The sequence below is a fragment of the Chelon labrosus genome (genome assembly GCF_963514085.1).
Source record: "Chelon labrosus genome assembly, chromosome: 21".
Lineage (NCBI taxonomy): Eukaryota > Metazoa > Chordata > Actinopteri > Mugiliformes > Mugilidae > Chelon > Chelon labrosus.
In genome coordinates, this window is record NC_140354.1 from 21,418,096 (window position 1) to 21,562,274 (window position 144,179).

General features: G+C 40.6%; 1 protein-coding gene and 1 gene segment (V, D, J or C); both read right to left on the reverse strand.

Moving 5' to 3' along the window:
- Positions 1-19,508: 19,508 nt before the first annotated feature.
- LOC311506024 (Ig mu chain C region-like) lies at positions 19,509-22,893 on the reverse strand. The segment is given in 4 exons: positions 22,872-22,893; positions 20,927-21,214; positions 20,510-20,785; positions 19,509-20,362 (listed from the first exon to the last, which is right to left on the reverse strand).
- Positions 22,894-27,895: 5,002 nt separating this feature from the next.
- LOC311506738 (uncharacterized protein) lies at positions 27,896-99,901 on the reverse strand (the record flags this gene model as incomplete). The annotated part of the gene is made up of 16 exons (XM_084570813.1): positions 99,748-99,901; positions 97,806-98,093; positions 97,389-97,664; positions 96,942-97,241; positions 96,531-96,848; positions 95,929-96,062; positions 90,021-90,117; positions 84,192-84,494; positions 77,658-77,957; positions 77,241-77,519; positions 76,816-77,115; positions 76,342-76,659; positions 75,873-76,187; positions 75,462-75,779; positions 74,873-75,006; positions 27,896-28,003 (listed from the first exon to the last, which is right to left on the reverse strand). Exons 1-16 carry the CDS (start codon positions 99,812-99,814, stop codon positions 27,896-27,898), a joined length of 3,855 nt encoding a protein of 1,284 aa, XP_084426939.1. The 5' UTR covers positions 99,815-99,901.
- Positions 99,902-144,179: the final 44,278 nt, after the last annotated feature.

The following is a 144,179-nucleotide window of genomic DNA, read 5'->3' on the forward strand; positions in this document are numbered from 1 at the left end:
ATACACCTGCTTTCTGCTGTTGTCTCTGGAGATGGTGAACCGGCCTTGAACTGACTGAGAGTAGTAGATGTTGCTACTGTCATCTTCAATCCAAGCAATCCACTCCAGTCCTTTTCCAGCAGCCTGTCTGATCCAAGCAGCATAAATATCATAACTGAACCCTGAATATGTACAGGTCAGTGTGTGGGATTCTCCAGGTCTTTTAACCACTGGTCCAGACTCAGTCAGTGTTTGACCCTCAGTACCTGCAGAAATGGAAACAGCTCATTAGTTCAGTCACATTGTCTTCACATCACTTTGTTTGTCCAACACATTTTCATGTCCTTACCAGCCAAGGTACAAAACATGATGAAGAAAATAACAGGTGTGATCATTGTAAAAGTCACTTGTCTTTGTCCAGTCTGCAGTGTGTATGTTAGACTGAGCTGACCTTTGCTCTGCAACACATATAAACACATCAAAGATATCAGTTTTGCATTGACTCCTCCTCCTCAAAGAGAAACACACCATATTTCACACATCTCTGAAAACTCAACTATGTAGATCATTATTCTACATTTGGATATTTACACCTTGAAGCTTCAACTGGACAAAGACACAACTCCAAATAAATGATGATGATGCTTCCTATTGACTCCATAAATAAACAACTTCATGGAGAAATAAGCTGCCAAATCAACTTCAATATTAATGATATATATTTCACAACTTATCTTCAATATGTTACTGCAGTTTTTAACTTGATTCATGTTGTTGTTCTCAGCAGCAACGGGACCAGTTTTTATATTTGGAATATTATGGATAAATGTCCACTTACAGTTCATGTGTCATTCAACACTGCTGTAAAATATCATTATTATCCATTGGTTATCCAAAAAACAACTTGTTATTGGCAACTATATGAAACAGGAAGTCACAAACCACAACCACAGCTGCTCCTTTCCAAGTGTGCATCTGTATTTCATTCTCTATCCTCTCATTCATGATGTCTTGCTGCCACCTGTAGGTCATTGTGAAGTATTTGTTGAGCCTCTGTTCTTCCTTTGTGCTGTGTGAGACTTCTGATATTTGGTAAAATTAGGGAACTGATGTCAACAAGTCAATCCTCTCTGATCTGTGTATATCATCAACACTACAACCATGAGTCATTTAATCATTCTAAAATATCAGTCCTAGTTTAGATATCAGATTGTTTTTACAACAAAATAAATAATCTAATCCAAATCATCAGCCAAAGTCATGTTTTAATATGTTTTCATATAGTGGTTCTCTCCAGGTACTCCAGCTTCCTCCTGCCATCTAAACACATGCTCATATTGGCTGTAGGTGTGAGTGTGAATGGTTGTCTGTCTCTCTGTGTTAGCCCTGTGATAGACTGGAGACCTGTCCAGGGTGGACCCCTCCTCTCACCCAGTGACAGCTGGGATAGGCTCCAGTGCCCTGCAACCCACAAGAGGACAAGTGGTTACAGAAAATGAATGAATGGTTATCTGAGTATTTATTTTGGCCTTTGCCTGTGTGAATCTCTTTCTGCTGAAAGCATGTGGTGATTTCATGCCTGGATACGTACAGATATCCAAATATCACGTAGCGTAGTGACAGATGTGTGTGTTGCGTTAAGGAAATCCATTTGCAGCTCTGGAGTTTTCCACATAGTTTCAGCGCTGTAGGTGTGGTCCCAGAGGTGCAGAGAGAGCGGGGACTTGTCTCTCTAAAGATGACGTGAAGTTTAGAAACAGCAGGAAACTGAAAGCCTGCAGACTTTAACTGATTCCAGAAGTTCACAGTGTGTTGACTTCACATGCTGTTATTTTAGATGTTATTGGACTGAAGCAACAGAACAAATTCTCAAGTGCTTTTGACGTTTCTCACAATCATCACTCGTAATTCCTTCAATTTATAATACAGCAAATCTTTATTATACTCTCCAAGTTACTAATAAAAACAAAATGAGCAATTATTAATAGAAAAAAATAAATATATTGTCACTAAACTAAAAGCAACAAATATATATTTTTTTTTTTTCCCTACATTTTATTTGAAACAGTCAGCACACTCATCCAGCTGCTGGACAGTGACTGATTCATTTAGAAAACAATGAAGTAACCACTATTATGGTTGCATTGAAAGACAGACAATTTCTTCATGTGTTTGTATCAAGATCAGTGTTTTAGTTTCATTTTTTGGCAGTCAGAACTAGGACTATAATTCTGTGAGGTAGTCTCTGTCTGTCAGCCAACTTCAGATGAGGACTGGAGGTTTTTAATGTCAATATGTTGAAGCTGTACTGTGAGAGGGAACATGTACAACTAAAGCCTCAAGCAGAGGCAGGTGAAGTTGATGTGTCCCCCGTAGACACTGTCCAGTGCTGAAGTTACCTCTCCTTGTGTTAGCCTGGCAGTAGAGAGGGGTTCAGAGGAGCTGTCCAGTGCTGAAGTTACCTCTCCTTGTGTTAGCCTGGCAGTAGAGCGGGGTTCAGAGGAGCTGTCCAGTGCTGAAGTTACCTGAAGTTATGATAAGAAGGACAGTAGGATTTCATCCAGTGTCTCAAATAAACTAAGAACCTGTCACTGTGAGTCTCAAGCACAATAATAAACAGACAGCTGATAACAAACAGGCTTTATTCAAATGAGGTGAAATTCAATTCATTTTGGTATAAAGGCCATTTCTAATGAGCTGAACAGACAGGATATGAAGACTTTTTAAATGTCATCAATCTTTTGAATCATGTGTCACTGACAATCACTTGTTGCTTTATTTCCATCTCTCTGTGTCATACTAATGTTTTAATATAGTTTAGATTGTGAACATTTCACATTTCTAATGATCTTATTCAGACAAATTCACTTTGAGTTCTGTTCAGTTTGGTCTTTGTTTGAGACTCATTTCATTTAATGTAGAAGGAATATGACATTTAACCTTGATAGTACTGAAATGATTATTGGGAGTAGTATTTTCTCATCTGTTAACAGTAAATAATACATCAAACTTCATTAAACTGGTTTTGTCTGTGGAGGTTTTTGTACAGCTCCTAAACCAACTTCAGTCACTGTGTCACTTCGAGCACAATAATAAACAGCAGAATCTTCAGTCTTCAGACTGTTCATCTGCAGAAACAGCTGTTCTCTGTTGTTGTCTCTGGAGATGGTGAACCGGCCTTGAACTGACTGAGAGTAGTAGATGGCGCTGCTAACAGAAGTATGCATAAGGGAAATCCACTCCAGTCCTTTTCCAGGAGCCTGTCTGATCCAGCCCATCCAGTTGCTACTGAAGTCCAGTCCAGATGTTGTACAGGTCAGTCTGTGAGACTCTCCAGGTCTTTTAACCACTGGTTCAGACTCTGTTATGGTCCAACCTTCAGCTCCACTCCAAACAAACAGAGCAACCACCAAGAGTGTCAGCTTTCTGTCAGCCATGTTGACAGTGTGATTAGTAGGTTTTCAACTCCCCTTTAAATATGATGTCAACTGGAGCCCTGTGAGAATTTGGTTACAGTCAGCTCCTCCTACATCACTCCATCTATTAAAGTCACATTCAAGGGAATCAACTCACAATTTGACTTTTGGACAAATATTAAATGTCATTGTCCTCTCAGAGACACACAGACACACCAGTCCTATATTTGGTAAAATGAATAACTGATGTCATCAAGTCAATCCTCTCTGATCTGTGTATATCATCAACACTACAACCAGGAGGATTTTATTAATTACAAAATGTCAGTCTTGGTTTAGATATCAGGTACACTAGTCATTATTCTGAGCATTGACTAACTTTTTTTTGTCATCTCACAAAGTCACACCAATGATTTAAAATTATTATTGATTGTGGACATCTCACATTTTTGTGTTTATAAAGGAGCAAAACTTTACATAGAGCTCCCTCTACAGGTTTAAAAAGGAACACTCAGCAGTTCAAAGCTCTGTTCCACATCACTGCCTGGAAGCTTATTGTGGAGCAGATGAGAGCATGCAATAATATAAAGCATCTGTCCTCAGCCCTACTCATAATACTCTGCTGAGAATCAGTGTGGAGTTTGATGGTTTAATGGGACAGCTACAGGAACCAGGAGGACAAAGACAAAACTCTTGGTGGGGAACAGAAGGCTGAGATAGTTGACTGGAAGGCAGATGGAGCAGATGAGTCAGAGACAGGTAGGGTCGGTACCAGGAAGTCTCACATGGCAAAGAACAAGCTGACAGAGGAGTGAGTGTGGAACTGAAGAATATATGCTGGCCTGATTAGAGAATGAGAAGCAGCTGTGTGCACAGGTGAGCTGAGTTGACTGATGAGGTGGGAGTGGCTGACAGGCTGAGTGATGCAGACGGGGGGTTAATGGAAAAGTACTTTGAGGGAGATGGGTGACTGGGCTGTGACAAATAGTAGGCGCGTTCGACTTCATGCAGATCTGAGCAGATCTGACTTGACGTGATGCATGCTGGGTAGAACAAGTTCATTTTAACCAATCATATTCGAGATCTATGAGCATGACAACCCAGCATGCATCACGTCAAGTCAGATCTGCACAGATATGCATGAAGTCGAACGCGCCTAATGTCTAAATATATAGAGTCAGGCCAAACATCTGGACTGTTATCTGTGTTGTTCTGACAAACCAGTCATCTACTCTGAGCCTTGTGTGATCTCTTTAGTGCATGAACTGACACTGAACTGACTCACAGCTGACCAATAAACATTTAGCAGCCAAGTGTCCATTTACAAGAAAAACTAAAGGCTCTGCAGAGCGACTCTTGAAGGTCGCTCTGTTGCAAGCCAGACGCTTCACTCCTTTGCTCTCCGCTTTTATTGTTTTCATCTATCTTTTCCCACTGCAATCGATTCCTTCTGCTTATAAACTTATTGAAAGTGGATCCTGGACACCCATATATCACTTGGAGTTTTATTTTTGAAAGTTCCTGAAGGCTACCGCTGTTATTTTAAACTGTTTTACTTCGTGAGCGTGGCCTACAAGGACACCTATACCAGCTGCAGTGATTGGGATCGAGGAGCTAAGCTAAGCTAAGCTAAGCTAATTGGCAGTAAGATGCCTCCCTTTTCCGAAGATGACCTCTGCAAACTTCTCCAGAAAATAGCAGTGCTGGAGATAAAAATTCAAGGTTTGGAAATAAATGCAGAGGTGAATGGACTTTGTGGAAATGACAGCACTTTGTCGCTGACTCAAAACAATGGACAGGGGAATGCTAACACACCGCTAATTAGCTCTGATACAGCTCCTACAAAACAAAAAGGCTGTGTGCTGGGTAGTAGTTCTTCCAGTATCAGTCCTCCCTGGAATGCTCTCGGGGCGAGGCCTAAGAATAAATCACCTGCTATGGGGAGACGTCTAACGGGTAGAATCCAGCGCCCAGAGATCAGTGATGCAACAGGCTGGCCTGCGTTATCATCATCCTCAACGCCAGTGCAGAATAAGACACAGCCGTGGATAAAAGCTAAAGGGAACAGGAGCAACGAACCTCCCAAACCCTCAAGTGTGCAGCTGCAAAATCGCTTTGCTCCACTACTGCAGGACCCTGGATTTCCAACTGAAGACCTGGATAACTTCACTGACTCGCAGAGAAGGGTAAGGCCTGACCGAAAGTCTGAAGTCCGAAAGCTACAAGGAAAGCTACTGACTGGGCCTCAGACTCTTGTTGTTGGTGATTCTGCAATTAAAGACATGGGAAGCATGTTTGGCAGAAACACTAAAGTGTTGTGTTTTCCTGATGATACCGTCTCCAATATGACCGACAGAATCCTCAGTATTGTAGCAGAGATTCCAACTCTGAAATATCTCGTGCTGCACACTGGAGCAAATGATATTGTGAAGCGACAATCTGAAGTGCTTAAGCGAGATTTAGGTAATCTGCTAAACACAGTGAGCTCTCTGAATGTTGACGTTTTCTTCAGTGGGCCTTTACCACCAGTCAGAGGAGGATGTGAAAGATTCAGCAGATTGTTTGCACTAAACAGATGGCTCTCAACTGCATGTGATGTCCACTCAGTTCATTTTATTGACAATTTTAACTTTTTCTGGGACCGGAGACACTTTTTCAAAGGAGATGGAATGTCTCTGAACAAGGCAGGAGTTAAACTTTTCTGTGGCAACCTATCTTCCTGCCTGCGTCATACTGCTCCCATTCCCAAGGACAAGAGATATGAGGAATCCAAACAAAAGGAGCAAACACCAAAACAAGGAGAAGTGACTCTCCCCCCCACCTGTAAGCTCTGACCATGAGGGATGTCAGAGCAAAAAAGAGGATGCCTCATGTCCTCCACCAGGGGCCACTGGTTGTGAGGATTTGTCTCCTACCATCAAAACTCTGCCCTGCACACCGTCTCCAACTGTCCAAACTCCATCCATCTCAGAGGGTATCCCATCACCCTCCTCTCCTATGCTGGAGTTTACTGACCAAATGAACAGACTTGTCAGTGTCGGCATTAAATTTACCCCTCGCCCATCTGAGATCCTGTCCCCCCAAATTCCACCTCGGCCCTCACAACCACCCACTCGCCGACGGGCACCACTACCACCCCCTCCAAAGCTGACGCTATTCCAATCCCCCAATACGAGCCCAACTGGCCCATCTGAGATCCTGTCCCCCCAAATTCCACCTCGGCCCTCACAACCACCCACTCCCCGCCGACGGGCATCACCACCACCACCCCCTCCAAAGCTGACGCTACTCCAATCCCCCAATACGAGCCCAACACAGCTTGTTACCTGTGTTGGGAATTGATGTGCTCTGGGTCCAGGTTTTAAGGCAAATGTAGTGCCTGACTTTTCCAAGGAAAATCCAGGGCCCATTGTGTCGGAAGCTGCATTGATTCATGTATCTATAGGTCGGAGGAGAAGATTGGTTCATCTTTCTAGAAAAATGTCATCATCAAATTTAATTCGCATTCCATGTCAGCCACAGTCTGTTTCCAAACATGGGAATGATCAACTTTTTAGCGCATTTAACTTAGCTCTTTTAAATGTTAGGTCTCTGGCAGGCAAATCATTCTTAATCAATGATTTTATAATCAAGCACAAGCTTGATATTATGTTCTTAACTGAAAGTTGGCTAACACAAGACAACAGTTCAACAGTTCTTAATGAGTCAGCCCCTCCAAACTTCAGCTTCATGAGTGAAGTAAGAAGGCATAAGAAAGGAGGTGGAGTCGCCGTGTTGTTTAATGACAGCATTCAGGGCAAGAAAGCTTCTTATGGGCAGTTTGACTCGTTTGAATATGTTGCTATTCAATTAAAATCTCCCTGTCGATCTCTCTTTGTAACCATCTACAAACAACCAAAATACAATGCAAAGTTTCCAGACGAGTTTGTCAAACTACTGTCTATTGTTTGCATTGATTTTGACTGCGTTGTCTTAGTGGGTGACTTCAACATTCATGTCGATAATCTCAAAGATAGATGTGCTATTGAACTTTTGGGCATTCTGGATAATTTTGGGCTTTCTCAGCATGTAACATGTCCAACACACAATAAAGGGCATATATTAGATTTGGTCATTTCCAAAGGGCTTAATATCTCTGAGGTTGTGGTGACGGACGTTGCTCTTTCTGATCATTACTGTGTGTCATTTAAAATAACTACGCCTGCTATCAATAACAAAAATGTCACAGAGGTAATCAAAAAACGTTATATTAATGATAACACCTGTGCAGTCTTCGCTCAGTCTTTTACACCATCACCAACACTGCCCTCAGCTTCGATTGATGATCTTGTCAATAGTTTCAGTTCCAAAGTTACAACTATTATTGACTCCATTGCCCCTATTAGGACCAAAATTTTGACAGGAAGGAAAAAGGCCTCTTGGAGGAACACAGCACTGGTCAAAGACCAGAAAAGAGTCTGCAGACAGGCAGAACGCAGGTGGCGAAAAACCAAACTCCAGGTTCATTTTGAGATTTACAAAAACAGTCTCCACACCTATAATTATGAGCTGAAGAAGGCAAGACAAGCATTCTTTTCCGAGATTATTAACAGAAACTGTAACAATTCCCGCACTTTGTTTTCTGTTGTGGATGGGCTGACAAATCCCAAAACATCAGTCCCTCCGGAACTGCTATCCAGCAAGTCATGTAATGACTTCGCAGCCTTTTTCACAGATAAAATTTCAAGGATAAGACAAACAGTTTGCAGCTCCAGCTCAGGCAAAATTGTAACTCCTCTTGTGCCTTCTTTTTCTCCAGTTAATCTGGCACATTTTGACCTTCTAGATCACAGAGCTCTGACGGAAGCTGTATCGCAGCTAAAATCCACAACATGCTGCCTTGATATTCTGCCAACAAACTTTTTTAAAAATGTTTTTAATAGTATAGCTTCAGATGTATTGCAGATAATAAATAACTCTATTCAGTCCGGTCAGTTTCCTCAAGCACTGAAAACTGCAGTAATAAAACCTCTCCTAAAAAAGTTTAATCTGGATGCTTCAGTAATAAGTAACTACAGGCCAATATCAAATCTTCCCTTTCTAGGAAAAATCGTTGAAAAGATTGTTTTTCAGCAAACTCATGCTTTCATGACGCAGAACAATCTCTTTAATGCATTTCAGTCTGGTTTTCGTCCACACCACAGCACTGAGACTGTACTTATCAAAGTTCTAAATGACATACATCTCAATAATGATGCTTCTATGACTTCAGTCTTGGTATTATTAGATCTTAGTGCTGCCTTTGATACAGTTGATCATGATATACTGCTTGACAGACTAGAGAAGTGGGTGGGACTAACTGGCACTGTACTACACTGGTTCAAATCATATCTACAAGATAGGGACTACTTTGTGTCAATTGGTGAACATGTGTCTGAACGAAAAAAGATTATGTGTGGGGTGCCGCAAGGTTCCATTCTTGGACCACTTCTCTTCAATATCTACATGCTGCCCCTTGCCCAGATTATGGAGGACCATAATATTTCTTATCATACGTATGCAGATGACACACAACTTTATATCTCGATGTCGTCAGATGATTACGGTCCCTTACTTTCACTGAGCAAGTGCATTCATCAAATCAATGAGTGGATGTGCCAAAATTTTCTCCAGCTTAATGCAGATAAGACTGAAGTGATTGTCTTTGGCCCCAAAAGTGAAAGATCAAAGATCAGGGCTCACCTTAACTCCATGTCATTGACATCAACTGATAAAGCCAGAAATCTTGGTGTAATTATTGACTCTGACTTGAATTTTAATGACCATCTAAAGCTCATTACCAGATCAGCGTATTACCACCTGAAAAACATAGCCAGAATTAAGGGATTTTTGTCCAAAGAAGATATGGAAAAACTTGTTCATGCATTTATTTTCAGTAGACTGGACTATTGCAATGGTGTCTTTACTGGTCTGAACAAAAAATCCATTAGACAACTACAGCTGATCCAGAACGCTGCTGCAAGAGTGCTAACAAACACTAGGAAAATGGATCATATCACACCAGTGCTCAGATCACTGCACTGGCTTCCTGTGAGCCAAAGGATAGAGTTTAAAATCTTACTGCTGGTCTACAAAGCACTAAATGGTCTGGCACCAAGATATATTGTTGACTTACTAATTCCATATGAAGCATCCAGACCCCTTAGGTCGTCAGGGACAGGTCTATTGTGTGTTCCCAAAATTAGAACCAAACAAGGTGAAGCAGCTTTCAGTTATTCTGCTCCTCACCTGTGGAACACACTCCCTGCACACCTGAGGTCCGCACCAACTGTTCATTCATTTAAATCAGGCTTGAAAACATTGTTATTTGCTGCAGCTTTTTCTTAGACACATTTTATTATTTTATTGATTTTAAATCAGTCTTTTATGATTCCAATTACTGTAATTATTTTATTTAAAATAATTTGTTTTTATTTCCTTTTGTGTTTTCTATATTCTATGTTCTATGCTTTTAAATCTGCTTTTATATCTTCTGCTTCTGTAAAGCACTTTGAATTGCCTTGTGTACGAATTGTGCTATACAAATAAACTTGCCTTGCCTTGCCTTGCAGGGATGGCAGGAAAATAAGACAGGAGAAATAACAGGACAAAAGTTCCACACAACACAGGAAGAATAACAGACGACACGACAGAGAACAAAGGAAAAGGCAGGGCTATATATACACACAAGTGGGCAGAGGGGTGACGAGACACAGGTGAAACTAATGAGGACGGAGCACACGAGGAGAAACCAATGAAACAATCAAACAAATCAAAGAACCATGACACATTCAAGGTTTATTTTATTTGAACAATTGTCTCATTTCTCTTTACTATTGATCTATTCCATCTATTTTACCTATGGTCATATTTTGAGGCTCTCTGGCAGAGGACAATTTTAAAAAGAATATATAAAATAATTCAACTTAGATTGTAATTGTAGGATTTGTTGATTACCATCTTTCTCACTTGGTGACAGCTTATACCTGAGACATTATCCAGGTTGTTTCTCCCATTTTTTTAGGAACTTATTATCTCAGAACAGTTAGAGGGAAAATCCATCACTTGGACCCAAGGATGACAGAAAAAACTGTTTAAAAATATTGAAACTGAAATATTTATTTATCTATTTGTTCTAAATCTCTCTGAAGTGTTCTCTGTAATTTTATATTCAAACTTCAGCAAATTAAAAAATAATAATTAAACATTTTCAGGTGGATGGGTATAAGCAAACCACACAACTGATATTCATCATTCAGCTTCTGTCTCATCTGGAAATAAATAATGGAACAAGTAAAATATATCTTTCCAATTCTGTAATATTATTTCTACAAACCTATAGGTGATCATTTCTTATCAGTCATGAAATTAATAAATTTAAACTATGTCGTTATCTCCTACAAATAATTAGTTATAGCAAGGATGTTAAGTTTAAAATAAAAAAAATAAAGATAAAAAGTGTCGTCACACATAAAAACTGTGCACATCATAATTTATTCAGTGTTCAGTGAGGAATCCTCAATGAGGAATAAGTTAATCAGAGGCAGGTCAAACTTTAAAGTTACAAACTGACTTGTGTCTGATCAAAGATCACATGTTACTACTTCAATCTGTGTTCAAGTCAGTTTCAAAGTTACTGTGAGCCACTAATGGAGGAAGATAGACAGATGCTGAACTGTTTCTCTCAGTGATCTGATGTGAAATCATTAGTGGTGTGAGGGCTCCTCCTCTGGTGGCTTCATGTTCCAAGTGTTCAGACACAGAGGTTTTTGTTCAGGTCTACTGATGGTTTGTGTCACTGTGGTGATCTCTGGCACAGTAATACACAGCAGAGTCTTCAGGCTGCACATTCTGTCCATTTAGAGTCACTGTGTTGCTGGAAGAGTCTGCAGAAATACTGAACTTGTTCTTTAGAGAATCTTTGTAGTGTGAGGTGTGTCCAACACGTGCACCTCCAATCCACTCCAGTCCTTTTCCTGCAGGTTGTCTGGTCCAAGCTGTGTAGTAGCTGACAAGAGAATAAGAGACCTGACAGGTGATGGTCAGACGTTGACCTGGCTGCACAGTCACAGAGGCTGGCTGTGTCAACTGTTCACACCTGTTAAAAAAAGGAACATGTATATGTATTTTTTTTATCAAGTAATCATTTTACAATTCAAAAGAAGGAAATGTTAACAAAGACAAACCCAGAGAGACTCACAGGATCCAGCTGCCAACAGCAGCAGCAGAGCTTCAGGAAACATGTTGAGTCTGATGTTCTGTTTCCTCCACAGTCTGATGTGAAGTTTTTATATCTGAGTAGAGACGACGTCACTGAGTTTGCATACAGTCAAACATATGAAGCATCAGTGTTGGTCTGTACATCTGCAGAGTGACAAAAAAATATTTTCTAATAATCCAAATATTTTGCTGTTAACTTTCATTAAAATTTGTGTTTGGAAATATCAAGATGGCCCTGCGATGGACTGGCGACCTGTCCAGGGTGTACCCCTGCCTCTCGCCCGATGACAGCTGGGATAGGCTCCAGCAGACCCCCGTGACCCTTAACAGGACTAAACGGGTATAGAAGATGAATGAATGAATGAAATATCAAGATGAATGAATAGGACATTTTAACAGCAAATTCACATTGAGTATCAGAATCAGAATCAGCTTTAATGGCCAAGTATGACACATACAAGGAATTTGACTCCGGCAACTTTTCTCTCTGGTACAGAAGCAGCTTAAATAAGTGAAATAAAATTAAATAAAATAAAATAAGATAAAAATACAAATAAATCTGAATCTGTACACATAAAATATAGGATAATATATACACCAAGGATTATTGTACAGTGAGTATATACAACAGTGCAGAGTTATTGTTTAATGTTCATGTGTATGGTCTGACACTCTGTGACTGCTCAGAGTTCAACAGAGCGACAGCCCGGGGGAAGAAACTGTCCTTGTGTCGGGTGGTTTTGGCGTACAGCGCTCTGTAACGCCGGCCTGAGGGGAGGAGTCTAAACAGGTTGTGACCAGGGTGTGAGGGGTCTGTGGTGATTTTCCTGGCCCGCTTCCCGACCCGGGACCGGTACATGTCCTGGACGGAGGGAAGATCGGTACCAATGATCCTCTCTGCAGACCTGACTGTTCTCTGCAGTCTGACCTTGTCATGCCTGGTGGCGGATCCAAACCAGACAGTGATGGACGTGGTCAGGACAGACTGGACTATTGCTGTGTAGAACATGATCAGCAGCTCCTGAGGCAGGTTGAACTTCCTGAGCTGACGCAGAAAGTACAGCCTCTGCTGGGCCTTCTTCCTTATGGAGTCTATGTGGGAGGTCCACTTCAGGTCCCGTGAAATTGTGGACCCGAGGAACCTGAATGAGTCTACTGTTGGGACTGTCCTGTTGAGTATGGTGAGAGGAGATGTTGATGGGGGTCTCTTCCTGAAGTCCACTGTCATCTCCACAGTTTTGAGCGGGTTTAGCTCCAGATGGTTGTGACTGCACCAGAGGACCAGCTGTTCCACTTCCCTTCTGTATGCAGACTCGTCGCCGTCCCGGATGAGTCCAATGACGGTGGTGTCGTCTGCAAACTTCAGGAGTTTCACAGAAGGGTCCCTTGAGGTGCAGTCAGTGGTGTAAAGTGAGAAGAGCAGTGGGGAGAGAACACATCCCTGGGGGGCGCCAGTGCTGAGGGACCGGGTGCTGGATGTGAAGTTCCCCAGTTTCACCTGCTGCCTCCTGTCAGTCAGGAAACTGGTAATCCACTGACAGGTGGAGGCGGGCACGGTGAGCTGGGACAGCTCCGGGACGATGGTGTTGAACGCAGAGCTGAAGTCCACAAATAGGACGTAGTGCGTAGGTCCCTGCAGAGTCTAGGTGGTGCAGGATGTAGTGGAGAGCCATGTTGACTGCATCGTCCACTGACCTGTTTGCTCTATAGGCAAACTGCAGGGGGTCTAGCAGGGGATCCGTGATGTCCTTCAGATGGGCCAGCACAGTCGTTCGAAGGATTTCATGACCACAGATGTCAGGGCGACGGGTCTGTAGTCGTTTAATCCTGTGACAGGGGACTTCTTGGGAACCGGGATGATGGTGGCGCGTTTGAGGCAGGAGGGAACCTCGCACAGCTCCAGGGAGTTGTTGAAGATCTGGGTGAAGATGGGAGCCAGCTGGTCAGCACAGACTTTCAGGCGGGACGGAGACACTCCATCGGGTCCCGGGGCCTTCCTAATCCTCTGTCTCTGAAAGAGTTGACGCACATCCTGTTCGCAGATCCTCAGCGCAGGCAGGGGGTCGGGTACGGGGGTGGTTTGGGGTGCTGCTAGGCCTTTTGTGATGGAGATGGTGGGGGAAGTGAAAGGTGTGAAAGTCCTTTCAAAACCTGGAGTAAAAGTCACTGAGGTCCTCTGCAAGGCGGGGGCTCCCCACAGGGTGGGGGGATGGTCTCCTGTAGTTGGTAATGGTCTGCAGGCCTTTCCAAACTGCAGAAGAGTCGTTGGCAGAAAAATGGTCCTTCAGCTTTTCAGTGTAGTTCCTCTTTGCTGCCTTGATCTCCTTTGTCAGCTTGTTCCTGGCCTGCTTGTACAGGTCCCGATCTCCACTCCTGTAGGCCTCCTCCTTGTCCTGGCGTAGCCGTCTCAGTTCTGCAGTGAACCATAGTTTGTTGTTGTTGAATGTGCAGAAGGTTTTGGTCTGCACGCACATGTCCTCACAAAAGCCGATGTAAGATGTCACAGTGTCAATCAGTTCATCCAGATCTGAGGCTGCTGCTTCAAAGACGTTCCAATCAGTGCAGTCAAAGCAGGCCTGTAACTGCATCTTTGACTCGTCGGTCCATCTCTTCACAGTTCTTACTACAGGCTTAGCAGATTTCAGCTTTTGCCTGTAAAATGGGATGAGGTGGACCAGGCTGTGGTCAGAAAGTCCCAAAGCAGCGCGGGGGACAGAGCGAAATGCATCCTTTATTGTGGTGTAGCAGTGGTCCAAAGTGTTCATGTCCCTGGTGGAACACGTCACGTGCTGTCTATATTTTGGCATTTCGAGTTTGAGATTTGCTCTGTTAAAATCCCCGAGAATGATTAGCAGAGAGTCCGGGTGTGTTTTCTCCACGTCTGTAATCTGGTCGGCGAGGTGATGTAACGCCTCCATTACGCACGCCTGTGGTGGAATGTACACACTGACCAGCACAAACGAGGCGAACTCCCGCGGTGAATAAAATGGTCTACAGTATAAAGATTAGGAGCTGTTACCTCCCGAGTATGTAGCCAGGGGATGAAGGGAGGAAAACAAAAGAAAATAGTTTCCGGGGAAAAGGAAAGCGACACAGAGACCGATAACTGTGTGTAAAAAGGATGTTTCTTTATTCAAAAACAAAATACCAATGATAACTAAGAAAGCTGGTCACGAAACTAAACACAACAGACCAGAACTGACAGCCACAAACAAACTAAAGGCGCCACCACACCTGGGGGGAAAAAGACAAAACGAACCAAAAGCGCCACCACACCTGGGGGGAAAAAACACAGGCAAAAGACCAAGAAAGATTACTACTGTCTTTTCCACAGAAAAGATTAGTCAGTACTTCACCGTTCTGATTTCCAATAAGCAAAGTCAACCTCACACTTCCACCACTGTGGTCCACCATCTCTCTCTCTCTGGGCCGCACCTCTCCTCCACTCTTTAACCAGGACCAGCTGATTACCTGAGTGGGAACGGCTGCTGGTCGGAGGAGGGGCGATCACCTGGAGGAGGAGAGTGGGAGAGAGAGAGGCACAAACACACCAAAACAACCATAGAGGCACTAGGGCCGTAACAGGAGCCATTAAATATTCAACAACCCATGTTTACAGTCTGGGAGTGAAACCATCTATTATGCTGTATATAATATAAAGACTATGTATAAAGAAGAGAACAAAGTCTGCATCAAAAGATCTGAATGCTTTCAGACATTATTCTCTCGTGATTTGCATCAAGACCAAATGATTTCATTCTGACACAGACTTCCTCACCAGATGGCAGCATTTACTCAGGTTTCCAGCTTCTCCTGATCAGCTGGAATGTGAGGCAGCGTGAGCCTTTAGCTCATCAACAAGCTGACATTTAAAACACGGGACAACAAACAGGCCAGATCATTTCGAAGGCGTGCACCATATGAAAACCTCATCTCATACATACAGTAGAAAGTACATTTACTTGGATGGTTTTGAGGTACGTGAACTTGAATTGGGTGTTTTCATGTTATGCTTCTTAGACTTAGACTTTATTCATCCACAGGGGAAATTGCTTGGTCACAGTAGCTCTAATGCACATAAAAAACACTCTTGAGAACCACAAGAAACAAATAAAATAAAATAATTCTTGATGATTCCACTCTACACATTACGTTTAAGAGGGAAATAGTCCCAGCCTACAAGTGTTTTCTGATGGAAAGTTGGTCTGGGACTCCTCTGATGGGAACTCATTAGGGTCCTGCAAAGATCTGCTGGGCCAGTTAGATCATTTGAGCGGAGCTTTGTGTAGTGACAAGGTGGAATTTAGGAGTCACAGCAGCAGGGCCAGACGGTTGTAAAAGGCGGTGTAAAAAAAAGTAGAAGGCTCATACATACTGTCACATGTTCTGTTGCTCTGATTGGTTGATGAACTAACCATTTGCATGAGGAGGCGGTTTTCTCTCTGTGTCGGCTGAAACACGGCCCGTAATAAAAAATCCAGATGGAGTCAAGTCAAAGTTTATTTCTAAAGCACATTTAAAAACAACCTGAGTTGAACCAAAGTGCTGAACAAGCAGAACAATAATAATAAATAATAAAATCCAAGATATCCTGCTCAACATGGACTGAAGGCCAGCGAGAAGAAGTGGGTTTTCAACAACGATTTAAAATGCTCCAAACTCTGGGAGCAGCTTTGATATAAAAGGGTCGGCTGTTCCAGAGTTTGGGGGCCACCACTGAAAAGGCTCTATCGCCTCTGTTTCTGAGCCTGGATCTGGGGAGGTCCAGTAGCAGCAAAATCATATGTGGGGGAGGTAGGACTTACTCAGAAGTCTTAATTTACAAAAGCATGTCTTGACCACTGAACTAATCTGCTTATCAAATTTAAAGGCGGAGTCATCTATCTCACCAAGGTTTCTTCCAACAGGGTGACAGTAGGAGGCTAGAGGGTCGACTGCCCTCAGGCTCCAGAGCCTCAAGTAAGGGACCCACCTGAGCTTGAAGGAAAAAGTCTGAAAGAGGAATTTATTATTATTATTATTATTATTATTATTATTATTATTGATCATTTGAGGCCACATTTATTCTGATCTTTGCCTGATGTGAACCTCGTCCTGCTGAAAGCATGTGGCTGATTTCATGCCTGGATACGTGCGGACATGCAAATACGTAGCGCAGTGACAGATGTGTGCGTCGCTTCGAGGAAATCTATTTGCATTTGCAGCTCTGGAGGTTTCCACAAAGTTTCAGCCCTGCAGGTGTGGTCCCAGAGGTGCAGAGAGAGCGGGGGAGTGGCTCTCTAAAGATGACAAGTTTAGAAACAGCAGGAAACTGAAAGCCTGCAGACTTTAACTGATAACAGAAGTTCACAGTATGTTGACTTCACATGCTGTTATTATAGATGTTCTTAGAGCCCTGTGTTGAGACTGAAACAACAGAAGAAAATCCTCAGACGTTTTTTGTCTTTCTCACACTCATCACTCACAATTCCTTCAAAAAACTAAATGAGCAAATATTATATAGAAAAAAGCATTTATTGTTAAACTACAACTGAACTGTCTCTACTGCAGTAAAAGTTATTTTCATTGACATTTTAACACGACACTAAGAAATACAACACATTCAATGACATTCAAGTTTTTTATTTTTTATTTCTTTTTTTCAAATACAGTTTACAAACCTGCTATTTACAGTGAGAGTAAAAAATACAAAAGCAAACACATTAAAATGTATCATTTAAATGTCACTGAAACTCAAATACTACACTAACAAATACAACACGTTAATGACATTATCCTGTAGACATAACACCGCTGAGTACAGGAAAACATATTCATTTAAATCAATAAGAAATGTGGTATTTTTATTTTCTATAGATAGATAGACAGACAGACAGACAGACAGACAGACAGACAGACAGACAGAAAGATAGATAGATAGATAGATAGATAGATAGATAGATAGATAGATAGATAGATACTTTCATTAACCCATGGTATTGATTTTGCATAAACAACAGATAAATGATAATGTACATGTTAAAATAATGAAAAAGATTCATGCTTCCATTCCATCCTTTAATGTTTCTTGACCTGAAAACAAAGAAAACATCAAACTATTAAAATGTATAAGTATTATATTCAGTTGTCCAACACAGACAGTCTCTGGTTCTTTAATGCAGTACATAGTTGTGGCTTGGAGAGCTACACACAGACTCAGTTATTTAATGAATGTGGGCTTATTCATGAATCAATCTTTGGACAAATCAACACTTTGGTTACATTGTGAGGGTAAAAAGGAACACACTGGTGTGCTCTGCAAGATAAAAAGGCCTTCAGTGCAAACCATTCATGAACCTCTTAGGACAGATTACACCTCTGAAAATCCAGGGCTGGAGGAAGGTGTATTACAGCTCATTAATATGTAAAGAGAAACCCCTTCACAACATTATCAAAGTCTGCAGCAGAGACTTTATGAGAGCAAACACAGAGGGCTCAGCACAAGGTGCAAAACATTCATGAGCACCAAGAATTCATGGGTCAATTTAGACTCCCAAGTCAGAGCAATTCTGGAACCACATTCAAGAAGAAAAAGTGTGGGGAAGGCTTGGAACCCACGAGGTGCAAACCATTCATAAAGCTCCTCATAAACCTAGGCCAGATCACATTTGGAGGATATCACACCAGAAATGATCTGAAGAGCCAGAGCAGTTCTGGAACAGCATGTGGTCCATGAACATGAACATCTTTCAGTTGCACTGGGTCGGTAGCATTTATTAATGATGTGGTAGAAGCATTCTGAAGTGTATGGAGATATACTGTCTGCTCAGATTCTTCCAAATGAAGCAGAGATGGCAGATGATGGTTCACAGCACAGATGGACAATGAGCCAACACGTTGTCTGAACGTATCCCAGGGGTTTTTAGAGGTAAAGAAGCAGAATAGTCGTCAATGTCTGAGTCAGTCACCTGATCTCAGCTCAACAAACAGCATTTCACTTGCTGAAGGTAAAACTAAAGGTAGAAGAGCCACAAGACATCTGCAGTAGAGGCCTGACAAAGCATGACAAAGCAGGAAACCCACTGACCCATCCCACCGGGATGTCCATGGGTTCCAGACTTGAGGCAGTCTAAACTTTTAACATTTTATTTAGGATGAGGTTTATTTGTCCAGTCACCTTTGAGCCTGTGGAAATAAGGGACTGTGTTTGAAAAATGACTGTAACTTTATGATTAATGATTCAAAATGAAACACACGCATCTTGGAAGTCATCACAATCATCCCCAACAAATTCACTCTGTATCTCTGGCCACTTTTGAAAGTTTCTATTCTCGTTTGTGAAGATGGGAATGAACGGCTCAAACCTACAGGACAAAATAAAAACTACATTTAGCCCTTTAAAAAGCTGAAACTCAGAAAAACTCTGCATGTTTACCTTGATCAGGCTGAGTATTATGCTATAGAGGAGAGAGAATATGAAGAGGACTATGAAGGAGGAGGATGTGAACCACAGGCTGCTGAACTCATCCTCTTCAGTGGCACCGTCTGTGCAGTTCAGAGCAAAACGTTCTAAAGAACAATAAGAAGAGGAAGGCACAGTATAGGTGGTTAGATGAGTTAGGTGTATGTATGCACATTTTTTTTTTTTTATTAGGGCAACACACTCGTTCTCTCTCAATGAACAGCTGAACAACGGAACGGTAAAGCGAGGCTTGTCTGAAAACTACTGGTACAAAGTGAGTGTTTGTGCTTGTTTTAAGATGTTGTCATTCACGTACACACGGAACAAACGTTTCTCAATGCAACATTTATTTGAAACAGTCAGCACACTCATCAAGCTGCTGGACAATGGGACAAAGACAGATTTGAAACACACCATGATGACAAAGAAAACAACAATGTTTGTACAACCACAGTGATTGAGGACATCACAGAGTGAACAGGTTTTCATGACACAGAGACTGAATGACACATCAGCACAAAATACAACATTTAACGTTACTTTGCGTCACATACTTCACATTCTTCACATGCATTACCTGTGGCCTTAGACACTCCTCGACGTTCCATAGGCTTATCACTACCAGCAGGCCAGACGTTACAGTGGAACGTCTTGTTCTGGTTCCACTTTTCCTTGGTGGTGATGTAAAGACTTGTAACTGAGTAGCCATTTGTGGTCTTCTGTGGAGGGAAGTTGACGCCATCAGTGTAGACTCCAGCATCTTCTGACCAGGTGATGTAGTAATCCTGCAGCACACGACTGGAGACCAGACACACCAGAGTGACCTCAGATGACTTGTCTTGTTCAATGTCCTCATCTGGAAGGATGTGAACTGTCACTGTTGGGTCTGTCCCATCTGAAAGAGAGTCAAGGAGATCCATGACTGAGCTGAAGTCAACAACAACAGCAACCAATCCCTGTAATAGTCACTCTATGTTTAGTTACATACCTCCTCTCTTCACAGTCAGCTCTTGGATAACTGGTGTCATATCTCCTCTGGTGGCAGAACATCTCACTGTGTTGACTGTCTTCCACTCAGTGAGATTTTGAGTCAGTTTGCTGGTTTTGATCTGTGCATCCCATGTGGTGTTATTGTTGTTTGTCACAGTCTTTCCATCAATCTGCCAACTGATTGTAGTTTCAGAGACGATGTTTTTGTCCTCTCCAGTGACGTTGCACTCCAACTCTACCTCGTTGTTGCTGAATATTTTCTTGGGATTTGGTTGGTACAGAGTCACTGTGATGGGAGCTACATGAGGAAAAGCAATGAAAAAAACAACAATTAAAAAAACATTAGTGCTATTTTCTAATCAATAAAACGTTCTAATATTGTCTGTAGATGTGGACAGTCTTCTTAGTATTAGCTTCAGATTTCCATATGTTAATGACTGTTTACCTTTGGAGATCTCTTTGGTATAATTTTGTCCTTTGTGAGTCACCTCACAAGTGTACACAGCTTTACTGTCCCAGTCTGATTTGCTGATTTTCAGGACACTGACAGATGAATATCTGTTTTGAACTTTTTGGGGGCTCCAAGAAGTGAAGCCAGTAGGAGTGTTTCCATTCATTTTCCAACTGAATTGTTGTTTGTCGTTGTGAAGCTCCTCAGCAGTACACACCAGAGTCTGTTTGTCTCCACTTGGCACTGATAGCAAAGTTACTTTTGGAGGAACTGCAGAATAGAGAAAGAAATACATAATTATGTCATTTTATGTTTAATAATTGACAACATCTGCAGTCAATATTCATTTCCAGTTACCTGAGACTCAGATAGAAATTACAGAGAAATATTTTAAAATAAAAAGTTACATACGTATATTAAACTGCACATTCCCTCCAGGGTAAGTCACAGAACATTTAAAAGTCGTAGAATCCCACTCAGCCTTGGATACTTTGATCACACTGACTCCTGTATATTTGTCGGTATTATTTTTAGGTGAAATATATTGTTGAGGATCCAGACTGGTCCCTTTGGCGTTGGTCCATGTAAAAGTATGACTCCCTGGGTTGAAGTCATAAGCGAGACAGCCAACAGTGACCTGATCTCCAGCCCCAGAATCACACTGACCCAGAGGGAACACAGTCGGTGGGGAAACAGTTTCTGTGAAAGAAGAGGAAGTTTGAAGTTTAAATGTTTCTAAATATATAGCTACACAAATGTGTCATTTCAGAAAACAACCTTCATTAACAGATCTAATAAAATCTGATTACAAATAACTGAAATAAATGCTCATCAAAGTTCTACAATTCTCAACCGCCTCACAATTGAAAATAGTTTGAAAGTCAATATCATGAAGGCTGCCTTTTTTTTTAATTTTGTGAATATGTTTAAAAAATTGATGTTTTCTTACATATCTCAGCCACGATTCAAAGGATATGGTTTTACAAGTTTATTTTTTTATCACTATTATTTTATCTTTGTATCTGGTAAAATACAATTATGTTAAAAAAACAAGAGAAAGAGAGCTTTTTAAAACGATTATTATTTTATTTTATTTTATTACTATGCAGTACAATTTCAACTATAAAAAATCTCAAGGTATTTTGTCTCATACTGCATCATGTCATGAGATAATATGATTAATTGGAAATAATTTAACTGCATCACTGCAAATTTGTGCATATGATGATTTTAATTTTCTTTCTTCTTTCTTTTTCCTCCTTGTTTCTATTTTTTAGTCAAGGTTGAGTTGTTTCAGTGAAACACGTACCGTTTCTTTAACTTCCTCTAAAATAAATATAGCACACCACATATCAAGAGCTGTTAAGAAAAATGTAGTGACAAAAATTACAATAAAGAGAAATCAAGCTTTTTACATATCTAAGTCATGATTTAAAGGATACAGTTTGTACAAGTTTATTTTTTTTTAGCGAAATTAATTTCTCTTTGTGTCCAGTAAAAACACAAATAGGTTAAAATGAAGAGGAAGAAAGAGAGCTTTTTAAAATTATTATTTTATTTTATATTTTATTATTGTGTAAAATGATTACATCTATAAAAAACCTGAAAGTGTATTGTCTCAAACTACACATCATGTTATTACATAATATGATTAATTACAAATAATTTAACCGTTACTGCAGATTTGTGCATTTGATGATTTTAATTTTCTTTCTTCTTTCTTTTTCCTCCTTGTTTCTATTTTTTAGTCAAGGTTGAGTTGTTTCAGTGAAACACGTACCGTTTCTTTAACTTCCTCTAAAATAAATATACCACACCACATTTTATTTCTAATTTTAGTTTCACTGCGGCCGTTTACACTGTTACATTCTACTCTGCTTTTATTGTATATATTGTATTTTATTGTGTATAGCTGCTATAGTTTCTATTTTTATTGCTCCTGAACCAAAGAGCTGCCAAACTGTATTTGGTTGTTTTTCACCAGACAATGACAATAAAAAACTTCTTATTCTACTGTAGTTATGACCCATATTTATGTCATTTATACGCTATAAATACCAGATAGAATGGAAAAACATACACAAGCATGTAGATTTTCATCTCCCGGTCGGTAACATTAACATTAATATTACATCAAACACCGTCCTGAATTAATCGATAATGATTTAGAAGAATATTTTCTAATTATTTTAAAGAAACTGCCTCATTAAAAACATCTGGTCAGCTCTGTTTCATCTGGTCTGTCAGTTTAAATTTAAAGAACATATGAATGCAACTTTTATTTTTCCTCAATAAACACAATTTAAAATAAAATATAAAGAAGTCACTGCAGATATTATGTTTAAATGTGTCTTACCTGAAGTTACTGTGACTGTAGTTCCTTTACCCCAGTAGTCGAAAGCATCACAGTGCTGCGTCTCCATTCACTGGCTGAACAAAAACCTAGAGCACCTGGAAAAACAAGTAAAAACCTGAGAAATGGATGAAATCAACACAAATCCTGCTCAGTGTGATACTGTGGTGTCACCCTGTGAGATGAAGTTTTGTTCTGATGTTTTATCATGTGTCTAATTTAAGATTTACAGGAAGATAACGTTTCTGTTTGTACACAGACTTTGACTTGAAACTGTTAATTAACTAACTTTTAAATATTAAACCAGCTCATTCAAATAATCTAAACATATTAGTTACCTGATGCTCCAGCAAGAAACCTTTTCTTTCCTCATTTTTAAATAAAAAGTAGAGCAGAGTGAGAAGTTTTGTCCTCGTAGGTTTTTGTATGGATGTATATCTCAGTGCCCCCCAGCCACACAGTGAAAAACCCTCGTACAAAAACCTCGTACAAAAACACTGTTCCCTGGAGAGGAGAGTAAGGAGACCTCAACTGTCATCAGTTAAAATTAACAACTTCTCTTCTAATCAACAAAGTTATGTTTAAGTTGCATTTTTTTCACATTTTCTCCATTTTTAAAAATGACTAACAATCATTCATTATTAATATTTTATGCAGTCTTTTCTCAGCGTCTCAGTGCCACATCTCAGTGTCTGTCTGTCTCACAGTCACATAGAAATCATGGAGACAGTTTCTCAAATTAAAACTATGAGACTAATCAAGACTATAAAATGGCTCCAGACTATAATAATTTCTCATTGAGCAATAGTTGTCTTTAATGGCCATGTGCCATTTTGCATGTATTTTTATTTTTCTGGAAATATCTGGAGAAATGGTTCACATTTATGTGGACCATTGACACAACAATAAAAGTGTAAATGACAATTGATTCATAAGCACTCACATTAGTGAAACAGTTTAAAATACAGTATTTAAAATTTGTTTTGTACGTGTGTTTAAGATTCTTGTGGAACCATATTTGGTAACTTCAGCACATATTTTAAATGACGTCTGTCCATGAGGTTTAGAAACATGTGTTTTTCACTCAGCCAATCAGAGAAGATCAAGGAAACATTCTCAGGTCAAATCTGGGTCAAAGCTGGGTCCACCTCTGCATGAACACTGAGCGTACCTGCTTTATTAGGTACCATGAAGAAGTGGCCTGATGTTGTCTAATGTGATAATGTGAATGTTGACAAGTGTCTGAATCAGTACTGATGTTCTAATGGTCTAAATACATGTTTACATTTGTTTACCATGGAAGGGCAAAGAACCATATGAACTGACACTGAACTGACTCACAGCTGACCAATAAACATTTAGTAGCCAAGTGTCCATTTACTTTTGATCTCCTGTAGTTTGGGCTGTTTCTCACTCTCCAAGGACCAAGCTACATGTTGCCTGTTCAGACTTCATAGCAGAGACGTGTATGTGGACAGATGAACCATGATGGAAACGTTTTTTTGTTTTTGTTTTTGGTGATCAATCCTTTCTTGAGATAAAGAGAAAACACAGCAATCAAACATAGAATTTTCAGTTTTGAACACCCACACCCCATGGACAACAGAAACTAGCACCCCCAAACCCTCAGGTATCTCTCATAAAAAAATAAAAAAATAAAAAAATAAAAAATTCTGCACTCATATAAGACGCACTTTTAACGGCCTATCATGTTGCACTCTGTCCTTCACCAGTCTGTGAGCCACCTCCAACTACTGGAGAGTTTTAACGCTGGCTCCATGTATTCAGGCAACAGAACACTCCATCTAAACTATATCAAGAAAGGTGTTGGCCCACTGCTGCCAGGTCAAGGTGGTGGTCTTTACTATTGATCTATTCCATCTATTTTACCTATGGTCATATTTTGAGGCTCGCTGGCAGAGGACAATTTTAAAAAGAATATATAATATAATTCAACATAGATTGTAATTGTAGGATTTGTTGATTACCATCTTTCTCACTTGGTGACAGCTTATACCTGAGACATTATCCAGGTTGTTTCTCACATTTTTTTATGAACTTATTATCTCAGAACAGTTAGAGGGAAAAACCATCACTTGGACCCAAGGATGACAGAAAAAAACCTTGGGGGTCAAAGGTCAAGATGAAACAAGGACAAACTGAAATATTTATTTATCTATTTCTTTTAAATCTGTGTGAAGTGTTCTCTGTAATTTTATATTCAAACTTCAGCAAATTAAAAAATAATTAAAATTTCAGTTCATCTAGATGGGTATAAGCAAACCACACAACTACACAGATGATATTTATAATTCAGCTTCTGTCTCATCTAGAAATAAATAATGGAACAAGTAAAATATATCTTTCAAGTAATATTATTTCTACAAACCTATAGGTGATCATTACTTATCAATCATTACTGGCTGGGTTATTTTAAAATATCTGTGGTTACTGTTTATTGCCCTATTTTAACTACTCAAACAAAGGAGCTTTATCATGGTAACTTTATGACATGGAGGAGGACTGGAGGTTTTTGTATTTTTTTTTTCTGTCATCTGTCAAGTTACATCAATGCTTTACAGTTATCATCGATTGCGAACTTCTCACATTTATAATCAGCCAAAGTCATGTTTTAATGTAATTCTGTACAGCCTCATTTCATATCTTAGATAAATATATATCCAATATATATATTGATTTAGTATTAAACAGTGCTTTGCTTTGGTCATTGAAAGACTTCTGTTACGGTGATATAAATAAATTTAAATATAAAATGATGCAAATAATACATGTTTTTAATATAAACATATGAATGTACAGGAATATTTTGGATAATTGATATAAAATAGTATACAATAGGTGGTACAAATGCATTTAATGTAAAACATACAGAGATCTATTGTGGATAAATGTTTAGAGAAAACCCAGCTGTCTCTGAGTCACATTGCTGTTTGTTGTCCGTGGAGGTTTTTGTACAGCTGCTCCACTGTCTTCAGTCACTGTGAGTCTCGAGCACAGAAGTAAACAGCAGAATCTTCTACTGTCAGTCTCTGGACCTGGAGGTACTGAGTGCTGCTGGACACATCTTCAGTCATGATGAAACGACTTTGGAAAGAACTGCCATAGATAGCAGAGTTATGACCTGTGTTCATCCACCCAATCCACTCCAGAGCTTTTCCTGGTTTCTGTCGTATCCAGTGAAGATATTTGCTTGTCATGGTGTAACCAGATATGACACATGACATCTTCACTGTCTCTCCAGGTCTCTTCACCTCAGAGGGAGACTGGTTCAGTTTGGTCTCACTCCAAAAGCAAATGCTGTGGAGTTAAAATTCTGGTGTTGGCGAAATTTTAGCAAGTGTAGAGTTAATTCTACTCTTTGTAGGGTTAAATGTATTATATATAACTCTCTGAGGACAAACAGTTGGTGTTAAAATAGAGTGCCAGAATGGAGTGTTTGTGAATTAACTCTGTAAGTGTCAGTGCAACACATTTAACTCTCTTCTTTTCTACGACGAGCTCTGAACCTGGATATAACACCATCGAGTTTACACGTATGCTACAGTCAGTAAATGCTAATTCATGTTCAATTACAAGGTTAACATAAGTAGACTATTTCAGTTGTTACAGCTGACCAAGTAGACAAAGACTGTCTAACTGCAGTGGTGTTAACATGCTTGTCGGTTAGCATTAAGTTTGACTCCAGCTGAACCATGTTAGGTTAGCGGGCCCATCACTGTCAATGCAAATATACGCTATATATTATATGCTAACAGAAGAGCAAGAGTTCCAAATATCCTACAGGGAAATGTAGATACATTATTTGAGAGCTTTCTGTCTTCCCCAATAAAATAGTGGTAAAGTTGATGGAGACCAACAAGACAGTGAGTGGTAGTAAAGTTAGCTGCCCCGCTGCAGGCTGCTGTATCCCGGTACTACTGTGGCACCACTTGCTGTCTGTCTGGTGGTTCACATGAAGTCCAAAAACTCTTTATTAGTCATTTGACCATATTTCTCTTTTAATTCAACTTTTTTTGTGTTTGTTTGTGTCTGTATGCGTTTCTTTAACCAGGAACTCTACTATGACCCTGAGGTAGTACAACACCTGTTGTAGGAGCTACAGGACTAATTCTCTCCTTCACCATGATGTCTGGGAACAAAGTATCTGGAAAGTTTGGTGTGAATTGAATTGGCGTTTAATGTGTTGTTCCATGCATTTTAAAATAAATGTTTTAAGCTTAATATGGCCTCTTTATTTCATCATAGTTAATTTTACATGTAATATGTAACCATAACACCATACAGTGTAAATATGGAGTGGACACCTGTAGTAGTTAATAACTGACACTATGAGATAGCTGATATCTAACACTATACACTAGTGTTGAGAGAAACTAACACTGGTAAGTGTTGAGAAGTGTTAAATTTTAACTCTAAGAAGAGTCAATAATAACACTTAGGGAGTGTTAACATACCAACACTTCAAAAAGAGTCAAATTAACACTCTGTGGTGTGGACCCATATAGACACTTTAAAAGTGTTGAGATTAACTCTTAACTATGCTGACTTGTGAGCTGGAGAAGCCCCTTCAGCATGTATTTAACCTGAGCCTACACTTTAGGAGGGTCCCCTCTCCTATGCGGAAGACACTCTGCATCATCCCTATTCCCAAGAAGCTACAGCTGAGGGAGATGAATGATTAAAGACCAGTCGCCCTGACATCCAGCATCATGAAGACCATGGAACAGCTGCTGCTCCATCACATCAGGCCCCAGGTCCACCATGCTTTAGTCCAACTGCAGTTTGTTTATCAGGAAAAGGTTGGGGTGGAGGACGCCGGCATCTACCTGCTCCATCAGGACTCTCTCACTCTTGGACAAAGGGAATGCTGCTGTGAGGATCATGTTTTTTGACCTTCCTAGTGGATTCAACACCATCCAGCCCCTGCTGCTGAGAGACAAGCTAATAGAGATGGGAGTGGACTCACAACTCACCTCCTGGATAGCGGACTATCTCACTGGGAGACCTCAGTATGTCATGTTGGGGAACTGCATGTCCGGGATTATCGTCAACAGCACTGGGTCACCACAGAGGACTGTGCTCTCCCTTGTTCTAATCATCCTGTACACCTCGGACTTCAAGACACAACAACACAGAGTCATGTCATATGTGGATGAAACTGCAATTGTGGGGTGTATCTATCTATCTCACTTGGCTACAGCCTTCTGAGGAATTATTTTTTCACTGTTGAAATAAAACTGGAATCTGATTTTATTATGTTTGTCCTAAGTCTCTCTGAAATGCTCTGAGTAATTTTAACTCTCAGGTACTGCAAACTTAAAATGAATAGGTAAATTACATATTTAAATTTTAGTTCAGCTCGATGGGTACCAACTTAATATTTAACTACAGGGATGTTTATAAATTAGCTACTGTCTCCTCTGAAGTAATGAAAAGAAATGAAGGAACAAGTGAAATATATCAGTTTATTTTCTACAAACATGTGCGTGATTCTTTCTTATCAATAATAACTGTATGGGTTATTCAAAATGTTTATGGTTAATATTTCCTGCACTATTACAACTTCTCAAACAAAGGAGCTTTATCATGGTATCATTATGTTATGGAGGAGGACTGGAGGTTTTTGTACAGCTGCTCAACCAACTTCAGTCACTGTGAGTCTCTAGCACAATAATAAACAGCAGAATCTTCAGTCTTCAGACTGTTCATCTGCAGATACGCCTGCTGTCTGTTGTTGTCTCTGGAGATGGTGAACCGGCCTTGAACTGACTGAGAGTAGCGTTTTGTGGTACCTTCAGGGTAGGAGATAAGAGCAATCCACTCTAGTCCTTTCCCAGGAGCCTGTCTGATCCAGTGCATAGCGTAGTCTCTGAATGTGAATCCAGATGTTGTACAGGTCAGTGTGTGGGATTCTCCAGGTCTTTTAACCACTGGTTCAGATTGTGTCAGAGTCTGACCATCAACACCTGTCAAGAGAATAAAAAGCATCAAGTGAAATAAGCTGCTGACTCCAATCAAAGCTATGGAAAATGAAGATGAGTGAAAGTGTTGACCTGCCCAGCAGATAGTTAAAAGCAGCAGTCCTGTCCTACAGTCCATCATGTTAAACTGTGTGTCCACTGTTCTCTGTCATCCTCTCTGCAGTCAGATAAGTAGAGGTGGAAGACATCTTTGTTTTGCATTGACTCCTCCTCTCAGGACCTGGAGAATTGCAGACTGTAGATCAATGTGGTGTTATAATGTGTTTACTATTCATAACTCAAAGAAACAGGAAGTCACTAACCACAAAGTCAGCTGCTATTTTCATAGTGTTCATGTTTGTAGCATATTTAGAGACATTGTTAATTTAATGTCATCTAATTCATATCCGGCCCTGCGATGGACTGGCGACCTGTCCAGGGTGTACCCCTGCCTCTCGCCCGATGACAGCTGGGATAGGCTCCAGCAGACCCCCGTGACCCTTAACAGGACTGAACGGGTATAGAAGATGAATGAATGAAAAAATAATTCATATCCTCTACTGCCACCTGGAGGTCATAGTGAAAATATTTTCTGTAGAGTTTTTGTACAGCCTCTCTGTTCACTTTAACCACTGTGTCTGTTTTGGCACAGTAATACACAGCAGAGTCCTCTGGCTTTAGGTTGGACAGTCTCAGATACGTCATGCTGTTGCTGTCATCTCTACTGACTTCAATACGTCCTCTTAAACTGCTCACATAATAGTTTCTATTGGAGTCAGAGAAGCTGCTTCCGATCAGTTCCAGTGCTTTTCCTGCAGGTTGTCTGATCCAGCGCATAACACAACAGTCAAATGTGAAGCCAGATCCCCTGCAGGAGAGACTGAGAGTCTCCCCAGGCCTTTTCACTACTGAACTGGAAGGAATGGACTCCATACTCTGACCTGCACAACCTGATGAGATGAAAGGAGAGAGGAAGCACAGAAGAAAGTCAGACAGTCATCTGGGAAGTTCTCTGCTATCACTGACTGACCATCAGTCAATGTTGTCTGATCAAAGATGAAACAGAAGGAAGCAGGAGAACTCACAGGGCAGAGAGAGAGCAAGCAGCAGAAGAGTGAGTGTGTTCATCATCCTGAGGCTGGAGATGTGACCTCTGATGCTCCACACAAAGAACAAGAGCAGTCAGCAGGACAGAAGTACACTGTACACACTGAACATTTGCATCAGGATATCCTGAGGAGGGAGGGGCTCAGCTACTAACACACTGTTACACTTGAATGCAGATGATAGTAAATCCATGAGTGACCTGAAAGACATGATCTGATAGATGATGTATTCATTTTAAACGATTTGGGCTTCATTGTATAAACACAAGGATAATGTTTCAGTGATTCTACTGTCAGAGCATTTCAACTGTTTAAACAGTTACTGTTTATTAAATAAAGAACATTTGATCAAATCTAAAGACTGTTTCTGTCTGTACTGTAACAGTAAACACAGCTGAAATCATTAGTGGTGTGAGGGCTCCTCCTCTGGTGGCTTCATGTTCCAAGTGTTCAGACACTGAGAGGTTTTTGTTCAGGTGTACTGATGGTTTGTGTTACTGTGACTCTCTGGCACAGTAATACACAGCAGAGTCTTCAGGCTGCACATTCTGTCCATTTAGAGTCACTGTGTTGCTGGAAGAGTCTAAGTCGATACTGAACTTGTTCTTTAGAGAATCTTTGACAGCTGTGTCTCTACTAATCCACTCCAGTCCTTTTCCTGCAGGTTGTCTGATCCAATGTGTGTAGTAGCTGCTAAGAGAATAAGAGACCTGACAGGTGATGGTCAGACGTTGACCTGGCTGCACAGTCACAGAGGCTGGCTGTGTCAACTGTTCACACTTCACACCTGTTAAAAGAAGAAAATGTTTTCTATCAAATGATCAGGTTATATTAGAAAACAACATGTGCTGACTATCATCTAAAGAGACTCACATCCAGCTGCTAGGAGCAGTAACAGAGCTACAGGAAACATGTTTGTTGGTGAAGCTGACTTGCTGTGAATTCCACTCCACAGTCTGATGGGAAGTTTTTATAGCTGAGGAACAAAGGAGGTCACTGAGTTTGCATACAGTCAAACATATGAAGCATCAGTGTTGGTCTTACTGGAGTCAGTTGGACTTAAATCAGTTGGAGGTGTTAACAGTGTGTCTTCTGGAGTGACCAGAGAATGGAGATTATTTTATGACAGAGCTTGTATGGACTTTAATGTTACATCTAGATGTTCATTTATTAAACTCATATGTTTTATATTCACTTATCATGAAGTTAGTTCAGGTGAATGTAGAAATATTGAATCTAGTTTTAAACAGAGGCTTTTTAAACTTTTAACTTTGAGTTGATTTTCTGTTGTCAGTGCTGTAAGGCTGTCTTCTTACAGATGCAGGTGTTGCTGTGAGTCATGACAAATTATTTTTATTGACTGTTTCTTTGTTTAATGTCCGTTATTCAGTGTGGAAGTTGTTTTCAGAGCCTGACATGCTTCAGTGCTTCTCACACAGAGATCAGTGTTGTTCAGTTTTTGTACGGCGTTGTTGCCTCTTGTGTCTCTGTGTCTCTCGTGCACAGTAATAAACTGCAGAGTCTTCTTGTTTGAGACTCTTCACCAATAAATTCACAACATTTAGGGAAGTGTCTTTAGTGATGGAAAACTGGCCTTGGAGACTTTGGGCAAATATTGTTCCAGTTCCACTGTCAATGCGTCCGATCCATTCTAGTCCTTTCCCTGGTTTCTGACGAATCCAGTGCAGCCAAGCCAGAGGAAGTCCTTGTACTTTACAGGACAGAGAGACTGATTCTCCTGCTCTGCTGACCACTGGCTCTGACGAGGTGAGAGACTGACCCCAAGCAGCTGAAACAAACACAGAGTTTAGATGGCAGCAGACATCCCAAGCTCCTTTTCTTCTCCTCATTCAGACTTCACTCACCTGAAATGAGAGCCAAAAGGACGACGCTTTGAACAACTGTCATGGTGGTGACTTGACTGAGACTGCAGCTGTAAAGGCTGATATGAAGGATATATAAGCAGCAGGCAGAATGGGAGGAGATTCTGCATCTGGGAGAGAATTTCCATATTGAAGTGAGAGACAGGTTTAGAAAGGAAAGAGACATAAAGACTGAGACAGCAACAATAAAGATGTTGTTCAGTGTTTCTGTTTGATCATTTCAACATGTGTGCATCAGTGAGAGAGAGAGAGGGAGGAAGAATGTGTGGTCAGAGACTGAAAAGAACTTTCATCTAAACTCTCATAGAGCTGTGTAAAGTAGATTATGTTTTTGTCTTTTGTACTTTTCAGTGCAGATGAGCAGAATGAGTCTAAACCTTGAGATCAGTCTCTTTCAGTTCAGATCAATGAGTGAAACAGATCTGTGTGTCTCCTTATCGTGACAGAGGAGAGAGAGACTTGACATCGACTGAGAATGAGAACTGCAGCATTATTTTTCACACTTTACCATAAAATCTGTTTATTTTATGTCCTTAATATTTGTGCACACAGTGATATTCATGTCTGGACAATTATTGTAGGGAAGACTTTCTGAACACATTTGGTAACAATAGAAAGTTTATTGAAATGTCACTGAAAACAACCTCAATACAGATACAATTGAATATCTTTATTCTCAGGATATATCATTAATTTTCAGTACTGGAGGTTTTTGTACAGCTGCTCAACCAACTTCAGTCACTGTGAAACTCGAGCACAATAATAAACAGCAGAATCTTCAGTCTTCAGACTGTTCATCTGCAGATGCACCTGTTCTCTGCTGTTGTCTTTGGAGATGGTGAACCGGCCTTGAACTGACTGAGAGTAGTATTTGCTGCTACCACTGCCGTTATCAATCCAAGTGATCCACTCCAGTCCTTTTCCAGGAGCCTGTCTGATCCAGGCCATCCACCAGCTGCTGAGTGAAAATCCAGAGACTGTACAGGTCAGTCTGTGAGACTCTCCAGGTCTTTTAACCACTGGTTCAGACTCTGTTATGGTCCAACCTTCAGCTCCACTCCAAACAAACAGAGCAACCACCAAGAGTGTCAGCTTTCTGTCAGCCATGTTGACAGTGTGATTAGTAGGTTTTCAACACCCCTTTAAATATGATGTCAACTGGAGCCCTGTGAGAATTTGGTTACAGTCAGCTCCTCCTACATCACTCCATCTATTAAAGTCACATTCAAGGGAATCAACTCACAATTTGACTTTTGGACAAATATTAAATGTCATTGTCCTCTCAGAGACACACAGACACACCAGGCCTATATTTGGTGAAATGAATAACTGATGTCATCAAGTCAATCCTCTCTGATCTGTGTATATCATCAACACTACAACCATGAGGATTTTATTAATTACAAAATGTCAGTCTTGGTTTAGATATCAGGTACACTAGTCATTATTCTGAGCATTGACTAAATTCTTTTTTTTTTTGTCATCTCACAAAGTCACACCAATGATTTAAAATTATTGACTGTGGACATCTCACATTTTTGTGTTTATAAAGGAGTAAAACTTTGCATAGAGCTCCCTCTACAGGTTTAAAAAGGAACATTCAGCAGTTCAAAGCTCTGTTCCACATCACTGCCTGGAAGCTTATTGTGGAGCAGATGAGAGCATGCAATAATATAAAGCATCTGTCCTCAGCCCTACTCATAATACTCTGCTGAGAATCAGTGTGGAGTTTGATGGTTTAATGGGACAGCTACAGGAACCAGGAGGACAAAGACAAAACTCTTGGTGGGGAACAGAAGGCTGAGATAGTTGACTGGAAGGCAGATGGAGCAGATGAGTCAGAGACAGGTAGGGTCGGTACCAGGAAGTCTCACATGGCAAAGAACAAGCTGACAGAGGAGTGAGTGTGGAACTGAAGAATATATGCTGGCCTGATTAGAGAATGAGAAGCAGCTGTGTGCACAGGTGAGCTGAGTTGACTGATGAGGTGGGAGTGGCTGGCAGGCTGAGTGATGCAGAGGGGGGGTCAATGGAAAAGTACTTTGAGGGAGATGGGTGACTGGGCTGTGACAAATAATGTCTAAATATATAGAGTCAAGCCAAACATCTGGACTGTTATCTGTGTTGTTCTGACAAACCAGTCATCTACTCTGAGCCTTGTGTGATCTCTTTAGTGCATGAACTGACACTGAACTGACTCACAGCTGACCAATAAACATTTAGCAGCCAAGTGTCCATTTAACAGAAAAACAAAGGCTCTGCAGGGATGGCATGAAAATAAGAAGACAGGAGAAATAACAGGACAAAAGTTCCACACAACACAGGAAGAATAACAGACGACACGACAGAGAACAAAGGGAAAGGCAGGGCTATATATACACACAAGTGGGCAGAGGGGTGACGAGACACAGGTGAAACTAATGAGGACGGAGCACACGAGGAGAAACCAATGAAACAATCAAACACATCAAAGAACCATGACACATTCAAGGTTTATTTTATTTCAACAATTGTCTCATTTCTCTTTACTATTGATCTAGTCCATCTATTTTACCTATGGTCATATTTTGAGGCTATCTGGCAGAGGACAATTCCAAAAATAATTTATAAAATAATTCAACTTAGATTGTAATTGTAGGATTTGTTGATTACCATCTTTCTCACTTGGTGACAGCTTATACCTGAGACTTTATCAACTTATTATCTCAGAACAGTTAGAGGGAAAATCCATCACTTGGACCCAAGGATGACAGAAAAAACTTTTGGGGTCAAAGGTCGAGGTATAACTAGGACAGATAAGTGAGACTAAAACTGAAATATTTATTTATCTATTTGTTCTAAATCTCTCTGAAGTGTTCTCTGTAATTTTATATTCAAACTAGAGCAAATTAAAAAAATAATAATTGAAAATTTTAGGTCAGCTAGATGGGTATAAGCAAACCACACAACTACACAATTCTGTGCTATTACTGTATAGAATGTTTACTGCTGTGTGTCCCTCCCATTCCCTCCCCTCCTCTTCCTTCTTCTTCCTGTGAGTATCTCTGTCCTGGAGTTGTGCGTTTCCTGTGGAGCTCTATACTACATCTGTTGTCGTGGTCTCATCAGCCTGCCCAGTCTTCATGGAATCCTGCAGTTATCCACTGAATGAACAGTTCTGAATGATATTTATCATTCAGCTTCTGTCTAATCTTAAAATAAATGATGGAACAAGTAAAATATATATTTCCAGTAATACTATTTCTACAAACCTATCGGTGATCATTATTACTGGCTGGGTTATTTTAAAATGTCTGTGGTTACTGTTTATTGCCCTGTTTCAACTACTCAAACAAAGGAGCTTTATCATGGTAACTTTATGACATGGAGGAGGACTGGAGGTTTTTGTACAGCTGCTCAACCAACTTCAGTCACTGTGAGTCTCTAGCACAATAATAAACAGCAGAATCTTCAGTCTTCAGACTGTTCATCTGCAGATACACCTCCTGTCTGCTGTTGTCTCTGGAGATGGTGAACCGGCCTTGAACTGACTGAGAGTAGTATTTGCTGCTACCACTAGGGTTGCTAAGAGATGCAATCCACTCCAGTCCTTTCCCAGGAGCCTGTCTGACCGAAGCCATGTCGTAGTCACTGAATGTGAATCCAGAGCCTGTACAGGTCAGTGTGTGGGATTCTCCAGGTCTTTTAACCACTGGTTCAGATTGTGTCAGAGTCTGACCATCAACACCTGTCAAGAGAATAAAAAGCATCAAGTGAAATAAGCTGCTGACTCCAATCAAAGCTATGTAAAATGAAGATGAGTGAAAGTGTTGACCTGCCCAGCAGATAGTTAAAAGCAGCAGTCCTGTCCTACAGTCCATCATGTTAAACTGTGTGTCCACTGTTCTCTGTCATCCTCTCTGCAGTCAGATAAGTAGAGGTGGAAGACATCTTTGTTTTGCATTGACTCCTCCTCTCAGGAAGGATGCAGCTGGACTGGACTTGTTGGTTTTGTTAGTCTGATTTTAATATCCAGTAAAATTCATGACTGGCCTGAAACATTCATTCAACCTGTATCTGATCTTCAGAAGCTGATTTTGTGATCTGTGAGTATACTTTATGAATGTGTTCATTAATGTGATTGACCATGATCTTGTATGGTGGATCTAGGGAGGGAGCCCACCTGTTCAGTGGTAGAGCTTGAAGTGTAATTAGTAGCAGCCTATAAAAGGGACCCCTCTCACAGAGACAAGGGGGACTGGTTGATTGGCAGAGCTGCTACCAGACCTCAGGCCACCAAAGCACATTAGTCAGGATTTCTTTTGTTGTGTCTTGTAAGTCCTTTTTTTGTTGTAATGATTTAATTCAATTTCAATTCAATTTTATTTATATAGCGTCAATAACAATACAAATCGTCTCAAGACGCTTTACAAAAACCCGGCCTGAAACCCCCAGAGCAAGCCTGAAGGCAACGGTGGCAAGGAAAAACTCCCTTTTAACAGGAAGAAACCTCGAGCAGAACCCAGCTCATATGGAGGGACCCATCTGCCTAAGGCCAGCCGGGTACAGACAGAAGAAAGAGAGAAGAGAACAGCAAAGAGAGAAGAGAAGAGAACAGCAAGATAAACATACATCTGTCATAGATACACATATCTGACTAAAGTGTACATGTGGAATCTTATGATACAAACTGATGATGTTACATGACAGTTTGAAAATGTAAGAGGAATCATAGGCAGGTTGGAGAATTGTTCATTCAGGTAGGAGTGGATAATTTACACTGGTGAATAAACACTTGGTTGGTCTGAACCTCATCTGAGCCTCAAGCCTCCTGTTTCAATCCAACCACTGCCAGGCCATTCCAGCACTATATTAGTTGGTACAAAAAATATCTCTGGTTATTTTGTGTATTATATTATTATGAATTATTTTTTATTCATTACAACATTTTGTACGAGGATTTTTCCCAAAACAAATGCTTTAAATTATGTTTTGACATCTCAAGTAAAACATCTTTAGCAGACATATGTTGTTTGTTCAAATTAAATGAATTATTCATTATTTAAATAAAAAGACCAATCATAACTGTATGCTATTTATTCAATAATGATGGAAGATACATTTGGCTTCTTGAAGATGAATGTCTTGTTAGATTCAGTTTTTAAAGTCATGTCACATTGAGATCATTTGATCAAATCTAAAGACTGTTTCTATCTGTACTGTAACAGTAAACACAGCTGAAATCATTAGTGGTTTGAGGGCTCCTCCTCTGGTGGCTTCATGTTCCAAGTGTTCAGACACTAAGAGGTTTTTGTTCAGGTCTGTTGGTGGTTTGTGTCACTGTGGGGCCACGTACACAGTAATACACAGCTGTGTCCTCAGGCTGCAGATTCTGTCCTGTTATTGTCACTGAGCTGGTTGAAGTGTATGTGTGATAAAGGAACTTGTTCTTTAAAGCATTATTTTGGCGAAAATCTCCTCCACCCCATCGATGACAAATCCACTCCATTGGTTTTCCTTCACGCTGTCTGATCCAACCTGTTGCATAGCTGCTAGAAGTCAAAGAATAACCAGAGACCTGACAGGTGATGGTCAAAGACTGTCCAGGCTGCACAACCATTGAGTCTGGCTGGATGAGATCAATACTGTACACACCTGTGGAAACAGAAATCAACATTATCTCCATCATTCATCTGACTATTCAGTGTTTCTAATGTGTTTATTAGTGTGAATCCACTGAAAGCTGCTCACAGGATCCAGCTGCCAGCAGCAGCAGCAGCAGCAGCAGAGCTACAGAGAACATGGTTGATGTTGGAGAGGATCTGATGGGAGCTTCTCTTCTTCTGCTGCAGCTGACAGCATGATATCAAGTCTTTATAGGAGACTGTGAGGAAGGTCACTTTGCATAAAGGATACAGACAAAGAAGGATGGACTAGTCATTATTCTGAACACTGACAACAATTATTTGAAATCTCACAAAATATTATTGATTATGGACATCTCACATTTTTAATGTTTAATGTAATTCTGTACAACCTCATTTCATATCTTATAAAAAATATGAATTTACCAAATTTACCATTTCAATAACCAAACAATGCTTTGGTTATTGAAATGGTTCTGTTACTGTTAGAGACAGGTAGGGTCAGTACCAGGAAGTCTCACATGGCAAAGAACAAGCTGACAGAGGAGTGAGTGTGGAACTGAAGAATATATGCTGGCCTGGTATTTGTACAGCTGCTCAACCAACTTCAGTCACTGTGAGTCTCTAGCACAATAATAAACAGCAGAATCTTCAGTCTTCAGACTGTTCATCTGCAGAAACAGCTGTTCTCTGTTGCTGTCTCTGGAGATGGTGAACCGGCCTTGAGCTGACTGAGAGTAGAAGATGTAGCTGCTAAAAAAAGGATGTAAGCTGGAAAATTCAAGCTTCTTTTTATTGAGATGCAGAAAGGCCTAATGTTGCTTTTCTAAACATTTAAGTATTTCACTTGTATCCACATTTTAAATTATAGCTCCCTGACACAGTGCAACTGAGTTCATTTTAGATATAATACAATTAGATTTTTTTGATTTCCATGTTTTTCTCACTCTCACTTCTTTCTGTGTTGATGGAAACCTCCTCCAATCAAAGCTGAGACTCTTTAATGTGGTATCTGTTGTTTGATTTCAAAGTGAATGAGCTGAAGCTCAGAGACTGAAGAACAGTCTGGACTGTTTGGTGTGAGGGAGAGGTCACATTCTGTCAAGGTTTGCAGGTAGTGGGGTAGGACCCAAGTGAAGGACAGAGCAGGCTGAGAGAGGAGTTGGCACAAAATGTATTTAATGAAAAAACAAGAAAAACAAAAGGCTCTGCAGGGATGGCAGGAAAATAAAAAGACAGGAGAAATAACAGGACAAAAGTTCCACACAACACAGGAAGAATAACAGACGACACGACAGAGAACAAAGGGAAAGGCAGGGCTATATATACACACAAGTGGGCAGAGGGGTGACGAGACACAGGTGAAACTAATGAGGACGGAGCACACGAGGAGAAACCAATGAAACAATCAAAGAGAGGAAAACACAGGGAGGAACACTAAACAGGAGACCAAGGAAGAACTTTACAAAATAAAACAGGAAACTCAATACTGGTTCACAGGTGTCAGGTTCAACCAGCCTAAGACATACAAAATCTTATACACAAAGTTAATGCCTGGTTCAATTAACCTGAAACATTCAGAACACCACAAAGAAGAAGAGGAAGACAAGAGGGTTAGATTTCATACTCGCGAGGAGAACGGACAGAGCACGCTGTTACAATCTCATGCCGTTCTGAAGCGTTTTCAGCCGTCTCCTCTCTTTTTATTTCCTTAGGGTGGTCCCTAGTTACAGAAGAAGAGTTGCAGCACTACAGGAAAGGGGGGACACACAGCTGCAACTTCTCAGTCTATATGTCTAGTATCTTTGTCTGCACACGTTGCTCTATCCTTGACCTCGGAACGGCTCGTTTCGTCTCCATCAGCTCTGTGGTCAGGGCTCAGCTCCTCTCCCGCACATCTGACTCCTTGATGATTCCTCAGCCGTTGCACCGTCTTACGTTTGCTTTCCTGAGGAAACAACTCTTACACAAACAAGCTGCTCACACACACATACTAAAATAGGTCAGTGATAGTATTTAAGTAATAGAGTGAACATGGGATAACTTATATACGTTTATTCCAACATTTCCCTCCTGTTTATCACATATTCACTCAAATTCTCATATCACTTTTAGATCAGACACTTCTAGTTAGATTTTCAGCTGCAAGATAATTTTTATGAGCACAAACACGTTTACACTCAAAGGTACTTTGTTGGCATCTTAGTTATAATCACCCGGATCAGGAAACGAGTCAGGCAGATCACACTCAATTTCTCTGTCATTGTCATTATCCTCGTCATCTCCATGGCCATCACCGCCAAGTAAAGGATGCATCTGTTCCACTCGGTGTTCCATGGGTGAGATAGCTGTAGTGATGAGACGGTTAATCAAGGCACGCAGACAAGGTATACAACAACACCCACACAAGGTTAGAATTGCGGCAAAAACTGCCATAGAGATCAAAATAGAGGACACTAGGGCTCTATACTTCCCAAAGGCATCCATCCACGAATCCCACATGGTGGTATCGACACCAGAGTATTCTTTCATCTTGCTGTTGAGAATTCGAAGCCCTTCTATGGCCTTAGTCAGGCTGCCATCAGCAGCGGTATTGTTGGGAATGAAAGTGCAGCACTGCTCACCAAACACTGCACAAACACCCCCCTTCTCGGCCAGTAGCATATCAAGGGCTATCCTATTTTGAAAAGCCATAAGGGAAGTTGCGGCCAACTGATCATGAACTGCTTCAAAACCACTTTGTGTCCAATTGCCTAATCTTTGAACGTTGTAGTGGATGTAATTGATCCTGTCTACGTTCTTGTTAGTTGTACACCACCAGCAAACTGTGGATTCAAATCCTGCTGCTACCTGACCTACCAATTTGTATTCATCTGGAACACCGCATGGAACCCCGATTGCATCTATGTAAGTGGGATCACTTGCTCCCTGCCAGGCTAGAGATCTTTTCTTACGCTGCCACTGCTGAGACATGAGGATAGGCAAACTGGCTGTTAAATCTTCAGCAGACATTGGATATATGGATACCTGTAATAGCAGTGTTATGAGAGAACAGTATCCCGTCAAATTTCCTGGTAGTTTATCAAACAATCTATCATCACCACACCACCACCAGATATCCCCTCGAGATACAGGTTTGAAAACACTAGTAACTGATATTATCTCCTGACACCATGCTTGTGAAAGATTGCCTAGTTGTTTCTTACTTTCAGTGATATTAGTGCATGTAAAGTTACCTGGTGCTACCTTTTTAGAGAATATAGGTTTCTTTGTAGCCGCTTTTGTGACTGGAAAAACACGATCCCATTCGCTACAGTTACTGCTTGGATTTGTCTTACTCATTACTTCACCAACGCATTTTCTTGGAATTGTAGCCGGAATTATCTGTAAAAGAGGTCTAGGGTTCATACACACTACACAGTCTTGTTTTGTCATATTTGCAGCTTGTTCCACCATTAACAACCAATTGTTATAATGTCCAGAAATGCCAGTAAAGAATCTAAATGCTTTGTCTACAGTAAAATCAGTGACAACCGTAATTCGGCCGCCTCTGGTCTGGGTCGTAGCTGACACAGTGGGTGCAGATCGCTTACTATAACATAGAGCTACATCAAACTTAGGATTTCTTCCACTGGAATAGGCCCAAATTGAGACAGTAAGGCACACTGTCTCTGTAGTATTTTACCTCAGAGTAAGACCATCTTTATTCTTAGTCCTATGGAACCTGTCCCTGTGGGTTTTGGCAGAATCTATTGACCAACTGGACCAATCATATCCAGTTTCCCCGATTAAGGCTCCCCATCCTGTACCTATGGTCACATACCAGTTGTATCTATTTCCCCATGAGGACCCTCTATCTCCGGCGTTATTAGACAGAGCACTATAGGGTATGAAAATCATTGTAGTTTGGTTTATTGGTGAACAAAATACTAGAGTAGTCTGTGTCGTCTGATGGTCTTTACCACAGCTATCTTTGTTGTCCCTAGCTTCACGTTTAGGTTTTTACATCACTGTTTGGGTAGGATCTGACACCGATATTGTTATGTTTTGATTTACTTTTGGTGGCTCCCACAGGTACCACATGAATAGAAACATCAGTATCAGAAAGATCATTACCACCCAGCAACGGAAGGCATCCTTTATCCATCTCGGGGTCATTTTGGTCAAATTTGTCTCCTCTACTTGGTTTGGTGTCTTATAAAAACTTCACTGACTTTCGGGTCTATCCAGCCTCTATACGTCTGGATCCACCCTATTATCAGACTTTGGCTCACCGCCCCTATCGGAGCTTTCAACCGAAATGACCTTCTTACAATGTGTCAAATGAACCCACACTATATATTTTTTCAGGAATCCCATACCTAGGGATTATATCTTTACAAAGTGCCTTTGCCACCGTTAAGGCATCTGGATGTTTAGTCGGAAACAGTTCTATCCATTTTGAGAATGCATCTATTATGACTAAACAGTACTTTTTCCCTTCACTCTGATTTAATTCTATAAAATCCATATGAATAACTTGAAATGGATATTGTGGCGTAGGAAACTTCCCTCTACGCGGTCTAAGGTTCCCCTGTGAATTGTGTCTAGCACACGTCAAACATGCTCTACAAAATTTTTTTGAATAAGAGTTAAAGCCATAGGTAGTATAATACTGATGTACCTGTCCTACCATCCCTCCTGTTGAGACATGTGTAGAACCATGGCTCAATATTGCCGCCCATTTGTATAGATTTTTTGGTAGGATAGGTTTGTTGTCTGGTCATACAGAAATGTCATCTCGTAGTGTTGCTCCATGTTTTGTCCAAGTGCGTTTTTCAACTTCTGGGCTCTGATGTTGCATCTCCTTTAAAATTGTTTGGTCTAAGTCTGTGCTTTCCTCTACAGCTAACACGCTAATCTGACCTGGTGCTGCTGCTTTTGCTGTTTCATCTGCAAATGCATTGCCCTGAGATATTATGTCTTTTCCGGACGTATGTGCTGAACATTTACATATAGCTAGCGTCTTTGGCAACTGTACTGCTTGCAGTAAGTTTGTTAAAACTTCAGCATGTGTTACTGGTTTTCCCGTTGAGGTCACCATACCTCTATTTTTCCAATATTGTGCAAAAGTATGAACTGTGGCGTATGCATATTGACTGTCAGTATAAATTGTTGCTTCTTTATCTTTCATTAATTTACATGCTTCAGTCAGTGCTACCAACTCTGCTGCTTGAGCTGAGTAATGTGATGGAAGCTGTCCTGCTTTTAGCACAGCTGTGGAAGTCACAACTGCATATCCTGTCAATGTCTTTCCCAGTTCATTCTTTTTAGAAGAACCATCTACAAATAGCACTTCCCCTTTTTCTAATGGTTGATCCTTTAAATCTTTCCTACTTTTAGCTGTTTGCTCTGCCAACTCTTGACAGTTATGTTGCATGCCATCTTCAGGAAGAGGCATCAACGTGGCAGGATTAAGGGTAGTGCACCTCTCTATTGTAAGATGAGGTCGTGATAACAATGTAGACATGCATGATAAGTGTCTTGCTGGTGACAAGAATGTCATATTAGTTTGTAGCAACAGAACAGAGACTGCATGTGGTACTTTTAGGACTAGAGGGTGGAACAACACTATCGTAGCACTAGATTCTACGGACATGGAAGCTGCTATCACGGCTCTTACACAGTGAGGTAATGCACATGCCACACTATCTAATTTAGATGAAAAGTATGCTATCGGTTTCATTTTATCCCCATGTAGTTGTGCCAATACTGAGGTCATAAAATGACCTTTACAATCTACCATCTGAACAAAAGGTTTACTGTAGTCTGGTAGTGCTAACACTGAGCTGGACACCAAGACTTGTTTTATCTTACAAAATGACATCATCTGTTTTTTTGTTACAGGTTTAGGAGCCTGGAGAATAGCAGTCTTCCTACCACTATCGTTCGTCCTCCCGCACTAAGATTATGTCCCAAATATTTTATCTGTTCCTTGCACAACTGGAGCTTGCTCTTACTTGCTTTATGACCTTCTACTGGTACTGAAAAGAATGCATTACTAATATCTACTACAGTAAATACTTTTGCATCTGGTCTTAAGGAATTCAGTAATGTGTGAGGATCAGGGACACATGGAGCTCTCTGTATTACAGCATTATTTACAGCTTGCAAATCCTGTACCATGCACCATCCCACGGATGGTGCTTGCTTTTTTACAGGAGAAATTGGGGTGTTGCAGGGGGAGTCTTCACACTTAATTATCACCCCTGCTGCAATCAGATCCTCGATTACTGGTTTGATTCCTTCATATGCATCTTGTTTTAAAGGGTATTGTCTCACACATGGTCTATACTCTGTTTTAGGTCTAATTTGTACCGGTAGAGCTCCTTTTACATCAGTTAAACCTTTAGACCATAATTTGTCTGGGATATCTTTTAACAACTCTTCCTCGGCCTCAGTGAGCATTACGTATCACTGAGCTTTTTGGTCCAAATGGATGCCTTCCTGCACTTGGACTGACCAGAATAAGGCTTTCTTAGTTCATCCTGTTTGTGTACTGTACCACGTGTTTACAGATGTAGCCACCCAATAAGTTGCATTTTCCCCTTGTTGCACTATTTTACCCAAATCTTTCCACTGTTGATGATTACTTTTGTACAAAGAGATGTGGGGAGGAGTCCAAATTCTGTGCAACTTTGAAACTTCATCTGGCAATGTTACCCCAGCTACCGCTGCACTCTCGGTGTCACCGTACAAGTAGTTTATGGTGATTTTAGCAGGAGTAACTTTCCTCAATTTATCTTCATACTCTTTATCTGGTCCAGGTGTCGATTTGTACCAGAGAGTGATGTGTAAGTCACTTTCTGCCATTTGATCTTGTGGTTTTGGGATTGAGTTTCTTCCTTCACCCATTAAGGCTGAGGCTGTGTTATGGGGAGGCTTATTAGGCACGTCAAGGGTGTAATAGTAATGTGGCTGTCCTGTCCCTTGGAGCACAAAGAAATTTCCTGTTTTTAGTTCAGCCTTTCTCTTCACCACTATCTGTCCCTCGGGAGTAGGTATCAATGCTAATCCTAACAACAACAACCCATCTCTGCCTAAAAGATTAACTGGACACTCTGGAAACATCAAAATAGACAACTGGCATGACTGTCCGGCTGGATCTGGGTCTCTTATCCACACCGGCTCTGTCTCTTCCACCCGAGTCAGTTTTCCACTTGCAGACCGCACCATGACATATTGATTACTGGGCCTAAAGTTAGGTATTTGTTCTCTGCAGGTGGTCCTGCATGCACCAGGTTCACACAAAAAGGTAACAGATTTACCATTTACACATAATGTTACCTCTGGTTTTACTTTATCCATGGAGAGTAAATCTTGAAAGTTAAGTAAGATCTCTCCTGTATCATAATGTGTTTCTTTTTCTGGCTCTGCTTGGAAAACCTATTCAGGTGATATTTGAGCTAGTCATGCTGATGTTTGTCCATTTTCTGGACATTCTCGAGCAAAATGTCCCTCCTTTCCACAACACCAACGTCCTGATCCTAACTGCCTAAAACTGCCTCTCCTCATTCCTCTCCTCCTCCCTAAGGTTCCTATGCCTCCCTGACACTGGCCCTGTCTCATCATCCTCCTTCCTGTGAAACAGCAGCTTTTTGGCTCTCTTTTCCTCAACATTCTCCTGTTCTGCTCTCTTATTTTTTCTCTCCCCCTCTTCTCTTTTTATCGCTGTCTTCAGCCAATACCCTGCATCTTCATAACCTTCTCGTTTCATTTGTTTTTTATTATTTTTAGTTTTTTCTTTTATTGCATCTTGTAGCGCTACTATTTTTTGTGTATTTAGCTGGCCTTTAAATCCATAATTTTTAATCCACTTGTTTAGATGCCTAATTTTATCAGGATCCTGTTTTTCTACATATTTCCAATCTTTACACTGCAGTTCTTCTTTAAAATCGATTTTGCTTGCCCCTTTTCCCATTTTAAGAATTTAGTTCAGTCCTGTCAACACCTAGGGTGTTCTAAGAACTGGGTTTTTGTCAGTAGGGTAGCGATTAAAAATACCTTTTGTGGTAACCCTCACTTCAACTCTTTCGAGTGGAGAGTTCTTGCCTTTGCATCCACAATAGGTTCGCTACTTACAGTCCTACTGTTTTGGTATGTGACAAAATACCAAGTGGTATTTTAATCACCACTCACGCTCACAATCACTCACTTTTATCACGTGATTAAGCGTCCCTCCTACAGGGCTTTTTAGGGTCCTGTCTTCACGCTTATTTTATAGCGTACTTCCTACAGAACTCTTTTTTTCTTTTTTCTTTTTTTTCTTTTTTTTTTCTTTTTTTCTTATTTTTTTTTTTTAGATTTTTAGAGTTCTGTCTTCACGCTTCCTTTTACCTGCCAGAGTCTAGAATATCCAGGGCTTGTACTGCGTGCAATGACTCCCACACTCCCAGTCATTCACCAGTTTTATTGCTGCGCGCAATGATTCCCAATCATTCGCCAGTTTTAAACAAAGGCCTACTCACCACTGTTGTCTTCCCCTTCGCGGACTCCCGTCAGCCGTCGGATCCCAGCAGGCGGGTCGATCACCAGTCCCGGAAAGGGTCTCAGAAGCTCACCCTACAGAGCTTGCCATGCGCATGGTCTTTCTGGTGTTCCACCTCACCTGCTGGAATCCTCAGGCGTGTTGGGATCCGGCTCGAAGGACCAAGTAAATGTCAGGTTCAACCAGCCTAAGACATACAAAATCTTATACACAAAGTTAATGCCTGGTTCAATTAACCTGAAACATTCAGAACACCACAAAGAAGAAGAGGAAGACAAGAGGGTTAGATTTCTTACTCGCGAGGAGAACGGACAGAGCACGCTGTTACAATCTCATGCCGTTCTGAAGCGTGTTCAGCCGTCTCCTCTCTTTTTATTTCCTTAGGGTGGTCCCTAGTTACAGAAGAAGAGTTGCAGCACTACAGGAAAGGGGGGACACACAGCTGCAACTTCTCAGTCTATATGTCTAGTATCTTTGTCTGCACACGTTGCTCTATCCTTGACCTCGGAACGGCTCGTTCCGTCTCCATCAGCTCTGTGGTCAGGGCTCAGCTCCTCTCCCGCACATCTGACTCCTTGATGATTCCTCAGCCGTTGCACCGTCTTACTTTTGCTTTCCTGAGGAAACAACTCTTACACAAACAAGCTGCTCACACACACATACTAAAATAGGTCAGTGATAGTATTTAAGTAATAGAGTGAACATGGGATAACTTATATACGTTTATTCCAACAACAGGAAAACTTAACACAGAACCATCACAGGTAATCTGAATGAAAAACCTCATTTAACTTGACCTCCAACAAAACTTAACATCAACACATAAGGTTACATGGTCTTTTATTTATAGCCATCCAGCTGCCAGCAGAACATATGATGCTGAAGCTGGACTGATGAGAGCTCTGCTGTTCTCTACATCATTTCAAATATGGGGAAATAGATTCATCATTAATGGATCAGTGCAACGTGTCTTCTTTTTGATATCAACAGTGAGAATCATGCTGTCATTATTCACATGGGCTTCACAGTAAATGTGAATATTGTAAGATAAAAGAAACATAGAAACTTAGAAAAGTTTGAAATTATAATTTAATATCATCCCTATTTTAGATTATAATGAATAAAGATGAGAAGTCTGACAGATGCTGAACTGTTTCTCTCAGTGATCTGATGTGAAATCATTAGTGGTGTGAGGGCTCCTCCTCTGGAGGATTCATGTTCCAAGTTTTCAGACACTGAGAGGTTTTTGTTCAGGTGTACTGATGGTTTGTGTCACTGTGGTTATCTCTGGCACAGTAATACACAGAGTCTTCAGGCTGCACATTCTGTCCATTTAGAGTCACTGTGTTGCTGGAAGAGTCTAAGTCGATACTGAACTTGTTCCTTAAAGAATCTTTGTAGCTTGTTGTAGTTCCAACTCTCGCCCCAATCCACTCCAGTCCTTTTCCTGCAGGTTGTCTGATCCAAGCTGTCCAATAGCTGTTAACAGAATAAGAGACCTGACAGGTGATGGTCAGACGTTGACCTGGCTGCACAGTCACAGAGGCTGGCTGTGTCAACTTTTCACACTTCACACCTGTTAAAAAGAGGAACATATATATTTACTTTAAATAATCATGTTACAATTCAAAAGAAGGAACTGTTGACTGAGACAAATCCAGAGAGACTCACAGGATCCAGCTGCCAACAGCAGCAGCAGAGCTACAGGAAACATGTTGAGTCTGATGTTCTGTTTCCTCCACAGTCTGATGTGAAATTTTTATATCTGAGTAGAGACGACGTCACTGAGTTTGCATAAAGTCAAACATATGAAGCATCAGTGTTGGTCTAACTACAGCCAGTAGAAGAAGATGAAGGAATGGGAAATTGACTGACCCATGAAATATTCTGTAACCACTATTTACAGTGTGGAAGTGACGCCGTCTAAGATCATCTATATAATATAAACACTATGCATAAAGAAGTTTAACACATGTTTGCATCAGAAGATCTGAATTATTTCATTGTGTTTGCAGATGTTTGAAGACACACAGAGAAGATCAGAGCCTCTCCCACTATGTCCTAATATTATTCTTTCTTCTTGGTTATGTTATATTATGGTCATGTTATATTATGATGAAAACATCAAATATAGATCTGCTCTTGCTCATGAAGAGATGTTGCATCATTATTCACTATGGTATTCACTATTAACTGTCAATATTCTCTCAACACAGATAATGTATACTTTTTAAAAGATTGGTGTTTATTTGTTATTCATTCATCTTCTATACCCGTTTGGTCCTGTTAAGGGTCACGGGGGTCTACTGGAGTGTATCCCAGCTGTCATCGGGTGAGAGGCTGGGATACACCCTGGACAGGTCGCCAGTCCACCGCAGGGCCAACACAGAAACAGACAACCTAATGAGCTTGTCTTTGGATGGTGGGAGGAAGCCAGAGTACCCGGAGAGAACCCACGCAGACACAGGGAGAACATGAAAACTCCACACAGAAAGGCCAGCCAGCCCATGGATTCGAACCGGTGACCTTCTTTCTGTGAGGCATCAGTGCTAACCACCTCGCCACTGTGCCGCCTGGTTTATTTGTTATTTATAATTAAATGTTGTCTGCATATAACATACTGGATAGTTGTCGAGTTTCTTTTGGATTTGTTTTATTCTGTAAGTGTTTCTTTATTAATTAAATAGGAAGAAGGTTACTTTATTGTTGAATTCTATTTTATTTCTCTGAATGACAAATGTAGAAGGAAAATATGTACTTGGTTTAATGTGTTGGGTTTTTGTACAGCAGCTCAACCAACTTCAGTCACTGTGACTCTCTAGCACAATAATAAACAGCAGAGTCTTCAGTCTTCAGACTGTTCATCTGCAGATACACCTGCTTTCTGCTGTTGTCTCTGGAGATGTTGAACCGGCCTTGAACTGACTGAGAGTAGGACTTGCTGCTGTCACTACGGAAAATATTTTCAGGTCTCATAAAAGCAATCCACTCCAGTCCTTTTCCAGCAGCCTGTCTGACCCAAACAACATAAGCATCACCACTGAACCCTGAATATGTACAGGTCAGTGTGTGGGATTCTCCAGGTCTTTTAACCACTGGTCCAGACTCAGTCAGTGTTTGACCCTCAGTACCTGCAGAAATGGAAACAGCTCATTAGTTCAGTCACATTGTCTTCACATCACTTTGTTTGTCCAACACATTTTCATGTCCTTACCAGCCAAGGTACAAAACATGATGAAGAAAATAACAGGTGTGATCATTGTAAAAGTCACTTGTCTTTGTCCAGTCTGCAGTGTGTATGTTAGACTGAGCTGACCTTTGCTCTGCAACACATATAAACACATCAAAGATATCAGTTTTGCATTGACTCCTCCTCCTCAAAGAGAAACACACCATATTTCACACATCTCTGAAAACTCAACTATGTAGATCATTATTCTACATTTGGATATTTACACCTTGAAGCTTCAACTGGACAAAGACACAACTCCAAATAAATGATGATGATGCTTCCTATTGACTCCATAAATAAACAACTTCATGGAGAAATAAGCTGCTAAATCAACTTCAATATTAATGATATATATTTCACAACTTCTCTTCAATATGTTACTGCAGTTTTTAACTTGATTCATATTGTTGTTCTCAGCAGCAACTGGACCAGTTTTATATTTGGAATATTATGGATAAATGTCCACTTACAGTTCATGTGTCATTCAACACTGCTGTAAAATATCATTATTATCCATTGGTTATCCAAAAAACAACTTGTTATTGGCAACTATATGAAACAGGAAGTCACAAACCACAACCACAGCTGCTCCTTTCCTAGTGTGCATCTGTATTTCATTCTCTATCCTCTCATTCATGATGTCTTGCTGCCACCTGTAGGTCATTGTGAAGTATTTGTTGAGCCTCTGTTCTTCCTTTGTGCTGTGTGAGACTTCTGATATTTGGTAAAATTAGGGAACTGATGTCAACAAGTCAATCCTCTCTGATCTGTGTATATCATCAACACTACAACCATGAGTCATTTAATCATTCTAAAATATCAGTCCTAGTTTAGATATCAGATTGTGTTTACAACAAAATCAATAATCTAAGCCAAATCATCAGCCAAAGTCATGTTTTAATATGTTTTCATATAGTGCTTCTCTCCAGGTACTCCAGCTTCCTCCTGCCATCTAAACACATGCTCATATTGGCTGTAGGTGTGAGTGTGAATGGTTGTCTGTCTCTCTGTGTTAGCCCTGTGATAGACTGGAGACCTGTCCAGGGTGGACCCCTCCTCTCACCCAGTGACAGCTGGGATAGGCTCCAGTTCCCCGCAAACCTCCAGATGACAGGTGCTTACAGAAAATGAATGAATGAATGAATCTGAGCATTTATTCTGGCCTTTGCCTGTGTGAATCTCTTTCTTCTGAAAGCATGTGGTGATTTCATACCTGGATACATACAGATATCCAAATATCACGTAGCGTAGTGACAGATGTGTGTGTTGCATTAAGGAAATCCATTTGCAGCTCTGGAGTTTTCCTCAATGTTTCAGCCCTGAAGGTGTGGTCCCAGAGGTGAAGAGATAGCGGGAACTTATCTCTCAAAAGATGACGTGAAGTTTAGAAACAGAAGGAACCTGAAAGCCTCTCCTTGTGTTAGCCTGGCAGTAGAGAGGGGTTCAGAGGAGCTGTCCAGTGCTGAAGTTACCTGAAGTTCTGATAAGAAGAAGGACAGTCGGATTTCATCCAGTGTCTCCAATAAACTAAGAATCTGTCACTGTGAGTCTCAAGCACAATAATAAACAGACAGCCGATAACAAACAGGCTTTATTCAAATGAGGTGAAATTAAATTCATTTTGGTATAAAGACCATTTCTAATGAGCAGAACAGACAGGATATGAAGACTTTTTAAATGTCATCAATCTTTTGAATCATGTGTCACTGGCAATCACTCGTTGCTTTATTTCCATCTCTCTGTGTCATACTAATGTTTTAATATAGTTTAGATTGTGAACATTTCACATGTCTAATGATCTTATTCAGACAAATTCACTCTGAGTTCTGTTCAGTTTGGTCTTTGTTTGAGACTCATTTCATTTAATGTAGAAGGAATATGACATTTAACCTTGATAGTACTGAAATGATTATTGGGAGTAGTATTTTCTCATCTGTTGACAGTAAATAATACATCAAACTTCATTAAACTTGTTTTGTAGGTGGAGAGAAAACCCAGCTGTCTCTGAGTCACATTGCTGTTTGTTGTCTGTGGAGGTTTTTGTACAGCTGCTCCACTGTCTTCAGTCACTGTGCTTTGTCGAGCACAGAAGTAAACAGCAGAATCTTCTACTGTCAGACTCTGGACCTGGAGGTACTGAGTGCTGCTGGACACATCCTGAGTAAAACTAAATCTACTTTGAAAGGAGCTGGCATAGGTAGCAGCAGTTGTGTCTGTGTTAATCCATCCCATCCACTCCAGAGCTTTCCCTGGTTTCTGTTGAGTCCAGTGAATACTGTGCTTTGTCATGTCATAACCAGATGTGACACATGAAACCTTCACTGTCTCTCCAGGTCTCTTCACCTCAGAGGGAGACTGGTCCAGTTTGATCTCATTCCAAACTCCTGGAAGTAAAGAAGTGAAAATCATCATCTATCACACCTAAACATATTAAACATTGTAGAAAACATTCTTTGTAGCTGAGCATGTATTTTCTTACCATGAACAGTAACTAGAAATAACAAACCACACAACACCATATTCTCCATCCCATCCACAGTCAACAATCAGACTTAGGGATGTCTGATGAAAGTCTTGTTAAAGATTTGTGAAACAGTGTCAGTCTTGTTTGTTGTCCCTCAGATGAAATGACAGTTACTGATGGTGTGTTTATAAAGAAGGAAGAGTTTGCATAGACCTCCCTCTGCAGGTTTGAAAAGGAAACATCTGATCATGTTGTGAGCATTCAGAGGATTTTAACAAAAGAAGAACAGAGTTAGATATTGAATGAAAAATAAACCAATAATCAAATAATTTATTTTTATACTTTTTAATGCAGCTAGATAACAGTGAGGTTAAGGTGCACAGGTATGTTGATCACACTGAATGAAACGCTTCATACGTACATACTTTGACCAAATATTAAATTGAATCATCTTCTCAGTGACACACTCGACCTATGTTCTCATTTTGATGTTTAGAACTTGATTGTTCAAATAACTTTACTGTTCAACATTATATGATATCACCGTATTAAATGGTACTGTCATTCACTGAATGTGTGTTACAGTAATGCTGCTGGAATTAGATTTTAAATTCTCACTGAAAACTCTCAAAGTTACAAACTGACTTGTGTCTGATGAAAGATCATCAGACACAAGTCAGTTACTACTTCAATCTGTGTTCAAGTCAGTTTCAAAGTTACTGTGAGCCACTAATGGAGGAAGATAGACAGATGCTGAACTGTTTCTCTCAGTGATCTGATGTGAAATCATTAGTGGTGTGAGGGCTCCTCCTCTGGTGGCTTCATGTTCCAAGTGTTCAGACACTGAGAGGTTTTTGTTCAGGTCTACTGATGGTTTGTGTTACTGTGGTGATCTCTGGCACAGTAATACACAGCAGAGTCTTCAGGCTGCACATTCTGTCCATTTAGAGTCACTGTGTTGCTGGAAGAGTCTAAGTTGATACTGAACTTGTTCTTGAGAGAATCTTTGTAGAATGAGTTGTATCCAACACGTGCACATCCAATCCACTCCAGTCCTTTTCCTGCAGGTTGTCTGGTCCAGTGTGTGTGGTAGCTTCCAACAGAATAAGAGACCTGACAGGTGATGGTCAGACGTTGACCTGGCTGCACAGTCACAGAGGCTGGCTGTGTCAACTGTTCACACTTCACACCTGTTAAAAGAAGAACATGTTTTCTATTAAATGATCAGGTTATATTAGAAAACAACATGTGCTGACGATCATCTAAAGAGACTCACATCCAGCTGCTAGGAGCAGTAACAGAGCTACAGGAAACATGTTTGTTGGTGAAGCTGACTTGCTGTGAACTCCACTCCACAGTCTGATGGGAAGTTTTTATAGCTGAGGAACAAAGGAGGTCACTGAGTTTGCATACAATGAATCAAACATGTGAAGCATCAGTGCTGCTCTAAGTGGAGCCAACAGAAAAGTCTGCTCAGTGATTCTCTGCAGAGTGAACACACACCTGGAAATCACCTCTGATCAATCATTTAGTCATGAAATGTAACTTTCCAACCAGTCCTATATCAGACATACTCTGCTGTATCATGTTGAACTGATTCCATTCATCATGTTGGGTAGAGAGTCAGGGTCTGTTGATCTGTTTCTTTAAATGAACACAAGAATAAACAGCATCTTCTTCCTGCTGCTCATCTTTTGTTCAAGGTAGAAAGATTTGAACTTTGACAATATCAAGAGTTTAAGAAACATTCAGATCAATGAGAACAGCAGAGAGGCTCTTTATGACAGTGAAGAGAGAAACTTGACTCTGACTGCCCTCTAGTGATTTTAGAAGAGACCCTGCATCATTTGATTTGGTCCTACTCATACAGTATTATGACTCACTTCATTACATGACTACATATTCACTACACTTCATTTGCAGGTTTTCTCTTATTTTTACTTGTATTTCACCAGATTGTTGTTTTCTCTTCAACTATTTTATTGAGAACTGATCTTTATTGAAGTATTTCAAGTTAATACATTTGCTCATTTATTTATCACTTTCTTTTCTGTAAATGTTCACATTACATTTCACATTTATACCATTTATTTATGTTTTATTATGCAGAGCTCTAATTAAACTTCCCTTCCTGGTTCATTTTCTACGTGATTAACAATTATTCATCGATTCAACACCAACTGTCTTAATGAATGTACTAGATACTGGATAAGACAGCAGAATAATAAGCTGCTATGGAAGTTTCAAGTTACAACTAAAGCAACAGCACTGTCATTTATTTGATATATTGTTTAAGAACTAATGGGAGCTTTAAAACCTGGAGCTTGTTAAAAGACCAGAGAAAAACTATTTAATAGATTACATGAATTAGTTTAGTTCTAAACTTGAGGTTCCTACGTTAAGAACAGCACCTTCTTGTTTTAAAAAGCAGATATTTAATATCCAGTGGAATTAAAAAGATGTGAATTGGTTTTTAGCACATAGCGCAAATTCTAACAGAAACATAGAGTGGGAACGTGCATGAGATATTATGAATATTAGTCTGAAAAGCTATTTATATTCTGTCAGTGAGTGTCACTGTGACATCTGCAGGGTTTTTGTACAGCTCTGTGGCTTCCTGTATCACTGTGGCTTTCGAGCACAATAATAAAGTGCAGAGTCTTCAGTCGTCAAGCTGTTCATCTGCAGATACACTTGATCCACGTTGTTGTCTCTGAAAATGGTGAAGCGATTCTGGACAGACGTGGAATAATATTTATATTGTCCACTCGGAGCAGATATACGGGCAACCCACTCCAGTCCTTTTCCTTCAGCTTGTCTGATCCAGCCGATGTGTGCATCACTATCAGACATTCCTGCATATGTACAGGTCAGTTTGTGGGACTCTCCAGGCCGCTTCACCACTGGTTCAGACTCAGTCAGAGTCTGACTGCAAACACCTGGAAGAAAAGCAGTGTGATCAGAACAGGACATGAAGCTTTGACATAGAACCAGAGGAGAGCAGAAGTGTGGTATTCACCAGAGAACAGCAGCAGAAACGTTAGACATGCAGTTAAAGTCATTGTGGAAATGAGTTGCATGTCTGGTTGCTGGTTTGGTTTCTCTTCAGTTTGCAGTCACATTAATAAAGATGGACGAGATCCAGATTTGCATTGACTCCTCCTCACACTGCATCAATAAATAAATACAATATCAGTATAGCTATGATATATATTGGAACACCAATTTAAATCAATTAAATATGAATCAATCTAACATGAAAATAATATCTCCTGTATCTAGCAGCTACTTTTGTCCTTTCTTCAGTCCTAGCAGAGAATCATTGTCAAACAGTTCTCTGTAATTCCTTCTTTTTCTCCACAGTAAAGTCGTGACAGCAGTCCTGATCATGTTAAAAGTATCAAACCTTTTGTTTGCTGTGACTTGTTTTCAGGTTCACATAAAACACTTGAAACAGTTTAACTTGGACACTCTAGAGGAAAAGAGCAGAAACATGAACTAACTCTCTGTGTTTTTAGAAAGTTAGTCAGAAACATTGAAATACTCATCAAGTTCATTTCTGTGAAAGCAGTGACCATATACTGTCTTTATTCATGTTCACAGTCACAGTGTGTGGTTGTGTTGCTGGTTGCTGAGTATTTGTTCAGGTCTGTTGGTGGTTTGTGTCACTGTGGGGCGACGTACACAGTAATACACAGCTGTGTCCTCAGGCTGCAGATTAATTAATTAATTCATTCATTCATTCATCTTCTATACCCGTTTAGTCCTGTTAAGGGTCACGGGGGTCTGCTGGAGCCTATCCCAGCTGTCATCGGGCGAGAGGCAGGGGTACACCCTGGAATGGTCGCCAGTCCATCGCAGGGCCACACACAGAGACAGACAACCATTCACACTCACACGCACACCTACGGCCAATTTAGAGTCACCAATTAACCTAATGAGCATGTCTTTGGACAGTGAGAGGAAGCCGGAGTACCCAGAGACAACCCACCCAGACACAGGGAGAGCATGCAATCTCCACACAGAAAGGCCAGCCGGCCCATGGATTCGAACCGGTGGCCTTTTTGCTGTGAGGAATCAGTGCTAACCACCTCTCCACTGTGCCGTCCCAGGCTGCAGATTCTGTCCTGTTATTGTCACTGTTCCAGCAGAAGTGTCTCTTCTACTGCCCCCTGGAGGTTCTAGTGGAAATAAATACTTGGATGTTTTTGTACAGCCTCTCTGTTCACTTTAACCACTGTGACTCTCCGGCACAGTAATACACAGCAGAGTCTTCAGGCTTTAGGTTGGACAGTCTCAGATAAGTCATGCTGTTGCTGTTGTCTCTGGTGATTTCTATACGTCCTTCCAAGCTGCTCACATAAATGGTTTTGCTAGAATCATAGTAAATAACCCCCATCCACTCTGGTGCTTCTCCTGCAGGTTGTCTGATCCAGTGCATTCCATACTGACTGAAATCAAATCCTGATCCTCTGCAGGAAAGACTGAGGGTTTCCTGAGGCCTTTTCAGCACTGAAGTGGAGGGAATGGACTCCAGAGCCTGGCCATTCAAACCTAACAAAGAAGCAGAAGTAAAAAAAAATAAATGAATGAGTTCTCCAGTCAGTGTCTGAGAACATGAAGCAACTTACAGGGCAGACAGAGCGCTGACAGCAGAACAGACAGTCTGAACATCATCTTGAAACTGAAGGTGTGAACAAAGAGCTTCCCACTAATCATGAAGACAGCCAGTCAGTAGGAGGACAGAAGTACTGGATGACATCTGGATTTGAATATTCTGACTCAAATATCATTCAAATGAATCTCTGAGATAAAAATATGTAACGTGGAGTTTCATCATGTTTCTTTGCTGCAACAGTTTCACTAACAAACATGGACTCACCTGCTGCTGCAATAGAACTGTTGTTACTGTTATAAGAATATTCCAGCTAGTCTATGAACTTAAGATATCATTTTTAAGAAGAACATTTGATCAATCACATCAGATGAGTAGGAAAAGGATCTTGAGTCAGTACAGATACACGTGGAGGCTAAAGTCAAAAAATATTTTTATTTATTGAAGATATGACCTGCCAAACTCTTATAAAAATATCTGATTAAAATGTTAAATCAGTTTTAATCAAACGAACACATTCACATTTACACTCACATCAACAGAATATTTAACCTTCACAGTCTGCTGCAACAAAAAACATCTGAATGAAGAAGGTTTATTGAGACTGTGTTTCTCTGAATGTGTTGATGATGTTACATTAAAGTTTATTACATGAATGTGAAAAGAAGAAAGAACATATTTGTTTTAGAGAATGAGATGGGTTTTTGTACAGCTGCTCAACCAACTTCAGTCACTGTGAGTCTCTAGCACAATAATAAACAGCAGAATCTTCAGTCTTCAGACTGTTCATCTGCAGATACACCTGCTTTCTGCTGTTGTCTCTGGAGGTGGTGAACCGGCCTTGAACTGACTGAGAGTGGTAGATGTTAGCACTGTCATATTGAATCCATGCAATCCACTCCAGTCCTTTTCCAGGAGCCTGTCTGATCCAAGCAGCACTAATATCACCACCAAACCCTGAATATGTACAGGTCAGTGTGTGGGATTCTCCAGGTCTTTTAACCACTGGTCCAGACTCAGTCAGTGTTTGACCCTCAGTACCTGCAGAAATGGAAACAGCTCATTAGTTCAGTCACATTGTCTTCACATCACTTTGTTTGTCCAACACATTTTCATGTCCTTACCAGCCAAGGTACAAAACATGATGAAGAAAATAACAGGTGTGATCATTGTAAAAGTCACTTGTCTTTGTCCAGTCTGCAGTGTGTATGTTAGACTGAGCTGACCTTTGCTCTGCAACACATATAAACACATCAAAGATATCAGTTTTGCATTGACTCCTCCTCCTCAAAGAGAAACACACCATATTTCACACATCTCTGAAAACTCAACTATGTAGATCATTATTCTACATTTGGATATTTACACCTTGAAGCTTCAACTGGACAAAGACACAACTCCAAATAAATGATGATGATGCTTCCTATTGACTCCATAAATAAACAACTTCATGGAGAAATAAGCTGCTAAATCAACTTCAATATTAATGATATATATTTCACAACTTCTCTTCAATATGTTACTGCAGTTTTTAACTTGATTCATATTGTTGTTCTCAGCAGCAACTGGACCAGTTTTAGATTTGGAATATTATGGATAAATGTTCACTTACACTTCATGTGTCATTCAACACTGCTGTAAAATATCATTATTATCCATTGGTTATCCAAAAAACAACTTGTTATTGGCAACTATATGAAACAGGAAGTCACAAACCACAACCACAGCTGCTGCTGTCCCAGTGTGCATCTGTATTTCATTCTCTATCCTCTCATTCATGATGTCTTGCTGCCACCTGTAGGTCATTGTGAAGTATTTTCCTGATTGTCCATTCATTCATACCCGGTTATTCCTGTTAAGGGTCTGCTGGAGCCTATCCCAGCTGTCATTGGGAGAGAGGCAGGGCTACACCCTGGACAGGTTCCCAGTCCATTGCACAGCCAATTTAGAATCACCAATTAACCTAACCAGCATGTCTTTGGATGGTGGGAGGAAGTCGGAGTACCCGAAGACAACCCACGCAGACACAGGGAGAACATGCAACATGCAAAATCCACACAGAAAGGCCAGCCGGCCCATGGATTTAAACCGGTGACCTTCTTGTTGTGAGGCACCAGTGCGAACCACCTCGCCACTGTGCAGCCCCTGATCGTCCTTTAAAAATACAAGGATGGTAAATAGAGGAAGTAGTTTTTGTATGACTCTCCTATTTCTGTCTCTCACTGTGAGTCTCTCCTGGCACAGTAATAAACTGCTGTGTCCTCAGTCTTCAGACTGTTCATCTGCAGATACACCTGCTCTCTGCTGTTGTCTCTGGAGATGGTGAACCGGCCTTGAACTGACTGAGAGTAGTATTGGCTGCTACCACTGCCACTACTAATGTATGCAATCCACTCCAGTCCTTTTCCAGGAGCCTGTCTGACCCAAGCCATAGGGTAGCTGCTGAATGTGAATCCAGAGACTGTACAGGTCAGTGTGTGGGATTCTCCAGGTCTTTTAACCACTGGTTCAGATTGTGTCAGAGTCTGACCATCAACACCTGTCAAGAGAATAAAAAGCATCAAGTGAAATAAGCTGCTGACTCCAATCAAAGCTATGTAAAATGAAGATGAGTGAAAGTGTTGACCTGCCCAGCAGATAGTTAAAAGCAGCAGTCCTGTCCTACAGTCCATCATGTTAAACTGTGTGTCCACTGTTCTCTGTCATCCTCTCTGCAGTCAGATAAGTAGAGGTGGAAGACATCTTTGTTTTGCATTGACTCCTCCACTCAGGAAGGATGCAGCTGGACTGGACTTGTTGGTTTTGTTAGTCTGATTTCAATATCCAGTAAAATTCATGACAGGCCTGAAACATTCATTCAACCTGTATCTGATCTTGAGAAGCTGATTTTGTGATATGTGAGTATAATGTATGAATGTGTTCATTAATGTGATTGACCATGATCTTGTATGGTGGATCTAGGGAGGGAGCCCACCTGTTCAGTGGTAGAGCTTGAAGTGTAATTAGTAGCAGCCTATAAAAGGGACCCCTCTCACAGAGACAAGGGGGACTGGTTGATTGGCAGAGCTGCTACCAGACCTCAGGCCACCAAAGCACATTAGTCAGGATTTCTTTTGTTGTGTCTTGTAAGTCCTTTTTTTGTTGTTGAGGTATATTTCAAAAGAAACATTCTGTGAAGTTAACCATTCATAAGTTGTGGACCAAGGCAATGGATAAAGCAGTTAGTGTTTATGGTAGGGTTAGGAAATAGACGGTCCAACAGATTAAGAACAGAAGAAGAAGAAAAGATAAGGAACGGTTGAAGGACAAGCAGTTAAAGGTTAGGTGTGGAAACGGCCAAATGTTTAGGTTAATGTTTAAAGACAGGAACTTTGGAGCTAGAAAATTACCTATTAAGCTGAGTTTAAAGATATCTTTTCCATGAGTAAGGAATTCTGTATGTTTTCCATATGGTGGAGCGATGACCTTTGTATCTTATGTTATGTATCTAGATAAACATGTTGGGTATAAAAGGAGACGACCGGAGGAGATCGGGAGAGTCTCCATTTGGCAGAGGGGCTCTCCAAGCAGTTGCAATGCTTGTATTGGACGCTGTAATCTTTTGTAATAAACCTTTCTTATATGCAATGGAGACAGTGTCAGCGGAGATCTTTTCCTTCATCATCTTCACATCATCACCGACAAATAAACAACATTGTAATGATTTACACTGGTGAATAAACACTTGGTTGGTCTGAACCTCATCTGAGCCTCAAGCCTCCTATTTCAATCCAACCACTGCCAGGCCATTCCAGCACTAGATTAGTTGAGGGCTCGCCCTCTGGTGGCTTCATGTTCCAAGTGTTCAGACACTTGGATGGTTTGTGTCACTGTGGGGCCACATACACAGTAATACACAGCTGTGTCCTCAGGCTGCAGATTCTGTCCTGTTATTGTCACCGAGCTGCTTGAAGTGTATGTGTGATAAAGGAACTTGTTCTTTAAAGCATTATTTTGGCAAAAGTCTCCTCAACCCCATCGAAGACAAATCCAGTCCATTGTTTTTCCTTCACGCTGTCTGATCCAACCTGTTGCATAGCTGTTATCAGTCAAAGAATAACCAGAGACCTGACAGGTGATTGTCAAAGACTGTCCAGGCTGCACAACCATTGAGTCTGGCTGGATGAGATCAATACTGTACACACCTGTGGAAACAGAAATCAACATTATCTCCATCATTCATCTGACTATTCAGTGTTTCTAATGTGTTTATTAGTGTGAATCCACTGAAAGCTGCTCACAGGATCCAGCTGCCAGCAGCAGCAGCAGCAGCAGCAGAGCTACAGAGAACATGGTTGATGTTGGAGAGGATCTGATGGGAGCTTCTCTTCTTCTGCTGCAGCTGACAGCATAATATCAAGTCTTTATAGGAGACTGTGAGGAAGGTCACTTTGCATAAAGGATACAGACACATTAGAAAAGAAGGATGGACTATAACGCTTGGATTGATGTTGTCTGAAGAAGCCATAGCTAGTTCAGATAAAGAGGACATTTATTTATTATTGAAGAAAAAGTGACTTTACTTCTATGACTGGGTTCATGATGTTGACATGAAATTTATTCAGTGATTGTTTAAAGCAGAGAGAATATTTTGGAGATGATTTAATATGTTGAGTTTTCTTAAACTGTTGCTTCCTCTTGTGTCACTGTGTCTTTGGAGCTCCTTAATAAACATATTGAATCTTAAACCATCATAAACCAGCCTCTCACTGACTGATGATCTATCACCACTATAATGGGCAGTAACAAAGCTCATCATCAGCTGATTGCTGTCTTCACTGTTTGTGTTGAACTTCATATTTTAGGTCTTCTACTGCCCCCTGGAGGTTCTAGTGGAAATAAATACTTGGATGTTTTTGTGCAGCCTCTCTGTTCACTTTAACCACTGTGACTCTCTGGCACAGTAATAAACAGCAGAGTCTTCAGTCTTCAGACTGTTCATCTGCAGAAACAGCTGTTCTCTGTTGTTGTCTCTGGAGATGGTGAACCGGCCTTGAACTGACTGAGAGTAGTATTTTCCGCTACTGTCAGTAAAGATAAGACTGATCCACTCCAGTCCTTTTCCAGGAGCCTGTCTGACCCAAACCCACCACTTGCTGCTGAAGTCCAGTCCAGATGTTGTACAGGTCAGTCTGTGAGACTCTCCAGGTCTTTTAACCACTGGTTCAGACTCTGTTATGGTCCAACCTTCAGCTCCACTCCAAACAAACAGAGCAACCACCAAGAGTGTCAGCTTTCTGTCAGCCATGTTGACAGTGTGATTAGTAGGTTTTCAACTCCCCTTTAAATATGATGTCAACTGGAGCCCTGTGAGAATTTGGTTACAGTCAGCTCCTCCTACATCACTCCATCTATTAAAGTCACATTCAAGGGAATCAACTCACAATTTGACTTTTGGACAAATATTAAATGTCATTGTCCTCTCAGAGACACACAGACACACCAGTCCTATATCTGGTAAAATGAATAACTGATGTCATCAAGTCAATCCTCTCTGATCTGTGTATATCATCAACACTACAACCATGAGGATTTTATTAATTACAAAATGTCAGTCTTGGTTTAGATATCAGGTACACTAGTCATTAGTCTGAGAAATGACTAACTTTTTTTTGTCATTTCACAAAGTCACACCAATGATTTAAAATTATTATTGATTGTGGACATCTCACATTTTTGTGTTTATAAAGGAGTAAAACTTTGCATAGAGCTCCCTCTACAGGTTTAAAAAGGAACACTCAGCAGTTCAAAGCTCTGTTCCACATCAATGCCTGGAAGCTTATTGTGGAGCAGATGAGAGCATGCAATAATATAAAGCATCTGTCCTCAGCCCTACTCATAATACTTTGCTGAGAATCAGTGTGGAGTTTGATGGTTTAATGGGACAGCTACAGGAACCAGGAGGACAAAGACAAAACTCTTGGTGGGGAACAGAAGGCTGAGATAGTTGACTGGAAGGCAGATGGAGCAGATGAGTCAGAGACAGGTAGGGTCGGTACCAGGAAGTCTCACATGGCAAAGAACAAGCTGACAGAGGAGTGAGTGGAACTGAAGAATATATGCTGGCCTGATTAGAGAATGAGAAGCAGCTGTGTGCACAGGCGAGCTGAGTTGACTGATGAGGTGGGAGTGGCTGGCAGGCTGAGTGATGCAGGGGGGGGGGGGTCAATGGAAAAGTACGTCGAGGGAGATGGGTGACTGGGCTGTGACAAATAATGTTCCCTCTTGTGTCACTGTGTCTCTGGAGCACCATAATAAACATATTGAATCTTGATCTGCAGATTCACCTGCCGTTGTCTGGAGATGGTGAACCAGCCTTTGATGACTGATGATCTATCACCACTATAATGGGCAGTAACAAAGCTCATCATCAGCTGATTGCTGTCTTCACTGTTTGTGTTGAACTTCATATTTTAGGTCTTCTACTGCCCCCTGGAGGTTCTAGTGGAAATAAATACTTGGATGTTTTTGTACAGCCTCTCTGTTCACTTTAACCACTGTGAGTATCTGGCACAGTAATACACAGCAGAGTCTTCAGGCTGCACATTCTGTCCATTTAGAGTCACTGTGTTGCTGGAAGAGTCTAAGTTGATACTGAACTTGTTCTTTAGTGAATCTTTGTAGTATGAAGATCCAGTGTCTTTCATCCCAATCCACTCCAGTCCTTTTCCTGCAGGTTGTCTGATCCAAGCTGTCCACCAGCTGCTAACAGAATAAGAGACCTGACAGGTGATGGTCAGACGTTGACCTGGCTGCACAGTCACAGAGGCTGGCTGTGTCAACTGTTCACACTTCACACCTGTTAAAAGAAGAAAATGTTTTCTATCAAATGATCAGGTTATATTAGAAAACAGCATGTGCTGACTATCATCTAAAGAGACTCACATCCAGCTGCTAGGAGCAGTAACAGAGCTACAAGAAACATGTTTGTTGGTGAAGCTGACTTGCTGTGAACTCCACTCCACAGTCTGATGAGAAGTTTTTATATCTGAGGAACAAAGGAGGTCACTGAGTTTGCATACAGTCAAACATATGAAGCATCAGTTTTAATGTTCCATCTAGATGTTCATTTAGTAAACTCAGAGTGCTGTTCTAACTGGAGCCAGTTTAAGAGTCTGACTGTTTTATGTATATAATCCATTGTGTATTTATTAGGGTTTGTTCTATGATCAGATGTTGTTTTTTTTGTCTCATGTAAGAAATCAAGGGGTCCTTCACAGAGATATAAGCAGATGTAAATAATGAAATGTAGAAAATAAAATAAAAAAAGACCTCTCTCTTGACTGGTTAAATTCCATTAACAGGAATTTCAATAAATCCTCATCATACTATTTCATCAGTGTCCCATTTTACTGTGAGTAAATGGTAAATGGCCTTGCTTTTATATAGCGCTTTTCTACGTATTGGCACTCAAAGCGCTTTACAGTCTCAGACACATCTACCCATTCGTTTACACAAGCATACACACATTCACAAACCAGTGCCACGCACTGGGAGCAACTGGGGGTTCAGTGTCTTGCTCAAGGACACTTCGGCATGTGGCACGTTCCGGGGATCGAACCGCTAACCCTCTGGTTCGTAGACAACCCGCTCTACCTACTGAGCCACAGCCGCCCCAGTAGTGTTTGGAGTAGTGTTTGGACACATGAGAATGGATGAGATCAATACTGTACACACCTGTAGAAACAGAAATCAACATTATCTCCATCATTCATCTGACTATTCAGTGTTTCTAATGTGTTTATTAGTGTGAATCCACTGAAAGCTGCTCACAGGATCCAGCTGCCAGCAGCAGCAGCAGCAGAGCTACAGAGAACATGGTTGATGAGCCTTTCTGTCCTCTCACTGACTCACAGACACACCGCTTCCTTTTTGAAATAACCTTTGTTTACATATTGTTGAATACATTTTATTAAATCACTGAAGGTGTAAACAGAGTGTCTGAGTGGTTGAAGTGTGACAGTTTTTATTTGCATGGATTGCAATGTGACTTTCTAGATGTTTAATTCAAGGTGAGAATTTGACTGAGACTGCAACAGCAAAGGCTGATATGTTTATCACCAGCAGACAGAATGAGTAGGGATCCTGGATGAGTGTGTACATTTCAATCTAAAGAAGAGGAGTGCAGGAATCTGAGAGTTAGTGGATTAAATACAGACTTGATTTTCCATAACATACACTTTTAGTTTAAAACCTGATTGTTTATTAAGCTCTTGTTCGGATAAAAGAAAAATGTGTGCATTTTTTTATTGCTGTATCACTTTTCACTTCACAAAGTATCAGAATCAGAAGAACAAACAACTGCTGCTTCAATATTCTGACTGCTGAAACTAAAGGTACTGAACTCAGGTTTAACTCCAAATGGTTCCCTAAACATTTTACTAATAGTGTTGTTTATAATACATTTATTTTATTTAGTACAATACATTTACTGTTTTGTTTTTTTGTAATGCTGTTATCAGTGGCAGTATTTTGTCGTGGAGGTTTTTGTACAGCTGCTCAACCAACTTCAGTCACTGTGAGTATTTAGCACAATAATAAACAGCAGAATCTTCAGTCTCTAGACGGTTCATCTGCAGATACACCTGCTTTCTGCTTGTGTCTTTGGAGATGGTGAACCGGCCTTGAACTGACTGAGAGTAGAAGATGTTACTATTGCAACAGTCTATGTAAGCAAGCCACTCCAGTCCTTTTCCAGCAGTCTGTCTGACCCAAACAGCATTAATAGCATTGCCAAGCCCTGAATATGTACAGGTCAGTGTGTGGGATTCTCCAGGTCTTTTAACCACTGGTCCAGACTCAGTCAGTGTTTGACCCTCAGTACCTGCAGAAATGGAAACAGCTCATTAGTTCAGTCACATTGTCTTCACATCACTTTGTTTGTCCAACACATTTTCATGTCCTTACCAGCCAAGGTACAAAACATGATGAAGAAAATAACAGGTGTGATCATTGTAAAAGTCACTTGTCTTTGTCCAGTCTGCAGTGTGTATGTTAGACTGAGCTGACCTTTGCTCTGCAACACATATAAACACATCAAAGATATCAGTTTTGCATTGACTCCTCCTCCTCAAAGAGAAACACACCATATTTCACACATCTCTGAAAACTCAACTATGTAGATCATTATTCTACATTTGGATATTTACACCTTGAAGCTTCAACTGGACAAAGACACAACTCCAAATAAATGATGATGATGCTTCCTATTGACTCCATAAATAAACAACTTCATGGAGAAATAAGCTGCTAAATCAACTTCAATATTAATGATATATATTTCACAACTTCTCTTCAATATGTTACTGCAGTTTTTAACTTGATTCATATTGTTGTTCTCAGCAGCAACTGGACCAGTTTTAGATTTGGAATATTATGGAGAAATGTCCACTTACAGTTCATGTGTCATTCAACACTGCTGTAAAATATCATTATTATCCATTGTTTATCCAAAAAACAACTTGTTATTGGCAACTATATGAAACAGGAAGTCACAAACCACAACCACAGCTGCTCCTTTCCTAGTGTGCATCTGTATTTCATTCTCTATCCTCTCATTCATGATGTCTTGCTGCCACCTGTAGGTCATTGTGAAGTATTTTCCTGATCTTCCATGAGTCCTTTAAAAACACAAAGATGGTAAATAGAGGAAGTAGTTTTTGTATGACTCTCCTATTTGTGTCTCTCACTGTGAGTGTCGGGCACAGTAATAAACTGCAGAATCTTCAGTCTTCAGACTGTTCATCTGCAGATACACCTGCTGTCTGCTGTTGTCTCTGGAGATGGTGAACCGGCCTTGAACTGACTGAGAGTAGTAGATGTAAGCACTGTCATATCTAATATAAGCAATCCACTCCAGTCCTTTTCCAGGAGCCTGTCTGACCCAGTGCATGCTGTGGTCACTGAATGTGTATCCAGAACCTGTACAGGTCAGTGTGTGGGATTCTCCAGGTCTTTTAACCACTGGTTCAGATTGTGTCAGAGTCTGACCATCAACACCTGTCAAGAGAATAAAAAGCATCAAGTGAAATAAGCTGCTGACTCCAATCAAAGCTATGTAAAATGAAGATGAGTGAAAGTGTTGACCTGCCCAGCAGATAGTTAAAAGCAGCAGTCCTGTCCTACAGTCCATCATGTTAAACTGTGTGTCCACTGTTCTCTGTCATCCTCTCTGCAGTCAGATAAGTAGAGGTGGAAGACATCTTTGTTTTGCATTGACTCCTCCTCTCAGGAAGGATGCAGCTGGACTGGACTTGTTGGTTTTGTTAGTCTGATTTTAATATCCACTTAAAGTCACGACTGGCCTGAAACATTCATTCAACCTGTATCTGATCAGAAGCTGATTTTGTGATCTGTGAGTGTATGAATGTGTTCATTAATGTGATTGACCATGATCTTGTATGGTGGATCTAGGGAGGGAGCCCACCTGTTCAGTGGTAGAGCTTGAAGTGTAATTAGTAGCAGCCTATAAAAGGGACCCCTCTCACAGAGACAAGGGGGACTGGTTGATTGGCAGAGCTGCTACCAGACCTCAGGCCACCAAAGCACATTAGTCAGGATTTCTTTTGTTATGTCTTGTAAGTCCTTTTTTTGTTGTAATGATTTACACTGGTGAATAAACACTTGGTTGGTCTGAACCTCATCTGAGCCTCAAGCCTCCTGTTTCAATCCAACCACTGCCAGGCCATTCCAGCACTATGTTAGTTGGTACAAAAAATATCTCTGGTTATTTTGTGTATTATATTATTATTATGAATTATTTTGTATTCATTACAACATTTTGTACGAGGATTTCCCCAAAACAAATGTTTTTTATTGTGTTTTGACATCTCAACTAAAACATCTTTAGCAGTCACATATTATTTGTTCAAAGTTACATAGATTAGTCATTACTTTAATAAAAAGACGAATGATAACTGAATCTAAAGACTGTTTCTGTCTGTACTGTAACAGTAAACACAGCTGAAATCATTAGTGGTGTGAGGGCTCCTCCTCTGGTGGCTTCATGTTCCAAGTGTTCATACACTGAGAGGTTTTTGTTCAGGTCTACTGATGGTTTGTGTTACTGTGGTAATGTTTGGCACAGTAATACACAGCAGAGTCTTCAGGCTGCACATTCTGTCCATTTAGAGTCAATGTGTTGGTGGAAGAGTCTGCAGAAATACTGAACTTGTTCTTTAGAGAATCTTTGTAGATTGATGTGCATCCAACACATCCATATCCAATCCACTCCAGTCCTTTTCCTGCAGGTTGTCTGATCCAAGCTGTGAAGTAGCCACTAACAGAATAAGAGACCTGACAGGTGATGGTCAGACGTTGACCTGGCTGCACAGTCACAGAGGCTGGCTGTGTCAACTGTTCACACTTCACACCTGTTAAAAGAAGAAAATGTTTAGTTCCAATCTATCAAGTGACTCTGCAGAAGAACAACTGTTGACTGAGACAAACCCCGAGAGACTCACAGGATCCAGCTGCCAACAGCAGCAGCAGAGCTACAGGAAACATGTTGACTCTGATGTTCTGTGAACTCCACTGACAGTCTGATGTCAATGAAGGAGTTTTTATAGCTGAGTGACGAAGAAGCTCACTGAGTTTGCATAGAATTCAACACATACAGATTGGATGTTGGTCTGACTCCAGTCAGTCGTTCTCTCAGTGTTATTATATCTGCAGAGTTCAGACATGTCTGAATCACCTCCTAATCTCATTATAACTGTGACGTTCTGAAAACCTCTCTGCATTTACACGAATGAAACAATAGTTAAAGTCTGACAGTAGTGAATAACAATACAAATATAAAACTGGAAAATTTAAAAAGCTTCTTTTATTTTTATCTTCTGTAACCATTGAGAAAAAGATTATATCTCTGTGTGTTGTATATGAAGTCAACTGACATTTGAACTGAATGAAACCATCCGACATTGATCCCAGTCAGTAAAGAAAGGTGAGAGTGAAGAGCCATTAAGAGGAGTCAGTGTGCTGTGATCATACTGTCAGAGTCTCTGCCTCAGTGAGACTCACAGGATCCAGCAGCAGAGCTACAGAGAACATGTTGGTGTTGAAGGAGATCTGATGGGAGCTCCTCTTCTTCTGCTGCAGCTGACAGCTTCATATCAAGTCTTTATAGGAGACTGTGAGGAAGGTCACTTTACAGAGAGGATAAAAACACATTAGAAATGAAGGATGGACTGTTTTATAACAAGTCAAATGAACACATTCACATTTACACTCACATCAACAGAATATTTAACCTTCACAGTCTGCTGCAACAAAAACCATCTGAATGAAGAAGGTTTATTGAGACTGTGTTTCTCTGGATGTGTTGATGATGTAACATTAAAGTTTATTACATGAATGTGAAAAGAAGAAAGAAAATGCTTGATTGAATGGTTGAGTTGAGTTTTTGTACAGCTGCTCAACCAACTTCAGTCACTGTGACTCTTTTGCACAATAATAAACAGCAGAATCTTCAGTCTTCAGACTGTTCATCTGCAGATACACCTGCTTTCTGCTGTTGTCTCTGGAGATGGTGAACCGGCCTTGAACTGACTGAGAGTACCAGATGTAACTACTGCCATTCGAGATCCAGGCAACCCACTCCAGTCCTTTTCCAGCAGCCTGTCTGATCCAAGCAGCATGAATATCACTACTGAACCCTGAATATGTACAGGTCAGTGTGTGGGATTCTCCAGGTCTTTTAACAACTGGTCCAGACTCAGTCAGTGTTTGACCCTCAGTACCTGCAGACACACAGCTCATTACCTACTGTCCTGCAGATACATTGTCTTTTTGATCATAATGTCTGTAAAGAAAATGTTTGCTTCTTACCGTCCCAGTTAACTGACAGCAAAAGAAAAACAAGCACAAAGTCAATAGTGATCATTGTGAAAGCCGTTTGTCTCTGTCCAGTCTACAGTGTGTATGTCAGTGATTTAGTCCCTGTCTTAAACTCTGCAACACATATGTAAAGATGGAGGGGGGTCAGAATTTGCATCGACTCCTCCTCCTCAAAGAGAAACACACCTCTTGCAAATTTCTACTTCTTTCTTCATCATTATCTTTTAGGATTAATGAACAAACATAGAGTGTCCAGATATATTCATCATTTAACAGAAGCTTTTTAAAATCAGTAACAGGAGCATGATGAATTCTTACTGTTAAAACACACGTTGATGGAAGACCTTAAAAACAGGAACTAACAAACCACATCATCAGCTGTTGATTCACAGTGTTTAGTTTGATAGTGTGTGTGTTTGTTTAGAGGTGTTGTCATACTCTCTGTAGATAGTGTTATCCAAATTCATCAGATGTTTTAGAAAGCCTCTCTGCTTCCATTAAACAGTGTGTGTCTTTATACACAGCAGAGTCCTCTGGTTTGAAGTTGGCAGGGTTGGGTAGTAATGGATTACATGTAATCTGGATTACGTAATCAGATTACAAAAATCAAGTAACTATAATCAACCCAGATTACAATACAAAAATTGTATACAGTTACATTGTTGGGGATTACCTGATTACATTTTATCAATAAACCTTTGATTAATGAGCTTTGAAACATTAGATGTGAAAAAATCCTAATATGTTGTAAAAAGAACATGTTCACTTTTGTTCTATGATATGTTTACAGACTTATTTACAGACTTATTTTGAGATTTTGAAAGACAGGTTGTGGATATGTTATGAGAAATGTTCAGAAAGAGAAATATGAGAAAAGATAGAAAAATGTTTTAGGAATGTTTTTAGTTGTAAACATTCAATATGATGTGAGAAAAGAGTTAAACAGGTTGATATGAGGATATGGTCTGAAAAACGGTTCAGAGTAAAGAAAGTACTTAGTAATAAATATAAAGTTTTTAGTTAATACAGTTTTTAGTTCATTCACAAAGGAATGCTTTACTGAGAGCAAAAAGTTTTCTTAGATGTAATGAAATAATAAAGAGAAAAATAAAAAGAGAATTCATTGATCAATTCTGTGACGGTGTCTCCTTGTGTTAGCCTGGCAGTAGAGAGGGGTTCAGAGGAGCTGTCCAGTGCTGAAGTGAGTGACTGCTGCTTTTCAGAGGCCAAAGAAAGTTGTCAAACTCTTCCAGGTCTCTGGTCCTAGAGCGCCCTCTAGTGTTTTAAAACAAGTGACAGTAAATTTCCAGTCTCACCTGAAAAAAATTCATGACATTTTTCATCTATTAATGTGTTTAGATGTTGAGTCAATATTGTTTTGTATTATCATATATTTTTAAAGACTAGTAGAGATTTTTGTCTGGACTGGTTTGTTTTAAATTCATATTCAAGGGAATGAACTCACAAGTTTGTCTCTGTCCAGTCTACAGTGTGTATGTCAGTGATTTAGTCCCTGTCTTAAACTCTGCAACACATATGTAAAGATGGAGGAGGTCAGAGTTTGCATCGACTCCTCCTCCTCTTTGTGTACGCCCCTCTGATAAAATAGTTAAATACGAGGTAGAATAAATTATTAGAAAACTCATCTCCAGACTGTTTTTTGGAGAAGTGACGCTGAACAAAGACGCAGAAACTACAAACACAACCCCACCATCGGCTGAGGTGCCGCAACCTGGCAAACAATGTGGGAATGCTCCTGAACAGTTCCACTAATTTTTCCAGCAGCTCAGCAGCTTCACACAATATGGCTTTAAAATAGCAGACGTAAGTTCAAACAGAGACCACCTGATGGCAGTCCAAGCCAGTTTATCAGCTTCTAAAATCCACCTCTGAGTTTCCCATCACTCACAGTGCATGCTCCTGGAAGGCAGTCCCTTGTGTCATTTGCTTGTTATCACCTGCTGCAGTTTGTCAGACTTTGCAGGTGCTGCAAGGAAATGAAATGAATGAAAAGGAAAAAACAAGAAGAATGAAAGGAAAATCTAATATCTTGTAAACCTTGTGCAAATCCTTGCTCCGCCACGTGCTGCATCAAGACCAAATGATTTCATTCTGACCCAGACTTCCTCACCAGATGGCAGCATTTACTCAGGTTTCCAGCTTCTCCCGATCAGCTGGAATGTGAGGCAACGTGAGCCTTTAGCTCATCAACAAGCTGGCATTTAAAACACGGGACAACAAACAGGCCAGATCATTTAGAAGGCGTGCACCATATGAAAAGCTCATCTCATACATACAGTAGAAAGTACATTTACTTGGATGGTTTTGAGGTACGTGAACTTGAATTGGGTGTTTTCATGTTATGCTTCTTAGACTTAGACTTTATTCATCCACAAGGGAAATTGCTTGGTCACAGTAGCTCAGATGCACATAAAAAACACTCTTGAGAACCACAAGAAACACATAAAATAAAATAATTCTTTATGATTCCACTCTACACATTACGTTTAAGAGGGAAATAGTCCCAGCCTACAAGTGTTTTCTGATGGAAAGTTGGTCTGGGACTCCTCTGATGGGAACTCATTAGGGTCCTGCAAAGATCTGCTGGGCCAGTTAGATCATTTGAGCGGAGCTTTGTGTAGTGACAAGGTAGAATTTAGGAGTCACAGCTGCAGGGCCAGATGGTTGTAAAAGTCGGTGTAAAAAAAGTAGAAGGCTAATACATACTGTCACATGTTCTGCTGCTCTGATTGGTTGTTGAACTAACCATTTGCATGCGGAGGCGTTTTTCTCTCTGTGTCGGCTGAAACACGGCCCGTAATAAAAAATCCAGATGGAGTCAAGTCAAAGTTTATTTCTAAAGCACATTTAAAAACAACCAGAGTTGAACCAAAGTGCTGAACAAGCAGAACAATAATAATAAATAATAAAATCCAAGATATCCTGCTCAACATGGACTGAAGGCCAGCGAGAAGAAGAGGGTTTTCAACAATGATTTAAAATGCTCCAAACTCTGGGAGCAGCTTTGATATAAAAGGGTCGGCTGTTCCAGAGTTTGGGGGCCACCGCTGAAAAGGTTCTATCACCTCTGTTTCTGAGCCTGGATCTGGGGAGGACCAGTAGCAGCAAAATCATATGTGGGGGAGGTAGGACTTACTCAGAAGTCTTAATTTAGAAAAGCATGTCTTGACCACTGAACTAATCTGCTTATCAAATTTAAAGGCGGAGTCATCTATCACACCAAGGTTTCTTCCAACAGGGTGACAGTAGGAGGCTAGAGGGTCGACTGCCCTCAGGCTCCAGAGCCTCAAGTAAGGGACCCACCTGAGCTTGAAGCAAAAAGTCTGAAAGAGGAATTTATTATTATTATTATTACTATTATTATTATTATTGATAATTTGAGGCCACATTTATTCTGACCTTTGCCTGATGTGAACCTCTTCCTGCTGAAAGCATGTGGGTGATTTCATGCCTGGATACGTGCCGACATGCAAATACGTAGCGCAGTGACAGATGTGTGCGTCGCTTCTAGGAAATCTATTTGCATTTGCAGCTCTGGAGGTTTCCACAAAGTTTCAGGCCTGCAGGTGTGGTCCCAGAGGTGCAGAGAGAGCGGGGGAGTGGCTCTCTAAAGATGACAAGTTTAGAAACAGCAGGAAACTGAAAGCCTGCAGACTTTAACTGATACCAGAAGTTCACAGTACGTTGACTTCACATGCTGTTATTTTAGATGTTCTTAGAGCCCTGTGTTGAGACTGAAACAACAGAAGAAAATCCTCAGACGCTTTTTGTCTTTCTCACACTCATCACTCACAATTCCTTCAAAAAACTAAATGAGCAAATATTATATATAAAAAAGCATTTATTGTTAAACTACAACTGAACTGTCTCTACTGCAGTAAAAGTTATTTTCATTGACATTTCAACACGACACTAAGAAATACAACACATTCAATGACATTCAAGTTTTTTATTTTTTATTTATTTTTTCTCAAATACAGTTTACAAACCTGCTATTTACAGTAAGAATAAAAAATACAAAAGCCAACGCAGTAAAATGTATCATTTAAATGTCACTGAAACTCAAATACTACACTAACAAATACAACACGTTAATGACATTATCCTGTAGACATAACACCGCTAAGTACAGGAAGACATATTCATTTAAATCAATAAGAAATGTGGTATTTTTATTTTCTCAGCCAAGATAGATAGATAGATAGATAGATAGATAGATACTTTAATTAACCCATGGTATTGATTTTGCAGATAAACAACAGATAAATGATAATGTACATGTTAAAATAATGAAAAAGATTCATGCTTCCATTCTATCCTTTAATGTTTCTTGACCTGAAAACAAAGAAAACATCAAACTATTAAAATGTATAAGTATTATATTCAGTTGTCCAACACAGACAGTCTCTGGTTCTTTAATGCAGTACATAGTTGTGGCTTGGAGAGCTACACACAGACTCAGTTATTTAATGAATGTGGGCTTATTCATTAATCAATCTTTGGACAAATCAACACTTTGGTTACATTGTGAGGGTAAAAAGGAACACACTGGTGTGCTCTGCAAGATAAAAAGGCCTTCAGTGCAAACCATTCATGAACCTCTTAGGACAGATTAGACCTCTGAAAATCCAGGGCTGGAGGAAGGTGTATTACAGCTCATTAACATGTAAAGAGAAACCCCTTCACAACATTATCAAAGTCTGCAGCAGAGACTTTATGAGAGCAAATACAGAGGGCTCAGCACAAGGTGCAAAACATTCATGAGCACCAAGAATTCATGGGTCAATTTAGACTCCCAAGTCAGAGCAATTCTGGAACCACATTCAAGAAGAAAAAGTGTGGGGAAGGCTTAGAACCCAGGAGGTGCAAACCATTCATAAAGCTCCTCATAAACCTAGGCCAGATCACATTTGGAGGATATCACACCAGAAACGATCTGAAGAGCCAGAGCAGTTCTGGAACAGCATGTGGTCCATGAACATGCACATCTTTCAGTTGCACTGGGTCGGTAGCATTTATTAATGATGTGGTAGAAGCATTCTGAAGTGTATGGAGATATACTGTCTGATCAGATTCTTCCAAATGAAGCAGAGATGGCAGATGATGGTTCACAGCACAGATGGACAATGAGCCAACACGTTGTCTGAACGTATCCCAGGGGTTTTTGGAGGTAAAGAAGCAGAATAGTCGTCAGTGTCTGAGTCAGTCACCTGATCTCAGCTCAACAAACAGCATTTCACTTGCTGAAGGTAAAACTAAAGGTAGAAGAGCCACAAGACATCTGCAGTAGAGGCCTGACAAAGCATGACAAAGCAGGAAACCCACTGACCCATCCCACCAGGATGTCCATGGGTTCCAAACTTGAGGCAGTCTAAACTTTTAACATTTTATTTAGGATGAGGTTTATTTGTCCAGTCACCTTTGAGCCTGTGGAAATAAGGGACTGTGTTTGAAAAATGACTGTAACTTTATGATTAATGATTCAAAATGAAACACGCATCTTGGAAGTCATCACAATCATCCCCAACAAATTCACTCTGTATCTCTGGCCACTTTTGAGAGTTTCTATTATCGTTTGTGAAGATGGGAATGAACGGCTCAAACCTACAGGACAAAATAAAAACTACATGTAGCCCTTTAAAAAGCTGAAACTCAGAAAAACTCTGCATGTTTACCTTGATCAGGCTGAATATCATGCTATAGAGGAGAGAGAATATGAAGAGGACTATGAAGGAGGAGGATGTGAACCACAGGCTGCTGAACTCATCCTCTTCAGTGGCACCGTCTGTGCAGTTCAGAGCAAAACGTTCTAAAGAACAATAAGAAGAGGAAGGCACAGTATAGGTGGTTAGATGAGTTAGGTGTATGTATGCACATTTTTTTTTTATTAGGGCAACACACTCGTTCTCGCTCAATGAACAGCTGAACAATGGAACGGTAAAGCGAGGCTTGTCTGAAAACTACTGGTACAAAGTGAGTGTTTGTGCTTGTTTTAAGATGTTGTCATTCACGTACACACGGAACAAACGTTTCTCAATGCAACATTTATTTGAAACAGTCAGCACACTCATCAAGCTGCTGGACAATGGGACAAAGACAGATTTGAAACACACCATGACGACAAAGAAAACAACAATGTTTGTACAACCACAGTGATTGAGGACATCACAGAGTGAACAGGTTTTCATGACACAGAGACTGAATGACACATCAGCACAAAATACAACATTTAACGTTACTTTTCTTCACATTCACATGAATTACCCGTGGCCTGAGACACTCCTCGACGTTCCATAGGCTTATCACTACCAGCAGGCCAGACATTACAGGAGACCACATTTTTCTGGTTCCACTTTTCCTTGGTGGTGATGTAAAGACTTGTAACTGAGTAGCCATTTGTGGTCTTCTGTGGAGGGAAGTTGACGCCATCAGTGAAGACTCCACCTTCTTCTAACCAGGTGATGTAGTAATCCTGTTGCACGGAACTGGAGACCAGACACACCAGAGTGACCTCAGCTGACTTGTCTTTTTCAATGTCCTCATCTGGAAGGATGTGAACTGTCACTGTTGGCTTTGTTCCATCTGAAAGAGAGTCAAGGAGATCCATGACTGAGCTGAAGTCAACAACAACAGCAACCAATCCCTGTAATAGTCACTCTATGTTTAGTTACATACCTCCTCTCTTCACAGTCAGCTCTTGGATAACTGGTGTCATATCTCCTCTGGTGGCAGAACATCTCACTGTGTTGACTGTCTTCCACTCAGTGAGATTTTGAGTCAGTTTGCTGGTTTTGCTCTGTGCATCTTCTGTGGTGTTAATGTTGTTTGTCACAGTTGTTCCATTAATCTGCCAACTGATTGTAGTTTCAGAGACAGTGTTTCTGTCCTGTCCAGTGACGTTACACTCCAACTCTACCTGGTTGTTGTTGAATATTTTTTTGGGATTTGGGGAGTTCAGTGTCACTGAGATGGGAGCTACATGAGGGGAAACTATGAAAAAAACAACAATGATTAGTGGCATTTCCTATTTAGAGAATGAACAGGTTTTCATTGGAGAAAGTTCACTCTGATACTTAATGAGACATCAGTTCAGAAAACCACATTTATAACTCAGTCTACTATGTGTCACATTCACATGAATTACCTGTGGCCTTAGACACGTTTAGAGGTTCCATAGGCTGATCACTACCAGCAGGCCAGACGTTACAGTAGAACATCTTGTTCTGGTTCCACTTTTCCTTGGTGGTGATGTAAAGACTTGTAACTGAGTAGCCATTTGTGGTCTTCTGTGGAGGGAAACTGGTGCCATCAGTGAAGCCTCCAGCATCCTCTGACCAGGTGATGTAGTAATCCTGCAGCACAGGACTGGAGACCAGACACACCAGAGTGACCTCAGCTGAGCCTCCTTTACCGATGTCCTTGTCTGGAAGGATGTGAACTGTCACTGTTGGCTTTGTTCCATCTGAAAGAGAGATTCAGATTAACATGGACATCCATGCATGAGCTGAGTTTGAGTCATCTTGATACAGATACAGCTCTAATATTAACAATAAATAAAACAATACATTTGTTGAATAGCTACAGTTTGATATCTAGTCTTTTTCATTTAGTTACCTACCTCCTTTGTTCACAGTCAGCTCTTGGATAACTGGTGTCATATCTCCTCTGGTGGCAGAACATCTCACTGTGTTGACTGTCTTCCACTCAGCGAGACTTCGAGTCAGTTTGCTGGTTTTGCTCTGTGCACTGTTTTGTGTATTAATGTTGTTTGTCACAGTCTGTTCATTAATCTGCCAACTGATTGTAGTTTCAGAGACAGTGGTCGTGTCCTTTCCTGTGACGACACACTCCAACTCTACCTGGCTGTTTTCAAACAGCTTCTTGTGATTTGGAGGATTCAGTGTCACTGTGATGGGATCTGCATGAGAGGAAGTAATGAAATGAATTACGAATCCGCACTATTTACTTTTTTTGGACGGGAAAAGAGAAAAGACAGTCTTCTTAGTATTAGCTTCAGATTTCCATATGTTAATGACTGTTTACCTTTGGAGATCTCTTTGGTATATTTTTGTCCTTTGTGAGTCACCTCACAAGTGTACACAGCTTTACTGTCCCAGTCTGATTTGCTGATTTTCAGGACACTGACAGATGAATATCCATTCTGAACGTCTTTGGGGCTCCAAGCAGTGAAGTCAGTAACAGTGTTTCCATTCTTTTTCCAACTGAATTCCAGTTTGCCAGGGATAAACTCCTCAGCAGTACACACCAGAGTCTGTTTGTCTCCACTTGGCACTGATAGCAAAGTTACCTTTGGAGGAATTGCTGAATAGAGAAAGAAATACATAATTGTGTCATTTTATGTTTAATAATTGACAACATCTGCAGTCAGTATTCATTACCAGTTACCTGAGACTCAGATAGAAATTACAGAGAAATATGTTAAAATAAAAAGTTACATACGTAATTGAAGCTGCACATGTCCGTTTCCTCCAACGTGAGTCACAGAACATTTGTAAGACAAAGAATCAGATCTGGATACTTTGATCACACTGACTCCTGTATATTTGTTGTTATTCTTAACTAGAGGCGATATATATTGTTGAGAATCCAGACTGGTCCCTCGAGCGTTGGTCCATGCAAAAGTAACACTCTGTGGATTGAAGTCAGAAGCGAGACAGCCAAGAGTGATCTGATCTCCAGCCCCAGAATCACACTGAACCAGAGGGAAAATCTTTGGTGCAACTGTTGGTGCAACAGTTCCTGTGAAAGAAGAGGAAGTTTGAAATACATAAATACACAAAAATTAAAGTTTAAAAAACACATGCATCATCAAGCTGTTAAAAAAAACGTAGTGACAGAAATTACAATAAAGAGAAATTAAATTTCTTATATATCTCAGCCACAATTTAAAGGACACAATTTTTACAAGTTTATCTTTTACAAAAATTACTTTATCTTTGTGTCCGATAAATACAAAAATAGGTTTTAAAAAAAGAAAAAGAAAGAGAGCGTTTTAATTATTATTTTATTTTATTTTATTATTATGCAATACAATATTGCATATTATGAAAATCGGAAAGTATATTGTTGCAAACCACACATCATGTTATTAGATAACATGATTAATTACAAATAATTTAACTGTCAGTGCAAATTTACCCATATGATGATTTTAATTTTCTTTCTTCTTTCTATTTTTTAGCATCATCAACATCATGTTAAAAAAATATAGTGACAAAAATTACAATAAAGAGAAATCAAGATTCTTACTTATCTAAGTCACGATTTAAAGGATACAGTTTTTACAAGTTTATTGTGTTAGCAAAATGAATTTCCCTTTGTGTCCAGTAAAAACACAAATAAGTTAAAATATGAGACAGAGAAAGATAGCTTTTTTAAATTATTTAATTTAATTTAATTTAATCTTCTATTCAATACAATTACAACTATAAAAAACCCGAAAGTGTATTGTCTCAAACTACACATCATGTTATTAGATAATATTATTAATTACAAATAATTTAACCATCACCTCAAATTTGTGCATATGATGATTTTAATGTTCTTTCTTCTTTCTTTTCCCTTGTTTCAGTTTTTTAGTCAAGGTTGAGTTGTTTTCTTACATATCTCAGCCACGATTAAAAGGATACGGTTTTACAAGTTTTATTTTTTTTATCACAATTATTTTATTTTTGTATCTGGCAAAAACATAAATATGTTAAAAAAAGAGCTTTTTTAAATTATTATTCATTTCTTTTCTTTTCTTATTATGCAATACATTTACAACTATACATAATCTGAAAGTGTATTGTCTCAAATTAAACATCATGTTATTAAATAATAGGATTAATTACAAATTATTTAACCGTCACTGCAAATTTGTGCATATGATGATTTTAATTTTCTTTCTTCTTTCTTTTTCCTCCTTGTTTCTATTTTTTAGTCAAGGTTGAGTTGTTTCAGTGAAACACGTACCGTTTCTTTAACTTCCTCTAAAATAAATATACCACACCACATTTTATTTCTAATTTTAGTTTCACTGCGGCCGTTTACACTGTTACATTCTACTCTGCTTTTATTGTATATATTGTATTTTATTGTGTAGAGCTGCTATAGTTTCTATTTTTATTGCTCCTGAACCAAAGAGCTGCCAAACTGTATTTGGTTGTTTTTCACCAGACAATGACAATAAAAAACTTCTTATTCTACTGTAGTTATGATCCATATTATGTCATTTATACGCTATAAATACCAGATAGAATGGAAAAACATACACAAGCATGTAGATTTTCATCTCCCGGTCGGTAACATTAACATTAATATTACATCAAACACCGTCCTGAATTAATTGATAATGATTTAGAAGAATATTTTCTAATTATTTTAAACAAACTGCCTCATTAAAAACATCCGGTCAGCTCTGTTTCATCTGCTCTGTCAGTTTAAATTTAAAGAACATATGAACGCAACTTTTTTTACTCAATAAACACGATTTAAAATAAAATATAAAGAAGTCACTGCAGATATTATGTTTAAATGTGTCTTACCTGAAGTTACTGTGACTGTAGTTCCTTTACCCCAGTAGTCGAAATAATCACAGTGCTGCGTCTCCATTCAGTGGCTGAACAAAAACCTAGAGCACCTGGAAAAACGGGTAAAAACCTGAGAAATGGATGAAATCAACACAAATCCTGCTCAGTGTGATACTGTGGTGTCACCCTGTGAGATGAAGTTTTGTTCTGATGTTTTATCATGTGTCTAATTTAAGATTTACAGGAAGATAACGTTTCTGTTTGTACACAGACTTTGACTTGAAACTGTTAATTAACTAACTTTTAAATATAAAACCAGCTCATTCAAATAATCTAAACATATTAGTTACCTGATGCTCCAGCAAAAAACCTTTTCTTTTCTCATTTTTAAATAAAAAGTAGAGCAGAGTGAGAAGTTTAGTCCTCGTAGGTTTTTGTGTGGATGTATATCTCAGTGCCACCCCATACCACAGTGAAAAACCCTCGTACAAAAACCTCGTACAAAAACACTGTTCCCTGGAGAGGAGAGGAAGGAGACCTCAACTGTCATCAGTTAAATTTAACAACTTCTCTTCTAATCAACAAAGTTATTTTTAAGTTGCATTTTTTTTCACATTTTCTCCATTTTTAAAAATGACTAACAATCATTCATTATTAATATTTTATGCAGTCTTTTCTCAGCGTCTCAGTGCCACATCTCAGTGTCTGTCTGTCTCACAGTCACATAGAAATCATGGAGACAGTTTCTCAAATTAAAACTATAAGACTAATCAAGACTATAAAATGGCTCCAGACTATAATAATTTCTCATTGAGCAATAGTTGTCTTTAATGGCCATGTGCCATTTTGCATGTATTTTTATTTTTCTGGAAATATCTGGAGAAATGGTTCACATTTACACAACATTAAACCAGTAAATGATGACATTTTCTCGATACATAATAATGGAGAAAATGTTTAATTCATAAGCACTCACATTAGTGAAACAGTTTAAAATACAGTATTTAAAATTTGTTTTGTACGTGTGTTTAAGATTCTTGTGGAACCATATTTGGTAACTTCAGCACACATTTTAAATTGCATCTCTCCATGAGGTTTAGAAACATGTGTTTTTCTCTCAGCCAATCAGAGAAGATCAAGGAAACATTCTCAGGTCAAATCTGGGTCAAAGCTGGGTCCACCTCTGCATGAACACTGAGCGTACCTGCTTTATTAGGTACCAGGAAGAAGTGGCCTGATGTTGTCCAATGTGATAATGTGAATGTTGACAAGTGTCTGAATCAGTACTGATGTTCTAATGGTCTAAATACATATTTACATTTGTTTACCACTGAAGGGCAAAGAACCATATGAACTGACACTGAACTGACTCACAGCTGACCAATAAACATTTAGTAGCCAAGTGTCCATTTACTTTTGATCTCTTGTAGTTTGGGCTGTTTCTCACTCTCCAAGGACCAAGCTACATGTTGCCTGTTCAGACTTCATAGCAGAGACGTGTTTGTGGACAGATGAACCATGATGGAAACGTTTTTCTTTTTTTTTTTAATAAAGACAAAATACAGCAATCAAACATAGAATTTTCAGTTTTGAGCACCCACACCCCATGGACAACAGAAACTAGCACTCCCCAAACCCTCAGGTCTCTCTCAGAAATAAACAAAATAAAAAAAAATAAAAATAAAAAATTCTGCACTCATATAAGACACACTTTTAACGGCCTATCATGTTGCACTCTGTCCTTCACCAGTCTGTGAGCCACCTCCCACTACCGGAGAGTTTTAACGCTGGCTCCATATATTCAGGCAACAGAACACTCCATCAAAACTATATCAAGAAAGGTGTTGGCCCACTGCTGCCAGTTCAAGGTAGTGGTCTTTACTATTGATCTATTCCATCTATTTTACCTATGGTCATATTTTGAGGCTCTCTGGCAGAGGACAATTTTAAAAAGAATATATAAAATAATTCAACTTAGATTGTAATTGTAGGATTTGTTGATTACCATCTTTCTCACTTGGTGACAGCTTATACCTGAGACATTATCCAGGTTGTTTCTCCCATTTTTTATGAACTTATTATCTCAGAACAGTTAGAGGGAAAATCCATCACTTGGACCCAAGGATGACAGAAAAAACATTGGGGGTCAAAGGTCAATATGAAACAAGGACAAACTGAAATATTTATTTATCTATTTGTTCTAAATCTCTCTGAAGTGTTCTCTGTAATTTTATATTCAAACTACAGCAAATTAAAAAATAATAATTACACATTTTCAGCTAGATGGGTATAAGCAAACCACACAACTGATATTTATCATTCAGCTTCTGTCTCATCTGGAAATAAATAATGGAACAAGTAAAAATATCTGATTAAAATGTTAAATCAGTTTTAATCAAACGAACACATTCACATTTACACTCACATCAACAGAATATTTAACCTTCACAGTCTGCTGCAACAAAAAACATCTGAATGAAGAAGGTTTATTGAGACTGTGTTTCTCTGAATGTGTTGATGATGTTACATTAAAGTTTATTACATGAATGTGAAAAGAAGAAAGAACATATTTGTTTTAGAGAATGAGATGGGTTTTTGTACAGCTGCTCAACCAACTTCAGTCACTGTGAGTCTCTAGCACAATAATAAACAGCAGAATCTTCAGTCTTCAGACTGTTCATCTGCAGAAACAGCTGTTCTCTGTTGTTGTCTGTGGAGATGGTGAACCGGCCTTGAACTGACTGAGAGTAGTAGATGTAGCTGCTAACAGAAGGATGTATACTTGAAACCCACTCCAGTCCTTTTCCAGGAGCCTGTCTGACCCAGCCCCAACCGTAGGTGCTGAAGTCCAGTCCAGATGTTATACAGGTCAGTCTGTGAGACTCTCCAGGTCTTTTAACCACTGGTTCAGACTCTGTTATGGTCCAACCTTCAGCTCCACTCCAAACAAACAGAGCAACCACCAAGAGTGTCAGCTTTCTGTCAGCCATGTTGACAGTGTGATTAGTAGGTTTTCAACTCCCCTTTAAATATGATGTCAACTGGAGCCCTGCGAGAATTTGGTTACAGTCAGCTCCTCCTACATCACTCCATCTATTAAAGTCACATTCAAGGGAATCAACTCACAATTTGACTTTTGGACAAATATTAAATGTCATTGTCCTCTCAGAGACACACAGACACACCAGTCCTATATTTGGTAAAATGAATAACTGATGTCATCAAGTCAATCCTCTCTGATCTGTGTATATCATCAACACTACAACCATGAGGATTTTATCAATATCAGCCTGGTTGAGAAACAAATAATCTACTTTTATATAGTTTTTCTGACCATGTAATTTTTTTTTGTCATCTGTCAAGTTACATTAATGCTTTACAGTTATCATTGATTGTGAACATCTCACAAAGTCATGTTTTAATGTAATTCTGTACAGCATCATTTCATATCTCAAATATATGTATATATTGATTCAGTATTAAACAGTGCTTTGCTTTGGACATTGAAAGAGTTATGTTACTGTTAGTGATGTAAATACTTTTAAATCTGAAATGATGAAAATATTAATTATTTTAATGTTCAGCCTTCAGCCTATTTTCACCTATACAATATCTCCCATTTCCATCCATCCCTCTTAACTGACAATACTGCCACTCTTGTCCATAGCCTGGTCACGTCCCGTCTGGACTACTGCAACTCCCTTTTATTTGGTTTACCTGACAAATCCATCCATAAACTACAACTGGTTCAAAACTACACCGCACGAATCATCACTACAACCCCCTCCATAAGTCACATAACACCAGTCCTGCAGCAGCTCCACTGGCTTCCTGTCAAATTCCGTATCACCTACAAAATCCTACTTCTCACCTTCAAGGCATTAAACAACCTCGCTCCTCAGTACCTCACTAACCTGCTCCAAATAAACATTCCTGCCCGCACTCTTAGGTCATCCTCATCACTACAACCAGAGCCTTCTCCCATTAAGGGCCCTGCCTCTGGAACGCCCTCCCGGAACACTTACAAAATTATGCTCAAAACTTATTTATTCAGACAGGCCTACTCCATTCCATAGTCTCACTTCTAGCTCCCATTCTGTCTGCCATTTGTATGTAACTATATGTTCTTTATAATGCTCATGTGTACTTTAATTGTGTCTTATTTTAATAATTTTGTACTGTGACCTTGAGTGTCATGAAAGGTGCCTATAAATAAAATATATTATTATTATTATTATTATTATTATTATTATAAACATATGAATGTATATGAATATTTGGGATATTTGATATGAAATAGTATACAATAGGTGGTGCTAATGCATTTAATGTAAAACATACAGAAATCTATTGTGGATATATGTTTAGAGAAAACCCAGCTGTCTCTGAGTCACATTGCTGTTTGTTGTCTGTGGAGGTTTTTGTACAGCTGCTCCACTGTCTTCAGTCACTGTGTCTCTACGAGCACAGAAGTAAACAGCAGAATCTTCTACTGTCAGTCTCTGGACCTGGAGGTACTGAGTGCTGCTGGACACATCTTCAGTCATGATGAAACGACTTTGGAAAGAACTGCCATAGCTAGCAGAGTTTGAACCTGTGTTCATCCTCCCAATCCACTCCAGAGCTTTTCCTGGTTTCTGTCGTATCCAGTGAAGATAGTTGCTTGTCATGGTGTAACCAGATATGACACATGACATCTTCACTGTCTCTCCAGGTCTCTTCACCTCAGAGGGAGACTGGTCCAGTTTGATCTCACTCCAAACTCCTGGAAGCAAAGAACTTGTGATCATCATCCATCACACTGTGATATTAACAGAAAAAGTCTTCAGTGTTTTAGAGCAGAAATGATTTTCTTACCGTGAACACTAACTATAAAGAACAAACTCCAGGAAAGTAGATTTTCCATAGTTTAACACTTTATGATCAGAGTGTTTGTCAGATTTAATAAAAGTCTCCAAACTGCTCTGTCACAAATGACATGAGAGTTCCAGATGATGTGTTTATAAAGGAGCAACACTTTGCATAGAGCTCCCTCTACAGGTTTAAAAAGGAACATTCAGCTCCATGTTGCCTGTTCAGACTTCACAGCAGATGTTTTTAAAACATTTCAGAAATATCAACATTTCACTCACATTTCTTATGGTTGTTGTGGATGATGTTGAGGTCACTGGAACATGCAGTTTTATAATCTCCAACCAGCTTTAGGGCCCTAACCTAACATGCTGCGGCTGGAAGAAAATACGGTTCTTGTGAAGATATTGATAGTTCACTCAACATAGGGGTGAAGCAACATATAAAAGCTTGCACAGCAGCCTTCTAAACCTTCTGGATTTCTCTTGGTGCTCTGTGTGCTCTATCTTTCTGCTCTCTCTCAATGTGAGAATGTGTCTGAGACAGAGGACGTTGTTGAGGAGGACCCTGATTATGAGACATCCTCCTCTGATGAGAATGAGACCCTCAGTGTTGATCCTCCTGTTGTCTCTCAACCACCAGTAAACACACTACCTTCCAAAAATGGAAAGATATTATGGTCCAGCTCCCTACTTGAACAACAGGCTAGACTTAGTGCTGCTAATGTCATCAAAATGGTTCCAGGCCCCAGCAGATATACTGTCAGCCATGTCCAAGACATCAGATCAGCATTGGAGCTCTTTATAATACCATCAATGAGAAATGATATACTTGAGATGACATATTTAGAGGGGGGGTGAGTATATGGGGACATTTGGATAGACTTGGATGTGACCCTCTAACAAGCCTACAATAGGTAGCTCATTTTGGCAGGAGTGTAGAAGTCAAAAGGTGAAGCTACAGCAAGGCTTTGTGCTGCTGACACTGACACGGACACTGGTAATGAACATAATATATGTTATGATTCTAGATAACAGAAATAGTTTTTAATACAAAATGTTACAGATAAAAAATGAAATGTATTTCAAAAAATGATATAAAGCCACTTAAACATATCTGTTTCCAATTTAAGGTCAGTCAGTGAGATTTTATTTGAATTTTAATCATTTACTGGAGGTTTAAATTGCTGGAGTCAGATTGACCTCAAGCATAAAAGGTGTTAATAAATTTGAGTGTAACAGGAGGATTAAATGATTTTTCATAAGGTGATGGCTAAAAATATATGTATATTAAAAAAGGAAAATAAAGCATCAATATATTCAGTACATACAAGGGAGTTTATTAATACAGAGAAGTTTGTCGTTATTTTATGTTATAATAATTCATTTAAGATGTCTTGTCGCTGGTAAGATTTTTTTTTAAATCTGGTTAACCCTAAGCCTGTTATACATGCACTTTATGAAGGAACTGCTTCTCTCAGTGATCTGGTGTGGAATCATTCGTGGTGTGAGGGCTCCTCCTCTGGTGGCTTCATGTTCCAAGTGTTCAGAAACTGAGAGGTTTTTGTTCAGGTCTACCGATGGTTTGTGTTACTGTGACTCTCTGGCACAGTAATACACAGCAGAGTCTTCAGGCTGCACATTCTGTCCATTTAGAGTCACTGTCTTGCTGGAAGAGTCTAAGTTGATACTGAACTTGTTCTTCAGAGAATCTTTGTAGCTTGAGGTGTATCCAACTCCTGCACCTCCAATCCACTCCAGTCCTTTTCCTGCAGGTTGTCTGATCCAATGTGTCATATAGCTGCTTAGAGAATAAGAGACCTGACAGGTGATGGTCAGACGTTGACCTGGCTGCACAGTCACAGAGGCTGGTTGTGTCAACTCTTCACACTTCACACCTGTTAAAAAGAGGAACATATATATTTACTTTAAATAATCATGTTACAATTCAAAAGAAGGAACTGTTAACAAAGAAAAACCCAGAGAGACTCACAGGATCCAGCTGCCAACAGCAGCAGCAGAGCTACAGGAAACATGTTGAGTCTGATGTTCTGTTTCCTCCACAGTCTGATGTGAAGTTTTTATATCTGAGTAGAGACGACGTCACTGAGTTTGTATACAGTCAAACATATGAAGCATCAGTGTTGGTATAACTGCAGCCAGTAGAAGAAGATGAAGGAATGGGAAATTGACTGAGCCATGAAATATTCTGTAACCACTATTTACATTGTGGAAGGGACGCTGTCTAAGATCATCTGTATAATATAAACACTATGCATGAAGAAGTTTAACACATGTTTGCATCAGAAGATTTGAATTATTTCATTGTGTTTGGAGAGTGTTAAATTATTTTGAAGTAGACTTGTATCAAAAATTGTCATTGTCCTCTCAGAGACACACAGACACACCAGTCCTATATTTGGTAAAATGAATAACTGATGTCATCAAGTCAGTCCTCTCTGATGTGTGTATATCATCAACACTACAACCATGAGGATTTGATTAATTACAAAATGTCAGTCTTGGTTTAGATATCAGGTACACTAGTCATTATTCTGAGCATTGACTAACTTTTTTTTGTCATCTCACAAAGTCACACTAATGATTTAAAATTATTATTGATTGTGGACATCTCACATTTTTGTGTTTATAAAGGAGCAAAACTTTGCATAGAGCTCCCTCTACAGGTTTAAAAAGGAACATTCAGCAGTTCAAAGCTCTGTTCCACATCACTGCCTGGAAGCTTATTGTGGAGCAGATGAGAGCATGCAATAATATAAAGCATCTGTCCTCAGCCCTACTCATAATACTCTGCTGAGAATCAGTGTGGAGTTTGATGGTTTAATGGGACAGCTACAGGAACCAGGAGGACAAAGACAAAACTCTTGGTGGGGAACAGAAGGCTGAGATAGTTGACTGGAAGGCAGATGGAGCAGATGAGTCAGAGACAGGTAGGGTCGGTACCAGGAAGTCTCACATGGCGAAGAAGAAGCTGACAGAGGAGTGAGTGTGGAACTGAAGAATATATGCTGGCCTGATTAGAGAATGAGAAGCAGCTGTGTGCACAGGTGAGCTGAGTTGACTGATGAGGTGGGAGTGGCTGGCAGGCTGAGTGATGCAGAGGGGGGGTCAATGGAAAAGTACGTCGAGGGAGATGGGTGACTGGGCTGTGACAAATAGTAGGCGCGTTCGACTTCATGCAGATCTGAGCAGATCTGACTTGACGTGATGCATGCTGGGTAGAACAAGTTCATTTTAACCAATCATATTCGAGATCTATGAGCATGACAACCCAGCATGCATCACGTCAAGTCAGATCTGCACAGATATGCATGTAGTCGAACGCGCCTAATGTCTAAATATATAGAGTCAAGCCAAACATCTGGACTGTTATCTGTGTTGTTCTGACAAACCAGTCATCTACTCTGAGCCTTGTGTGATCTCTTTAGTGCATGAACTGACACTGAACTGACTCACAGCTGACCAATAAACATTTAGCAGCCAACTGTCCATTTAACAGAAAAACTAAAGGCTCTGCAGGGATGGCAGGAAAATAAGAAGACAGGAGAAATAACAGGACAAAAGTTCCACACAACACAGGAAGAATAACAGACGACACGACAGAGAACAAAGGGAAAGGCAGGGCTATATATACACACAAGTGGGCAGAGGGGTGACGAGACACAGGTGAAACTAATGAGGACGGAGCACACGAGGAGAAACCAATGAAACAATCAAACAAATCAAAGAACCATGACACATTCAAGGTTTATTTTATTTGAACAATTTTCTCATTTCTCTTTACTATTGATCTATTCCATCTATTTTACCTATGGTCATATTTTTGAGGACAATTTTAAAAAGAATATATAAAATAATTCAACTTAGATTGTAATTGTAGGATTTGTTGATTACCATCTTTCTCACTTGGTGACAGCTTATACCTGAGACATTATCCAGGTTGTTTCTCCCATTTTTTTATGAACTTATTATCTCAGAACAGTTAGAGGGAAAATCCATCACTTGGACCCAAGGATGACAGAAAAAACTGTTTAAAAATATTGAAACTGAAATATTTATTTATCTATTTGTTCTAAATCTCTCTGAAGTGTTCTCTGTAATTTTATATTCAAACTTCAGCAAATTAAAAAATAATAATTAAACATTTTCAGGTAGATGGGTATAAGCAAACCACACAACTGATATTCATCATTCAGCTTCTGTCTCATTTGGAAATAAATAATGGAACAAGTAAAATATATCTTTCCAATTCTGTAATATTATTTCTACAAACCTATAGGTGATCATTTCTTATCAGTCATGAAATTAATAAATTTAAACTATGTCGTTATCTCCTACAAATAATTAGTTATAGCAAGGATGTTAAGTTTAAAATAAAAAAAATAAAGATAAAAAGTGTCGTCACACATAAAAACTGTGCACATCATAATTTATTCAGTGTTCAGTGAGGAATCCTCAATGAGGAATAAGTTAATCAGAGGCAGGTCAAACTTTAAAGTTACAAACTGACTTGTGTCTGATCAAAGATCACATGTTACTACTTCAGTCTGTGTTCAAGTCAGTTTCAAAGTTACTGTGAGCCACTAATGGAGGAAGATAGCCAGATGCTGAACTGTTTCTCTCAGTGATCTGATGTGAAATCATTAGTGGTGTGAGGGCTCCTCCTCTGGTGGCTTCATGTTCCAAGTGTTCAGACACTGAGAGGTTTTTGTTCAGGTCTACTGATGGTTTGTGTCACTGTGGGTATCAAGAACTAGATATCCTCTAACCTCAAAGATGATTTTATCTTTTTTAATAAACTATGACCTAAACATGACAATTTATAGGCTGGCAGCAGTATGGTGTTCAGCACTGATGTCTCACAGCAAGAAGGTTCTGGGTTTGAATCCATCAGCTGACAGGGGCCTCTCTGAGCCACTGAATCCAGTATTCACTAAATGTTAATCCAGACACTTTACAGGTAAGTGTGTAGGTTTCTCCAGCTTAGAATGAAAAAATAATCAATTTACATTTCCATCTGTACATTTTAAAATCCAGATTGTGTCCTGTTGATTATTTCTGTGTATATGAACACATTTGAAAGATTTTTCCTTTTTTTACAATACACCTAAAAACTTAAGCTCAATCTTGCAATTTATATCAGGTTCTAATTATTTAACCTTTGTTTGTTTTTGTTCTTTGTTTATTGCTGAGTTAAGTGTCACTCACTGTGTCTTTAACATCCACTATATCGTACATCATTTGCAGATCCGTTGCATTGACATTAATTAACTTAAGTATTATTCTTTTCAATTAATTTTAAAGAAACAGCAGCGTTAAAAACATCTGGTCAACTCAGAAATTTCAACAACATATGAACTGAACTTCTCTGTCTGAAAAAAAGGATTAACGTAGTCACTGCATGTTGAAGTTTAGCTTACCTGAATATACTGCAACTTCAGGTCCTTGTCCCCAGTAGTCAAAATACCGGCCCGTCTCACTGTGATAAACCCTCCTACAAAAACCTAACACTGTTTCCTGCAGTAGAGAGAAAGGAGACCTTTAATGTAATCAGTGAGGAAGAATGGAACACAACTCAAATTCTAAACAATAGAACTATATTAACATTATTCATTTAAGTTTTATTATGAACTCAAATGATTACAACTATATATCTGCAAACATCCTAAATTAGCAGGAGTTTATCTTTCAAATTGTTGTTGTGCTTAACAATCACATTTGTAGGTCTTTCTATCAAACCAATGACGTCGACGTCTGTGTTATCAATACCAAAAGAAAATAGAGAAAACAAAGATTCACTTCATTGTTCATTGATCCAGTGTGCTAAGAGATGAGGACTGGAGGTTTTTGTACAGCTGCTCAACCAACTTCAGTCACTGTGAGTCTCTAGCACAATAATAAACAGCAGAATCTTCAGTCTTCAGACGGTTCATCTGCAGAAACACCTGATGTTTGCTGTTGTCTCTGGAGATGGTGAACCGGCCTTCAACTGACTGAGAGTAGTGTTTCTCGCCACCAACACCATTACTTATAGTGGAAACCCACTCCAGTTCTTTTCTAGGAGCCTTTCTGAGCCAGTGAATCCAGAATTCATCAAATGGGAATCCAGAAACTGTACAGGTCAGTGTGTGGGATTCTCCAGCCCTTTTAAGCACTGCCAGACTATTAACACCTGTTAGGAAAAATAAGAAAACAGTCACTCACAACTCTTCAGCAACCCTTTGAATACCAATTCAAGTCAAGATGAGTGAAAGTGTTGACCTGCCCAGCAGATAGTTAAAAGCAGCAGTCCTGTCCTACAGTCCATCATGTTAAACTGTGTGTCCACTGTTCTCTGTCATCCTCTCTGCAGTCAGATAAGTAGAGGTGGAAGACATCTTTGTTTTGCATTGACTCCTCCTCTCAGGAAGGATGCAGCTGGACTGGATCAGTTATCTGCTGATAATTTTCACAGACATGAGGTATACTTTACATATGGATATATTTTTTTACATGTTGGTGATGATTAGACCAGATGACAACAGAGATTTGATCTGAATAAATAAACCATTATCAGCTGCTTTTAAGGCCTTTCCACAGACTCCATCAAACGATTATCAAGTAATTATAAGAGAACAAATATCAAACTTAGTCCTTGTCCTTCACTGTCCTCTAGTGTCTCAATAAATTGGACTGTACATTTACAGTCTTCAGTCTAAAAATACACACCATAGTTTTTATATTAGATGTTGAGTCAAAGCTGCTTGTGTCTGGATGGGTTTGTTCTGGATTGAATAGAAGTTGTTAGAGCTCCATGTACTGTCCCCTGAGAAACCTTCAGCCTGTGGTTGGTTAAAAAACCTATTTCACTTATAGCACGTTTTACATTTAGTACAAAATTAAAAGAAGACTTAATGCAATGACTGATGTACTCAGAAAGCAATAAAGCAACCACAGTGATAAAAAAAAACATATATATATAATATTGATTTAATCCCAGATTTTAAATGCCTTTACTCAAGATGCTTTGCTATATGAGTAAAATAACTGAACATTTTTAAACGTTGGACACGCGGGAAGTGTTTTGCTCCTTGTGGTTGTCACTTTCAAAAATTGCATTTGGCTGCAGCTTGGCTAAATGCTCATAAGCTTCCCTTTTTTTGTGTGGGTGATACTAGTTCAAGCATAAGTTTTTGAAACATACTTGACACAAATGAGGCGAGCCCTCTGAAGGACTGGAGACCTGTCCATTGTGTACCCTGTCTCTAGCCCAGTGACAGCTGGGATAGGCTCCAGTCCCCCTACAACCTTCCAGAGAACAAGAGGTTGCAGAAGATGAATGAATGAATGGATAAATGAAAGATCTTTAATGCACCACCTCCAGACTTAATCTAAAGTTCTGCTGTGCTGACCTCTGCCGGCTGAAAGACAAGTTCACACAGCTTCACAAAATATGGCTTTAAAATAGCAGACGTAAGTTCAAATAGAGACCACCTGATGGCAGTCCAAGCCAGTTTATCAGCTTCTAAAATCCACCTCTGAGTTTCCCATCACTCACAGTGCATGCTCCTGGAAGGCAGTCCCTTGTATCATTTGCTTGTTATCACCTGCTGCAGTTTGTCAGACTTTGCAGGTGCTGCAAGGAAATGAAATGAATGAAAAGGAAAAAAACAAGAAGAATGACAGGAAAATCAAATATCGTGTAAACCTTGTACAAATCCTTGCTCCACCACGTGCTGCATCAAGACCAAATGATTTCATTCTGACTCAGACTTCCTCAGCAGATGGCAGCATTTACTCAGGTTTCCAGCTTCTCCCGATCAGCTGGAATGTGAGGCAACGTGAGCCTTTAGCTCATCAACAAGCTGACATTTAAAACACAGGACAACAAACAGGCCAGATCATTTATAAGGCATGCACCATATGAAAAGCTCATCTCATACATACAGTAGAAAGTACATTTACTTGGATGGTTTTGAGGTACGTGAACTTGAATTGGGTGTTTTCATGTTATGCTTCTTAGACTCAGACTTTATTCATCCACAAGGGAAATTGCTTGGTCACAGTAGCTCAGATGCACATAAAAAACACTCTTGAGAACCACAAGAGAAAAATAAAATAAAATAATTCTTTATGATTGCACTCTACACATTACGTTTAAGAGGGAAATAGTCCCAGCCTACAAGTGTTTTCTGATGGAAAGTTGGTCTGGGACTCCTCTGATGGGAACTCATTAGGGTCCTGCAAAGATCTGCTGGGCCAGTTAGATCATTTGAGCGGAGCTTTGTGTCGTGACAAGGTGGAATTTAGGAGTCACAGCAGCAGGGCCAGATGGTTGTAAAAGTCGGTGTAAAAAAAGTGAAGGCTAATTAAGGCTGATTGGTTGATGGACTAACCATTTGCATGCGGAGGCGTTTTTCTCTCTGTGTCGGCTGAAACACGGCCCGTAATAAAAAATCCAGATGGAATCAAGTCAAAGTTTATTTAAAATTAAAGCACATTTAAAAACAACCTGAGTTGAACCAAAGTGCTGAACAAGCAGAACAATAATAATAAATAATAAAATCCAAGATATCCTGCTCAACATGGACTGAAGGCCAGCGAGAAGAAGTGGGTTTTCAACCATGATTTAAAATGCTCCAAACTCTGGGAGCAGCTTTGATATAAAAGGGTCGGCTGTTCCAGAGTTTGGGGGCCACCACTGAAAAGGCTCTATCACCTCTGTTTCTGAGCCTGGATCTGGGGAGGACCAGTAGCAGCAAAATCATATGTGATGGAGGTAGGACTTACTCAGAAGTCTTAATTTAGAAAAGCATGTCTTGACCACTGAACTAATCTGCTTATCAAATTTAAAGGCGGAGTCATCTATCACACCAAGGTTTCTTCCAACAGGGTGACAGTAGGAGGCTAGAGGGTCGACTGCCCTCATGCTCCAGAGCCTCAAGTAAGGGACCCACCTGAGCTTGAAGGAAAAAGTCTGAAAGAGGAATGTATTATTATTATTATTATTATTATTATTATTATTATTATTATTATTGATCATTTGAGGCCACATTTATTCTGACCTTTGCCTGATGTGAACCTCTTCCTGCTGAAAGCATGTGGGTGATTTCATGCCTGGATACGTGCCGACATGCAAATACGTAGCGCAGTGACAGATGTGTGCGTCGCTTCGAGGAAATCTATTTGCATTTGCAGCTCTGGAGGTTTCCACAAAGTTTCAGGCCTGCAGGTGTGGTCCCAGAGGTGCAGAGAGAGCGGGGGAGTGGCTCTCTAAAGATGACAAGTTTAGAAACAGCAGGAAACTGAAAGCCTGCAGACTTTAACTGATAACAGAAGTTCACAGTACGTTGACTTCACATGCTGTTATTTTAGATGTTCTTAGAGCCCTGTGTTGAGACTGAAACAACAGAAGAAAATCCTCAGACGCTTTTTGTCTTTCTCACACTCATCACTCACAATTCCTTCAAAAAACTAAATGAGCAAATATTATATAGAAAAAAGCATTTATTGTTAAACTGCAACTGAACTGTCTCTACTACAGTAAAAGTTATTTTCATTGACATTTTAACACGACACTAAGAAATACAACACATTCAATGACATTCAAGTTTTTTCTTTTTTATTTCTTTTTTCAAATACAGTTTACAAACCCGCTATTTACAGTAAGAATAAAAAATACAAAAGCCAACACAGTAAAATGTATCATTTAAATGTCACTGAAACTCAAATACTACACTAACAAATACAACACGTTAATGACATTATCCTGTAGACATAACACAGCTGAGTACAGGAAAACATATTCATTTAAATCAATGAGAAATGTGGTATTTTTATTTTCTATAGATAGATAGATAGATAGATAGATAGATAGATAGATAGATAGATACTTTAATTATCCCATGGTATTGATTTTGCAGATAAACAACAGATAAATGATAATGTACATGTTAAAATAATGAAAAAGATTCATGCTTCCATTCCATCCTTTAATGTTTCTTGACCTGAAAACAAAGAAAACATCAAACTATTAAAATGTATAAGTATTATATTCAGTTGTCCAACACAGACAGTCTCTGGTTCTTTAATGCAGTACATAGTTGTGGCTTGGAGAGCTACACACAGACTCAGTTAATGAATGAATGTGGGCTTATTCATTAATCAATCTTTGGACAAATCAACACTTTGGTTACATTGTGAGGGTAAAAAGGAACACACTGGTGTGCTCTGCAAGATAAAAAGGCCTTCAGTGCAAACCATTCATGAGCCTCTTAGGACAGATTAGACCTCTGGAAATCCAGGGCTGGAGGAAGGTGTATTACAGCTCATTAACATGTAAAGAGAAACCCCTTCACAGCATTATCAAAGTCTGCAGCAGAGACTTTATGAGAGCAAATACAGAGGGCTCAGCACAAGGTGCAAAACATTCATGAGCACCAAGAATTCATGGGTCAATTTAGACTCCCAAGTCAGAGCAATTCTGGAACCACATTCAAGAAGAAAAAGTGTGGGGAAGGCTTGGAACCCACGAGGTGCAAACCATTCATAAAGCTCTTCATAAACCTAGGCCAGATCACATTTGGAGGATATCACACCAGAAATGATCTGAAGAGCCAGAGCAGTTCTGGAACAGCATGTGGTCCATGAACATGCACATCTTTCAGTTGCACTGGGTCGGTAGCATTTATTAATGATGTGGTAGAAGCATTCTGAAGTGTATGGAGATATACTGTCTGCTCAGATTCTTCCAAATGAAGCAGAGATGGCAGATGATGGTTCACAGCACAGATGGACAATGAGCCAACACGTTGTCTGAACGTATCCCAGGGGTTTTTGGAGGTAAAGAAGCAGAATAGTCGCCAATGTCTGAGTCAGTCACCTGATCTCAGCTCAACAAACAGCATTTCACTTGCTGAAGGTAAAACTAAAGGTAGAAGAGCCACAAGACATCTGCAGTAGAGGCCTGACAAAGCATGACAAAGCAGGAAACCCACTGACCCATCCCACCGGGATGTCCATGGGTTCCAGACTTGAGGCAGTCTAAACTTTTAACATTTTATTTAGGATGAGGTTTATTTGTCCAATCACCTTTGAGCCTGTGGAAATAAGGGACTGTGTTTGAAAAATGACTGTAACTTTATGATTAATGATTCAAAATGAAACACACGCATCTTGGAAGTCATCACAATCATCCCCAACAAATTCACTCTGTATCTCTGGCCACTTTTGAGAGTTTCTATTATCGTTTGTGAAGATGGGAATGAACGGCTCAAACCTACAGGACAAAATAAAAACTATATTTAGCCCTTTAAAAAGCTGAAACTCAGAAAAACTCTGCATGTTTACCTTGATCAGGCTGAGTATCATGCTATAGAGGAGAGAGAATATGAAGAGGACTATGAAGGAGGAGGATGTGAACCACAGGCTGCTGAACTCATCCTCTTCAGTGGCACCGTCTGTGCAGTTCAGAGCAAAATATTCTAAAGAACAATAAGAAGAGGAAGGCACAGTATAGGTGGTTAGATGAGTTAGGTGTATGTATGCACATTTCTTTTTTTAATAGGGCAACACACTCGTTCTCTCTCAATGAACAGCTGAACAACGGAACGGTAAAGCGAGGCTTGTCTGAAAACTACTGGTACAAAGTGAGTGTTTGTGCTTGTTTTAAGATGTTGTCATTCACGTACACACGGAACAAACGTTTCTCAATGCAACATTTATTTGAAACAGTCAGCACACTCATCAAGCTGCTGGACAATGGGACAAAGACAGATTTGAAACACACCATGACGACAAAGAAAACAACAATGTTTGTACAACCACAGTGATTGAGGACATCACAGAGTGAACAGGTTTTCATGACACAGAGACTGAATGACACATCAGCACAAAATACAACATTTAACGTTACTTTGCTTCACATACTTCACATTCTTCACATGCATTACCGTTGGCCTTAGACACTCCTCGACGTTCCATAGCCTTATCACTACCAGCAGGCCAGACGTTACAGTAGAACGTCTTGTTCTGGTTCCACTTTTCCTTGGTGGTGATGTAAAGACTTGTAACTGAGTAGCCATTTGTGGTCTTCTGTGGAGGGAAGTTGACGCCATCAGTGTAGACTCCACCTTCTTCTGACCAGGTGATGTAGTAATCCTGCAGCACAGGACTGGAGACCAGACACACCAGAGTGACCTCAGTTGAGTTTTCTTTTCTAATGTCCTCATCTGGAAGGATGTGAACTGTCACTGTTGTCTTTGTCCCATCTGAAAGAGAGTCAAGGAGATCCATGACTGAGCTGAAGTCAACAACAACAGCAACCAATCCCTGTAATAGTCACTCTATGTTTAGTTACATACCTCCTCTCTTCACAGTCAGATCTTGGATAACTGGTGTCATATCTCCTCTGGTGGCAGAACATCTCACTGTGTTGACTTTCTTCCACTCAGTGAGATTTTGAGTCAGTTTGCTGGTTTTGATCTGTGCATCCCATGTGGTGTTATTGTTGTTTGTCACAGTCTTTCCATCAATCTGCCAACTGATTGTAGTTTCAGAGACGATGTTTTTGTCCTGTCCAGTGACGTTACACTCCAACTCTACCTCGTTGTTGCTGAATATTTTCTTGGGATTTGGTTGGTACAGAGTCACTGTGATGGGAGCTACATGAGGAAAAGCAATGAAAAAAACAACAATTAAAAAAACATTAGTGCTATTTTCTAATCAATAAAACGTTCTAATATTGTCTGTAGATGTGGACAGTCTTCTTAGTATTAGCTTCAGATTTCCATATGTTAATGACTGTTTACCTTTGGAGATCTCTTTGGTATAATTTTGTCCTTTGTGAGTCACCTCACAAGTGTACACAGCTTTACTGTCCCAGTCTGATTTGCTGATTTTCAGGACACTGACAGATGAATATCTGTTTTGAACTTTTTGGGGGCTCCAAGAAGTGAAGCCAGTAGGAGTGTTTCCATTCATTTTCCAACTGAATTGTTGTTTGTCGTTGTGAAGCTCCTCAGCAGTACACACCAGAGTCTGTTTGTCTCCACTTGGCACTGATAGCAAAGTTACTTTTGGAGGAACTGCAGAATAGAGAAAGAAATACATAATTATGTCATTTTATGTTTAATAATTGACAACATCTGCAGTCAATATTCATTTCCAGTTACCTGAGACTCAGATAGAAATTACAGAGAAATATTTTAAAATAAAAAGTTACATACGTATATTAAACTGCACATTCCCTCCAGGGTAAGTCACAGAACATTTAAAAGTCGTAGAATCCCACTCAGCCTTGGATACTTTGATCACACTGACTCCTGTATATTTGTCGGTATTATTTTTAGGTGAAATATATTGTTGAGGATCCAGACTGGTCCCTTTGGCGTTGGTCCATGTAAAAGTATGACTCCCTGGGTTGAAGTCATAAGCGAGACAGCCAACAGTGACCTGATCTCCAGCCACAGAATCACACTGACCCAGAGGGAACACAGTCGGTGGGGAAACAGTTTCTGTGAAAGAAGAGGAAGTTTGAAGTTTAAATGTTTCTAAATATATAGCTACACAAATGTGTCATTTCAGAAAACAACCTTCATTAACAGATCTAATAAAATCTGATTACAAATAACTGAAATAAATGCTCATCAAAGTTCTACAATTCTCAGCCGCCTCACAATTGAAAATAGTTTGAAAGTCAATATCATGAAGGCTGCCTTTTTTTTAATTTTGTGAATATGTTTAAAAAATTGATGTTTTCTTACATATCTCAGCCACGATTCAAAGGATATGGTTTTACAAGTTTATTTTTTTATCACTATTATTTTATCTTTGTATCTGGTAAAATACAATTATGTTAAAAAAACAAGAGAAAGAGAGCTTTTTAAAACGATTATTATTTTATTTTATTTTATTACTATGCAGTACAATTTCAACTATAAAAAATCTCAAGGTATTTTGTCTCATACTGCATCATGTCATGAGATAATATGATTAATTGGAAATAATTTAACTGCATCACTGCAAATTTGTGCATATGATGATTTTAATTTTCTTTCTTCTTTCTTTTTCCTCCTTGTTTCTATTTTTTAGTCAAGGTTGAGTTGTTTCAGTGAAACACGTACCGTTTCTTTAACTTCCTCTAAAATAAATATACCACACCACATATCAAGAGCTGTTAAGAAAAATGTAGTGACAAAAATTACAATAAAGAGAAATCAAGCTTTTTACATGTCTAAGTCATGATTTAAAGGATACAGTTTGTACAAGTTTATTTTTTTTTAGCGAAATTAATTTCTCTTTGTGTCCAGTAAAAACACAAATAGGTTAAAATAAAGAGGAAGAAAGAGAGCTTTTTAAAATTATTATTTTATTTTATATTTTATTATTGTGTAAAATAATTACATCTATAAAAAACCTGAAAGTGTATCGTCTCAAACTACACATCATGTTATTAGATAATATGATTAATTACAAATAATTTAACTGTCATTGCAAATTTGTGCATATGATGAGTTTAATTTTCTTTCTTCTTTCTTTTTCCTCCTTGTTTCTATTTTTTAGTCAAGGTTGAGTTGTTTCAGTCAAACACGTACCGTTTCTTTAACTTCCTCTAAAATAAATATAGCACACCACATTTTATTTCTAATTTTAGTTTCACTGCGGCCGTTTACACTGTTACATTCTACTCTGCTTTTATTGTATATATTGTATTTTATTGTGTAGAGCTGCTATAGTTTCTATTTTTATTGCTCCTGAACCAAAGAGCTGCCAAACTGTATTTGGTTGTTTTTCACCAGACAATGACAATAAAAAACTTCTTATTCTACTGTAGTTATGATCCATATTTATGTCATTTATACGCTATAAATACCAGATAGAATGGAAAAACATACACAAGCATGTAGATTTTCATCTCCCGCTCGGTAACATTAACATTAATATTACATCAAACACCGTCCTGAATTAATTGATAATGATTTAGAAGAATATTTTCTAATTATTTTAAAGAAACTGCCTCATTAAAAACATCTGGTCAGCTCTGTTTCATCTGCTCTGTCAGTTTAAATTTTAAGAACATATGAACGCAACTTTTTTTTTCTCAATAAACACAATTTAAAATAAAATATAAAGAAGTCACTGCAGATATTATATTTAAATGTGTCTTACCTGAAGTTACTGTGACTGTAGTTCCTTTACCCCAGTAGTCAAAAGCATCACAGTGCTGCGTCTCCATTCAGTGGCTGAACAAAAACCTAGAGCACCTGGAAACACAAGTAAAAACCTGAGAAATGGATGAAATCAACACAAATCCTGCTCAGTGTGATACTGTGGTGTCACCCTTTGAGATGAAGTTTTGTTCTGATGTTTTATCATGTGTCTAATTTAAGATTTACAGGAAGCTAACGTTTCTGTTTGTACACAGACTTTGACTTGAAACTGTTAATTAACTAACTTTTAAATATAAAACCAGCTCATTCAAATAATCTAAACATATTAGTTACCTGATGCTCCAGCAAGAAACCTTTTCTTTCCTCATTTTTAAATAAAAAGTAGAGCAGACTGAGAAGTTTTGTCCTCGTAGGTTTTTGTATGGATGTATATCACAGTGCCACCCCAGTTACCACAGTGAAAAACCCTCGTACAAAAACCTCGTACAAAAACACTGTTCCCTGGAGAGGAGGGTACGGAGACCTCAACTGTCATCAGTTAAAATTAACAACTTCTCTTCTAATCAACAAAGTTATGTTTAAGTTAAATTTTTTTCACATTTTCTCCATTTTTAAAAATGACTAACAATCATTCATTATTAATATTTTATGCAGTCTTTTCTCAGCGTCTCAGTGCCACATCTCAGTGTCTGTCTGTCTCACAGTCACATAGAAATCATGGAGACAGTTTCTCAAATTAAAACTATAAGACTAATCAAGACTATAAAATGGCTCCAGACTTTAATAATTTCTCATTGAGCAATAGTTGTCTTTAATGACCATGTGCCATTTTGCATGAATTTTTATTTTTATGGAAATATCTGGAGATTTAAATGAGCAAATGTTCCACATTTTTGTTCTACACTTGACACAACATTAAACCAGAAAGTGACAACATTTTCTCGATACATAATAATGGAGAACATGTTTGATTCACAAGCACTCACATTAGTGAAACAGTTTAAAATACAGTATTTAAAATGTGTTTTGTATGTGTGTTTAAGATACTTGTGGAACCATATTTGGTAACTTCAGCACACATTTTAAATTACGTCCGTCAGTGAGTTTAGAAACGTGTTTTTCACTCAGCCAATCAGAGAAGATCAAGGCAACATTCTCAGGTCAAATCTGGGTCAAAGCTGGGTCCACCTCTGCATGAACACTGAGCGTACCTGCTTTATTAGGTACCAGGAAGAAGTGGCCTGATGTTGTCTAATGTGATAATGTGAATGTTGACAAGTGTCTGAATCAGTACTGATGTTCTAATGGTCTAAATACATGTTTACATTTGTTTACCACCGAAGGGCAAAGAACCATATGAACTGACACTGAACTGACTCACAGCTGACCAATAAACATTTAGCAGCCAAGTGTCCATTTACTTTTGATCTCCTGTAGTTTGGGCTGTTTCTCACTCTCCAAGGACCAAGCTACATGTTGCCTGTTCAGACTTCATAGCAGAGACGTGTATGTGGACAGATGAACCATGATGGAAACGTTTTTTTTTTTTTTTTTTTTTAATAAAGACAAAATACAGCAATCAAACAAAGAATTTTCAGTTTTTTACACCCACACCCCATGGACAACAGAAACTAGCACCCCCAAAACCCTCAGGTCTCTCAGTCAGAAAGAAAAAAAAAAGAAAGATAAATAAAGAAATCTGCACTCACATAAGACGCACTTTTTACGGCCTGTCATGTTGCACTCTGTCCTTCACCAGTTGGAGAGTTTTAACACTGGCTCCATGTATTCAGGCAACAGAACACTCCATCAAAACTATATCAAGAAAGGTGTTGGCCCACTGCTGCCAGGTCAAGGTGGTGGTCTTTACTATTGATCTATTCCATCTATTTTACCTATGGTCATATTTTGAGGCTCTCTGGCAGAGGACAATTTTAAAAAGAATATATAAAATAATTCAACTTAGATTGTAATTGTAGGATTTGTTGATTACCATCTTTCTCACTTGGTGACAGCTTATACCTGAGACATTATCCAGGTTGTTTCTTCCATTTTTTATGAACTTATTATTTCAGAACAGTGAGAGGGAAAAACCATCACTTGGACCCAAGGATGACAGAAAAAACATTGGGGGTCAAAGGTCAAGATGAAACAAGGACAAACTGAAATTTTTATTTATCTATTTGTTCTAAATCTCTCTGAAGTGTTCTCTGTAATTTTATATTCAAACTTCAGCAAATTAAAAAATAATAAGAAAAACTTTAGTTCAGCTAGATGGGTATAAGCAAACCACACAACTACACAGATGATATTTATCATTCAGCTTCTGTCTCATCTGGAAATAAATAATGGAAAAAGTAAAATATCTTTCCAGTAATACAAAAATTTCTACAAACCTATAGGTGATCATTACTTATCAAACATTACTGGCTGGGTTATTTGAAAATGTCTGCAGTTACTGTTTATTGCCCTATTTTAACTACTCAAACAAAGGAGCTTTATCATGGTAACTTTATGACATGGAGGAGGACTTAGACCCAGAATGAACTGAATAAAACTTTGAGGGTCAAAGGTCAAGGTTGAATTAAGTGAGACTAAAAACAATTAGAATCTCATTTTATTCTGTTTTTCCTCATTTTCTGAAATACTATGTATAATCTTAAATCCAGACTACTGTAAACTAAAAAACAGGAGGATTACATATTTAAATGCCATTTCAGAAAATTACCAAAATATTAAATTACACAGATGATGTTTTTATTTTTCATGATTTCAACTCTCTCTCAAGTAATGAAAAGAAATAATGGAAAAAGTGAGAGATGTGTTTTCAGTGGTATAATTTATTTATTTAACATTTATGTAATAATTTTGGTATTGTGGTGGCCCACAATAAACAATGAGAGAGACATTCACCCAGAGACTGTACCTTTAAGGACGTGAGGGTTTTCGGGTTCGAGTTCCGTGTTTACGTTGTGTGTGGCAGTTCTTACCTGACTCGCTGACAGTACTCTGGAGTTTATAGAAAGTGGAGAGTAAAGCTGACTCGACACATCTCCGTCTCTTGTCTCGTCACTTATTGCACTCCACATTGGTGACCCCGACGTGAGTTGGATACGGCTAAGTTATGTCGCACAGTGAGGAAAATGCCGCTGCTAGCGGCGCAGCTAATGTCGGTGCTATCTACGCTGCCACCATCAAATTACCGGACTTTTGGCAGCACAACCCACGGCCGTGGTTTCAGCATATCGAGGCCCAGTTCCAGCTGAGAGGAATAACTCAGGACGTTACCAAGTATTTCCATGTGGTAGCAGCTTTAGATGCCTCGACGACAGCCAGAGCTATGGTGCTGTTAGAGGCTCCTCCGGCTGACGGCAAGTACGAAGCACTCAAAGCGTTCCTGTTGCAACTTTTTGAACTGTCTGAGCTGGAGAAAGCAGACCGCCTCCTGTCCCTGAACGGCCTTGGCGACAGCAAGCCATCCGAGTTGATGGAGAGGATGCTGGCTGTGCTGGGCGGTGCGGATCCGTCATTCCTCTTCGCCCACATTTTCCTGCGGCAGCTTCCAGCGCCCGTGCGCACCGCGCTGGCCAGCTCCCCCCTCCCTTCCTCCAGAGACTACCGGGCGCTGGCTTTGGAGGCAGACAGGATTTTCCTCGCCAACCGGCAGCAGTTCGTCCATGCGCTGTTACCCCCCCAGCACACGTCTGCCCCACCCCCGCCCCCGCCCCCGGAGGACGACCCGGACACCGCGGCTGCTGTGACGGCCCGCCGACAGCGTGAGGATGGGTGGTGTTATTACCATTCCAGGTTTGGGACCAAGGCTAAGCAGTGTCGCAAGCCATGCAGTTTTGGAGCCCAGGGAAAAGCCAGGGCCGGCGCTCATTAGCAGCTATGGGCGCTGGCCATGACTGCAAGCTGTTGTTCATCACTGACACCTTGTCTGGCCGGCGGCTGCTGGTCGATTGTGGAGCTCAGCGCAGCATCCTGCCGGCGAAGCCCGTGGACACCATGGCTGGCGGGCATGGCCCCCCGATGGACGCGGCCAACGGCACACCCATTCGTACCTATGGCACGAAGTATGTGGAAGTGTGTTTCAGTGGGCGGCGTTTCGGCTGGGACTTCGTCATGGCCGCCGTGTCTACGCCGCTGCTGGGGGCGGATTTCCTCTGCGCTTACAGACTGTTGGTGGATGTTACAAACTGCCGCTTGATCGATGCTCTCTCTTTTGCTTCGTACCCCTGCACGCTGGGGGGGGTGGGGGTGCTTTGTCTGTCGAACACGCTTGCCACCGGGGACTGATACCAACGCCTGCTCGCCGAGTTCCCTGACCTCACCACGCCCACGTTTTCATCGGCGGTGGCTAAACATGGCGTGGAGCACTACATCGCCACGGTGGGCCCCCCAGTCTATGCACGAGCCCGGCGCCTCGACTCTGCCAAGCTCGCAATTGCCAGGGAGGAGTTCACCACCATGGAGCGCCTCGGCATCGTGCGCCGCTCCAACAGTCCGTGGGCCTCCCCCCTGCACATGGTGACCAAGGCTGATGGTGGTTGGCGCCCCTGTGGTGATTTCCGTCGCCTAAACAACGCCACCACCCCCGACCGGTACCCGGTGCCGCACATACAGGATTTCTCCGCCCACCTGGCCGGCGCCACCATCTTTTCGAAGGTAGACCTGGTGCGTGGTTACCACCAGGTGCCTGTCCACCCACAGGATGTCCCCAAGACAGCAGTCATCACACCCTTTGGCCTTTTCGAATTCCTACGGATGCCTTTCGGCCTGAAGGGGGCAGCGCAGACGTTTCAGCGCCTCATGGACTCTGTGTTGCGGGACATGCCGTTCTTGTTTGTTTACTTGGACGACATTCTCGTAGCCAGTGCGTCCGCAGAAGACCACCTGACACATCTCCGGCAGCTGTTCGACCGGCTCAGTGAGCATGGTCTTATCATCAACCCGGCCAAGTGTGAGTTTGGCCGGTCATCCATCACCTTCCTCGGCCACCACGTCACCCCACAGGGGGCTGTTCCCCTCCCTGCCAAGGTGGATGCCGTCGCCAGTTTCCCACGCCCACACACTGTGAAGTCCCTGCAGGAATTCCTTGGCATGGTGAATTTCTACAACCGTTTCCTCCCCCGTGCGGCCCAACTCATGCGACCCTTGTACGACGCCTTGCGGGGTAGGAGGCCGGCGGACGTGTTGGATTGGTCCCCGGGGATGACTGAGGCTTTCGATGCTGCCAAAACTGCGCTGGCCAACGCTGCTCTGCTAGCACACCCGTCTCCGACTGCCCCAGTTGCCCTTACAACGGACGCCTCGGATTACGCCGTGGGGGCTGTGTGTGAGCAGTGGGTGGGCGGAGCCTGGCAGCCGCTGGCCTTTTTCAGCAGGAAGCTCCGTGACAACGAGAGGAAATACAGCGCCTTCGACAGAGAGCTCCTGGGTCTTTTCCTCGCCACCCGTCATTTCCGTTTCCTGTTGGAGGGCCGGCGGTTCACAGCTTTTGTCGACCACAAGCCGCTGACGTTCGCCATGGCCAAGTCTTCGGAGCCATGGTCTGGTCGACAGCAGCGTCAGCTCTCTGCCATCTCCGAGTACACCACTGACATTCAGCACGTGGCTGGCAAAGACAATTTGGTTGCCGACTGCCTCTCCCGGGTGGTCACTGGGTCCGTCCACTTGGGCCTCGACTACGCAGCTATGGCAGCGGATCAGACCAAGGATTCGGAGGTGCAGGCCTACAGGACGGCCCCCACGGCGCTGCTCATGGAAGATGTGGTGTTTGACACGGCCAACACTACACTTCTCTGCGACGTCTCCACTGGCCAGCCACGCCCCATGGTACCTGCTGGCTGGAGGCGTCAGGTTTTTGACGCCATCCACGGCCTTTCCCACCCGGGGGTGAAGGCCTCTTCCAAGCTGGTGGGTGCCAAGTTCGTCTGGCCAGGGCTGCGGAGGGACGTCAGGGCCTGGACTGCTACCTGTGTGGCGTGCCAGCGCGCAAAGGTGACACGTCATACCAAGGCCCCATTGGCACCCTTCAAGGTGCCAGAGAGACGTTTTGATCATGTGAATGTGGACCTGGTGGGCCCACTTCCCCCCTCCCGTGGTTACACCTACCTCCTCACCATGGTGGACAGGACCACCAGGTGGCCTGAAGTTGTTCCCCTGTCAGCTACTACATCAGCTGACGTGGCCAGAGCGTTCATTATGGCTTGGGTGGCCCGTTTCGGCACACCGTCTGACCTCTCCTCGGACCGAGGTCCACAGTTCACGTCGGAGCTTTGGACTGCGGTCACCGATGTCCTGGGGGTGAAGGTCCACCGTACCACAGCCTATAACCCGCAGAGCAACGGACTGTGCGAGCGGTTTCATCGGGACATGAAGGCTGCGCTCAGGGCCAGCCTTACGGGCAACGACTGGGCCGACCGCCTCCCATGGGTTATGCTTGGTCTTCGCTCCGCCCCCAAGGACGATCTTCAGGCCTCTTCGGCTGAGCTGGTGTACGGCCAGCCTCTGCGCGTCCCGGGGGAGTTTCTTCCACATGCCACGGCCCCGTGGTCAGTTGCCTCTCATCGTGCTGTGTCCCGGGACATTGCCGACGCTTTCATTCCCATTCCAACGTCTCACCATGGCCTCCCCCAGTCCTATGTTCCCAAGGATTTACCATCGGCCAAGTACGTCTTCATCCGCCACGATGGCCATCGTTCCCCACTGCGGCCCCCCTACGATGGGCCCTTCCGTGTCCTGGAGGGGGGGTCTAAGAACTTCATTGTGGATATGGGGGGCAGGCCTGAGCGGGTGGCTATAGACCGTCTCAAGCCTGCTCATGTGGATGTTGGCGAACCACTTCAGCTGGCCCAGCCACCGCGGCGGGGGCGCCCCCCTGCAGCAGTCTCGACCCCTGCTCCTGCCCCTGCCCCTGCTCCGGTTTTTGTACAGCTGCTCAACCAACTTCAGTCACTGTGAGTCTCTAGCACAATAATAAACAGCAGAATCTTCAGTCTTCAGACTGTTCATCTGCAGATCCACCTGCTTTCTGTTGTTGTCTCTAGAGCTAGTGAACCGGCCCTGAACTGACTGAGAGTAATATATAGGAGAACTGCCAATGTAAGCGATCAACTCCAGTCTTTTTCCAGGAGCCTGTCTGATCCAGGCCATGTTGTAGCTGCTGAATGTGAATCCAGAGGCTGTACAGGTCAGTTTGTGGGATTCTCCAGGTCTTTTAACCACTGGTTCAGATTGTGTCAGAGTCTGACCATCAACACCTGTCAAGAGAATAAAAAGCATCAAGTGAAATAAGCTGCTGACTCCAATCAAAGCTATGTAAAATGAAGATGAGTGAAAGTGTTGACCTGCCCAGCAGATAGTTAAAAGCAGCAGTCCTGTCCTACAGTCCATCATGTTAAACTGTCCAGTCTGCAGTGTGTATGTTAGACTGAGCTGACCTTTGCTCTGCAACACATATAAACACATCAAAGATATCAGTTTTGCATTGACTCCTCCTCCTCAAAGAGAAACACACCATATTTCACACATCTCTGAAAACTCAACTATGTAGATCATTATTCTACATTTGGATATTTACACCTTGAAGCTTCAACTGGACAAAGACACAACTCCAAATAAATGATGATGATGCTTCCTATTGACTCCATAAATAAACAACTTCATGGAGAAATAAGCTGCTAAATCAACTTCAATATTAATGATATATATTTCACAACTTCTCTTCAATATGTTACTGCAGTTTTTAACTTGATTCATATTGTTGTTCTCAGCAGCAACTGGACCAGTTTTAGATTTGGAATATTGTGGATAAATGTCCACTTACAGTTCATGTGTCATTCAACACTGCTGTAAAATATCATTATTATCCATTGGTTATCCAAAAAACAACTTGTTATTGGCAACTATATGAAACAGGAAGTCACAAACCACAACCACAGCTGCTCCTTTCCCAGTGTGCATCTGTATTTCATTCTCTATCCTCTCATTCATGATGTCTTGCTGCCACCTGTAGGTCATTGTGAAGTATTTGTTGAGCCTCTGTTCTTCCTTTGTGCTGTGTGACACTTCTGATATTTGGTAAATTTAGGGAACTGATGTCAACAAGTCAATCCTCTCTGATCTGTGTATATCATCAACACTACAACCATGAGTCATTTAATCATTCTAAAATATCAGTTCTAGTTAGATATCAGATTGTGTTTACAACAAAATAAATAATCTAATCCAAATCATCACCAAAGTCATGTTTTAATATGTTTTCATATAGTGGTTCTCTCCAGGTACTCCAGCTTCCTCCTACCATCTAAACACATGCTCGTTTTGGCCGTAGGTGTGAGTGTGAATGGTTGTCTGTCTCTCTGTGTTATTTCGGTGATAGACTTGAGACCTGTCCAGGGTGGACCCCTCCTCTCACCCAGTGACAGCTGGGATAGGCTCCAGTTCCCCGCAAACCTCCAGATGACAGGTGCTTACAGAAAATGAATGAATGAATGAATCTGATCATTTATTTTGGCCTTTGCCTGTGTGAATCTCTTTCTTCTGAAAGCATGTGGTGATTTCAAACCTGGATACGTTCAGATATCCAAATATCACATAGCGTAGTGACAGATGTGTGTGTTGCATTAAGGAAATCCATTTGCAGCTCTGGAGTTTTCCTCAATGTTTCAGCCCTGCAGGTGTGGTCCCAGAGGTGCAGAGAGAGCGTGAACTTATCTGTCGAAAGATGACGTGAAGTTTAGAAACAGCAGGAAACTGAAAGCCTCTCCTTGTGTTAGCCTGGCAGTGGAGAGGGGTTCAGAGGAGCTGTCCAGTGCTGAAGTTACCTGAAGTTATGATAAGAAGAAGGACAGTAGGATTTCATCCAGTGTCTCAAATAAACTAAGAACCTGTCACTGTGAGTCTCAAGCACAATAATAAACAGACAGCTGATAACAAACAGGCTTTATTCAGATGAGGTGAAATTAAATTCATTTTGGTATAAAGACCATTTCTAATGAGCAGAGCAGACAGGATATGAAGACTTTTTAAATGTCATCAGTCTTTTGAATCATGTGTCACTGACAATCACTTGTTGCTTTATTTCCATCTCTCTGTGTCATACTAATGTTTTAATATAGTTTAGATTGTGAACATTTCACATTTCTAATGATCTTATTCAGACAAATTCACTTTGAGTTCTGTTCAGTTTGGTCTTTGTTTGAGACTCATTTCATTTAATGTAGAAGGAATATGACATTTAACCTTGATAGTACTGAAATGATTATTGGGAGTAGTATTTTCTCATCTGTTAACGGTAAATAATACATCAAACTTTATTAAACTTGTTTTGTAGGTGGAGAGAAAACCCAGCTGTCTCTGAGTCACATTGCTGTTTGTTGTCTGTGGAGGTTTTTGTACAGCTGCTCCACCAACTTCAGTCACTGTGAGTCTCCAACACAATAATAAACAGCAGAATCTTCAGTCTTCAGACTGTTCATCTGCAGAAACAGCTGTTCTCTGCTGTTGTCTCTGGAGATGGTGAACCGGCCTTGAACTGACTGAGAGTAGTATTGGTTGCTACCACCACCATCAGCAGCAACCCACTCCAGTCCTTTTCCAGGAGCCTGTCTGACCCAGCTCCACCAGTAGCTGCTGAATGACAGTCCAGATGTTATACAGGTCAGTCTGTGAGACTCTCCAGGTCTTTTAACCACTGGTTCAGACTCTGTTATGGTCCAACCTTCAGCTCCACTCCAAACAAACAGAGCAACCACCAAGAGTGTCAGCTTTCTGTCAGCCATGTTGACAGTGTGATTAGTAGGTTTTCAACTCCCCTTTAAATATGATGTCAACTGGAGCCCTGTGAGAATTTGGTTACAGTCAGCTCCTCCTACATCACTCCATCTATTAAAGTCACATTCAAGGGAATCAACTCACAATTTGACTTTTGGACAAATATTAAATGTCATTGTCCTCTCAGAGACACACAGACACACCAGTCCTATATTTGGTAAAATGAATAACTGATGTCATCAAGTCAATCCTCTCTGATCTGTGTATATCATCAACACTACAACCAGGAGGATTTTATTAATTACAAAATGTCAGTCTTGGTTTAGATATCAGGTAGACTAGTCATTATTCTGAGCATTGACTAAATTCTTTTTTTGTCATCTCACAAAGTCACACCAATGATTTAAAATTATTATTGATTGTGGACATCTCACATTTTTGTGTTTATAGAGGAGCAAAACTTTGCATAGAGCTCCCTCTACAGGTTTAAAAAGGAACATTCAGCAGTTCAAAGCTCTGTTCCACATCACTGCCTGGAAGCTTATTGTGGAGCAGATGAGAGCATGCAATAATATAAAGCATCTGTCCTCAGCCCTACTCATAATACTCTGCTGAGAATCAGTGTGGAGTTTGATGGTTTAATGGGACAGCTACAGGAACCAGGAGGACAAAGACAAAATTTTGGTGGGGAACAGAAGGCTGAGATAGTTGACTGGAAGGCAGATGGAGCAGATGAGTCAGAGACAGGTAGGGTCGGTACCAGGAAGTCTCACATGGCAAAGAACAAGCTGACAGAGGAGTGAGTGTGGAACTGAAGAATATATCCTGGCCTGATTAGAGAATGAGAAGCAGCTGTGTGCACAGGTGAGCTGAGTTGACTGATGAGGTGGGAGTGGCTGGCAGGCTGAGTGATGCAGAGGGGGGGTCAATGGAAAAGTACGTCGAGGGAGATGGGTGACTGGGCTGTGACAAATAATGTTCCCTCTTGTGTCACTGTGTCTCTGGAGCACCATAATAAACATATTGAATCTTGATCTGCAGATTCACCTGCTGTTGTCTGGAGATGGTGAACCAGCCTTTGATGACTGATGATCTATCACCACTATAATGGGCAGTAACAAAGCTCATCATCAGCTGATTGCTGTCTTCACTGTTTGTGTTGAACTTCATATTTTAGGTCTTCTACTGCCCCCTGGAGGTTCTAGTGGAAATAAATACTTGGATGTTTTTGTACAGCCTCTCTGTTCACTTTAACCACTGTGAGTCTCTGGCACAGTAATACACAGCAGAGTCTTCAGGCTGCACATTCTGTCCATTTAGAGTCACTGTGTTGCTGGAAGAGTCTACGTCGATACTGAACTTGTTCTTTAGAGAATCTTTGTAGTATGAAGCTCCAGTAAATTTCATCCCAATCCACTCCAGTCCTTTTCCTGCAGGTTGTCTGATCCAACCTGTGTAGTAGCTGCCAAGAGAATAAGTGACCTGACAGGTGATGGTCAGACGTTGACCTGGCTGCACAGTCACAGAGGCTGGCTGTGTCAACTGTTCACACTTCACACCTGTTAAAAGAAGAGAATAAATGTTTTCTATCAAATGATCAACTTTAAAAGATGAACTTCTGACAAAGACAGACCCAGAGAGACTCACAGGATCCAGCTGCCAACAGCAGCAGCAGAGCTACAGGAAACATGGTTTCTGGTGAAACTGACGTGCTGTGAACTCCACTGACAGTCTGATGGTTTTATAGCTGAGGAACATGGAAGGTCACTGAGTTTGCATAGAATCAATCAAACATGTGAAGCATCAGTGCTGCTCTAAGTGGAGCCAACAGAAAAGTGAGTGCGTGACTACACACCTTGAAATCACCTCTGATGATGTTAATAATATTTATTTCTTTACAACAACAATAAGAATCATTTTAATTCTTCTTAATTGTAATATTAGATCAGTAATGACTAATGGAAAACACTCATTGCAATAACAATGATGATGAAGTTCATGTGTTGAAACTAAAGTAGAAACCAGTGAGTATGTTACTTTCTATAAACCATGTTTCCAGTGTGTTTAGTATATTTTCAGATCAATGATTCTCCTTTAAATATGATGTGAACTGTTTCCTGAAGAGAATTCATTGACTGTAAGCTCCTCCTACATCACATTCATGACCAACTGTAAACTCATCAACACAGTGTGTTTGTAGCTGAAGCATTTATTTAGTCATTGATTTCCTTCCTGACATTATTTGATGCAAACATAAGCTCTGACATCATGGAGTAGAGAAACTAAAAGTCTGCTGTTTGCAGGTTTTCATGAAAGACTCTGGGTGGTTTCACTTGGTGCAGATGTTTGAAGACAAAGACACACAGAGATCTTTGGAAAGTGAAGAGAAAAACAGCTGCTCAGGAACTGAACCTATGTCTGACAACATGCAGAAAACTACCACCTCAAGCTGATGAGATAAAGTTCATGCATTTAGGAGTTATTTAATGTTTGGAATGATGAACATATTTACATTGATCATTGTGTCACTGAGTAGGAAATGTGTTTTGTGTTTCCTCTGAGAAATAAATTCCTGTTTGAATCAGTCTCCTACAAGCTCACTGTCACATGAGAATAAATAAGACTTCAGTCAGTCAATACTCACAATTTTCATCATTAGTAATAAAAACTGACCTTATTCACATCCACTATTACAATAAAGGAGAGAACTGAATGTTCCTGTTAGTGGAGGTTAAATGAGGAAGTAGTTTTTGTATGACTCTCCTATTACTGTCTCTCACTGTGAGTCTCTGGCACAGTAATAAACTGCTGTGTCCTCAGTCTTCAGACTGTTCATCTGGAGATAGACTTTACTGCTGGAGTCATCTCTGGAGATGGTGAATCTACCCTGGACTGACTGGGAATAGTATTTGCTCGTATATTGGATTTGAGCAATCCACTCCAGTCCTTTTCCAGGAGCCTGTCCGACCCAATTCATGTAGTAGCTGCTGAATGTGAATCCAGATGTTGTACAGGTCAGTGTGTGGGATTCTCCAGGTCTTTTAACCACTGGTTCAGATTGTGTCAGAGTCTGACCATCAACACCTGTCAAGAGAATAAAAAGCATCAAGTGAAATAAGCTGCTGACTCCAATCAAAGCTATGTAAAATGAAGATGAGTGAAAGTGTTGACCTGCCCAGCAGATAGTTAAAAGCAGCAGTCCTGTCCTACAGTCCATCATGTTAAACTGTGTGTCCACTGTTCTCTGTCATCCTCTCTGCAGTCAGATAAGTAGAGGTGGAAGACATCTTTGTTTTGCATTGACTCCTCCTCTCAGGAAGGATGGAGGTGGATATTACCTTTTATGAAAATTTATGTATGAATATATCTTTTGATCATTTGGTTAAAATTATTTTGTTTTAAATGAATGAACTATTATCAATTACCTTAAGGTCCTTTCTTAGTGATGTTTCTACTGTGCAGGCTTCATCAAATGATTATCAAGTAATTCTAGAGAACAAGTATCACACCCAGTCCTGCTCCTAGACTGCCCTCTAGTGTTTTGAGAAGCAACTGTAAATGTCCAGTCTCACCTTTAAAAAGACATGACATTGTTCCAGTTTTATATTGGATGTAGAGTCGGGGCTGCTTTTGTCTGGACTGGTTTGTTCTGAATTCAATAGAAGTTGTTAGAGCTCCATGTACTGTCCCCTGAGAAACCTTCAGCATCCATGATGTGATGCTGAGAAAGATCCTCTTTGTTCAGAATAACAACAGCTTCTGATGCCCTGCTCTCAGTTACCAACAAGCTGCAGACACAGCACCCACTGGCCCTCTTCCTATCTCTGGAGACTTCAACCAGGCTTCTCCCTCATCTGTTCTGCCCACATTCACTCAGTATGTCACCTGCCCCACAAGAGACAATAAAACAAAGGACTTGTTTGTATGCCAACACCAAGGAGGCATATTCTGCATCCCCCCCTCCCTCCCCTAGGAAGAGCTGACCACAACATTGTGCACCTGCAGCCTGTGTATAAGCCTACTGTACACAGGCAGCCTGTGGTCCCACGCATGGTGAAGAAGTGTGAGGCAGCTCTCAGGGACTGCTTCAACACCACTGTGTGGACAGAACTCTGTGATCCACATGGGGAGGACATCAATGCCATGACAGACTGCATAATGGACTACATAAACTTCTGCTTTGAGAACACCGTTCCCTCCAGGGTGGTACGGTGCTTCTCAAATAACAAGCCGTGGATTAACCCTGAGATTAAAGCTCTGCTGAAGGAGAAGAAGAGGGCTTTCAGATCAGGGAATAAGGAGGAGCTGAGGACTGTACAGAAGGAGCTGAGAAAGAAGATCAGGGAGGGAAAGGCCAGCTACAGGAGGAAGATGGAGGAGCAGCTGCAGCGACAGGACATCAGAGGGGTGTGGAGAAGCCTGGAAACCATTTCTGGCTACAAAACACCCCATGCACAGGTTGAGGGGGAGCAGCAGTGGGTCAGCGATCTTAATCAACATTTCAAAAGGTTTGATCAAGCACCCACTCCTCCCGCCATGCAGCCGCTCTCTCACTTGCCAACACCTGGCTTATGCCCTCCTCAATCAGCAACTCACACCTCTGGCTCATCAGACAATACAACCACTGCACACCAAGATGGAGCCACTCATCCCCCACCCCTGTCCTTCACAGCAGACCAGGTGAGAAAAGAGCTGAGGAAGATAAAAGCGAGGAAAGCAGCTGGGTCGGACGGTATCAGCTCCAGGCTCCTTAAGTCCTGTGCAGATGAACTGTGTGGAGTTATGGAGCATGTCTTCAACCTGAGCCTTGAGCTGAGAGTGGTACCACAGATTTGGAAGACCTCGTGTGTGGTACCGGTGCCCAAAACATTGCACCCTAAAGACCTCAGCAGCTCCAGACCTGTGGCTCTAACATCCCACCTGATGAAGACACTGGAGAGACTGATAATGGGACATCTCCGCTCTGAGGTGGGCCCCTCCATGGACCCACTACAGTTTGCCTACCATCCTAGCGTTGGAGTGGAGGACGCCGTTATCTTCCTGCTACACCGAGCTCTCTCTCACCTGGAAAAGCCCAGCAGCACTGTGAGAATCAGCTTTTTTGATTTCTCCAGTGCGTTCAACACCATCCAGCCGGTGATTCTGAGGGACAAACTGGAGAGGATGGGTGTGGACCACCAGCTGTCCACATGGATCTTGGACTACCTTACAGACCGACCACAGTTTGTAAGAAGCAGGAACTGTGTGTCTGACCTGCTCACCAGCAGCACGGGTGCCCCTCAAGGGACTGTCCTGGCCCCCTTTCTTTTCACCCTCTACACAGCAGACTTCAGACACAACACCAACAGGTGTGTACTGCTGAAGTTCTCTGATGACTCTTCGATGGTAGGCCTCATCAGGGATGATGATGACGCAGAGTACAGAGGACTGACGGGGAACTTTGTAGACTGGTATCAGCGAAACCACCTCCTTATCAACGTGGGGAAAACCAAGGAGATGGTGGTGGATTTCCGTAGACGCCGTTCTGCCCTCCCCTCACCGGTGAACATCCAGGGAATGGACATTGAGCAAGTGGACTCTTATAAGTACCTGGGTGTTCACCTCAACACCAAATTGGACTGGTCTCACCACACTGATGCACTTTATAGGAAGGGACAGAGCAGGCTCTACCTTCTGAGGAGACTGAGGTCTTTTGGAGTGAAAGGGGTACTCCTGAAGACCTTCTATGACTCTGTAGTGGCATCAGCCATCCTGTATGGAGTGGTCTGCTGGAGCAGTGGCATCACAGAGAGGGACAGGAAGAAGCTGGATAAGATCATCAGGAAGTCCAGCTCTGTCCTGGGCTGCACCTTGGAATCAGTGAGGGAAGTGGGTGACAGGAGAGTTCTGGCTAAACTGTCCTCCATGCTGGACAATGAGTCCCACCTCCTGCATGGTGACCTGACAGGACTGAGGAGCAGCTTCAGTGACAGACTGCTTCACCCTCGATGTGTGAAGGAAAGATACAGAAGGTCTTTCCTTCCTGCTGCTGTTAGGTTCCACAATGAGCACTCCTAATATGTGCAATATATCTATTATTTATTATATCTCTGTCATTTCTGCATGCTGTTGCAAAGAAATAAATCGTAAATAGTAAATGAGAATGAAATCTAATTTCATTCTCTATCCTCTCATTCATGATGTTTTTCTGCCACCTGTAGGTCATTGTGAATTATTTCTTTAGCCTCTATTCTCACATTCCTAATAAGCCAAAATCATGGTGTAATATAATTCTGATGAACCTGATTTCATATCTTATATGGTTTGTACTTAAATGATGATTAAGTATCAAACACTGAGACAGAAAACCCAGCTGTCTCTGAGTCAGTTTGTTGTTTGTGGAGGTTTTTGTACAGCTGCTCAACCAACTTCAGTCACTGTGAGTCTCAAGCACAATAATAAACAGCAGAATCTTCAGTCTTCAGACTGTTCATCTGCAGATACACCTGCTCTCTGTTGTTGTCTCTGGAGATGGTGAACCGGCCTTGAACTGACTGAGAGTAGAATTTGCTGCTACCACCGTAGTTACTAATCCAAGCGATCCACTTCAGTCCTTTTCCAGGAGCCTGTCTGACCCAGGCCATAGAGTAGTCTCTGAATGTGAATCCAGAGGCTGTACAGGTCAGTTTGTGGGATTCTCCAGGTCTTTTAACCACTGGTTCAGATTGTGTCAGAGTCTGACCATCAACACCTGTCAAGAGAATAAAAAGCATCAAGTGAAATAAGCTGCTGACTCCAATCAAAGCTATGTAAAATGAAGATGAGTGAAAGTGTTGACCTGCCCAGCAGATAGTTAAAAGCAGCAGTCCTGTCCTACAGTCCATCATGTTAAACTGTGTGTCCACTGTTCTCTGTCATCCTCTCTGCAGTCAGATAAGTAGAGGTGGAAGACATCTTTGTTTTGCATTGACTCCTCCTCTCAGGAAGGATAGTATGGAACTACAGTTGACTTGGACCTCAGTTACGTAAGGTTCAGAATAAATTCATTTTACTGCACAAGAGAAAGGAACAATGAATTAGATTTATGTAATCTAAATGAAAAACCTCATTTAACTTGACCTCCAACTAAACTTAACATCAACACATCAGGTTACATCACCTCTGTTTTCCATATGGTATTTTAATCTCATAAAAACTGGAACGTTCTGAAAACCTCTCTACAGTTACACTAATGAAACAATAGGTAAAGTCTGACAGTAATGAATAAAAATAAAAAATATAAATGAATAAAAAAAAATGTAAAATTTAAAAAGCTTCTTTTATTTTTATCTTTTGTAACCATTGAGAAAAAGATTATATCTCTGTGTGTTATATATGAAGTCAACTGACATTTGAACTGAATGAAACCATCTGACATTGATCCCAGTCAGTAAAGAAAGGTGAGAGTGAAGAGCCATTAAGAGGAGTCAGTGTGCTGTGATCATACTGTCAGAGTCTCTGCCTCAGTGAGACTCACAGGATCCAGCAGCAGAGCTACAGAGAACATGTTGGTGTTGAAGGAGATCTGATGGGAGCTCCTCTTCTTCTGCTGCAGCTGACAGCTTCATATCAAGTCTTTATAGGAGACTGTGAGGAAGGTCACTTTACAGAGAGGATAAAAACACATTAGAAATGAAGGATGGACTGTTTTATAACAAGTCAAATGAACACATTCACATTTACACTCACATCAACAGAATATTTAACCTTCACAGTCTGCTGCAACAAAAACCATCTGAATGAAGAAGGTTTATTGAGACTGTGTTTCTCTGGATGTGTTGATGATGTTACATTAAAGTTTATTACATGAATGTGAAAAGAAGAAAGAAAATGTTTGATCTGGATGATGAGCTGAGTTTTTGTACAGCTGCTCAACCAACTTCAGTCACTGTGAGTAACTAGCACAATAATAAACAGCAGAATCTTCAGTCTTCAGACGGTTCATCTGCAGATACACCTGCTTTCTGCTGTTGTCTCTGGAGATGGTGAACCGGCCTTGAACTGACTGAGAGTAGTATTTGCTGCCACCACTGCTGCTATCATGCCAGGCGATCCACTCCAGTCCTTTTCCAGCAGCCTGTCTGATCCAAGCAGCATAAATATCACTACTGAACCCTGCATATGTACAGGTCAGTGTGTGGGATTCTCCAGGTCTTTTAACCACTGGTCCAGACTCAGTCAGTGTTTGACCCTCAGTACCTGCAGAAATGGAAACAGCTCATTAGTTCAGTCACATTGTCTTCACATCACTTTGTTTGTCCAACACATTTTCATGTCCTTACCAGCCAAGGTACAAAACATGATGAAGAAAATAACAGGTGTGATCATTGTAAAAGTCACTTGTCTTTGTCCAGTCTGCAGTGTGTATGTTAGACTGAGCTGACCTTTGCTCTGCAACACATATAAACACATCAAAGATATCAGTTTTGCATTGACTCCTCCTCCTCAAAGAGAAACACACCATATTTCACACATCTCTGAAAACTCAACTATGTAGATCATTATTCTACATTTGGATATTTACACCTTGAAGCTTCAACTGGACAAAGACACAACTCCAAATAAATGATGATGATGCTTCCTATTGACTCCATAAATAAACAACTTCATGGAGAAATAAGCTGCTAAATCAACTTCAATATTAATGATATATATTTCACAACTTCTCTTCAATATGCTACTGCAGTTTTTAACTTGATTCATATTGTTGTTCTCAGCAGCAACTGGACCAGTTTTAGATTTGGAATATTCTGGATAAATGTCCACTTACAGTTCATGTGTCATTCAACACTGCTGTAAAATATCATTATTATCCATTGGTTATCCAAAAAACAACTTGTTATTGGCAACTATATGAAACAGGAAGTCACAAACCACAACCACAGCTGCTCCTTTCCGAGTGTGCATCTGTATTTCATTCTCTATCCTCTCATTCATGATGTCTTGCTGCCACCTGTAGGTCATTGTGAAGTATTTGTTGAGCCTCTGTTCTCACATTCCGAATCAGCCAAAATCATTTTTTAATATAATTCTGATCTACCTGATTTGATATCTTATATGATTTGTAGTTAAATGATGATTAAGTATCAAACACTGAGACAGAAAACCCAGCTTTCTCTGAGTCACATTGCTGTTTGTTGTCTGTGGAGGTTTTTGTACAGCTGCTCAACCAACTTCAGTCACTGTGAGTCTCTAGCACAATAATAAACGGCAGAATCTTCAGTCTTCAGACTGTTCATCTGCAGATACACCTGCTGTCTGTTGTTGTCTTTGGAGACGGTGAACCGGCCTTGAACTGACTGAGAGTAGTAGATGTAAGTACTGCCATAATGAATCCAAGCAATCCACTCCAGTCCTTTTCCAGCAGCCTGTCTGACCCAGGCCATGTGGTTGCTACTGAGTGATAATCCAGAGACTGTACAGGTCAGTGTGTGGGATTCTCCAGGTCTTTTAACCACTGGTTCAGATTGTGTCAGAGTCTGACCATCAACACCTGTCAAGAGAATAAAAAGCATCAAGTGAAATAAGCTGCTGACTCCAATCAAAGCTATGTAAAATGAAGATGAGTGAAAGTATTGACCTGCCCAGCAGATAGTTAAAAGCAGCAGTCCTGTCCTACAGTCCATCATGTTAAACTGTGTGTCCACTGTTCTCTGTCATCCTCTCTGCAGTCAGATAAGTAGAGGTGGAAGACATCTTTGTTTTGCATTGACTCCTCCTCTCAGGAAGGATGGAGGTGGATATTACCTTTTATGAAAATTTATGTATGAATATATCTTTTGATCATTTGGTTAAAATTATTTTGTTTTAAATGAATGAACTATTATCAATTACCTTAAGGTCCTTTCTTAGTGATGTTTCTACTGTGCAGGCTTCATCAAATGATTATCAAGTAATTCTAGAGAACAAGTATCACACCCAGTCCTGCTCCTAGACTGCCCTCTAGTGTTTTGAGAAGCAACTGTAAATGTCCAGTCTCACCTTTAAAAAGACATGACATTGTTCCAGTTTTATATTGGATGTAGAGTCGGGGCTGCTTTTGTCTGGACTGGTTTGTTCTGAATTCAATAGAAGTTGTTAGAGCTCCATGTACTGTCCCCTGAGAAACCTTCAGCATCCATGATGTGATGCTGAGAAAGATCCTCTTTGTTCAGAATAACAACAGCTTCTGATGCCCTGCTCTCAGTTACCAACAAGCTGCAGACACAGCACCCACTGGCCCTCTTCCTATCTCTGGAGACTTCAACCACGCTTCTCCCTCATCTGTTCTGCCCACATTCACTCAGTATGTCACCTGCCCCACAAGAGACAATAAAACAAAGGACTTGTTTGTATGCCAACACCAAGGAGGCATATTCTGCATCCCCCCCTCCCTCCCCTAGGAAGAGCTAACCACAACATTGTGCACCTGCAGCCTGTGTATAAGCCTACTGTACACAGGCAGCCTGTGGTCCCACGCATGGTGAAGAAGTGTGAGGCAGCTCTCAGGGACTGCTTCAACACCACTGTGTGGACAGAACTCTGTGATCCACATGGGGAGGACATCAATGCCATGACAGACTGCATAATGGACTACATAAACTTCTGCTTTGAGAACACCGTTCCCTCCAGGGTGGTACGGTGCTTCTCAAATAACAAGCCGTGGATTAACCCTGAGATTAAAGCTCTGCTGAAGGAGAAGAAGAGGGCTTTCAGATCAGGGAATAAGGAGGAGCTGAGGACTGTACAGAAGGAGCTGAGAAAGAAGATCAGGGAGGGAAAGGCCAGCTACAGGAGGAAGATGGAGGAGCAGCTGCAGCGACAGGACATCAGAGGGGTGTGGAGAAGCCTGGAAACCATTTCTGGCTACAAAACACCCCATGCACAGGTTGAGGGGGAGCAGCAGTGGGTCAGCGATCTTAATCAACATTTCAAAAGGTTTGATCAAGCACCCACTCCTCCCGCCATGCAGCCGCTCTCTCACTTGCCAACACCTGGCTTATGCCCTCCTCAATCAGCAACTCACACCTCTGGCTCATCAGACAATACAACCACTGCACACCAAGATGGAGCCACTCATCCCCCACCCCTGTCCTTCACAGCAGACCAGGTGAGAAAAGAGCTGAGGAAGATAAAAGCGAGGAAAGCAGCTGGGTCGGACGGTATCAGCTCCAGGCTCCTTAAGTCCTGTGCAGATGAACTGTGTGGAGTTATGGAGCATGTCTTCAACCTGAGCCTTGAGCTGAGAGTGGTACCACAGATTTGGAAGACCTCGTGTGTGGTACCGGTGCCCAAAACATTGCACCCTAAAGACCTCAGCAGCTCCAGACCTGTGGCTCTAACATCCCACCTGATGAAGACACTGGAGAGACTGATAATGGGACATCTCCGCTCTGAGGTGGGCCCCTCCATGGACCCACTACAGTTTGCCTACCATCCTAGCGTTGGAGTGGAGGACGCCGTTATCTTCCTGCTACACCGAGCTCTCTCTCACCTGGAAAAGCCCAGCAGCACTGTGAGAATCAGCTTTTTTGATTTCTCCAGTGCGTTCAACACCATCCAGCCGGTGATTCTGAGGGACAAACTGGAGAGGATGGGTGTGGACCACCAGCTGTCCACATGGATCTTGGACTACCTTACAGACCGACCACAGTTTGTAAGAAGCAGGAACTGTGTGTCTGACCTGCTCACCAGCAGCACGGGTGCCCCTCAAGGGACTGTCCTGGCCCCCTTTCTTTTCACCCTCTACACAGCAGACTTCAGACACAACACCAACAGGTGTGTACTGCTGAAGTTCTCTGATGACTCTTCGATGGTAGGCCTCATCAGGGATGATGATGACGCAGAGTACAGAGGACTGACGGGGAACTTTGTAGACTGGTATCAGCGAAACCACCTCCTTATCAACGTGGGGAAAACCAAGGAGATGGTGGTGGATTTCCGTAGACGCCGTTCTGCCCTCCCCTCACCGGTGAACATCCAGGGAATGGACATTGAGCAAGTGGACTCTTATAAGTACCTGGGTGTTCACCTCAACACCAAATTGGACTGGTCTCACCACACTGATGCACTTTATAGGAAGGGACAGAGCAGGCTCTACCTTCTGAGGAGACTGAGGTCTTTTGGAGTGAAAGGGGTACTCCTGAAGACCTTCTATGACTCTGTAGTGGCATCAGCCATCCTGTATGGAGTGGTCTGCTGGAGCAGTGGCATCACAGAGAGGGACAGGAAGAAGCTGGATAAGATCATCAGGAAGTCCAGCTCTGTCCTGGGCTGCACCTTGGAATCAGTGAGGGAAGTGGGTGACAGGAGAGTTCTGGCTAAACTGTCCTCCATGCTGGACAATGAGTCCCACCTCCTGCATGGTGACCTGACAGGACTGAGGAGCAGCTTCAGTGACAGACTGCTTCACCCTCGATGTGTGAAGGAAAGATACAGAAGGTCTTTCCTTCCTGCTGCTGTTAGGTTCCACAATGAGCACTCCTAATATGTGCAATATATCTATTATTTATTATATCTCTGTCATTTCTGCATGCTGTTGCAAAGAAATAAATCGTAAATAGTAAATGAGAATGAAATCTAATTTCATTCTCTATCCTCTCATTCATGATGTTTTTCTGCCACCTGTAGGTCATTGTGAATTATTTCTTTAGCCTCTATTCTCACATTCCTAATAAGCCAAAATCATGGTGTAATATAATTCTGATGAACCTGATTTCATATCTTATATGGTTTGTACTTAAATGATGATTAAGTATCAAACACTGAGACAGAAAACCCAGCTGTCTCTGAGTCAGTTTGTTGTTTGTGGAGGTTTTTGTACAGCTGCTCAACCAACTTCAGTCACTGTGAGTCTCAAGCACAATAATAAACAGCAGAATCTTCAGTCTTCAGACTGTTCATCTGCAGATACACCTGCTCTCTGTTGTTGTCTCTGGAGATGGTGAACCGGCCTTGAACTGACTGAGAGTAGAATTTGCTGCTACCACCGTAGTTACTAATCCAAGCGATCCACTTCAGTCCTTTTCCAGGAGCCTGTCTGACCCAGGCCATAGAGTAGTCTCTGAATGTGAATCCAGAGGCTGTACAGGTCAGTTTGTGGGATTCTCCAGGTCTTTTAACCACTGGTTCAGATTGTGTCAGAGTCTGACCATCAACACCTGTCAAGAGAATAAAAAGCATCAAGTGAAATAAGCTGCTGACTCCAATCAAAGCTATGTAAAATGAAGATGAGTGAAAGTGTTGACCTGCCCAGCAGATAGTTAAAAGCAGCAGTCCTGTCCTACAGTCCATCATGTTAAACTGTGTGTCCACTGTTCTCTGTCATCCTCTCTGCAGTCAGATAAGTAGAGGTGGAAGACATCTTTGTTTTGCATTGACTCCTCCTCTCAGGAAGGATAGTATGGAACTACAGTTGACTTGGACCTCAGTTACGTAAGGTTCAGAATAAATTCATTTTACTGCACAAGAGAAAGGAACAATGAATTAGATTTATGTAATCTAAATGAAAAACCTCATTTAACTTGACCTCCAACTAAACTTAACATCAACACATCAGGTTACATCACCTCTGTTTTCCATATGGTATTTTAATCTCATAAAAACTGGAACGTTCTGAAAACCTCTCTACAGTTACACTAATGAAACAATAGGTAAAGTCTGACAGTAATGAATAAAAATAAAAAATATAAATGAATAAAAAAAAATGTAAAATTTAAAAAGCTTCTTTTATTTTTATCTTTTGTAACCATTGAGAAAAAGATTATATCTCTGTGTGTTATATATGAAGTCAACTGACATTTGAACTGAATGAAACCATCTGACATTGATCCCAGTCAGTAAAGAAAGGTGAGAGTGAAGAGCCATTAAGAGGAGTCAGTGTGCTGTGATCATACTGTCAGAGTCTCTGCCTCAGTGAGACTCACAGGATCCAGCAGCAGAGCTACAGAGAACATGTTGGTGTTGAAGGAGATCTGATGGGAGCTCCTCTTCTTCTGCTGCAGCTGACAGCTTCATATCAAGTCTTTATAGGAGACTGTGAGGAAGGTCACTTTACAGAGAGGATAAAAACACATTAGAAATGAAGGATGGACTGTTTTATAACAAGTCAAATGAACACATTCACATTTACACTCACATCAACAGAATATTTAACCTTCACAGTCTGCTGCAACAAAAACCATCTGAATGAAGAAGGTTTATTGAGACTGTGTTTCTCTGGATGTGTTGATGATGTTACATTAAAGTTTATTACATGAATGTGAAAAGAAGAAAGAAAATGTTTGATCTGGATGATGAGCTGAGTTTTTGTACAGCTGCTCAACCAACTTCAGTCACTGTGAGTAACTAGCACAATAATAAACAGCAGAATCTTCAGTCTTCAGACGGTTCATCTGCAGATACACCTGCTTTCTGCTGTTGTCTCTGGAGATGGTGAACCGGCCTTGAACTGACTGAGAGTAGTATTTGCTGCCACCACTGCTGCTATCATGCCAGGCGATCCACTCCAGTCCTTTTCCAGCAGCCTGTCTGATCCAAGCAGCATAAATATCACTACTGAACCCTGAATATGTACAGGTCAGTGTGTGGGATTCTCCAGGTCTTTTAACCACTGGTCCAGACTCAGTCAGTGTTTGACCCTCAGTACCTGCAGAAATGGAAACAGCTCATTAGTTCAGTCACATTGTCTTCACATCACTTTGTTTGTCCAACACATTTTCATGTCCTTACCAGCCAAGGTACAAAACATGATGAAGAAAATAACAGGTGTGATCATTGTAAAAGTCACTTGTCTTTGTCCAGTCTGCAGTGTGTATGTTAGACTGAGCTGACCTTTGCTCTGCAACACATATAAACACATCAAAGATATCAGTTTTGCATTGACTCCTCCTCCTCAAAGAGAAACACACCATATTTCACACATCTCTGAAAACTCAACTATGTAGATCATTATTCTACATTTGGATATTTACACCTTGAAGCTTCAACTGGACAAAGACACAACTCCAAATAAATGATGATGATGCTTCCTATTGACTCCATAAATAAACAACTTCATGGAGAAATAAGCTGCTAAATCAACTTCAATATTAATGATATATATTTCACAACTTCTCTTCAATATGCTACTGCAGTTTTTAACTTGATTCATATTGTTGTTCTCAGCAGCAACTGGACCAGTTTTAGATTTGGAATATTCTGGATAAATGTCCACTTACAGTTCATGTGTCATTCAACACTGCTGTAAAATATCATTATTATCCATTGGTTATCCAAAAAACAACTTGTTATTGGCAACTATATGAAACAGGAAGTCACAAACCACAACCACAGCTGCTCCTTTCCGAGTGTGCATCTGTATTTCATTCTCTATCCTCTCATTCATGATGTCTTGCTGCCACCTGTAGGTCATTGTGAAGTATTTGTTGAGCCTCTGTTCTCACATTCCGAATCAGCCAAAATCATTTTTTAATATAATTCTGATCTACCTGATTTGATATCTTATATGATTTGTAGTTAAATGATGATTAAGTATCAAACACTGAGACAGAAAACCCAGCTTTCTCTGAGTCACATTGCTGTTTGTTGTCTGTGGAGGTTTTTGTACAGCTGCTCAACCAACTTCAGTCACTGTGAGTCTCTAGCACAATAATAAACGGCAGAATCTTCAGTCTTCAGACTGTTCATCTGCAGATACACCTGCTGTCTGTTGTTGTCTTTGGAGACGGTGAACCGGCCTTGAACTGACTGAGAGTAGTAGATGTAAGTACTGCCATAATGAATCCAAGCAATCCACTCCAGTCCTTTTCCAGCAGCCTGTCTGACCCAGGCCATGTGGTTGCTACTGAGTGATAATCCAGAGACTGTACAGGTCAGTGTGTGGGATTCTCCAGGTCTTTTAACCACTGGTTCAGATTGTGTCAGAGTCTGACCATCAACACCTGTCAAGAGAATAAAAAGCATCAAGTGAAATAAGCTGCTGACTCCAATCAAAGCTATGTAAAATGAAGATGAGTGAAAGTATTGACCTGCCCAGCAGATAGTTAAAAGCAGCAGTCCTGTCCTACAGTCCATCATGTTAAACTGTGTGTCCACTGTTCTCTGTCATCCTCTCTGCAGTCAGATAAGTAGAGGTGGAAGACATCTTTGTTTTGCATTGACTCCTCCTCTCAGGAAGGATGCAGCAGGACTGGACTTGTTGGTTTTGTTCATCTGATTTTAATATCCAGTAAAATTCATGTCTGGCCTGAAACATTCATTCAACCTGTATCTGATTTTCAGAAGCTGATTTTGTGATCTGTGAGTATACTGTATGAATGTGTTCATTAATGTGATTGACCATGATCTTGTATGGTGGATCTAGGGAGGGAGCCCACCTGTTCAGTGGTAGAGCTTGAAGTGTAATTAGTGGCAGCCTATAAAAGGGACCCCTCTCACAGAGACAAGGGGGACTGGTTGATTGGCAGAGCTGCTACCAGACCTCAGGCCACCAAAGCACATTAGTCAGGATTTCTTTTGTTATGTCTTGTAAGTCCTTTTTTTGTTGTAATGATTTACACTGGTGAATAAACACTTGGTTGGTCTGAACCTCATCTGAGCCTCAAGCCTCATGTTTCAATCCAACCACTGCCAGGCCATTCCAGCACTATCTTAGTTGAGGGCTCCTCCTCTGGTGGCTTCATGTTCCAAGTGTTCAGACACTTGGATGGTTTGTGTCACTGTGGGGCCACATACACAGTAATACACAGCTGTGTCCCCAGGCTGCAGATTCTGTCCTGTTATTGTCACCGAGCTGCTTGAAGTGTATGTGTGATAAAGGAACTTGTTCTTTAAAGCATTATTTTGGCAAAAGTCTCCTCCACCCCATCGATGACAAATCCAGTCCATTGGTTTTCCTTCACGCTGTCTGATCCAACCTGTTGCATAGCTGTTATCAGTCAAAGAATAACCAGAGACCTGACAGGTGATGGTCAAAGACTGTCCAGGCTGCACAACCATTGAGTCTGGCTGGATGAGATCAATACTGTACACACCTGTGGAAACAGAAACCAACATTATCTCCATCATTCATCTGACTATTCAGTGTTTCTAATGTGTTTATTAGTGTGAATCCACTGAAAGCTGCTCACAGGATCCAGCTGCCAGCAGCAGCAGCAGCAGCAGCAGAGCTACAGAGAACATGGTTGATGTTGGAGAGGATCTGATGGGAGCTTCTCTTCTTCTGCTGCAGCTGACAGCATGATATCAAGTCTTTATAGGAGACTGTGAGGAAGGTCACTTTGCATAAAGGATACAGACACATTAGAAAAGAAGGATGGACTATAACGCTTGGATTTATGTTGTCTGAAGAAGCCATAGCTAGTTCAGATAAAGAGGACATTTATTTATTATTGAAGAAAAAGTGACTTTGCTTCTATGACTGGGTTCATGATGTTGACATGAAATTTATTCTGTGATTGTTTAAAGCAGAGAGAATATTTTGGAGATGATTTAATATGTTGAGTTTTCTTAAACTGTTGCTTCCTCTTGTGTCACTGTGTCTTTGGAGCTCCTTAATAAACATATTGAATCTTAAACCATCATAAACCAGTCTCTCACTGACTGATGATCTATCACCACTATAATGGGCAGTAACAAAGCTCATCATCAGCTGATTGCTGTCTTCACTGTTTGTGTTGAACTTCATATTTTAGGTCTTCTACTTCCCCCTGGAGGTTCTAGTGGAAATTAATACTTGGATGTTTTTGTTCAGCCTCTCTGCAGTCAGCAGGACAGAAGTACACTGCTCACTCTGAACATTTGTATTAGGATATCCTGAGGAGGGAGGGGTTACAGTTTTGTTAGATCATCCTACTTTGTGCTTTTCATAATTTATTTTTATTAACTTTGAGAAATATGATATTTCTTATATATCAGCTGCTGGGTATTTGTGCAGGTTTTCTGATAAACTCAGTCTGAACTAATGTATATGAGGTCACTTTTAATATCACAATGCATCTGTAAATATTTAACTAGTATAATAAAGGGAGTGGCTGTGAGTTAAAGAGTTTTAAAAAAAATCAATGAGATACAAAAACAAGTAAATTATTGTAACTTTTTACCATTTCCTATTACATGTTATTACTAATTCATGAACTAATTCAAAATATGTGTTGTCTGTAAAAACACACACATATTTTACAGTTAAAAAGCAGTTTATCGTAACACCTCACAAGAAATATGTATAAAAAATAAACATTAGCACAAATCTGTTGGTGAATATAACCCTTCAAAGAATTTTAATTTTACTAAAACGGCATCTGATTAAAAAAAAAAAAAACATTAAAACTAGCAAGTCAATAATATTCAGTACTGGAGGTTTTTGTACAGCTGCTCAACCAACTTCAGTCACTGTGAGTCTCTAGTACAATAATAAACAGCAGAATCTTCAGTCTTCAGACTGTTCATCTGCAGAAACAGCTGTTCTCTGTTGTCGTCTCTGGAGATGGTGAACCGGCCTTGAACTGACTGAGAGTAGTATTTGCTGCCACCACCACCATTGCTAATAGCGGAGATCCACTCCAGTCCTTTTCCAGGAGCCAGTCTGATCCAGCCCCACCAGTTGCTGCTGAATGACAGTCCAGATGATGTACAGGTCAGTCTGTGAGACTCTCCAGGTCTTTTAACCACTGGTTCAGACTCTGTTATGGTCCAACCTTCAGCTCCACTCCAAACAAACAGAGCAACCACCAAGAGTGTCAGCTTTCTGTCAGCCATGTTGACAGTGTGATTAGTAGGTTTTCAACTCCCCTTTAAATATGATGTCAACTGGAGCCCTGTGAGAATTTGGTTACAGTCAGCTCCTCCTACATCACTCCATCTATTAAAGTCACATTCAAGGATTATTTTATTTGAACAATTGTCTCATTTCTCTTTACTATTGATCTATTCCATCTATTTTACCTATGGTCATATTTTGAGGCTCTCTGGAAGTGGACAATTGTAAAAAGAATATATAAAATAATTCAACTTAGATTGTAATTGTAGGATTTGTTGATTACCATCTTTCTCACTTGGTGACAGCTTATACCTGAGACATTATCCAGGTTGTTCTGCCATGCTTATAAACTTATTATCTCAGAAGAGTTAGAGGGAAAATCCATCACTTGGACCCAACGATGACAGAAAAAAACTTTGGGGGTTGAAGGTCAAGGGGAAACTAGGACAGATAAGTGAGACTAAAACTGAAATAATCATGAAGACAGCCAGTCAGTAGGAGGACAGAAGTACTGGATGACATCTGGATTTGAATTCTGACTCAAATATCATTCAAATTTCTTTGCTGCAACAGTTTCTCTTACAAACATGGACTCACCTGCTGCTGCAATAGAACTGTTGGTACAGTTAAAATAATAAAATTAAAGTCCAGAATATTAAACTCTTTCATGATAACAACTTTTTAGTTTTAAGAAGCAAGATTCATCAAACACATCAGAGTAGTATGAAAAGGATCTTGAGTCAGTACCAATACATGGGGAGACTGAAGTGAAAACAAATCTGACATTAAAAGATTTTATTGAACGTATGACCTGCTAAACTTGTTGAATCAGTTTTAATCAAACAAACACATTCACATTTACACTCACATCAACAGAATATTTAACCTTCACAGTCTGCTGCAAAAAAAAAACATCTGAATGAAGAAGGTTTATTGAGACTGTGTTTCTCTGAATGTGTTGGTGATGTTACATTAAAGTTTATTACATGAATGTGAAAAGAAGAAAGAAAATGTTTGATCTGGATGATGAGTTGAGTTTTTGTACAGCTGCTCAACCAACTTCAGTCACTGTGAGTCTCTAGCACAATAATAAAAAGCAGAATCTTCAGTCTTCAGACTGTTCATCTGCAGAAACAGCTGTCCTCTGTTGTTGTCTCTGGAGATGGTGAACCGGCCTTGAACTGACTGAGAGTAGTATTTGCCGCTGCTATCAGAAAAGATGCTACTGATCCACTCCAGTCCTTTTCCAGCAGCCTGTCTGATCCAAGCAGCATGAATAGCACCACCAAACCCTGAATATGTACAGGTCAGTGTGTGGGATTCTCCAGGTCTTTTAACCACTGGTCCAGACTCAGTCAGTGTTTGACCCTCAGTACCTGCAGAAATGGAAACAGCTCATTAGTTCAGTCACATTGTCTTCACATCACTTTGTTTGTCCAACACATTTTCATGTCCTTACCAGCCAAGGTACAAAACATGATGAAGAAAATAACAGGTGTGATCATTGTAAAAGTCACTTGTCTTTGTCCAGTCTGCAGTGTGTATGTTAGACTGAGCTGACCTTTGCTCTGCAACACATATAAACACATCAAAGATATCAGTTTTGCATTGACTCCTCCTCCTCAAAGAGAAACACACCATATTTCACACATCTCTGAAAACTCAACTATGTAGATCATTATTCTACATTTGGATATTTACACCTTGAAGCTTCAACTGGACAAAGACACAACTCCAAATAAATGATGATGATGCTTCCTATTGACTCCATAAATAAACAACTTCATGGAGAAATAAGCTGCTAAATCAACTTCAATATTAATGATATATATTTCACAACTTCTCTTCAATGTGTTACTGCAGTTTTTAACTTGATTCATATTGTTGTTCTCAGCAGCAACTGGACCAGTTTTAGATTTGGAATATTATGGATAAATGTCCACTTACAGTTCATGTGTCATTCAACACTGCTGTAAAATATCATTATTATCCATTGGTTATCCAAAAAACAACTTGTTATTGGCAACTATATGAAACAGGAAGTCACAAACCACAACCACAGCTGCTCCTTTCCCAGTGTGCATCTGTATTTCATTCTCTATCCTCTCATTCATGATGTCTTGCTGCCACCTGTAGGTCATTGTGAAGTATTTGTTGAGCCTCTGTTCTTCCTTTGTGCTGTGTGAGACTTCTGATATTTGGTAAAATTCGGGAACTGATGTCATCAAGTCAATCCTCTCTGATCTGTGTATATCATCAACACTACAACCATGAGTCATTTAATCATTCTAAAATATCAGTCCTAGTTTAGATATCAGATTGTTTTTACAACAAAATAAATAATCTAAGCCAAATCATCAGCCAAAGTCATGTTTTAATATGTTTTCATATAGTGGTTCTCTCCAGGTACTCCAGCTTCCTCCTGCCATCTAAACACATGCTCGTATTGGCCGTAGGTGTGAGTGTGAATGGTTGCCTGTCTCTCTGTGTTAGCCCTGTGATAGACTGGAGACCTGTCCAGGGTGGACCCCTCCTCTCACCCAGTGACAGCTGGGATAGGCTCCAGTGCCCTGCAACCCACAAGAGGTAGACATTTTAAATTATAGCTCCCAGACACAGTGTATGTTTTTTTATTTTTATTTTTTTGGTGACTGCATTTAATTGAGGAATTGTGTTTCCAGTTTGTTTCTCCCATTTTTATGTATCTCAGGAACAGTTTGAATTTATAAATAAATCAATAAATAAATAAATTAAAATTCAGTTACAGTCCAAGGTCCATTAAAACTTTAAGGTGTAAAATGACTGTGTGAAAACACTGAACCAAACTTGTTGGACTGTGGGAGCAATTTCAGGTTTAGACTACACTTGTTAAAAAGCCAGAGTTAATGTTGAGGCAGCACAGGTCAGGATGAAAGGTTGGTTTGAAGAGAACATGAAAAGTAGAACATTTTTACCTGGTGACAAGGTTTTAGTATTGCTTCCCTGGGTCTAGCTTGGAAGCTCAATATACTGGTTAGTGATACAAACTATCTCTTATCCACTCCAGGTCATTGATGCAGATCTCATCTCTGTCATGTCAATATGTTGAAGCTGTACTGTGAGAGGGAACATGTACAACTAAAGCCTCAAGCAGAGACAGGTGAAGTTGATGTGTCCTCCGTAGACACTGTCCAGTGCTGAAGTTACCTCTCCTCTTGTTAGCCCTGTGTTGACCCAAGAAAAGTTGTCCAACTTCAAAATTCCAGGTCTCTGGTCCTAGAGCGCCCTCTAGTGTGTTCTCATCTTTAAAAAGTCATGACATTGTTGTATTATCTAGATCTTGAGTCAACATTGTTTCGTGTTCATATATTTTTTAAAACTAGTAGAGATTTTTGTCTGGACTGGTTTGTTTTGAATTCAATAGAAGTTGTTAGAGCTCCATGTACTGTCCCCTGAGAAACATTCAGTCTCCATGATGTGATGCTGAGAAAGATCCTCTTTGTTCAGAATAATATCTGATTCACAAAGCTTTTTATACTGAAAATAGTGGAGAAAAAAAATAGTTTAACTGATGTAATTTTTTCCATTTGGTATAATCTTGAATGAACCGTTACCATGGTGACAGTGACTGATGTATTCAATAATAATGAAGCAACCACTATGATGGTGGAACAGAAAGACAGACATTATCGTCCTCTGTTTGTATCAAGATCAGTGTTTTAGTTTTCTTCTTGTTGCAGTCAGAACTAGGACTGTAACTCTGTGAGGTCTGTCAGCCAACTTCAGATGAGGACTGGAGGTTTGACTTCACATGATCATGACGTGGTTAATGGTTTTAGAGTCTTGTGCAGAACAAAATCCTCTGAGGCTTTTTATGTTTGTCACACTCATGTGGGGTTAGTGATGATGGAGCAATAAAAAAAGTTTTATGACACGAGACAAGACAAGAGACATATTCTGATTTCAACAAGTGTTATCGATTAGTTTTGATTTCTGTAATATCACCATTGGGACTTATAACTTTACCACTGTTTGAAATGATGTAAGAAATATATAATGTTTCATGTTATGATTCACTCTGCAGAGACTCTGAACTCTGACTCCACTTAGAGCAGCACTGATGCTTCACATGTTTGATTCATTCTATGCAAACTCAGTGACCTTCCATGTTCCTCAGCTATAAAACCATCAGACTGTCAGTGGAGTTCACAGCACGTCAGTTTCACCAGAAACCATGTTTCCTGTAGCTCTGCTGCTGCTGTTGGCAGCTGGATCCTGTGAGTCTCTCTGGGTTTGTCTCAGTCAGTAGTTCTTCTTTTAAAGTTGATCATTTGATGGAAAACATTTTCTTCTTTTAACAGGTGTGAAGTGTGAACAGTTGACACAGCCAGCCTCTGTGACTGTGCAGCCAGGTCAACGTCTGACCATCACCTGTCAGGTCTCTTATTCTGTTAGTGACTACTACACAGCTTGGATCAGACAACCTGCAGGAAAAGGACTGGAATGGATTGGAATGATATATACTTGGGAATCATTCTACAAAGATTCACTGAAGGACAAGTTCAGTATTGATGTAGAGTCTCTACCTGACGACGACACAGTGACTCTAAATGGACAGAATGTGCAGCCTGAAGACTCTGCTGTGTATTACTGTGCCAGAGGTGGGGTGGGTGAGTGGGCTTATTTTGACGTCTGGGGTGAAGGAACTAAAGTCACAATATCTTCAGGTAAGTCTCATTTAAACATAATGTCTGTTTGTTGATGGTAGAGACATTCAGCTGATATGTTGTTGAAATTTATACTGACAGAGCAGATGGAAGTTAAATGCTGCTGTTTATTAAAAAAAAATAATAATTTAAATAGGAAGATATGTTGAGATAAGACAACATATGAACTGAACTGTTCATAAAAAAGGATGAACTTAGTCACTACATGTTGAAGTTAAGATACTGCATCTTCAGGTCCTTGTCCCCAGTAGTCAAAATACCAGCATGTCTCACTGTGATAAACCCTCACACAAAAACCAAACACTGTTTCCTGCAGTAGAGAGAAAGGAGACCTTTAATGTAATCAGTGAGGAAGAATGGAACACAACTCACTCAGTCATTCAGTGATGATGGAAGAGAAATTGGCTTCTTGAAGATGAATGTCTTGTTAGATTAAGTTTTTAAAGTCATGTCACACTGAGAACATTTGATCAAATCTAAAGACTGTTTCTGTCTGTACTGTAACAGTAAACACAGCTGAAATCATTAGTGGTGTGAGGGCTCCTCCTCTGGTCAACTCCCCTTTAAATATGATGTCAACTGGAGCCCTGTGAGAATTTGGTTACAGTCAGCTCCTCCTACATCACTCCATCTATTAAAGTCACATTCAAGGTTCTTTTTAATGAGATGCATAAAAGCCTAATGTTGCTTTTCTAATCATTTAAGTATTTCACTTATATCCACATTTTAAATTATAGCTCCCTGACACAGTGCAACTGAGTTCATTTTATTCTCTGAGTTCATTTTTCTTCGATTTCCATGTTTTTCTCACTCTCACTTCTTTCTGTCCTGATGGAAACATCGTCCAATCAAAGCTGAGACTCTTTAATGTGGTATCTGTTGTTTGATTTCAAAGTGAATGAGCTGAAGCTCAGAGAATGAAGAACAGTCTGGACTGTTTGGTGTGAGGGAGAGGTCACATTCTGTCAAGGTTTGCAGGTAGTGGGGTAGGACCCAAGTGCAGGACAGAGCAGGCTGAGGCAGGAGTTGGCACAAAATGCATTTAATGAAAAAACAAGAAAAATAGAAGGCTCTGCAGGGATGGCAGGAAAATAAAAAGACAGGAGAAATAACAGGACAAAAGTTCCACACAACACAGGAAGAATAACAGACGACACGACAGAGAACAAAGGGAAAGGCAGGGCTATATATACACACAAGTGGGCAGAGGGGTGACGAGACACAGGTGAAACTAATGAGGACGGAGCACACGAGGAGAAACCAATGAAACAATCAAAGAGAGGAAAACACAGGGAGGAACACTAAACAGGAAACCAAGGAAGAACTTTACAAAATAAAACAGGAAACTCAATACTGGTTCACAGGAAAACTTAACACAGAACCATCACAGGTAATCTGAATGAAAAACCTCATTTAACTTGACCTCCAACAAAACTTAACATCAACACATCAGGTTACATGGTCTTTCATTTATAGCCATCCAGCTGCCAGCAGAACATATGATGCTGAAGCTGGACTGATGAGAGCTCTGCTGTTCTCTAAATAGTTTAAAATATGGGGAAATAGATTCATCATTAAGGGATCAGTGCAACGTGTCTTCTTTGAAATCAACAGTGAGAATCATGCTGTCATTATTCACATGGGCTTCACAGTAAATGTGAATATTGTAAGATAAGAGAAACATAGAAACTTAGAAAAGTTTAAAATTATAATTTAATACCATCCCTATTTTAGATTATAATGAATAAAGATGAGAAGTCTGACAGATGCTGAACTGTTTCTCTCAGTGATCTGATGTGAAATCATTAGTGGTGTGAGGGCTCCTCCTCTGGTGGCTTCATGTTCCAAGTGTTCAGACACTGAGAGGTTTTTGTTCAGGTCTACTGATGGTTTGTGTTACTGTGGTTATCTCTGGCACAGTAATACACAGCAGAGTCTTCAGGCTGCACATTCTGTCCATTTAGAGTCACTGTGTTGCTGGAAGAGTCTAAGTCGATACTGAACTTGTTCCTTAAAGAATCTTTGTAGCTTGTTGTAGTTCCAATTCTCGCCCCAATCCACTCCAGTCCTTTTCCTTCAGGTTGTCTGATCCAACCTGTCCAATAGCTGGTAACAGAATAAGAGACCTGACAGGTGATGGTCAGACGTTGACCTGGCTGCACAGTCACAGAGGCTGGCTGTGTCAACTGTTCACACTTCACACCTGTTAAAAAGAGGAACATATATATTTACTTTAAATAATCATGTTACAATTCACAAAAAGGAACTGCTGACTGAGACAAATCCAGAGAGACTCACAGGATCCAGCTGCCAACAGCAGCAGCATGACATTTAATCTTGATAGTACTGAAATGATTATTGGGAGTAGTATTTTTTCATCTGTTAACAGTAAATAATACATCAAACTTCATTCAACTTGTTTTGTAGGTGGAGAGAAAACCCAGCTGTCTCTGAGTCACATTGCTGTTTGTTCTCTGAGGAGGTTTTTGTACAGCTGCTCAACCAACTTCAGTCACTGTGAGTCTCTAGCACAATAATAAACAGCAGAATCTTCAGTCTTCAGACTGTTCATCTGCAGAAACAGCTGTTCTCTGTTGTTGTCTCTGGAGATGGTGAACCGGCCTTGAACTGACTGAGAGTAGAATTTGCCGCTACTACCACCATCAGTAGCAATCCACTCCAGTCCTTTTCCAGGAGCCTGTCTGACCCAGCCCCACCACCAGCTGCTGAATGACAGTCCAGATGTTGTACAGGTCAGTGTGTGAGACTCTCCAGGTCTTTTAACCACTGGTTCAGACTCTGTTATGGTCCAACCTTCAGCTCCACTCCAAACAAACAGAGCAACCACCAAGAGTGTCAGCTTTCTGTCAGCCATGTTGACAGTGTGATTAGTAGGTTTTCAACTCCCCTTTAAATATGATGTCAACTGGAGCCCTGTGAGAATTTGGTTACAGTCAGCTCCTCCTACATCACTCCATCTATTAAAGTCACATTCAAGGCAATCAACTCACAATTTGACAAATTTGAAAAAATATTAAATGTCATTGTCCTCTCAGAGACACACAGGCCTATATTTGGTAAAATGAATAACTGATGTCATCAAGTCAATCCTCTCTGATCTGTGTATATCATCAACACTACAACCATGAAGATTTGATTAATTACAAAATGTCAGTCTTGGTTTAGATATCAGGTACACTAGTCATTATTCTGAGCATTGACTAACTTCTTTTTTTCTCATCTCACAAAGTCACACCAATGATTTAAAATTATTATTGATTGTGGACATCTCACATTTTTGTGTTTATAAAGGAGCAAAACTTTGCATAGAGCTCCCTCTACAGGTTTAAAAAGGAACATTCAGCAGTTCAAAGCTCTGTTCCACATCACTGCCTGGAAGCTTATTGTGGAGCAGATGAGAGCATGCAATAATATAAAGCATCTGTCCTCAGCCCTACTCATAATACTCTGCTGAGAATCAGTGTGGAGTTTGATGGTTTAATGGGACAGCTACAGGAACCAGGAAGACAAAGACAAAACTCTTGGTGGGGAACAGAAGGCTGAGATAGTTGACTGGAAGGCAGATGGAGCAGATGAGTCAGAGACAGGTAGGGTCGGGACCAGGAAGTCTCACATGGCAAAGAACAAGCTGACAGAGGAGTGAGTGTGGAACTGAAGAATATATGCTGGCCTGATTAGAGAATGAGAAGCAGCTGTGTGCACAGGTGAGCTGAGTTGACTGATGAGGTGGGAGTGGCTGGCAGGCTGAGTGATGCAGAGGGGGGGGGTCAATGGAAAAGTACTTTGAGGGAGATGGGTGACTGGGCTGTGACAAATAATGTTCCCTCTTGTGTCACTGTGTCTCTGGAGCACCATAATAAACATATTGAATCTTGATCTGCAGATTCACCTGCTGTTGTCTGGAGATGGTGAACCAGCCTTTGATGACTGATGATCTATCACCACTATAATGGGCAGTAACAAAGCTCATCATCAGCTGATTGCTGTCTTCACTGTTTGTGTTGAACTTCATATTTTAGGTCTTCTACTGCCCCCTGGAGGTTCTAGTGGAAATAAATACTTGGATGTTTTTGTACAGCCTCTCTGTTCACTTTAACCACTGTGAGACTCTGGCACAGTAATACACAGCAGAGTCTTCAGGCTGCACATTCTGTCCATTTAGAGTCACTGTGTTGCTGGAAGAGTCTAAGTCGATACTGAACTTGTTCTTTAGTGAATCTTTGTAGGATGAAGACCAAGCACTTTTCATCCCAATCCACTCCAGCCCTTTTCCTGCAGGTTGTCTGATCCACTGTGTGTGGTAGTCACTAACAGAATAAGAGATCTGACAGGTGATGGTCAGACGTTGACCTGGCTGCACAGTCACAGAGGCTGGCTGTGTCAACTGTTCACACTTCACACCTGTTAAAAGAAGAAAAAGTTTTGTTCCAATCTATCAAGTGACTCTGCAGAAGAACAACTGTTGACTGAGACAAACCCAGAGAGACTCACAGGATCCAGCTGCCAACAGCAGCAGCAGAGCTACAGGAAACATGTTGAGTCTGATGTTCTGTGAACTCCACTGACAGTCTGATGTCAATGAAGGAGTTTTTATAGCTGAGTGACAAAGAAGATCACTGAGTTTGCATAGAATTCAACACATGGAGTTCTCTCAGTGTTATTATATCTGCAGAGTTCAGACATGCCTGAATCTCCTCTGTTTTCCATATGGTATTTTAATCTCATTAAAACTGGAACGTTCTGAAAACCTCTCTGCATTTACACAAATGAAACAATAGTTAAAGTCTGACAGTGATGCATGCTGAGTATATGCTGAGAAGTTGTAATATTAATGTTTCACTGAAATAGTTTCATTTTAGATGAATTGTATTATTTTAAGTTGTTGTTAAGTATTCTGGCTCTCACACCACACATCCTCCTCAGATGTAGAAACATTAAAAATGAGATTTTTATTTTAATATTTGGGGATGAAAACTATCTGTGTGAAGAAATCAGTAGTATAGAGGTGATGACCATTGTTTCAAGTTACGATACAAACAATCTGTCTATTCATAGTCAGACAGACACATGAAAATAAAGGAGAGACATGAATTATTTACTGTCTGTCATATGTATTATTTCATTTGGACTGAAAATCATATCTTGAATAATTATGAATGTATTTCAATAACAAAAAGACAAAAAGGTAACACACACTGGTTTCTGAAATTTCAACCTCCTCTGAACTGTTTCTCATGTGTTGTAACCACGTTTTAATGAGAATGAACATTTTACCACTTAAATTTATTGACATCAATGTTACAAGAAGAATGAAAGAGAAGAAGCTGAATGTTTCCAGTGGTGGTGGTTGTGACAAAGTGGACTAATAAATGCCATTTGTCAAGTGGATACATGTTTATTTCTCTGCCATGTTTAGTTTAGTTCTTTGTCTGTTATGTTAGCCATGAATCTCATATAGTGCAATACACATAACTATCCCGGGTTTGTTTGTGTTTAGCGTTATATTTTGTTGACATGGTTATCACCTTTAACACCTGGTTAAACAGTAACGACAAACAAGTATGGTTGATATTTCAGTTATTTTTATTTATGTTTCTTCAAGCAGTTTTCTGGTTTATTGAGTTAAAATGATTTCCTTTGTTTGAGTTACTTACCTCCTTACCTGGGCAGGAAGCCATTGTGGGTGAAAGGGGGGCGGCCCCACAATTCCCAGTCTTTTATGTACTGGATGACATCACCAGTGATGTCATGGGTGATACCATGTTGGAAGGGGGGAATGTAATAAAGTATATTATATGTAAGTCTCTGAACAGAAGAGATATGGGAGATCTGGCATGAGGAGTGATAGTAGAGCTTAGTGAGAACTTTGAGTACAGGTGGTAACGATTTCTGGGTGTCTGTTATGCTGAAATGCTGAACTGTTTAATTTGTTGACCCCTGTAGTGAAGAATGGTAAGGTCGTAAGGTACCTGACTGAGAGACAGGTAGGGAGATATTCAGTGGTCTTTGGGGGAGACCGGAGAGAAGGGAGGGAGCACAGCAGCTACCAGGGCTTGTGCAGTTATTTGAGAATTATTATGAGTTGATTAATCCTCAGTTACTTATGTTGATACTTTGTTTAGTTTATTTATTTATTTTTTTGTGGTTTTTGGCACATTCCTGGAAGCACTGTAAATAAATGCCCACCAACGGGACCATCAACTAAGCCTTTTGAGTCTGCCTCTTACTTCCTTAAAGACCCTTGGTGACGCAATCTTACAGTGGTAAATAGAGGAAGTAGTTTTTGTATGACTCTCCTATTACTGTCTCTCACTGTGAGTCTCTCCTGGCACAGTAATAAACTGCTGTGTCCTCAGTCTTCAGACTGTTCATCTGGAGATAGACTTTACTGCTGGAGTCATCTCTGGAGATGGTGAATCTACCCTGGACTGACTGGGAGTAATAGATAGGAGAACTGGATGTGCATATATAAGCGATCCACTCCAGTCTTTTTCCAGGAGCCTGTCTGACCCAGTTCATGCCATAGCCTCCAAAGTTGTATCCAGAGCCTGTACAGGTCAGTGTGTGGGATTCTCCAGGTCTTTTAACCACTGGTTCAGATTGTGTCAGAGTCTGACCATCAACACCTGTCAAGAGAATAAAAAGCATCAAGTGAAATAAGCTGCTGACTCCAATCAAAGCTATGTAAAATGAAGATGAGTGAAAGTGTTGACCTGCCCAGCAGATAGTTAAAAGCAGCAGTCCTGTCCTACAGTCCATCATGTTAAACTGTGTGTCCACTGTTCTCTGTCATCCTCTCTGCAGTCAGATAAGTAGAGGTGGAAGACATCTTTGTTTTGCATCGACTCCTTCTCTCAAGAACAATATTGTATTATACAAACTGAACATTATGACTCATTTGAGGTATCCATTTCAAGAAAAATAGCCTAAAGTCGATTTTGTGCTTTCTGGTTTATTTGTTCCTCTAATTATTTTCTCTCCATGGTTTATTTATTAGAGACATGTCAAAACAATGTTCATGCTGCTATTCAAATACAATCACACAACTGAAATGTTATTATTTTCTTTAAAACAAAGTTTTCATATTATGTTCTAACATCTCAACTATTTAAACTTTGCACATTATATATATATATATATATATATATATATATATATATATATATAATGATAGGAATACTAAAACTCTGTTTTCCAGTAAAAATGTCATGAAAGATAAAATGATAATAATAATAATAATAATAATACATTTTATTTATAAAGCACTTTACATCAAATATCTCAAAGTGCTACAGGTTAAAAAGAAGAAGAAAAGGTTTTAAAAAAAGAAAAAAACATCTAAAGGGGACCAAAAGCTTTGCTAAAAAGAAATGTCTTAAGACCTTTTTTAAAACAGTCAGTGGATTGTGGTGCCCTCAAGGTGTCAGGGAGGGCATTCCACAGACGTGGGGCAGCAGCACAGAAGGCCCTATCTCCCATGGTCCTCCGTCTGGTTCTGGGTATGTGGAGGAGGTTTGATTGAGTGGAGCGGAGGGAGCGTGTTGTGTTTTGTGGAATGATGATTTCTTTGAGATAGGGGGGTGCGTGTCCATGGATGCATTGGTGAGTGAGGAGGGAAACTTTGTACTCAATCCTGGTGGAGATGGGAAGCCAGTGGAGTGAGTGGAGAATGGGGGTAATGTGCTCATGTTTCCGCACTCTCATCAGGATCCTAGCTGCAGAGTTTTGGATGTACTGAAGCCTCTGCAGACTCTTGGTCGGAATCCCGATGAGAAGTGCGTTACAGTAGTCCAGTCTGGAGGAGACAAAAGCATGAACCAGCTTTTCAGCATCTGAGAGAGAGAGAATGGGGCGGAGTTTGGAAATGTTACGGAGGTGGTAGAAGGAAGTCTTGCAGAGGTGATTTATATGGGCTTCAAACGTGAGTTGAGAGTCCATTTTTACACCAAGATTAGTGACTGTTGATGAAAGGGGGATGTTGGCGCCAGAGAAGGTGATGCTGGTTATGGATGATGATTTGGTCTGGTGAGGGGTGCCAATCAGTATGGCTTCGGTTTTGGAGCTGTTTAGTTGGAGGAAATTGTGCTCCATCCATGACTTTATCTCCTCCAGGCAGGAGGTGAGTTTTGATGGGGATGACAGTGAGGATGGGGTTGCAGCTGTGGCATTTACATAAAGCTGCGTGTCATCAGCATAGCAGTGGAATGAAATTTTGTGACGGCTGATGATTTGGCCAAGGGGGGTGAGGTAGAGGATGAAGAGGATGGGGCCAAGGACTGATCCCTGGGGGACACCGCAGGTGACTGTGTGTGGATGTGATTTGGAGTGACCCAGGGAGATGTATTCTGTCCGGTTTGTGAGGTATGACTTGAACCAACTGAGAGCAGTGTCATTGAGTCCAGTGGTGAGGTGGAGCCGGTTTAAAAGAATGCCATGGTCGACAGTGTCAAAAGCAGCAGAAAGATCCAGGAGGATGAGGAGGGAGGGAGAGCCACCATCAGATGACATGAGGAGGTCGTTTGTGACTCTGACGAGGGCAGTCTCTGTGCTGTGAGCGGAGCGGAAACCGGACTGGAATTTTTCAAAAAGGTTATTATGTTTGAGGTGGTCCAGAAGGTGGGTGGCAATTTACTGAAGATGAATGTATATTTTTAAAGTCATGTTGAGCTGATTTTATTTCAATAAAATTTAGTTGTACTGTTTAAACTAATGAAGAATGTTTCAGTGATTCTACTGTTAGAGCATTTCAACTGTTTAAACAGTTACTGTGTATGAACAACATTAGATCAACAGTAAACACAGCTGAAATCATTAGTGGTGTGAGGGCTAGTCCTCTGGTGGCTTCCTGTTCCAAGTGTTCAGACACTGAGAGGTTTTTGTTCAGGTCTACTGATGGTTTGTGTTACTGTGGTCGTCTGGCACAGTAATACACAGCAGAGTCTTCTGGCTGCACATTCTGTCCATTTAGAGTCACTGTGTTGCTGGAAGAGTCTAAGTCGATACTGAACTTGTTCTTCAGAGAATCTTTGTAGAATGAATCTCCAGTATATTTCACCCCAATCCACTCCAGTCCTTTTCCTGCAGGTTGTCTGATCCAACCTGTCCTATAGCTCCCAACAGAATAAGAGACCTGACAGGTGATGGTCAGACGTTGACCTGGCTGCACAGTCACAGAGGCTGGCTGTGTCAACTGTTCACACTTCACACCTGTTGAAAAGAAAAAGAATATATTTTATTACAAATTATCCATTCATTCTGCTGAAGCTGCTTAACTGTTGACTGAGACAAACCCAGAGAGACTCACAGGATCCAGCTGCCAACAGCAGCAGCAGAGCTACAGGAAACATGTTGAGTCTGATGTTCTGTTTCCTCCACAGTCTGATGTGAAGTTTTTATATCGGAGTAGAGACGACGTCACTGAGTTTGCATACAGTCAAACATATGAAGCATTAATATCAGCCTATCTAGACAGGTAATAGTGGACTCAGAGTGATGACTGAGTTCTGACTCCAATCTGCAGCTCCTCATGGATTTATGGAGTTGTATTGACTTTCAGCTCGTTGCTTTTATTTCTGTTTAAGGAATGTAACCCAATCAGACATATAGAGATGAATCTTGATCACTGATTTAAGATTTAAAGATTTAACAGAATGTTCAGTTAAAATTATGGTGGAAAATCATGACAAGGATTAATATCTTAATCTATCTGCGTGACTTAGTGTGTTTGCAAATCATTGTAGATGTGGTCAATTGGTTCGTGTTTCAGCCCGAATCAACGGGGTGAACCACGGTAGATATGTTTGGTTCGGTCACGATTCATAAAAGGACTAGGCTAATTATTGAAATATTAGTTGTTGTCTAATATTAATGGTGAGAAATGGTGGGAAAAAAAGGGGTTTTACAGTGGCAGTGTGGAGGGGGGTGACTCCAGGACGCTGGAATTCACTGTTAAGCCTTCTTGAGGTGTCGTGGGCGTAACTTAATGAAACATCGGTGAAGGGAGGTGCCCACTGTTAAGCCCTAGTGACATGCTGCATACTGCTGGTGACTAGGCCAGGTATCCTGATGTCTTCATGATGGTAGCGATATTTTTTTGTTTGGTTAGCTGTTGAGCGGAGCATACAAGCCAGCAGCATTTGGTTAGCTTATATTTCACAAGGTTTGAATTATCCTCTGCTGCTCTGTGGGCCTACGAGCCAGCAGCATTTACTTAGTTCATTTAGATTGGAGGTTAATCGTCATATCACATGACTGTAGGTTTGTTAGGGTTTCTCAGTTGGACAGGGCCTCTAAATGTGTTTTGCCTGGGATTTTGGCACAAGGGATTGTCACATCTAATGCTGTGTATTAATGAATATCTTTTATAACAGAAGCTCTTTTCACTCTCACATTATCTTGTATTTTAGCTGAACATCATTTACAGACATTATTGTCTCTTGATTTGTAGAAATGTTTTGTATCATAGAAGTTTAACATCAGTGATCAGCTGCTGTTTATGACATGGTTGATTAAAACTTACTACTAGTTTTACTTTCATTAAGAATGTATTGAACTATTTTTTTAAATATTAACTTGTAATGAAAAATTCAAACTAATAGGAGTTATTAATATATAAAACATTCCGTGATACAAGAGCTGTAACTTCTCATGAGAATCGTTGTCCAAAAAACAACTTGTTATTGGCAACTAAATGAAACAGGAAGTCACAAACCACAACCACAGCTGCTCCTTTCCCAGTGTGCATCTGTATTTCATTCTTTATCCTCTCATTCATGATGTCTTGCTGCCACCTGTAGGTCATTGTGAAGTATTTTCCTGATCGTCCATGATTCCTTTAAAAACACAAAGATGGTAAATAGAGGAAGTAGTTTTTGTATGACTCTCCTGTTTCTGTCTCTCACTGTGACTCTCTGGCACAGTAATAAACTGCAGAATCTTCAGTCTTCAGACTGTTCATCTGCAGATACACCTGCTCTCTGCTGTTGTCTCTGGAGACGGTGAACCGGCCTTGAACTGACTGAGAGTAGTATTTGTTGCTACTTCCATCAGGATGAATAAGGGAAATCCACTCCGGTCCTTTTCCAGGAGCCTGTCTGACCCAGACCATCCAGTAGCTGCTGAATGTGAATCCAGAGCCTGTACAGGTCAGTCTGTGGGATTCTCCAGGTC